The sequence below is a fragment of the Nelumbo lutea genome, chromosome 3 (genome assembly GCF_056320005.1).
Source record: "Nelumbo lutea isolate HS-2025 chromosome 3, American lotus-T2T, whole genome shotgun sequence".
Lineage (NCBI taxonomy): Eukaryota > Viridiplantae > Streptophyta > Magnoliopsida > Proteales > Nelumbonaceae > Nelumbo > Nelumbo lutea.
In genome coordinates this window covers 41,945,565-42,089,743 of record NC_142686.1, presented here as the reverse complement: position 1 = coordinate 42,089,743, position 144,179 = coordinate 41,945,565, and the positions used below count along the sequence as shown (strand labels likewise).

Sequence of the window (144,179 nt, the reverse complement as noted above, 5' to 3'; positions counted from 1 at the left end):
TCTACCATTCCTCTCTCTCTTGTCTCTCTCGCATTTCTCATTCTCATGCATTGTTGCATATTCTTAGGAACCAGTGAACTCAAGCATCGGTAATGGCGAACTCAGGCACCGGTGCTAGCCACACCACCAGTGAACTTAATCACCTTGCATTTTAGCCTATGTTAGGTCGGGCTTCAAGTTTAGGCCTGAGCTTTGGGATTTTTATGAGAGCCAAGCTCGGGCCCAAGTTATAGGCCGGTTGGACTGATCGAGCTTAGGCTTGGGCCTGAAAAAATCTTGTCAATGAATAACAAAAGCCCAGCCCATGAACAGGTGTAATAATGGGATGGGGAGGGGATAAATGATAAAAAAAATCATAACCCCTGGCCCTACTGGGAGACCGGATCTATTCCCAATGCATGGTGAATATGCATGTAAGGCGCCCACTTGTGAGGAGCAGATCCGGTCTGTCTCCCCTGCTGGTCGGTACTCGGTAAGGACTTCTTTTCAAATTGTTGGGTGTGTCCTAAAAAGTTGTAAAGTGGCTTTATTTTCACATGTCAATCATTTCATATTGGAAAGAATTTCCTTTGTATGGAAAAAGGAGCTGACCTTTCAGTTTCACCTTTGTTACTTTTAAGGGGGGAATGGTACCTTAATTGTTTTATAAAATAGAAAAGGTCATCACTCGTGCATCATGCTCAGATTAAGATTCCATGCAACTTCGTTCGCCTCCTTTCAACAATGGATAGTGAGGACTCCTTTCGTCAATGTACGGTTTCATGTCGTGAAGTTGGTATCCATGTCAAATTATCTCTAGAAGGAAAAAAAGTTTTTACACAAATAAAAAAAAAAAACTCCATGCACTACCACAGAAAATAATAATAATAATAATAATAATAATAATAGTAAACTGTGGGATTTTTGTCCCTTATGGCTTAGCTATTTTCTATATTCCCCCTTTATTTTTTTTCTGAATTTGATCCCTTTATGTTTCACAAATTATGGATTTGCCCTCTGCTTGATCCTTATAGATATAATGGATGGAAGGTGCAGCAAAATTATTTTGGATATCAGGTTTGTGCCTCAAGGAACCCTTCAACCTAAAAACTTAAGCTGTCAGGTGAGGTACCTTGATAAGTTTTATGCTATAACATTTAATATTGTTTTAAAAGGCTTAAGTCTTGTGGCGAGGCATTCAGATTTTGCCTCAAAGGCTTAAGCCTTGCAACTTTGGTTTGAGGCTTAAGTCTTTGTCAAAACGAGGCATAGGCCTCAAGCCTCCAGGTGTGAGGTGTAACATGAGGCGTAAAAGGGCATAAGCCTCAAATATCAACATTATTTAGTGATTTTATGCAAAAAAATTAAACATATTTTTATGTATTTTTTAAAGCATATATAAACAAAAGCACCTTAATAATTATGGGCCAAATAAAAAGAGTAAAAATGAAAAACCAATAGGGCAAATCAAGTTCTATTAGTTTCTCTTAGTATTTTAGCCTAAGAGAGTTCAATGCAAAAAAAAAAGGCCAATCAAGTTATTAGTTTCTCTTAGACAAATCAAGTGGATTTTTTTTCTTAGTATTCTAATTTAACATTTCAAGTTTGTTGTTTTTCTCATTTGTTTTCCTAATGGATTTACTTTTCTTTATATTATTACTTTTTGCATATATAGATCAAATCAACTACATTGTTTCTTTTCTTCACAATTGTTGGATGACCATAAATCTAATGCCCATTATATAAATGATTCTTCATATGAATAATTTTGTAAGATTGAATTTTGAAACATAAAATGTAAAATGCTTATAATTGTTAAATGATTAATTATTATTTTATTTAACGCTTAAAAGTAAAACTTATTGCTTATAAACTTAACCTTTCATCATTCTAATGTGGTATATTACATGTTATTTTTATCATTTATACATACATTTCAATTACATTTTTTTCTTAATTTTCAAGGCTCACGCCTCACCCTTTTGGGCCACTACACCTTTAGCCTTTTAAAACCTTGATAGCATTGTGATTGCCAACATTGATAAAGAGTTGATTCTTCAGTTTCTTTGCACTCAATTCTAAAAACATCTAATGTAGTAGCTCATTTCTTAGCCAATGAACTCTGAAATTTTAAAGGGGAATGGGGTAAAGATAGACCCATTCTGCCTAGTCTCTTTTTTCTGGTATTTTGTTTGCTTGTAACTCAAACTCCTGTTATTTTCCAGTTGCAATAATACAAGTTTATCTTTACAAAAAAATATCATGAAGTGAAAATGCTGGTCTTAACTGGCCTCAAATGAAATTTATAAGTGAACAAATTATTTCTATCTTATTTATTTTCTTAATTTAAAAATATATAGTTTACGACTTTTAAATTTAAAATCCAAATCTCTTGTATAGAAATGAATAAGTGGATAATTTGAGAAAATGAAAAGAACGATTAAAGATAATTTATTCAATATTGTTAAATCCAAGGTTTAAAATATAAAAAACGCAAGGTGTATTGGAAAGACAAATTTAAGAACATATCAAAATATACTTTAAATGTGTATGGATACTAGAGGTGTAAATTGGGTTGTTCCGGTCTGGCATGGCACAACTTTGTGGACCGCTCATGCTTTAGCAGGCCTACTTGGGCCATAAATCAAGATATATTTAAGCATTTTCATGCATTTAATAGAAAAGAAAAACACAAAAAAAAACTCTACATATTATGAATGAAATCAAAAGATCATATCTATTTTTGCAACTATAGCACAAAGCATGTATGTATTGAAATCTTTTTTTTGTTCATTTCTTTTTTGTAGATTTGATGATTTTGAAATGTTAGAGTGAGTTTTGAAAGTTTGAGCATGAAAGAAGACTTCTAAAGGAGGTTAGAACCCTATTTCATTAAATCTTAAAAATCATTTTGGACCAATACAACATTGATACGATTGATACATGCCTAATAAGCATGATATATATAAGTGTGTATGCAATGTAAAACTTTTTTTGTACTAAAGTTACCATTTACTTTGTTTGATAAAGGGTATAAAAGTCATTTTATTATAGCTTTAATGACTACTAAAATTCCTATATTTGTGTATTCAATCCATTTCTAATTGTAAAGGTTGAAAATGTAATTTCACTTATTACTTTATACCTCATTCAATTCCCTCCCATTAAGTCTTATACTTAAGGTATTAAATCCCATTTTCTCTTATTAAATACTATATTTTAAGATATTTTCACTAATAAATGCTAATAATTAGATTCATGTCAATATTTTTAACAATATAAACTCAAATATTTTAAAACTGATTCAAAAACAAAAACATTTTTTATCCAAATGGTGGCTAAGCAATTCAACAATCTGAATCAAATTGATCAACCTACGAAGTCATAGTTAAGAAATAAAGTTTTTAAAATATAAATAAATATAGAAAATTACACAAAATTAGACACATTTATGATATTTTTATTAATTAGATGAAAAAAATAAGTGTAATAAATAAGAATTTTTTTACTGATAATGAAAATGAAATACATAATTTATAACTAACCAAAAGTGAAATATAAAAATTAATAATAAATAGTTCACATTTTGGGTTAAATGTATCAAACTTTAATGTCATAAATAAATAAGAAAAATTAATAAAATATAAAAATATAAAAATTTTGCAAAAAAAAAAGCATTCAGGCACATGTATAATATCATATATTAAAGCAAGTGTGATATATTAGAATTCTTTTTACACGCAAAAATACAAAGAATTGTAGAAAAAATTGAACACATATAATTCAATATTTACACTACCATTAAAAATATGAACAAAATTGTGGAACTTTCTTTTGACTAAAATACTAATTTTTGAATTTAGTCCTATTTAATTGTAAGGTTTAACTTGTAAGTTGAACCACTACATTACACCTCATTCAATTCCCTCTATTTAAATCTTACAATTTTTTAATAAATGAACAAAAAAAAAAGATGCACCAAAAAGAGAAAACACTACAAAAAGAAGAGTCTAGCCAAGCAGTTAGGCCTGTTAATGATATTTGAAACTTCACAACTCGATCCGATTATCACATAATTGTATGAGTTGTTTATGTAATCAGATTTAGATTTTGTAAGCTGTACTTGATTAATAATAAAAAACAAAAATATATAATACATAAATTTTATAAAAAAATTTGAATATATTATTATTATCATTATCATCATCTAGAATTGTCATATGCAAAACACGTTCATGCTTAATAGTAACAAAAAGAACGAAAGTCACTTTTTGGATATATTCTACATATTGAAACCTTGCCAAAATAATACGCATCGATTGATACAACCTGATACATTGTAAAATTTTGAACCTTAATTAAATCTTTGATCTTAGTAACGAGTCATGCTAATGTTGTGCCAATAACCATCAAGGCCATGACAGAAATAAGGGGTCATTTGATAACCTTTAAAGTAGATTTAAAATATCGGCCAAGGTTGGTCACCAGGCTAAAGCTATATATGCTATTATCAAAGCAGAAAGGATACATATATAAATATAATAGATGATTGGTAGTACAGCTAGACTGAACAATTAATTTATGTAAAGAAACTACAAATTGCAAATTTCTCCAAAGCGCGAGGAGCATGCTTTCAGGACCAAGTTGCCCAAACGAATTTCATTTGAAGCGATCATCTCTGGTTGGTCTTCGGTAATGGAAATGTGGGTAATTGGGACGCCAACCTGGTGGAACTTGGAGAAATTAGGACTTTCCAATCACGGTTTCAAGTTTTGTCCCCTAAGCCTATATAAGTTAAGGGCTAGGCGGTGGTGTCAGTCCTCGACTGGGCCAACACGAGCAACTGATTTTAATTTAATTTATGTCGACTCTTGGCATGGATATCCACCAGGTTATATGATTGGCCATTCTCCGATAACTCGAATGATATATAGAGTAATATATATATCCACCAGGTTAATCATTTAGAAAACGGTTGTTAATCAAATCGAATGATATATAGAGTAATATATATTATATTATATTATATATATATATATATATATAATAATATTTTTTATTTTTATTTTTAAAATCGAATAAAAAAGTAAAAAACCGTGACAGTTCCCTCTTTCCCCTTCTTTGTCTCTTCGAAACCTAAACCTAATACCCTTTCAGCCTTTCTCTGTTTCTCACTCTCTCAGTCTCTCTTCGAGTTTTCATATTCCCCAATCCCAAGTGGCCAGTTCGGCAACCGGCGCTGCAGTTCACCTTGCTTTCCTCCGGCGCCGGTCGTCCTTCAACCGATGGCCTCTATGGCTCTCCCCCAGTGTCTCTGTCTCTGGCTCTTTCTTTTTGCCTGTCATCTCCACTGCGTGGCCTGCACCAACCACCAAGCAGCAACACCGGTCGTCGCCTCGCCTGCAAGCAAGCACCAACACCATGTCTTTGTCTCTCTCTTTCTCTCTCTCTCTCATCTCTGCAGCTCTGCCAGGTGTCACCCCTCAAGCTCTCACTTTAGGCAACAACCGACAGCAACCACTGCAGCAATTAGTCAAACACCGGCAAATCACCACCTCTTTTAGGTATTTTTTTAAGTGCATAAAAAACCAAAACAACAAACCATGGTTAACCGGTTGCATTGATTCAGTTTTGGTTTGATTTGAACAAATACCCCGAACCATGAGCACCCCTAACTTAAACTAATAGCAAAACCCATGTATAGCTTGGGTTATTTTAGACTGTTGATGCATAGATATTGGTATGTAAGTCAGATCACATCTTTTATATCTACTTTTTAATTTTCTTTTTTGTAAGAATATGATTAAAAGTAAAATTTTAAGCCCCGTTTGCTTCATAGGAATAGGGGTCTGGATTTGGAATCGGAATGTGGTTGGATGAAATCAGAATTCCATTTTCATTCCTGCTGGAATGGCATTCCCATTCTTTGCCCCTCTCTTGAAAATAAAATCCCATTTCTATTGATTTCAATTTCTATTCTCATTATTGTATGAACCAAATAGATTATGGGAATAGACTATTCCAATTCCAATTCTAAAAAATTTTGATTCCGATTCTAATTATAAACCAAACGAACCCTTATATATTATAACACCTAACAATATCTGTGGCCGCTGTAGGGGTAAATGTTTTGGTTAAGGAAGGAGTGCTGCTGGAAGCACAGCTAATGGCTGTTTTGGAAGGTCTCCCACATAATCAATAATCAGAGTTGTGCTGCTACTGATGGCCTTCAGGTGTTGGAGGGACTTACCAGCAAGCATTCCGTGATGCTTTAACGTTCAATTTGCAAAGAGTACAGGCACATATATAGAGTATAGAATAAATAATTACAAAATAATACAAATTACAAGTTTTTGCATTCTATAAACATATACAAGGTTTAAAAAATATAATATAAAAAGGTTTTACACTGTATAAATATCTACAATATTGATACATATAAAATAATACAGAATACAAGGTTTTACACTCTATGTATTTATATTTATACTCTTTTCAAATTGAGTTTTCTCAGTTTGGAAAGAGTATAAATATAAATATGTATACTACAAAACAAGGTTTAGAAATATAATACAAATAGGCTCAGTTTGGGAAGAGTATTAATACAAATATGTACTCTGCATATTTGAGAAGGGTGCAAATGCAAATATGTTGCTCAGTGCAAATACAAGGTTTAGGAATACAAATATGGACTGTATACAAGGTTTTGCATCGAGCTTATTTGTATTTGCTCCATTTGGAAACAGTGCAAATACAAATATGTATAATTTAAAACATTATATTCGGCATCTCTAAACCTTGTATTTGCACTGTACATATTTGCATTTGCACTCTTTCCAAAGTGAGTGGCTTAAAAATATCATATACAAGGTTTTGCAATGAATATATTTGTATTTGCACTCTTTTCAAACTGAGCTTTATTGAATACAAATATGTTTACTACAAAACCTTGTATATAATATTTCTAAACCTAGTTTGGACTATATATATTTGTATTTGCACATTTCCTAGACTGGGTCTTGTTGATACTTTGTGCTATTTTTAATTTTGTAATGTTCAATCATACAAAACAAAATGGAAATATGGCTGTGTAGCAGGTTGCTTCTCATGTCAAAGATTTTGTGGAGAACAAAACTTGAAGATCTTTACCAACTCTATGTTTAGGAAAACCAGTGATCCACTAGGTATATGTTTGGCATCGATGCTGTAGATACAGTAAATAGTGTTGTATATGTGTGGGTTGGAAGCACTGTTTTCTGAGAAAACAATGTCTACTTTTTTAATTTGGAAATGTTGCTGCCAGGTAAGATGTTTCCTAGAGCAATAGCAACACCTTATGTTTGGTATCAGTTCTCCATATCTGTTTTCAGTACTGGTAGCTATTATAGGAAGTCCACGTCACTGCCATATCATGTCTTCATTGGTAACAACAAGTGCCAATCTGAGAAAACGTTGAATTTGGCGCTGCTCCAAACCATGCCTTCTCGATTTCCAAGGTGTGGGTTGGAGCACAATTTTTTACGGAAAAACGGTTCCAAACATATTGATGTTTCCCAGAGCACCGATTTTTCCAACGTGGTGCCAATGTGTCACCATTTTCTGGAGAAACAACATTGGTTCCAAACACCGCCTAGGTTGCATTATGAATGGTTCCACCATCTTGGTTTTATCCAAGGTAGATTAGATCACTATGGCCTTGTTCTTTTGCTGACAACATATTTATTCAAGTAATACTTCCCCGGATAAATGCATTAACCCATGTTCTTTTACTAGAATGTGGTTTTCCTCTTACCACTTCTACCCCTTCATTTTGTATGTTAACAGGGATGTTTTGGTCCCAGACAATTTGGATAACTCCCCCCTCCATGGAAAAATGAATATTTATACATCTAGTAGAAGAGAAAAACTTATCCAAAAAATTAGCCTAAAGTTAATCTTAGGAAAAATACAGTTTCCATGAACCCTACAATTCTCTACCAAAAAAAAAAAAAAGAAAAGAAAAATTATCAACTTTCCCATTAACCAATTTCTCACTTGTTCCCAGCAAAAGAATGACATCATATGTGTGAAAAAAGATTAACTAAGTAATTAGTAACCCTAACACAAAATTATAACTAATCCCATATGTCACGTATACTAAATACATAAAAATCTAATAATTTCTAGTCATTATCAGGATGGAAAATCCTAAAACTAAAAAAGTAATAAAACCAAAACCATTATTATCACATCTCCAAATTGGATCCTATCAAAACTAGGAATATTGAGGGATCCAGTAGTAGTGCGGATCAAGTAGGCACAACATTGTAAACATGTTCAATGAGAACTTTGAAAATTTTTAAACACCTATGTCTTAAAATACCTCTACCCTACCCTTGGAAAAGATTAAAAAATCACTTTTGACAATTGTCAGAATAATAATCAAATGATCATTGAGCATGCTTATTATATTATATCCACTAGATCCGGTCCCAGTGGACTAATCCCATTGACAACATTGTGACTTGTGAGAGACAAAGCTTTGGGTACAGGATATAAACAAATACTTTGTTGCTGCCTTGCTGGGTGTGCACCAGGAGTGATCATGGATTCATGGGCTGGACTCAGTCAGACTAGGATGGGATTTGGGCCTCTATACGGACCAAGCAGGGCTGAGCTAGAAATGATCACCCTACTGCACATAACTTGGTCCAGTTTGAATGAGCACTAGGTAGGTTCGGGTCAATTGGATAGATCTCAAAAGTTGCTTTAGGCTGAGTTTGGAAGGAATATAAATGTAAATATGTAGAGTGCAAAACCTTATATTTTGTATTATTTTATATGTACTTATATTATGCATATTTACATTTGTACTGCTTCTAAACTAGTCTTTAGGAGCTTCACACAGACTAGGCTGTTATTCTGCAGCCAAAAATGGTTTTAAGCTATTCGGTTCTTATAAATATTGATTTGGTCAAAATTACCTCACATACAATTAACATTTATTGTGTTTATGTTTATTTTGATATAAAAACAGCTTTAAAATATAATCAGAGAATAAGACCATTTATTTGATTCATATCTCATAATTCAGTCACAAAAACAGTTTTGTATAATGAACCAAGTCCGACAACATTGGTATTGGTATTTCATGTAAAACTTAGGTTTCCTTTGTATGACAATAAAATAATAATAATAAATAGTGCACTTTTATTGAGGCTCCGCTTGTTTTATATTTAAACTAGTGAATGACCTTGTACGAAGTACGGGGAAGTTATATATATATATATATATATTATTACCATTTTTTATTATTGTTTATAAACTGTCATTTTTAAGATATTTATATATATATATATATATATATATATATTATTACCATTTTTTATTATTGTTTATAAACTGTCATTTTTAAGATATTCATAGAGTTTACGGGTTCACGTGAATTGACCCTTATATGTTAGACTCGTAAAATTATACGGGTCATCAAAATCAACTTGAACCATTTATTACATTAAATTAACCATTATTATTATTATTATTATTATTATTATTATTATTATTATTATTATTATTATTATTATTATTATTATTATTATTATGTTTTAGTATTTAATTTAAATTTTTTTGTTATATAGTAATAACATTAAGTAAATTTATAATTATTTAAATATTTACTTAAAATAATTTTTTCCAACTGACTATAATTATTATACAATAGATTTGTTAATTCATATTTTGCATTTAAGAATAAACATTAATGATTTGGCTTAACAATTTTAATGACTGTTAATAAATATTGATTCTTATTTAAGGTTTAATTACTGTATTCGATAATTATTATGGGGCATGCTTTGAATAAACACTAATTGTAATTGATGCTTGTTATTTCATTTTTTATTATTTACTTAATTAAGTATTTGATGATTGTTATTAGAATTAATTATTTTTATAAATAATTGATTGTTATTATTATTTACTTAATTCAGTAATTTTCAGCAAATAATTATTTGATTTAATTTGAATATTTCATTTTTTAATTATTTATAATAGACATTTAGGGTAGTCTATTTATCTGATTTAAGAAACTTACCAAGTTTTATCTAGACAATGACCCCATACTAAGTAAGGGGCAACTACAATATCATTTAATTTGGAATTTACTATTTAACAATCAAAAATCAATGTTCTGTTGAATAACCCATCCCCAAAAAAGTATCAATAACTTTGAAATCATTAATCTATTTATAAAATAGTAAAATTAAATGGATGTTTACAACCTTATCACCAATACTGAGGGACATATGAATGGATAAAAAGCATTTAAATGATATCCATTCAAAGAGGCAAAGAAGGAAAACATTCATTCAAAGAGTTGCTAAGAAAAACAATCATACCAAACAACATTTGCAGATGCATCCATCCTCTGAAGTAAGAGATTAAAAATATATGGCTACAATCAAATCATCATGTATGGCTACAATCAACTAATAATATAATCAGGACTCTAAAGCCCATCCAACAGGAAACATGAAAGAAAGGAGAATAATGGAATCATCCTAAATATGGAAGTCACCTCCAAGTTAGGTGGCAACGCTTCTTTTGGTCGATCATGGTTACAGATTTTAAGTCTAAGTTCCTCATAGTGCACATAGATCAGCTAGAATTTATCTTTAGGAAAAAAGTAGGGAAACCTATACATAACATAATGGTATGTCTGAATTATGGGAATTGTGAGATAGAAATAGGAAACGTAGGTTGAAATTATAATTTTGGGCATGTTGATATGTCAAATTCAAGTCAATTAGAATACTCGTAGATTTTTAGTTCATTCATTTAGTAGCAATTTGAATATTTTTTATCCCATGTCTTTATTTAGTATAGATTAATAATATATTAATAATTATGAAATCAATAATAATAATAATAGGTATATTATTATTACTATTATTTACTAATAATATATTCTTATTATGTGTGTATTGATTTTGAAATCATTAATATTAAATTATTATTATTATTATTATTATTATTATTATTATTATTATTATTATTATTATTATGAAATAATTAAATTGTTAAAATTATGATGTTTAGTTAGCTCTTGAAATAATAATTGCTTTTATAATTCTTTTAGTTTAACAATAATGGATAATTGAAAGTTTATAATTTGACTTTAACCAAATGAAATATTTATTGGAGAATAATAATAGTAATATTTATAATTACTTATAATAATAATAATAATGTAAATAAGTAACTCTAATTATATATTTATAAAATAATTAATATGAATTAATAAATATAAAATGATTATATCCCGATTAATAATTAACATTATTAAAATACTTATTAATTATCACTAATTAGTTAATGTTCTGAAGTAATAATTATCATTATTATAACTAAGGAATTAATTATCATTAAGTAATTATAATCAGTAATTAAATTTTATCAGAAATCATTACTATTAGTAGTAATTAATTATAATTATTGATATTAATAATATAAATATATAATTATATTAATTAATATACGTATTAATTATAATTACTGATAATAATAATAATAATATAATTAATTATTTAATATAAATGTATGAATTATAATTTTTGATAATAATTCTAATATAAATAATTAACATTAAATATTTATTTTCAAAATAATTGTAATGAGTTAATATAAAATAAAATGATTATTTTGAATTATTAATTACCATTATGAAAATATTTACTAATTATCATCAATTAATTATCACTCTGAATTAATAATGAGAAATATTATCAGTAATTAAGTATTAGCATTAATTATTATAAGAAATTATTATCGGTGAGTTATTATTATTATTAATTAATAGCTAAAATTAATTAATTAGAAGTCATTAATTATTATTAGTACCCCTCTCTTTCAAAAAGTTGACTCATCATCATCATTGTCATCATCAATGAATTAATAATGAGAAATATTATCAGTGAGTTATTATTATTAATAATTAATAGCTGAAATTAATTAATTGGAAGTCATTAATTATTATTAGTATCCCTTTCTTTCAAAAAGTTGACTCATCATCATTGTCATCATCAATGACAACAACTTGATGCATACATAATTTGATAAAAATAGGTAGATATCATTAATTTATTTTTTTATCTTTTGGAAAGCTGAATAAGAGAAAAATAAAATGGTTAGCATTGCAAATGAAAAATTATTTGGATTTTTGCAAAAAAACAAAATTAGTGAACATAAAAAACCAATTATTCAAAAATAAGGTCATTAATCAAAGAGTATTTAAAATTATTCAGTAAATAATAATTTTAAGAAATTAAAATTATTAATTAATTATCTATCCGAATTAAAATGGGTAATTTCAGCAAATAACTTTAAGTAATTAAAATTTTCTATTAACATTTTTTAATAATAATCAGTATAATTAATAGATTAATAATATATTAATAATTATGAAATTAGTAATAATAATAAATATATTATTATTAACTAATAATATATTCTTATTATGTGTGTATTGATTTTGAAATCAGTAATATTAAGTATTATTATTATTTTATTTTTATTTTGATTAAGTAATTAATTTGTTATAAATATGATTTTTAGTTAATTCATAAGATAATATTTGCTTTTATAATTCTTTAAGTTTAACAATATTGAATAATAGAAAGTTTTATAATTTAACTTTCACTAAATGAAGTATTTATTGGAGAATAATAATAGAATTAATTATAGTAATAGTATTAATTATAATTACTTGTAATACTAATTATGTAAATAAGTAACACTAATTATATATTTATAAAATGATTAATATGAATTAATACTAATATAAAATGATTACGTCCCAATTAATAATTAACATTATTACAATACTTATTAATTATCATTAATTAATTAACATTCTGAAGTAGTAATTATCATCATTAGTATTAGTGATAATTAATTATAATTATTGATAATAATAATATTATTATTATATTAAATAATATAATATTATTAATTATAATTACTTATAATAATATAATTAATTATTTCATATAAATGTATGAATTATAACATAAATAATTAACATTAAATATTTATTTTCAAAATAATTAATATGAGTTAATATAAACATAAAATGCTTATTTCCGAATTATTAATTACCATTATGAAAATATTTATTAATTATCATTAATTAATCATCATTTCGAATTAATAATGAGCAATATTGTGAGTAATAAATTATCAGTAATAAAGTATTAGTAGTAATTATTATAAGAAATAATTTTTAGAATTTAATTATTATTAGTGAGTAATTATTATTAGTAATTAATAGCTGGAATTAATTAATTAGAAGCAGTTAATAGTAATGAATTAGTAATTAATAATAATTATTATTATTAATTAATAGTTATATTTAATTAATTAGTAGTTAATAGTAATTATTATTAATAATTAATTAATTTGTTAATTAGTTTACATTAATTAATAGTACAGTTTCCTTTTTTAGGAAAGTATTGAAAGTGGGAGCTTTCCACTTACATGGTGGTAAGCTCCCGTCTCCATGTTAGTGGGTTTTGTTCTTGAACTGCAACTACTCAGAAATTGACACATGTTCATTTTTGTTTAAATCTTTAGAATGACAGGTGTGTGAATGTAAAAGAACTATATGTCTTTAGGGGGCTTTGGCATGAAATCAATGATTGAGATAGAAAACATGAAACAGACAATCATTTATTTTTTTAAAATAACTATTTTGCCCTTTTATGAATTAATGTACATTTATTTTACTAAAATTCCCCTATCTACATATTATACTATTTGCCCTCTTTTGTCATCCCAGTTTCAACTTTTTCTCTGGAGAAGAGCAATTAAAGAGGAACAAGGGTTTTACCGCTATCTCAATGGTACTCTCTATTTCAATTTTAACGCACAAAGGGTTTTACCAGTAACATGGCCGGAAAGCTAAACTAGTTTATTCATTTAACTAATCAAAAGAGAAATGCTGTTCACTGTCCTCGACGTCCCAAAAACCAGAGCAGTGGAACCTACTCCGATCTCCACCACCGGCCTCACTCTTTCTTTCTCAACAGACCCCTCTCATTCCTCTCACCCTCTCTCTATTCTCCATAGTCCATTCTTTTCTCTTCATTTCTCCCTCGTCTTTTTCTGATTCGCTGTTGGCCCACTATTCATAGTCTTTGTCGACGAGAACAGGGGAGTTGCAGCGGCTGTTCTTCCCCAATCCTCACTTGGATCTGACGAAGATCCAGCAATTTCTGGTCCCGTTTTTTCCCTTATCCTTTTTCCTCATTCCGACGTGGATTTCCCTGTACCACTTGGATCCTTGGCCGAATCCCTCATGTCCTGTAAACACCATCGTTTGAACTGAGAAAATTGCTGCAACAGTGATAGAAAATCCCTTTGTCAGTTAAAGCAGCTCTCAGTTGGGAGCATTTTATTTCAACGATCGTTAGACCATACCCCTGTTCGACTGCTAATAATTAAAATTTGTTGATGTGAATTTGACCTGCATATGAAATTCAGTTTAAATAGTTTATTTGGCTTTCCCAATTGAGATGAAATATTCCGAATTTGGTTTTAGCAGTAATATTGCCGGAAAACAGATGGTTCATGGAATATTTCAAATAATATCGCCGCTGCAATAGGTATTTAGGTTTGCATTGTTCTGTTAAAGAGAATAGAAATTGTAAATTGCTCAATTAAGGGCAAATATGATATTTTGCAAATTAATTAAACGACATCTAAGAATAAAAATATAAATACACACAAAATGTAAAAAATAAAGAGGTTTTTATGATTTTTAAATATTTCAGGAGAGATTTTTATATTTTATTCTTTTCTTTCAAATTTTGATAAGGGGTTGGCTTAATTTGAGAAAAGCCTTACAAAAAGATAGGATACAGTCGATACAGGACATATCGTGCCGAAATGGGTGCCAAGTACCTTGGTACCCAACATACCCTTTTCTCATCGGTAACACATGGGCGGGCCCATAGATTTTGGACTGGAGGAGTTCAATTCAATACCACATAGTAAATACCTGATAAGATTAGAGTCTATTCTGGAACTGATTAGTGAAGACCGTGTCGAGTACTTGAATTGAATGTTGAAAATTATAGGAAGGAAGAGAAACAATCCACTGTTTCTTTATCATAGATTTTTCCATTATACTAATTAGTAGTGATTAAGCACGTGTAATTTATAATTTTTTTTTCATATTAATTATTTGAATTTTAGATATATCATATTTAGGATAGAAATTGAAAATTAATAAAAGTAATAATATGGTAAAAAATAAACTTTTACACTTGTAAAAATTTTAAATTATAATAACAATTAATATTATTATTATTATTACCACTACTACTACTAAATTTTGTATTCCATTTCTATCTTAAATAAAAATAATTTTTATTTTAATAATTAGTTTTATTTAATAAGATGATTATATAACATTAGAAATGTTCCAAAATGTCTTTGACAGAATTCTATACTTTTTTATCTTTTGTGTTCTATCTTTTTTTTAACATTTATTATTCAATTATGACATCATGAATTTCTTTGAAAAGTTTGATCATTGATTAATTCATTTGACCCAAACCACTAACCCACAATCCAAAAACAAAAGTAGTTTGATTTCTAGTAAATTTTATATTACATTTTCATTATTGATAAAAGTATATCTTATGTATAATATTTATTTCTGTTCAATATAATGAATGTATCAAATATTTTATTTTCATAAATATATAACATTATATCTTATGCATAATATTTATTTTTGTGATTCTTTGTATTTTTTATTTTTAAAATTTTATTATTTGACTATGACATCATTCCATTTTTAGGTTGATTTTAATTTTAGCATTCCATTTTCATCATTTACAAATATGCTTCTTACATTTCATACTTATTTTTGCTTAGTATAATGAATATGCAATATTAACAACATGCCCAATTATTATTTTTTGTAGTATATATTGTATTTATTTTAATTTTTTATTATTTAATTATGGCATTATTTATTAATGGATTTGACCCCAAACTGTTGAATTGCTTACCCACCACCAAGAGGGAAGAAAATGGTTTTGTTTTCAAATTATTTTTTAAAATATTTATTTTTATATTATTAAAATTAACGTTGTGGATTTATTTAGTACAATTTAATGATGAGAAAAATATATCTGAAATGTATGATTTAATAAGAGAATATACCATAGATATGAGATTTAATGAGAGATAATAGGAAAATAGTTTTACTTCCAATTGGTTTTAAATTTTACATTTCATTTCCATCATTAATAAAAACATTTCTTATTTATCATCAATGTTTTCAATTTGTTGTTGACCTGGCCGATTGAATTGTTCGAATCATCACTTGGCTTTAATTCTGGGTATGATTCTATTAAAACTCCCCCTTTTGGTTAAAAACGTCTAAGTTGAGCGGTTAAACCATTGACCCGTTTGACTCAATAACCAAGTCACAGGTTACACACTTAATTATGTGTAAACTTTTAGAAGCCATAACTTTGCACTCCGATGTCCGATTGGGGTTTTCTTTTTTTTCTTTTTTTTTAATTTTGAGTAATTTTTCAAGATCAATATGTCCCAAAGGCATTATGCACATTGCCTTACTATTTTTGTGAAAAAAACCCAATTTTTTGCCCCAAATTACAGTTCTAATATTTTTTATAAATAAAAATTTTAAAACGAAATAAAAAACATAAATAAATGTAACATAATACATATGTTATATGTAATCTATGTAAAACATAACTATGATCTATGCAAGACATAATTAAACTATTTATTGATAAAATATGTATTGTTACACACACACACACACACACACACACACACACAAATACATAGTATTGACGCATAGCGATTTGACTCGTTTGACCTTGATAGTCGAATTGGTGACTTGTGACCTAAAGGCAAAAGCGAGTTGGCCTCCAGGTCAGTTTTTAAAACATTGTTTATCATACTTATTATTGTCTAATAATTCAAATATATGATGTTAAAAACATTCTATATTTTAATTTGTATATATTTTTTTGCATTTTATATATTTTTCAATTTTATTATTTAATTGTGGCAACATGGATTGACCCATTTTACCCAAATGGTTTAATTTCCTACCACCACTTAGATGAAAATACTAATTTTTCAAGGTAGATTTTAAAAGTATAAGTTTTATGTTATTGAAATTATTAATCTATTATGTATGTATTTAATTATAGAATTTAATGATGAGAAGAAACAAAGAAGCGTTAAATATATGATTTTAAGGAAGATGAATGCAAATTAATACCTTAGATGTTGGATTTAGTGAGAGATAATTGAATGAGATTATTAATTTATTATGTATGTATTTAATTATAGAATTTAATGATGAGAAGAAACAAAGAAACGTTAAATATATGATTTTAAGGAAGATGAATGCAAATTAATACCTTAAATGTTGGATTTAGTGAGAGATAATTAAATGCATTGAATATCTTGAAAATAACTCTTTTTAACTCATTTAATATCAATAATTAATTACCCTATTTGCCCTTATTTTTTATCAATATATTTAAATATAGAGGGGTAAATTTTGTCATAACAAATTTCCAGAAATATTCTTGAGGCTATTCATGCTTTTTAAAGTAGTATAGATTTCACCCATTTTCACAAGCTCAAATTCATCTAGGTCATTTAGTGGGTGCAATCCAGTCCAGTCCAGTCCAGGTATGGAATCAGTTGTGTCATATATACCTGAAGGGGCCTAGAATGGTGGAACGGTGGAACCTGAAAAGACTCAGAACCGATGCATATAAAATAGTGTTTGGACTGAGCCTGAGCCATTGATACTGGCTTGAAGAGAGTAGGACTAGGCCCAAAGAAGAGCATTCGTTTGTATGACAGCTTCAGAACAGAGTAAGGCTAAGTCTATAACCGTGAAGTAAAAGCCAGGCCACTGGGCACTGGCTAGAAGTTGTGGCACCACTCAAGATTGAAATATGGGAAATTACCCACTTTTCCATATTAAAAATTACATTTAAAATATAAAAATATTAATATATATATATATATATATATATATATATATATATATATATATATATATATATCCATGCTTAGGCCATTCGATTTTGGTTGGTTTACAAATAGCCAAAGTGAAATAATCCAACTTGGTTGAATTGGGGAATTTTTGAACCAAGGCCAACCTAAAATACTAGAAAACTAATGAACTCGGATTGAGTTGATCTGGTTGGTTAGTTTTATCAGTTTGATGAATAAATTTAATTGAAATTAATTATTGTTATTTTTGTATTATAAAAAAATGATTAAAAGTAGTATATAAAAATATAAAACAATTGTATACTCTTATGTGTTTCAATTATGGTAATTTATTAGAACACACCTTATAGTTTTACATATTTACTTAAACCTACGTTATAGTTTTTATTTTACTAAAACATCCCATATATTTTACAACTTATTTATTTAATCAACATTTCATTAGGAAGTGTTTATTTTTCCATTAGGCCCATGATTTTTATTCTAAAAATACCCTTAGCACTTTTTTGTATAGAAAACAAAATTGACCAAATATAACTAATAGAGCGGTTTCCCATGACTTTTAAGTGCAAAAATAGTATTTTTATTTTTTATTTTCTTTTGATTAAATTTATTTAAATGAACATTAGGGTCAATACTATAATTTCCACTATCATCTAATAGAAGATTGATTAAATCCATTGTAAATTATAAATAGTGTTTTAATAAAATACTAACTACATGATAGATTTCAGTAAATTCATGAAATTATAATGAGTATTTTAATAAATGATCCATTCTATTATTTAGCTTTAACTTAATAAATCCATACGTCTCATAGGTCCCCACTAGTAAATTTTCAAAGTAGTATAGATTTAGCCAATTTGCAAAAGCTCAAATTCGTCCGAATCATTTAGTGGGTCCAGTCCAGTCCAGGTATAGAATGGTTGTGTCATATATACCCGAAGGGGCCTAGAACGGTGGAACGGGTGCATATAAAACAGTGTCATATATATCCGAAGGGGCCTAGAACGGTGGAACGGGTGCATATAAAACAGTGTCTGGACCGAACCCGAGCCATTGATACTGGGCTTGAAGAAAGTAGGACAGGCCCAAAGAAGAGACATTCGTTTGCATGACGTAACTTCAGAACAGAGCAAGGTTAACTCTGTAACCGTGAAGTAAAAACCGGGCCACTGGGCACTGGCTAGAAGCTGTGGCACCACTCAAAATTCAAATGGTTGGAGGCATGCAACGTAGGGTTCCAGAGAAAATCCAAATAGTAGTGGGCCAGCTTGTGATAAGAACCACCCACGTGTACTGAGTTAATCCATGAAATTCTCTCACAAAATATCTCTCATCCACTGTAAAGTCGCCACGACGGAATTTCAGACAAATGTAATCTCTGCTTCGCTACCAGCCACGTCACTACCTGCTCGTCAAGGCCACTCGTTCCACACATACCCACATACGCGTCTCGTTTTCAGCCGTTGAATTCAAAGGCCGAGAGCTCCCAGACCGTCGATCCCCAAAACAGAGTTTGTGGACACCGTAATTTCTACATTTTCAGGTATCACATATACATGTATATATTCGACGATGACGCATCTTTTTTCCCCCCTCAACTCAACTCAGAAAGATTAAGACCCTTTCTCTGCTCTGTATCTGTGATCTGTAATTAAATTAACACATCAACAATCTCCTTCTCCCAACCCAGAAGTACGAATCTTCTACTCGGATCGGATTAGCTGGTCTTCCCTCCAATTTCCAGCAGGTGTGCATTCTTTATTTCTTTCTTTTTTTCCTTCCAATTTCTACTTTTCAATTTAATTCTTTTGCAAGTTTCTGGTGAAAGTAGGTTTCGATAAAAAGGAAGAGATCCTCCGGAAATCTTTATGCAATCTCTCCTAGTCGCCTTTCGTAGAAAAGAAAACAGAGTACTGATATTATTTTGAAATTTTTGTTATACCTTCGAACTTGCGCTGGTAGCGCGAGGGATGCTGAATGACGGACGGCCGTTGGGCTGATTTCTGTCTGACTGGTCTCTGCAAACTTCTTAGTCTTTCTTTACTGTAATCTGGGTATGGAGACGGATGTGTGCCCTTCACGTGGGCGCACTTCATCAAAGGATGGATGAGTGTAGGTTAACTAACTGTAATGGACTAAGTGGTCTGTGATTAATGGTCCAACCAATGTGTTAGGATTAGTATAGTGTTTCGTAGTTGTAGGGATGGATCATTGTATCACAAAGATCGACCATGTTTCTTCCCCATTCACTGATGCCGCCTGACTTGCTCTTGCTGCAAGAATGTGGTGGCTACTGGCTAGGCAAGCTATGGTCTTGCACTAGCACGGGGATATAAAATATTAATACTTATTACAGTATGGGAATATAATCAATTGGAAGCATTACACCATTCGTTTGTCAAGAGATTGTACACCAACTTAGAAGGAATTAGTTTCATTATAGCTTTTGATATAAGCTATAAAATATGGCAGGATTCATGTAGCTGACCGACCCCATAGGGGAAGGCTTAGATTATGATGATAAGCATGATATGTCATTAAATTTGTCAACACAAAGTCATCGTTTGATATAGAGTCATCACCAGAATAATAGAAATTAGTTACTCCGGTTCTATTTTAGTTAATGTTTTGGTGATGGTTCCATTTTAAGAGGACTCCAAATTCTTTCAAAAATCCAAAAAAAAAAAAAACAGTTTCTTTCCAGGTAGCTCCAACATGTGTTGAATTTTTATCAATCGATTCAACTAATAGCTGTTCCATACCATCTTGATTTCATTTCATGCAATTGAAGAAATGAAAGAGAAAAAAAGGTTTTCTTTGGTCTAATGGATTAGATGAGGGCAGTATTTCATATACTCTCTAAATGGATAAAGTCTCCTTGTTGGGCACCAATTGGATTCTGATACTCCAGGTTCTTGAAGATTCTTAAGGAGGCACTTGTACATATGGTTTTCCTTGTTCTCATTATTAACATAAATGAACATCTACTCTACATAATTTTTCCATACTCCATCTTCTGTAGGTATATGATGAAATAATCCACAAAATAGAGAAAAATTTCACTAGTAAATCTTGATTTTAGATGTGCCACCAAATCCTTTTTTTTTTTCCATATTGCCAAGTCAGACCCCAAAACATGTTTTTCTCCATATTGAACTCCTTTGAAGGTAGTAATATAAATCTCAAGAGAGGAATTCAATTCCCCGGTTCAATTTCTATTTCCTCTTCCACAGGTTGATTTATATTAGCCTCGTGAAAATTTTCAAAGAATTGAGCCAGAGGCCAATCCAACTAATGGTTTGGTTATGTTGAGTTCTATCATATTTCCAAAGTAACCTGGGCTGAAAATTTTCTTTAATAAAATTTTGTTTTTGCCTTTAATAAAAAAATTAAGCTACTCAAGCACTTGTTTCCATGGTCAACCTGTCAAATTTTACTGGTTAGTCTGTATCTGCAACCGTATTTATGGAGTACATAACCTTGACTTAGTAAAAACTATATTTTGCAGGCTTTGAAAGACAAATAAGTTTTATTCATCCAGTACTTTTTTTGCCTGGACATATTGGCATGGGAGTTGTTACTGTTTCTAGTTCGTCTTCTCAAACTCCATTAGGCTTGAGCTCAAGGTTCTCAGTGCACCAGACTCAATTGAAGAGACCATTGATCTTGGCCTTCAAAACAGATAAAGCCAAGGACAGAGCATTGGTTACACACCATGAGCCCATCCCATTACCAATGGACACTCCTAAAGAAAACCAGAAGAGGCTAAGGAGAGCCACAAAGCCTTCTAAAAGAGTAAAAGTTGTCTGTTCTGATGAAGCTTCTTCATGCACCATAGAAATGGATTACAATGATGTTGCGGCCAAACTTGAAAGTATATATAAACTTAGTCCCCCAACAGATGTTTCTGATGTGGATGACACTGATCGTGTGGGCAGGAGGCGTCGTCAGACAAGAAAAAAGCTTGGAGAAGCTGATCGCAAAACTGGAAAAGAATCAAGTGATAATGTGATAAGGAACCACAATAAGAATAAGCGGTTGAGTCTTGATAGGAGGATTGCATTGAGAAGGAAGAAGGAGGAAGGGGCAGTTCAATTGAGTGGGGTGAAGGAAGGTAGCAAGGAGGATGGAGATGTTGACAAGCTTGTTAGAGAATATTCTGTTTCAACTGATTTGGCCAGCTTGGATTGGAAGAAGATGAAGATACCACCAGTTCTTCCTTCTTCTGAGCACGCTTGGTTATTCAAGTTGATGCAACCTATGAATGTGAGCTCTTCCCATTCTTGTCTCTTTTATTTCCTTGTTGTTATCCTTTCTTGGTCCCAAAAATGGGAATTCAATGTATATCTTTTCTTGTAACATAAACTGTTAGTCTTTGGTTTCTAATTTCTGTTGGCTTGAATTTTAGGCACTCTTTCAAGTGAAGGAGAATTTGCACAGAGATCTGGGAAGAGAACCAACTGATGGTGAATTAGCAGATTCAACAAATATGAGTGTATTTCAAGTGAGAAGGTGTATAGAAGTTGGTCGAGCTGCAAGGGACAGGCTAATTAAGGTATTTTACCTCTTCTTGGCTTCCCCACTCACTTCAGGAGCTAGATTACTAAGGGTTTAAAATGCACTCCTGGATCTTATTTTAAGGAGCTAGATTACTAAGGGTTTAAAATGCACTTGGATTAATGCAACATGCAATTTAAATTCTAGCATAAACATTATAAAAAAGAGAAATTAGGGTTTTGCATCTCTGAAGATTTCCAAAATATCAAAAAGATGCCTTATTTAGTTAGCAACCTCATATGGAAAATTTTGCTACTGTGAGGTTGTGACCTAACTTATAACTTAGCTACCAAGATAACAGTTACACTTAGAAGTTCATTAGTTTCAGTTTCATAGCAGAAACCATGTGATGCAAATACTAATATTCTCCACCAAATTTGTTGCAGCACAATCTTCGATTAGTTTTATTTGTAATCAATAAGTATTTTCAAGAGTTTGCGAATGGACCAAAATTCCAAGACCTTTGCCAAGCAGGAGTAAGGGGACTCATCACAGCCATTGACCGCTTTGAACCAAAAAGGAGGTTCAGGCTATCCACTTATGGTCTATTCTGGATCAGGCATGCTATCATGCGATCTATGACACTCTCAAGCTTCACACGTGTCTCCTTTGGCCTTGAATCGGTATGTTCATTTTAGCTCTAAGATTTACCGAACTTTTTTTTCAATTTAATACCATATAACTATAAGCAAGTCAAGCCATAAACATTCACTGAATAATATTTCTGTTCTTTCTAGGTCAGATGTGCAGTTACATAGTATTTATCAATTTCTGCTTTGTTATAATTTAATTTTGTATTCATCCAAAGAAAAGTTCGTAATTTTTATTCAAGAGATTTCTCTCTACCAAACCTATATCATATTTGTATTTTTTTTGTGAATATGTTTGTAGTTTTCTTATTATATCCTTCTCATAAACATCTACCATCAGGGGTAGAAAGGAGAGGGCCCATATCCCTCTCCCAAAATTTTGGAAACGTCTTTAACACACTATTTTCATGGATGTTCCCATCTTTAATATACACTTGTGATGGGAGTTTGGCCCCAACCTAATAGAGTGCCTCAAAAAGAAAAAAAAAAAAAAAAACAGAAGAAAAGAAAGAATTGCCCCTGGTTACTACCTTATTACTTAACTTCTGAGATGTATATAGTACAAGAATTCTATGTTTCAATTTCACCTTCAAGTGTTGCTAATCTCTTTGGCTTCTTACTTTCCGGTTACATTTACTTTTTTTTTGGGGGGGGTGGGGTGGGGTGGGGATGGAAGACTCTGACATAACAGGGATGTAACTATTTACTGTGCAGGTCAGAGTAGAGATTCAAAGGGCCAAACTAGAGTTAATGTTTGAGCTTGAGAGGCTTCCAACAGAGGAAGAGATAATAAAGAAAGTAGGAATCTCCCCAGAGAGATACCATGAAGTCATTAAGGCCTCTAAACCTGTCTTTTCTCTCCATTCAAGACATGCCATTACACAAGAAGAGTTCATAAATGGAATCACTGACATCGAAGGTGTTGGAGGTGATAAACGGAGGCAACCTGCCCTTCTCAGGCTTGCTCTTGATGATGTGGTAATCATCTATTCCTTAACTTTGATCCTAAATTATGCCATTGAACTGCTAAACAATTTGTTTGTTGATGGACTATCTGCTCCATTTTGACTTTCACTAGATAAGTAAGTTAAACAAATGGTTAAAAACATATTACATTGGTTATTCGAGTCTTTCTTTTTAATTCATTGTAGGATCAATGCAGCCTGGTTGCCAGTAATATTCTGTTTCATCTCTGAAGGTTGAAGAAAGGTTAGATCAATAAAATTTATGCTTTCTAATAGGTAGAATTATCATTCCAATCAATATTTAGAACAAATATGTAGAAGAGAAGAAAAACTAGGAAAGAAAAAGAACAAAAAAATAGTAAAAGAGAGAGAGAAGGTCCCAAGGACTTCTCTGAAGCCTTGTTGAGAGCCAAAAAAGATATTAAGCAGAATATCTCAATTCAAACTTTAATAGGAAACCCGAAGAGAAGAGAGAATATAGAAAAGAGGAAAGAGAGAAAATAATAAGTAGAGAGCATACGAGGAATATTTTAACATTTCAAGAAGCTCTTTTAATTTTTAGTCTCTTTATCTTGCCTTTTACTTCAAATTGTTTGTTTTTTTTAGACAAAATGACCTTTCTTTGGCATCTACTAACCTGTTCAGGTGTCTATTCGAATAGATGCTGGTGGGTTTATTATAAATACATGGGAGTATAGCTACTAGATACACAAAATCCTTCTCTTCCCCTACCGCATTCTGGCAGAATTTTTAATAGTTTTCTGCATGCATTTTTGCATTCCATCTGCATAATCTCAGTTGGAGATTGCTGTAGGTTGCCCAAGACCTAGTCTTGTAATAGACTTGATCCAAAAGAGGATCATTCTAACCTACTTTTACTATTATTTTCTTGTTTTGTTTATGGTATCCTATCCTACCTATTACAAAATAAAACCCAAATAACATAACTATCAGATTAGACCCCATTGACATTAAGTAAGTTTACTAAGATATACTTAAAATCAATGTTGGATTCGAATCAAATTCAGGTTGCAATCAGATATTAAATAGTATAAATAAATTAGACAAAAAAAATGATAAAAAACTCTATTATTAATAAAATGAACATATAAATACTATATATTATGAATAAAATGAACTAAAAATGACTGATATTGTATTTTATGAACAAAATGAATTGAAACTTAATTGTATGAAACTTGAACCTATTATAATTTAATAAAAGCTCAACATTCAAACCAACTTTACTATATAAATTTTAAGTATGTGCGAGTATACATATTTAAGTTGAATCTGATCCGATTATAATGGATGGGGTGGATCCATATTCAGACAATTGGATACCATTTACACCCTATGTCCATATCACTTTGAAATTTCAAACAAAAATTTTGACAATTACCTAGTTAACAACTTGCAATGGCCAAATCCCACATAAAAAATGTAAACGAGAAAGTAACCCCTGTCTCGAAAAAAAAACAACAAGAAGGAAATAAGAAATAGAAAATTCCTATACCCGACTTTGGGAGTTAGGACCACTTTGATGCCCTCGTCAATCTCATGGTCTGGTTTGCTTGAATAATTTCATCGTAAGGCTATTGCTGTTTTTCCATACTTGTTTCAGAGACTTGGAACAATATTCAAGAATTTCAGTAAAAGGGTCATTACCCTGTGTTGATCCTGGCTATCCAGGTTCTTCGGAGGGGTGGTCGGGATACAGACCTTACCTTACAGCCTTTTCTTGCACAAAGTGGCCGATGGCCCCTAATCTTTAAGATTTTCGGCAAAGAAAATGACAGAAGGCTCAGTACTAAAATAATGTTGTCTTTCTATTCTTTCCCAGCTCGACTCTCTGAAGCCAAAGGAGAGCTTGGTGATCAGGCAGAGATACGGTCTGGATGGAAAAGGAGATCGAACATTGGGAGAGATTGCAGGAAACCTAAACATATCAAGAGAGATGGTGCGAAAGCATGAAGTGAAAGCTCTCATGAAACTTAAGCACCCAACTCGAGTTGACTATCTCCGCAGATACATTTTCTAAAGTGTGAACGAACATACTGATTTGTAATATTGGCAAGCATCCCCCACTGCTGCTGCATTTATAGTTGGCCTTTCTTTGGCCTATTCCCTTTCTAATTATTGTTGTTGTATACTAAAGATTTGTATCATATATACGTTAATTACATGAAGAAAGGAATTGTTGTAACATATAGTTTATATTGAAGACCAAGGTTGTATACTACCAAGTACATTTTATTCGGTACTAAAATAATAACTCTTGTACAGATAATATTTTCCTTTGTAAAATACACAGATAATCATGTATAAAGAACACTTCACACTGGTTCGTTTTGCAACTGTAAGTAGCTTCTAGGACCAAGGGTTTCTCTCTTTTCTTCTCTTTGATGTGTATTTAATTATTTTAACAGCCGTGTTCGTGCTAATCTCGAAATTCTGTATTCTACGCACATGGTTATATGGGTTATTACCACTAAAAGTTCAGTTGATTTTTGTTGGAGTAGAATAGCATAAGATTACGTTGCGGATACGAGTGTCAATTGGATTGGATTTGGTCTGGTCCGATCCAGTCAATGTGAGTCCATTACAAATGGACCAGGTATGAATATATCTGTTCAAATTCGTTTTAATTTAAATTGGTTTCAACCTAAATCCAGTCCATTGATATCTATATTATTATCTTATATTAATGGATCAGATATTGGCTTAATCCAATATAAATTTATTATGGATGAATCAGGTATAGTCCAATCTAATAAATATTTTGAATCGGATTTTTTCAATCCAATATGTCTTGCTGGTCCATCCAATCTGTCCAAATTGATTTTGGACTGGATGGGTTGCGACTTGAGTTGAGAATTTGTTAATCTTCAAATCGGGTACCCAATTTGCACTGGTGTTTTTTTGAGAAAATAGTGTTGCATTGTTATATCGTTTTCTCATAAATTGTTTTTTTTTTCTTTTATTCAGCACTATTGCCACGTATTCATTTTTCAATGCCACATCAACATACTGTTGCTAATAACAGTAAAAAAAATGAAAAAATATCAAACATGACATTTTCTCATATCACATCTTTTTTCATTTCAAGGCATGGTGGCTTGTTACGTATCACCACACGTCAGGCATGGTAAGAAAATGGCATCGTTTCAAACACGTGTTTAGAAACGTATCACCACACATTTTACCATGCCTGATGTATGGTGATACGTTTTCCTAACAAGCCACATGGTTGTTGGGATGCTTTGTTGGAATCAAATCTACACTCATCACATGCACAAATACTGTTTTACATGAGTTTGTATTTTCTCATAAGTCATACCCACCTCAACCCATTACAGTTGAGTTGAGTCCGGATCTGCTCCTAATAAAGCGTTTCTCACATGAACCTCACAGCATCTCCTGGCGCTGGAACATTTTTCAATAAGGCTGCAACTTGGGCTGGATTGGCCCGAACCCAATCCTAACCTAACTTGAAAAAGTTGGGATGGGTTGGGTCGGGTTGATGTTTGGGTTAGGATTATGGTTAAAATTCATGAGTCCGATTTTGCTTCGGGTTAGGTTAGGATTGACCTCTTATCCAACCTGACCCAATCCGAACCCAACTTTATAGTACATGTCATATATCAATATATGTTATACATTGATTTGTTTAGATGTATGATATTTGTATAGCCCCCACCCTTTAATATCATGTATTTCTTTTAAGATAATTACTTCACTTAATTCTAATAAGAAAGACTAAAACCTTAATAACACTATCTTATGTTTTTTGAAAATTTTATTCTTCATCTCCTCTATGTTGTTTTCCGCCTAAGAAAGATCTATCGTAAGTCATAACTCATAATAAACTATAGTCATTTCTGACACTTTTTTTTTTCTGAATTTTGTACCAAAAGAATAAAAAAAAAAAACGTCAACAAACAAATACTAAAGAAACATAGGATTAATATATGTAATGAGAGTTGAATTAAGATTTAAAATTGAGAAATTCTATGAGGTTTTAAGGGATGGGAAGAATGTTGGGTTGGGTTAGGGTTAGGGTTAGGGATGGGGTTTAGAACTTAAGGTTGGGCTAGGGTTGGCCTCAACCTGACCTAACCCGGCCCGACTTGCAGCCCTACTTCTCAATACATGGTGGGATGTGGCTGTGAGGCCAATGAGAATAGAAGAGAAGATCCCAATTCATTGCAGTTGCACATTGCTCAACTTTCATTACATATATTAATCCTATGTTTTATTAGTATTTATTTGTTGATGTTTTTATTGATTTTTTAAGTACAAAATTTAGAAAAAAGTGTTTGTCCTAAACCAGGGATGGAGAAAACATTTTTGTCCTAAACTAGGGATGGGGCAGGGATAGGAGTTGCATTCCTCGAACCAAATGGTAAATTAATAGATATAATATTGATTTTTAGAATATCTCTAAGTTTCCCCCAAACTCTTGAAATCCTAGGATCCCATAAGTCTATTTCTAAAGTATTGCCAAATTGTCACAATCCAATTCCTAAAAACCCCTGTAAAATATCCACAAATTAGATTATTTTTAGGTAGTTGCCTTGGAGTGGAAAAATTTTGGGATTCCCCATCCCAATGGGGAGTGGGTGTCTCGTCTAGAACCTGCCCCGCCACTAGGGACAAGGCGGAGTAAGGCTGCAACTTGGGTCGGGTTGGCCCAAACCCAATCCGAAAAAAGTTGGGTTGGGTTGGGTTGGGTCGGGTTGATGTTCGAGTTGAAATTCATGAACCTGACTTTACTTCAGGTTGGGTTAGGGTTGACCCATTAGCCAACCCAACCCGACCCGAATCCGACTCTATAGTCCATGTTATATATAAATATATGTTATATGTAATATATAACATACATTGATTTGTTTAGATGGATGATATTTGTATCGCCCCCACCACATACTATCATGTATTTCTTTTAAGATAATCACTTCACTTAATCCTAATCAGAAAGACTAAAACCTTAATAACATTATTTTGTGTTTTTTGAAAATTTTATTCTTCATTTCCTCTATGTTGTTTGCCGCCCAAGAAAGATCTATCGTAAGTCATAACTCATAATAATAGTCATTTCTAACACTTGTTTTTTTTGAATTTTGTACTAAAAAAACGTCAACAAACAAATACTAATGAAACATAGGGTTAATATGTGTACTAAAAGTTGAGTTAAGATTTAAAATCGAGAAATTCTATGAGGTTTTAAAGGATGGGAAGAAGGTTGGGTTGGGCCCAACCCAACCTGAAATTGACTTCGGGTTGGTGGGGGTGGGTTAGGGTTAGGATTAGGATTAGGGCTGGGGTTTAGAACTTAGGGTTGGGCTAGGGTTGGCCTCAACCTGGCCCGAATTGCAGCCCTAGGGCAGGGATTGGGTAGAGCATCTTGACTTTGGAGCAAGGATGAGGAGGGGGGTGCCCCACCCCAAACCCGTTGCCATTCCTAGCTTTAATCGAGTCAAATTCGATTGGTATGTATCTTAGATCAAATTTGAATACCATATATTATTAAAACTCCATTTGAAAATAGTACAAATACAAATATACAAGGTTTATGAAAATGACAACATTTGTTGCATTGAGCATATTTACATTTACACTCTTCCTAAATGAGCCTAATAGATTGAGTTCAAAATAACCACAACATTATATTTTACTAATAAAATGATCTAAAATTAACTTGAGTGAGACTTCAATTTATTAGGCTTCAATGGAAAAATATATATTTTAACCAACTTTATCAATATATATATATATATATATATATATTAAATTTATAAACACATGCATACATATTAATATTATTGGATTTGAAATATTCTAACTAGAAATAGGATTGGGTTGATCCAGATCCAATCCAATTATAAACAGATCTAATTTTTTTAGTCCAAAAACAATTTGATTGAATTGAATTTCAAACTCAGACTTAGATAATCGACTATCATTGACCACCCTACTTGTTCATAGCCAGACCCATGTCTGTTGGGGCTAAGCCATAGGTCGAAAGTTTGGTTCTTAGAACAGGGTTGTAGCCAATATTGATCGTCCCAATTTTGGACATGCCATTAGAAAGTTGTGATCATACCCATGTCTATTGACTTGTCAACTACAGGACCAAAGTTCAATAATAACAACAATAATAATAAAACCATGTTTTAATATGATTCTAAGTAAGATATAAAATTGTTAAAAGAATTAAATATGCATGTATCGTGCATAAAATCAATATAATATAGTTAATACTTAAAAAATACTAATTTTAGTAATTAATTAATTGTTATCTTTCTTTTTTTTTTCAATCTTTATAAATCTCATTAGTATTCAAAATCCATTTCTATTAACAATTAACACGTATTGTAGTTTAGTGGGTGGAATTTAAAACTTAAGAATTTCAGATCATGCTCTATATGCATATACGATACATGTGGAATGGCGGCAAAACTCAGATCATTTCATCCATGCCATGCGTCAAGCTCATGCCTAAAGATATTTTGAGACATGCTGGGATGCATAATTGGTCCAAGGCTCCATTTGGAAGGAGTACAAATACAAATAGAGAGTGCAAAAATCTTGTATTTTGTATTATTTTATATGTATTTATATTGTATATATTTATATTTGTACTCCTTCCAAATTGAACCTAAGGATTCATATCGAGTGGGCTGAGCTGGGCAAGTTGAAATCAACCCAGGCCCTATCCTAAGAATAAGGTTAAGGGTCAATCAGCTCACGTTGGATCAAGGTTGTGTTAAGGTTGGGTTTAGTTCAGTTACCTTAGGCCTAGGTCTGGGTTCATCCCAAAAATAAGAAAGCCCAAAATTTGGATTCTCCAAGAACCAAAGATCGAAGTCCAATCCATTTAAAATTATGGACTGAATCAATCAGTTCGAGTTCAGATTGGGCCTTGTCCTACCAATTGGCAATCGCCGTCTTATGTATACATTACTTTCAATTTACAAGCTCAACGAAATTACCCCAAAGCTTAGACGCGTCAACTCAATTCTTTGTTTTTTTTTTTCTAATGTTTTTATATTTTTTAAATATCTTTCTAAGTTATCCTTTTTTTTTTGTCTTCAAACTTTACTCCAGGTGGAGGGGCGGCCACTTCAAATTTTATTAACCATTATCAAATAAAAAATCAGAATATACAGGAGAGGACATAGCCCGCCTTGCCCCATGCCCAATACAAAAAGCACTCATCACCACCCTCTTAAAACCCACCCCAACAAGGAAATTAAAAAAAATACAATCAGATTTATCCAATTCTCAGAATGGGAAGATTAACATAATTCTCATGTAACTGCCTTCCAAGTTTTTCCGGGGTATGAAGAACGGAATTAAAAGTTGCATTGCTTTTCAAATTCACACCCACATTTGCAAGGTAATCTGCACACCTATTTCCTTCTCTCAATGAGTGACCAATAGAATACCTCATGTTACTAAGAATTCGTTTGATCTTTATATAAGTGTAGGCAATTTGACCATGGGTGAGATGTCCCGTTAATGATGCTGACTAACACCTCACCTCATTGTCATTCTCTATTACTAATTCAGTGATTCCAAGTTGGAGACAAAGGTCTACCCCATCGAGAAGAGCCAAAAACTCAACTTGAATGGAGGAAGTATAGCCATAGAAATTGTAGAAAGCAAAGCAAAAACCTCCCAAGGCATCCCTAATAATTCCACCCTCGCCACTGACACCTGGGTTCTCCCTACTAGCACCATCTATATTTAATTTATAATGATAATGGACTGGAAATTTTCACGCTACCCATCTAATTTTCCTTCGCCTAATATCCTTGGTTGTAATAATTCTTGAAATCAGCTCATTAGATATTGAAGCTTTTCCTTCAAAAACTCTTTTGCATCTCTCCTTCCAAATAATCTAAAGAATGAGACATGGGGTGATAGCTATTAAATTGTCAACTTGAGAGTCAATTTTACACTAATGCCACCATGCTCTCACCCAATCACCAATACGTTGTGAGGGATTCATGTGTATGTCAAATAAGCAAGAGAAGAAACTCCAAACATTTTGAGCCATAACCCCGCCTGCAAACAACTAATGAAAGGATTCGGCTCTATGGCTACCACAACAACATTTTGAAACCAAATTCACTCCACGCTTCATGACTTTGTCATCACTTGGAAGAGTACCATGCATAAAACGCCACATAAACATAGAACTTCTAGTAGGCATGCCTTTTTTCCAAACAAAATTTTCCTAATCAATTATAGGATCACATCTTCTAACTAGCTCCCATGCTGAATTAAGAGAGAAGTGATATTACAGTTCCAAATTAGCCAATCATCCTCATCTTCAATGAAGCATTTGGCTTCCTTAATTTGATTCATAATACAAGGAGGGATATTCTGACTTGTATTAAACCTCTATGACCCATCACAATTAAGAACCTGTTTGAGAGTAAAATCTTCAATCTCCACCACCCCTATATTATTTATTAAGGGGCCCGGACCCAACCAGTTATCATGCCAGAATGATACTTCTCCTCTTCCCACAATCCATTGGTAGTGAGATAACGCAATTTGCTTCAGGCTTATCATTTCTTTCCAGACTCCAATACAAGTTCTTAGCAAAGAAAGTAGTGGGAGGGGAGTGTTTTTTAATGTACTTTGATTGAATGAAGTGGGCCCAAATATTGTCATTTGATATAAATCTATACCGAGCTTTAATTCGAAAAGCCTTTATTATGTTAGAAATTTCCCTTAACCCAAGGCCACCTTCATTTGTAGGCTTACACACCTTACTCCAACTTATCCACTGCATCCTAGATCCAAAATCTAAATCACCCCAAAGAAAACTAGCAAACAACTGATTTATCCGTTTAATGATAGCTTTAGTGGGCGAGCAAGCACTAAGAATGTGCATAGGTAAACTTTGCAAAACATGGCGGAATAAGAATAACTTTCCACCAGGTGAAAGAGATTTGGCTTTCCATCATTCAATTTTTCTTTTGATTTTTCCCACAATCTCATCAAAGTCTCTAGATCTCGGGTTCCTTTTACCAATTGGAGCACCCAAGTAGATGAAAGGGAGATGTTTTTGAGTAAAACCTGTGACTTGTTTAATCATACTAACAGAAACAACTCTTATCCTAGGGTTCACTATAAAACATGATTTCTCCTTGTTCACCAGTTGTCCTGAGGCCTTTTGATAAACATCAATGAACTGCATTAAATTTTGTAAACCTCTTTTGTTGCACATTGAGAAGATGATAGTGTCATCAGCGAACAGACTGTGTGATACCACATTGCATCATCCTGGAAAGACATAGTAGGGGACGTGCCCATTTTGAAATATCGTTTTCAACCCTCTACTAAGAACTTCTTTAGCAATAATAAAGAGGCTAGGGGACAAGGGGTCTCCTTGTCTAAGGCCCCTAGTAGAATGAAAGTAACCAGTTGGAGAGCGATTAATGATTATTGAGAACCAACAATTATAAATGCAAGGCCGAATTAAATCAATCCAAATACTATTAAACCCAAAACTTTGAAGGGCTTTGAAAACAAACCCCCAATTCATATTATCAGAAGCTTTAGCCATGTCCAACTTGAAGATCACATTACTATGCCTGACTTTCTAATGGAGGCCCATCACAAGAAAGCCCATCTCACCCCTAGGGGCGGCAGCTCTAGGATAAGGATAAAGCAAGAAATCAAGATAGAGAAGGAGCCAAGAACCCAAAATTATCAAGATTAGTCCAAGAAAGATAAGCAAGAACAACTCAAGACTCCCAAGACTATCAAGATTAGCAAGACTCCAAGTATCATCAAGATTTCCGAAGACTTCATAGATTTAAGCATAGAGGACTGCCAAGGAGATCGGACGGTGGAAGATCAAGCCCAAGATTCCAAGAGGGTTCGACCTTATCAAGACAGTTCAAGAGGATCAAGATCAAGATCAAGATTCATGTTCTTTCCTAATTATTTTACAATTTCTCAATGTATTATAAATACTGATATTTCCTAGAATTATTAATGAATTCATACTTCAGATTTTCAGAGTTTCTTCTAATTCTTTTCTTTGAGTTTTTGCCACCTTTTCTCTCTCCTAGAAAAATCGGTGTTATTCGCTAGGTGCTAGCGAACGCCCGGTGCTTGCATAGCCAGCTCCGATTTCCATTGCTTCCACGCTGCATCACCTTCCTACTGATTTCTGTTACCATTTCTTGAGCCAAACCGATGTTGTCACCAATACTTCTCCCCTTCACAATAGCACCTTGTTCCAAAGATATTAATTTCGGGATAATAATTGCCTGAGATAGGATTTTTGCATAAATTTTATAACAGAAATTACATAAGGTTATTGGTTGAAAGTCTGCAAAAGTTCTAGGTGCTTCTTTCTTTGGGACAAGAACAATGAATGTAGGTGTATAGTACCTTGGGAGAGACTTGGTATAAAAAATTTATCTAATTGCATTACACACATCATTGCCAACAATTTCCCAACATTTAGTAAAATATATACCACCAAACCCATTTGGACCAGGGGCACTTTCTAATTTCACAGAGAAGACAGTGTCTTTAATTTGTTCGCAACTTGGAACCTGAGTCAACATTCGATTATCCCCATGGGTTACAAGGCAAGGGATAGTTTGAAACAAGTAGTCATGGTTTTCACATCCCTCATCAGTCAACATTCTTTCAAAGAAGCTAATGGCATGGTTTTTAATAGCATTCTGGCAAGTAATTTCCATATCACCCTGCCAAATTCTTCTATTAATTGAAGAATAATTTTGTTGAGCTCTAATAGATGAGAAAAAATACTTGGTATTGCGATCACCATCCATTAGCCATTTTTCGCGAGATTTCTACCTTATAAAAGCATCTTCTTGAGCAAGACATCGGTGGAGATTGTTGTTCGCCAGCCGCAGATTCAATTTGTTATTCTCTGAATTGTCCAATTGGACCCTCAATTCAGCATTTGCGACATTTTCTTCTGCTGCCTTTGCATTCTAAAAAATATCACCAAAAATATTACTATTACAATTTTTTAAACCGTTCTTCAACAGTTTCAATTTTTTATCCAAAATAAAAATAGCATTTCCTTCAATATTAACTTCCCAAGAATCCTTTACTACAGCCATGAAACCCGGGTGGAGAGTCCACATTCGTTGGAATCTAAAAGGCGTTGGCCCACTTTCAGGTCGGTCTGTAATTTTGACTAGTAGAGGGGCATGGTCTGAGTAGGACCTATTTGAATGGAAAACTTCTATGAGAGAGAAAGAGTTCTGCCAATGCATATTAAGCATCTGTCTAGTCTAACAACAGCTGAACTGTTAGACCATGTGAATTGGTTACCTATGTAACCCAAGTCAATCAACCCCACTTCTAGCAAAAAATGTTCAAATTCAATGATTGGACCCAACTGAAAATGACAGCCCACTCTTTCAGTAGTTTCTTTTACAACATTGAAGTCACCTCCTAAGATCCAATGGAGGTTTATTCCAACAGATAGAGTTTTAATATGTTCCCATAATTCACACCTGATGATGTAATTACCACTTGCATAAATGGCTGTAACAAAACAGGAACCATTGGATCTTTTGTCTATAATTTAATAGTAATGCATTAAGTCCTAGAGTCCACCAATTGGATTTGGAAATCAGATTTTCCAAAAATCCAAATCTTACTATTTTTATCATCTCCTGTAATAGAGAAATCCATCCCAATTTTCCCCGCTAAATCTTGAGCTTTAATAGAAGCAATAAATGGTTCTAAAATAATCACTAAGGAAATTCTATGAACTTGAATAAGTTTCTTTAAACATCGTACCATTTTTTTGGTTGGCAATAGCTTTGGAATTCCAAAAGAGAGATGTAATCATGGCTAAAAACAAGGCGAAGATTGATGCCACTCATCCATATCCTTAACAAGTTGGTTCAACCACCAGTTGGCTTGGTTCATGAGAGATAGGGGTGTCTGCCACAAGCGATTATTGTAGTTCCTCCGGCACCGGTGAACTTTCACTATTATTCGGCAAACTGTCAAACTGAGGCCCTTCATCATCACTCTGAACAGTCTCATACACTCTTTGAACAACTTCTATTACTGTCGTAGCAAGGTTGCTATAGAACCTCCTTAGGTCCGTGGCATCAGCTCGTATTAAATTAACTGAGTTTTTGTTAATGGTGTCTCCGTCAGCAAACCTTGGTCTCTCTTGATGGCTTTCAATGACCCTATCTCCCATGATTTCCGAGTGATCATGAACATTAAATTCAGCATTCTTTGCATCCGTTGGCATGCTAAACACCTCTTGTAGAGCATCCTCAATTGCTAACTTCATCTTCTACGTAATATTTTTGTTAGAGCAAGAAATATTAATTAAAGCTGGGGAGGAAGAGACCTCAACAACTAGGCTCTAATCTAATTTACTCGGTCTCCACTTTTGGCGTTCGATCCTTCTTGGTATCGTCATCTCCTTCATTATTCCTTTCTCTTCAAGGGAACCACCATTCTCAACAAAAAGATCTTTCTTCTCATTGATTCCTCTGTTTTCTTTAGTCGCTTTATTTTCCTTTCTACCTTTTTCCATTTTCTTACATTCTCTTTGGACATGGCCAATCTTACAACACTTGTTACAATAGCTAGGGATGTTCTCATAAACAATACTTGGGAAGAAGCCATCTTTCCCCACACCAATCTAAACATTTTCCACTAAAGGCTTGGCTATATCTACTTCAACACAAACCCGAGCAGTCTTAGCCATCGTACACTGCAAAGTAGCAATATGGATTTTAAGTACCTTTCCTGTAATCGATTTTATGAAATCCTCCCCCATAAAGATAAATAGGCAGCTTTGGAAGATTAATCCAGATAGGGAGGACGGTGGGATCTTCATTAGGGCTAAATAATGACCTCTCTAAGCCAAACCTCCAAAAAAATATTCTTCCTCGCATTGAAATCGGAAGAGAAGGTGTGTGAAATCAATCACAGAAATGGCCACCTCTTTTTGCAGAACAAAACAGGCCAACAGTAAGGATTTGATTTCCGGTATTGAGGGCCTGCCATATGAACACTTTGCAATCAATGAAAACCTGAAAGATTTATAAGCTTTCTCAATTTCAACGTCAGAGAAAAAAACTGCAAGTTCACCGTACTGGATGAAAGAATGAAAGAGGGGAGTTTAAGTCCAATGTGAATCTGCTCAAAAGCACAAATTTTTAAACCAGAAGCATAGCATAAGATCTTGATTTCACGGCAGATGACGAGGGGCCCGAGGGCCCCACCGCAGCATCCATGAAGGATGGAAGACAATGTATTCCCACCTAGCAGTCAGACTTTAACCGGCACTGGTTCAGATCTCCCATACAGTACTGAACTTTTTGCTTAACTTCAATTGTTTTTCTTAATTAGAAAAAAGGGGGCCAATTTATCGATCTCCTCAGTTCCTACTCTTTGCCTTTTTCTATGAAGACGGGAATGGAATCTTTTCAAGAAACAGTCCATCTACGTTCTCCAGAGCTAAGAAACGTAGCTTTCAAATGATAAAACCCTTTTTCTTTTGCAAGTTGCTGAATGGAATTGAAAACCGTGCAAGATAGGTCACTGAGACTGAACCGCGGTTCTTACCAAACTAATTCATGTATGTTTGACATCAATGCTGCAGATACAGCAGAAAACGGTATTACTGATATGTGAGTTGAAAAGAAAATGGTTTTTTTTTTTTTGAAAATAGGGAGAGGGGATGATGATGAATGTTCATTTGCATATCCTATAAGGGTCCAAATAGATATGATATACAGCCACTAAAAAACAAAATTTAGACTAATAACGACAGAAAAAAAAAAGCCAAAGATAAGAAAAAGAGGGAAAGAAGTACCCCCCCCCCCAAAAAAAAAAAACAATCCTTCCTCAAATATCAATGGCTAAAACTTTATCAATTGTTGCTCTGCTGCAATTTTCTTCTCCCAGCGAAACCTTCGCCGTGTCTCATAATCCAAAACCTCTCTATTTCTTCTGGTTTCCGACCCGGAATTCGCCCCGCTATTAGATTCCACCTAGAAATTAGTAAACAACAAAACTCATGTACTCCCATCTCATATGCGTGTTGCATAAAAAAAAAAACAAAACAAGCAAGCTGACACCGTTGTTTTTGTCAGGGAAGCTGCCCTTCCACCCCTTTTATTTCTTCTCTCTCTCTCTTTCTCTCTTCCCCACTTCATTCAAAGTCCTGAACCAAACCTAAAATAAAAAATGAACTGGGAGGAATGAAGGAGAGAGCAGTGGCGTTTTGTGTCATGAAGCTTCTTCCTTGCTTCCCCCACTTGCAAAGTTGCAATTTATACTCCTCTTGTCCTTCAAGTTCAGATATGGGTAGGTGAAGACGTGTGGGGAGGGGGGATGGATGTCACGTGACATCTGTCACAAGTCTCACAACCCTTTTCACTCCGCTAGTGCATAGACTACAATTTCAGATCAAATCAGCCCCCCACAACATTGTTTCCGTAACATCTCACAGGACATTTCCTCCGTGTATTAAGATCATCTCCCTATCATGATATCATTATTGTGATGTCATCATTGAGAGATATTTCTAATACACGACGGGATGTCCCGTGGGATGTTGTCGGGGGCAATCTCGTGGGGACTGATTTGAACTCCCACAATCCACAGTCCACACCCAGTTTGTCAGTCTCTCCACTGTCAGAATCATAAAACACACATTCCTGTCAGTAACACCCGCCATGACCTCCAAGTTGCAGCTCTAGCTCGGTTGGTTGTAGTCCGACTCCAACCTGCGTCCAGCCCTCTACCAAGACAACCCCATTAGCAGGCCTAGCTCTGTCCCTCTCCCGCCAGTTTAAAAATTATAAACTCTCTTTTCTTTTTCTTTCAAACAACTGAACAAATGCTTTGGATTAGGACGGGAATTCAAGCTCAAGAGCGGGTTCACATATTGTACAGTGTAAAACACTTGGGGTCAGAAAACCAATAGCAATCTGCCACACCGAAGCCCGAGCCCCAACCCCCCTTGGTTGGTTCATGCTTGTGTTTTGCACCACCACCACCACCACCACCACCGCTCCGCTTGTAATAAGCCATTGTGATAAGAGCTTTCTTTTCGCTTTAGTCCAGAGCGGCGGGCTCCAGACTGTTTAAGAGTTGACAGTCGGAATCTCCATGGTGAAGGGGGCGCTAGGGGCACCGATCACCCACTGAAAAGTAGCCGGAAAATGATGCAACAGCAAAATAACAGGAGGGGAGGCGAGATGCTGTAGTTCTTTACCTGTCTCCGACGAGTTTATACATCCTATAGATGAGATCTTCTTCTTGTTCCGTCATGTTTATGAATTCCCATTCAATGCTACTGACCTCTGTCGTGAACAATCAAGAAAGAAAGAGAAAGAGAAAGAGAAAGAGAAAGAGAAGAGGAAAACACCCATTAAAGAAAGGAAAAACTGATTGACAAGCATAGAGAAGGCAATAATAGCGAGGAATAAACAACCAACCTTCAGAGTCGTAGTGGGTGGTCTTGGCTTGCTTCCGGCGACGTTTGTCCATGGTTTCGCTTAATAGACAAGGAAGGATTATTCAGACTTGAGAGAGAGAGAGAGAGAGAGAGAGAGAGAGAGAGAGAGAGAGAATGAGAAAGAAATCCAAAAGGCAAAATTTGAAGGCGCGTAACGGAGGGTTGAGATCAACAGTTTTGTCAAATTGGGAAAACGGTGATGTTATTTTGTTTTGAGAGCAACGGTTGAGAAAGTATGGAACGACCGGTGCTACCAAACAGGCGCTTAAAATGTGTTGACGAGTAGTTGTCGTCATTCAATCTTTGTATCTTTGTATTTGGTCTCTAATTGTTCTGTTTGTCCACTGACTAATATCTGCACTCTTTTTAATCCAAACATACCCACAGAGATTATGATTTAATATTAAAAAAAATAAATATCACAACTATTAGGATTATCTGACTCTACAAAGGATCGGACATCGGAGTATCATAAAGGTGCTGGTGGGGGTTAGGACGGGGATTGTTGATTGGTCAAAACTCTTCCGTATCATACATTTTCGGCATCCTAGATTTACACCATAATATCGGACTATTGGATAGTGCTACCCCGAGATTTGTTCAGTCCAAATATTTCACAAGAAATTAAAAGAAAAAATCCATTTATACCTGAAATTGGTAAACCGGTTGTTTTAGATTTTTTCTTAACCTTTTTCTCTCTTCATTGAAGTCCGATTAAATCACAAATCCACTCGGAATCTGCTGCTCGTACCGCTGTGTGTGTAGACAGTTACGTGTCTAAATTCCTTACATCAGGGGGAGATACGGGATTAGAAAATCTGTCCGGATTCAATCCCGGCAGCACCAGAGTCCTCATTTTGAACAAAATTCTTATTGATTGAATATTTGTTAAGGCTCAGTAAAAACTAAAAATGCAAATATGTACAGCGTAAATACATACAAAATGATGTAAAATATAAGGTTTTACAATCTAGTGTACTCCTTTCAAACTCAACCTAATGAATTAAAACCAGATGCATGTTGGAACCCATCCCAATTATGAGTGAAGAAGAAAAACCGAGAAATCGAAATATCGAATTGATGAGATTGAATTGAAATTTTCGATCAATCGAATTAATGGATATATATATATAATATTATTTATTATATATAATATAATATTTTATATGTTTTTTTAAATTTTATTATATATTTATTTATAATATATTTTATAAGAATAAAAAATTAAACCGATAATTAATCGAACCAATCAACTTTAATTGCTAATTTTCCAAAAACCAATACTACTGGTTTGATTTGGAATTTAAGCCCAACCCCTAATCTCAATCGAATCCATTTACAGCCCTATCCCCAATATAAAGCATATTTATATGGTTTTGTAAATGCAACCATTATCATATCAATTTGGATAAAAAGAAAATTCTTGGAAAAATTACATGTAGGTAGTCTGTACTTTGGGGCATGGTTTTTAAAACTGGATTGGATCGGATGGTTGGACCGAAAAACTGGGAATCGGTCAGGTGATCAGTTCTGGTTTTTCTCAAAACCGGATTTTTCATAAAAACCATTGATTTTGGTCAGCAATCCGCTGACCTAGGCGGTTAACCGTTCAAACGATTTTGTTTGGTTTTTATTTTTTTAATTTTTTTTTGTCAAAACGGGCCAATTGTTCAATTCGAACAATCGAATCGTTTGACCCGATAACCGAAGCCCTGACCGGTCGGGTCAGTTTTAAAAACCATGCTTTGGGGCAAGTGTGACAAGACAATCAACTAAATTTCAGTAATCTTAACTGAGGTTGTGGTGAATGATAAAACTACCAAATTATCTATTTTAAATTTATTTTGTATAGTCTTAAAAATGAATTTGTTGAAGGAGAATCGCCAAATTGTAATGCAAGGTGAATCTAATAGAACTCGAAAGTCGAAACAATCTCTTGTGAAACGGTTTCATAAAAATAATTTTAGGGTTTAGAAATATTTCAAGGCACAAATGACATCACATTTTGTGAATAATTGACGGAACGATACAACTTGACTTAATAGTAGATTTTTTAAGGTTTAGGATACTTGGTTGTGGCATTTAAAAGTTGATGTCCTTAACGCTGCGTTTGGTTGGAGTACAAATATAAATATGTATTATATAAATATATAAAATAATATAAAATATATAAATATATACAAAATAAAAGGTTTTGCACTGTATATATTGTATATATTTGTATTTGTACTTCTACCAAACTGAGCCACTAACCCAAAATATATGGTATTTATCAATAATTTTCCTAAAGTTCTTCAAAAGTTAATATCCCCCACCCTCACTCGGGCCGTTGTGTACCGATGGAGCAAAATATATCTCCTACCTGAAAAACCTGAAAAAAAAAACATGTATATATATATATATATATATATATATATATATATATATATATATATATATAGATATAAGTCACTAGTTCATGGATCATTGACCATGATTTTATAAGCTAATTATAGAGGTTGCAAATGGGTGGATTGGGTTCGGTGGGGTAAGGGTTGAATAGCAACCCACCCAACCCATCAATCCATAGGACTGTAATTGGGTCGGACTCCGTAAAGGTATATCCGATCCAACCCATTAAGAAAATTTGATTGATCCAACCTTAATCCATCCATATTGACCCACTTGATCCATTCATATTGATCCTTAACCACTCTCATCCATACTAATCCACCTATCTTCACCTATAAATACAAAAGTGGGTCGTGATGGCCTATATACCTGAAATAATAATTTTTAAGAGGAACGTCTCTCTCTCTCAAGGTTGTTACATAGCAGAAATGGGTCGGGTCGACACCATATGCCTGAAAATAACAAAATTTTGAGAGGAACATCTCTCAAGGATGCTACATGAAAGAACCGGGCCGGGTCGAATCGGGTCGGGTCAAGGCAACTTATATACCTTAAAATAATGATTTTTGAGAGAATAATCTTTCTCAAGAATGCTACATGAAAGAATCGGGCCAGGTCGACCCATATACCCAAAAAAATTGATAAAACCATCTCTCTTTAAGATTGCCAAGTGACAAAAACGGGTTAGGTTAACCCATGTATTCGAAAAAAAAAGCATTTTTAAGAGAATCAATCCCTCTCATTTACGAAAAATACAAAAGAAATCCCAAAAAATTAAAAAAAATGCAAAACTTTTGCAGAAAATCATAAAAAGTACAAAATAAAAACCAGAAAATTGCAGGAAATGCATGAAAACATCAGAAAATTACAGAAAATATGCAAAAAAAAAACAAAAAATTTGTAAAAATGCAGAAAATTACCAAAAAAAATCAGAAAATGTAGAAAATAGCAGAAAATGCAAAAAAAATGCAAAACTTTTACAAAAGTGCTTTCATAAAAGAATTTTTACAAAATTGCTCCAATAAAAGTACTCTCATAAAAGTGATTTCATAAAAGTACTTTTGTAAAAGTGTTTTTATTCTTTCATAAAAGTACTTTTATAATAGTGCTTTTGTATAAAAGTACTTTTGTAAAACTATTTTCATAAAATTACTTTTCATAAAATTATTTATAAAATTGCTTTTGTAAAAGTGATATCGTGTAAAATTGCATGTGAACACGAAAGTCAATAAAATCTATTTTATTTCACTATTAATTGCAGAATGTAATGTGGCATGGTGGTTTGGATTTGTAATGAGATGTGAATGCGGTAAGAGGCTTGAGTTCAAGTCATGTTAATTGATGTATTTTTTATATTTGGGGAGTATCTTAACTTTGACACAACCCATCCTGACCCTAATGGCTACCTTCAACCCAACCCACTCTGACCCTAATGGGTTACCCGACTCATATTGACCTGCCAATAGAATGGGTGGGTATGGGTGGATGGGTAACATGGGTTGGGGTCAGTCAAGATTGTCAGCCTTAGCTAATTATGATAGTGCTGCAAATGAATCCGATATTGGTCTTTTACCAATATTTGATTCATATATTCTCTTACCGAGCATCCACCCCAACACTCATGGTTGTGTACTTAGGGAGCAAAATATATCTCCTACCTAAAAGAAGTACCATATATCATATATATGGTTGATACTTACACACATGCATAGTACATATTCTTACATTAGTTATTAAAAAAACATAAACATTACTTTTCTAGTACTTCAACTCATTGGTCAATAGTATTGTTTTTAAATCTGGCCTAGAGGTCAAACGCTTTTACATTTTGTCTGGACAAGCCATTGGTTCATGAAACATTGACCAAGTCAATGATCTTAGAGGCTAATTACAATAGGGATGCAAATCAATCATATTGATATGTGATTCAATTTGGCTATGCTAGATTTATATATCATCCAGATATAATTGAACGAATCGAATCAAATTCTAAAACTTGATTTGAATAATAAGTAGATCAAATTCAAAATATAGCTGATTTGATTTGCTAAAATCTGATACAATTCAATTATATATTATATTACTTTTATATTATATTTGTGTAAGGGCACATGTTATGCACATATGGAAGTAGAGGGTAAAGATATAAGTTAGACATTTACAATCAAATTTAACTCTTATGACTTGTACCAAACCAGGGCAAATATCCACTTTATGATAGTGGGGATATGTTTTTATGTATAAACATTTATACCCCAATATGCTTTTATGTTTCTATATCAAGAATAATGCAATTTCAATTTAAAATTGGAGTTAAAGAGCACTCAACCAAATATCTATACTACTTCAAAAAGTATGAATAGCCTCAAGAATATTTCTGGAATTTTCTGAGGACAAAACTTACCCCTCTATATTTAAATTTATTGATAAAAAATGAGGGCAAATAGGGTAGTTGGTTATTGATATTAAATGAGTTGAAAAGAGGTAATTTTAAGATTTTCAATGCATTCAAATCTCTCTCCTTAAATCCAACATTTAGGGTATTAATTTGCATTCACCTTCATTAAATCATCTATTTAAGGGTTTTTTTTTTTGTTTTTTCTCATCATTAAATCCATACATAATAAATTAATAATTTAAATAATATAAAAACTTATACTTTTAAAATCTATCTGGAAAAAAAAATAGTGTTTTCATCTAGGTGGTGGTAAGAAATTAAACCATTTGGGTCAAATGGGGCAATCCATGTTGCGACAATCATATATTTAACATATTAAACAATAATCAGTATGACAAACAATATTTTTAAAAATCGACCCGGAGGCCAACCCACTTTTTCCTTTGAATCGCATGTCATCGGTTCGACTATCAAGATCAAATGAGTCAAACCGCTCTACATCAATCCTATATTTGTGTGTATGTAAAAATACATATTTTATCAATAAATAATATAATTACGTTTTACATATATTACATTTATGTTTTACATATATTATAGTTATGTTTTACGTATATTTTATAATTATTTTTTACATATATTACATATAATATATGTATTATGTTAGATTTTTTTTTATGTTTTTAATTTTTTATTTATAAAAATATTAAAATTTCAATTTGGGGCCAAAAAAGGGATAGATCTTGAAATGTCACTCAAAAAAAAAAGATAACCCCAATTAGGCATCGGAGTGCAAAGTTATGATTTCCAAAAGTTTGCACATAATTAAGTGTGCAACCTATAACTTGGTTATTGGGTCAAATGGGGGCAATGGTTGGACCTCTCAAGTTAGACAGTTTTTAATTGAGAGGGGGAGTTTCAATAGAACCAAACCTAGGATCAAGGCCGAGTGACGGTTTGAATGGTTCGATCGGCCAAGTCAACAACAGGTTGAAAACATTGATGATAACTAAGAAATGCTTTTTTATTAATGGTGAAAATGGAATGTAAAATTTAAAACCAATTGCAAGTAAAACTAATTTTCTATTATCTCTCATTAAATCTCATATCTAAGGTATATTATCTTATTAAATCCTATATTTAAGAAAGATTTTTCTCATTATTAAATTCTACTAATTAAATTCACAACATTAATTTTAGTAATATATAAATAAATATTTTGAAAAATAATTTAAAAACAAAACATATTCCATCTCAGTGGTGGATAAGCAATTCAACAATTTGGGGTTAAATGTGTTAATAAATAAAACCATAATTAAATAATAATAAATAAAATATATAATGCAAAAAAATAAAAAGAATTGAGCACATCACTAATATTGTATATTCATTATACTAAACAAAAATAAGTATGAAATGTAAGAAGTATTTTCATAAATGATGAAAATGGAATGTCAAAGTTAAATTCAACCTAGAAATAAAATGATGTCATAGTCAAATGATAAAATTTTTAAAATAGAAAATACAAAGAATCACAAAAATTAATTTTATACGTAAGATATAATATTATAAATTTATAAAAAATAAAATATTGGTTACACCTATAATATTATACATTCATTATATTGAACAAAAATAAATATTATACATAAAATATAATTTTATCAATAATGGAAATGTAATACAAAATTTAATGTCAACCTAGAAATCAAACTTTTTTGGGTCGTGGGTTAGTGGTTTAGGTCAAATGGATTAGTCGATGATATGATAGTTAAACAATAAATATTTAAAAAGAAATAAAAATGTACAAGTAACCAAAAAAAAAATAAAAAATTATATATTAATTATGTCAAACAAAAATTAAGTGTGATAAGTAAAAATTGTTTATATAATGCAGATGAAATATATAATTTAAAACTAATCCGAAAGGAAAGCTATTTTTCTATCTAAATGATGGGTCAATAATCCAACTTTTCAAAGAAATTCATGATGTCCTAATTGAATAATAAATATATAAAAAAAGATCAAACACAAAAATTAAAAAGTATAGAGTTTTGTCAAAGACATTTCAAAGCATTTCGAGTGTTATATAATCATCATATTAGATAAAAATAATTGTTAAGATAATTTTTTTTTTTATTTAAGTTAGAAAATGGAACACAAAATTTAGTAATAGTAGTAGTAGTAGTAGTAATAATAATAATAATAATAATAATAATAATAATAATAATTTTCATTTAAAATTTATGCACATGCACATTTAGTACAAGTATTTAAGTTTACTTTTAGTCATATTAATTGTTACTTTTATTAATTTTCAATTTATATCTTAACTATGATATATTTAAAATTCCAGTAATTAATATGAAAAAAAAATTCATATGTGCAATGCACGTGCTTAATTACTGGTTTTTTTAAAATATATTGAATCTGACCACTTTGAATTGGACCTATCCGAATCAATATCAATTTGAATGGATTGGGTTGACGAATAAAATATATTGAATTTGACCAGTTCGGACTTAATGAACCAAAATATTTATGGGGTTAGATTAGACCTGGTCCATTTGTAATGGATTTATATTGAACTCAGTCGAATTGAACTAATGTCCGATCCATCAACATATGATAAAGTTCAAGTGTCAATGTACTAGATTTGGGATCAAATCCTGTCTACACCTGGGTTGGGTGGAGAATGTTGTCTGATGATTGGACTAGATAAGAGTTCAAGTGTCAATGCAGAGAATGTTGTCTGAATTTTAAATTCTAAAAATTATGAAAATGATTAGGCTGATAAAGGAAACTAACAACTATTTTTTTTTCTTAAAATTAAAAAAACAATCTTCATTAACGAACAAGCTGGTTTTGAAAATTTTGACTCAATTGGATTTTTCTAATTCATCCAAAAGTTCATAATACTGAATTTGGAAAAAGTAGAAATGCAAATTTAAGCTCAGTTTGAAAGTAGTATAAATGCAAATATATACAAAATATAAGATTTTGCACTCTACATGTTTGCATTTCTACTCACATAGGGTGCCTCACACATGACTCACACACACATGTACCATTCATTGGGAACATCTCCCATACTTATAAGTTATTATTCATGGGAGACGTTCCCGGTGAATGTGCATGTGAAGCGCCCAAAAGTGAGGAACAGATCCCATTCCTAATAAAAAGGGATTTTTATAAGCCAATCCACCCCTAGAAATGTAGAGCTCCACTAGGGGTGGACTGACCTATAACATCACATGGTTACAAGTTGTCTACATTAGGCCACGTGTAGTTACCGGTGGAGTACACCAGCATTAATGAAAGGGGTTTTCATGATTCAGTCCACCCCTGGGATATCCTAACTCCACCTAGGGGTGGACTGAAAACACTAAGCAAACAAAAACCTCACTACATCTTTGAGGTCAAGGATTTTGATGTGTCGCATGGTAACATGTTTGTCCACGTCAGACCACGTGCAAATAACATGTGGAGGACATTAGCGTTGCACGGAGGAGTAAGTACATCAGGCATTTTCCTCTAAAACTCCAGAGTTCACATCTTCGCCCCACAGGGGGGCGCCCCACAATGCCCCTTGGGAGGCGCAGATAAAAAATCCAAAGGTAGAGAGAAGAGGGTATAAATTGCTACTTTCTAGGTACTAGGTATGGACCGTATGGTGGAGAGAAGACAGAAGAGGGCATAAAGTGAGTTCAAATCTCACAGCACATCTATGGCGGGAATGTTCCTAATACAGGGCGGGAATGTGCTGTAAGGCATTGCGGGGCGGAAATGTGAAATCGCATAAAGTGCCACTTGCTAGGTGACGGGTATGGTGGGTATGGAGGTAGTGGATGGTATGGTCTCTTTGGTTTTGGTGCACATGAAGAGTAGGGTGCACATGAAGTCCATTACTTTTACCATAAAGAGCTAACAGTTATGCGAGTTCAACGGTGTGGTTATATATACTAATGGATGCCAAATGACCATCTTAGTTACGGAGGAATCTAAATTCCCAATATCCTATGCTTTTGATACTGTCTAATTCGAGGTGTCTCGAGTTACGATCGTAGTCAAATAATTTTGCCAAGTGCCAACTAGTGAAGCCGAGATGGAATGATGAAGTCACGCAACAAGATCAAAAATCAATAAAGAGATCAGAGGCCCAGGAAGTTGGTCTCCGGATGCGGATTCTGACGCTCAAGTCAATAATGGAAGAGATGGATGGTTGGACAGAGCAGTTGAGAAGAACGTTTGTTCGAATAGGGGCAAAATAACAGTGTGAAGGCTGAAGAGTCAAAAATCCTTTACCTTAAGTGGAGGTTACCTATTTATAGCCGAAAATTGATGTCCTATTTGAATGAAGCTTCTGGGGTTCTCGGGATGAAATAGTCTACCGATGTATTCGGGATAAGTCCTAATCTCCGACGAAACTACCCTTCTTATCCACATGAGACTCCTTTTCTTGGTCGCACTTATCCATCCTACATGGTGCTGATGTGGCTAAAGAGATAAGATGGCCACAAAAGCCGCCACATAGCATGCGAGGCCAGCTTAACCATAACCTAAACACCTTCATATCAATAAAATCATATTATTGTTATTAGAATGACAATTATAATGCATTTAGCATTCTAAATAAGGAATTATCTCCTTTTTACCGTTAAAAACATTGTATACCATTTTAACCACAAAAAGAAGATAAGTCCGGAATGCCAAATGTAAATAGTATAAATCTATGCCCAAAAGGTATGATACCTGAAGAATCTCTCGTTTCCCTCCAATAGTTAATATTTATAACGTTTTTGCTTTGCTTTTTACAATTTTTATGGCTGTGCGTCAATCATAGGGTTATCGATATAGAGGTGGCTAGTGATAATGAAGTTCTTTTTGAGATTACCAAAGGTATGACGTCTAATCTACGGTTTGCTGCCTAGACTTGTAAACATATTCTTAATTAGTAATATTAGCAGAGGAGCCCTGCTTCACAAGGGTAAGAATGGAATCGTTGATCTGGTCTCTAGCAAAAAATTGTTAAATCGGTTAATGATTCATTGACTCCAGTGGTTGAATTATCAGCCCCTTAACCCATCAAATGATTTTTGGCCCTTTTTTTTAATTGGGAACCATCTAAGAAACCGATTCCATTTTATCCTAATCTCGGTCCCTAACCAAAAATAGTTAAATCAATCAATGACCCATTGACCCAGGTGGTCGAACCATTGACCCGTTCAATGGTTTTTGGTCATTTTTTTTTTATTTTTTAAATTTTTATTGTCAGAACGGGTCATCCGTTTGAACTGAACAATTAAACCGTCGACCTGAAAATCGGTGGCCAGAATAATTCCGTTTTTAGGTCGTATGAATCACACACTCAAATGACATAACACATATGGTACTACTTAATGGACCCCACACACTCAATTTTTTGCATATAATTTTTGTTGTCAGAACGAGTCAACCATTTTTTTATTACCGGTTCCATTTTATCCTAATCTTGGTCCCTAGCCAAAAATCGTTGAATCAATCAATGACCCATTAACCCAGGTGGTCGAACCATTGATCCGTTCAATGGTTTTTGGTCATTTTTTTACTTTTTTGATAAAATCATCCCTCTCATGACTGCCACAGAACAAAAACAGGTTAGGTCAACCTGCATACCCCAAAATGCAAAAATTGCAGAAAATGCAGAAAAAATACAAAAAGCACCAGAAAAGTATGAAAAATACAAAAGAAATAACAAAAAATTACAAAAAATGCAGAACTTTTGCACAAAATCATAAAAAATACAAAATAAAAACCAAAAAATTGCAGGAAATGCATGAAAACATCAGAAAAATGCAGAAAATATGCAAAAAAACGCACCAAAATTTTGTAAAAACGCAGAAAAATACCAAAAATTTTCAGAAAATGTAGAAAATAGCAGAAAAAGCAAAAAAATGCATAAATTTTACAAAAGTGCTTTCATAAAAGTATTTTTACAAAATTGCTTCCATAAAAGTACTTTCATAAAAGTGATTTCATAAAAGTACTTTTGTAAATGTACTTTTGTAAAAGTGTTTTTATTCTTTCATAAAAGTACTTTTATAAAAGTGTTTTCATAAAAGTACTTTTATAATAATGCTTTCGTGTAAAAGTACTTTTGTATAACTATTTTCATAAAAATACTTTTCATAAAATTATTTATAAAATTGCTTTTGTAAAAGTGCTTTCGTGTAAAATTGCATGTGAACATGAAAGTTAATAAAATCTATTTTATTTCACTATTAATTGCAAAATGTAATGTGGCATGGTGGTTTAGATTTGTAATGAGATGTGAATGCGCTAGGAGGCTTGAGTTCAAGTCATGTTAATTTATGTATTTTTTATATTTGGGGAGTATCTTAACTTTGACACAACCCATCCTAACCCTAATGGCTACCTTCAACCCAGCCCACTCTAACCCTAATAGGTTACTTGACTCATATTGACCCGCCAATAGAATGGGTGCTTATGGGTGGGTTCCAAGGTGGGAGGATCACATGGGTTGGGGCCGGTCAAGATTGCCGGCCTTAGCTAATTATGACAGTGCTACAAATGAATCTAATATTGGTCTTTTACCAATATTTGATTCATATATTCTGTTACCAAGCATCCACTCCAGCACTCATGGTTGTGTACTTATGGAGCAAAATATATCTCCTACCTAAAAAAGGTACTATATATCATATATATGGTTGATACTTACACACATGCATAGTACATATTCTTACATTAGTTATTAAAAAAACATAAATATTACTTTTCCGGTACTTCAACTCATTGGTCATTAGTAATGTCTTAAAATCTGACCTAGATGTCAAACCCTATTACATTTTGTCTGGACAGGTCATTGGTTCATGGAACATTGACTAAGTCAATGATCTTAGAGGCTAATTACAATAGGGTTGCAAATCAATCATATTGATATGTAATTCCATTTGGCTATGCTAGATTTAAATATCATCCACATATAATTGAACGAATCGAATCAAATTTTAAAACTTGAATCGAATAATAAGTAGATCAAATTCAAAATATAGCTGATTTGATTTGCTAAATTCTGATACAATTCAATTATATATTATATTACTTTTATATTATATTTGTGTAAAGGCACATGTTATGCACATATGCAAATAGAGGGTAAAGATATAAGTTAGACATTTACAATCAAATTAAAATTGAAGTTAAAGATCACTCAACCAAATATCTATACTACTTCAAAAAGTATGAATAACCTCAAGAATATTTCTGGAATTTTCTGAGGACAAAACTTACCCCTCTATATTTAAATTTATTGATAAAAAATGAGAGCAAATAGGGTAATTGGTTATTGATATTAAATGAGTTGAAAAGAGGTAATTTTAAGATATTCAATGCATTCAATTCTCCCTCATTAAATGCAACATTTAAGGTATTAATTTGCATTCACCTTCATTAAATCATCTATTTAAGGTTTTTTTTTTGTTTTGTTTTTTCTCATCATTAAATTCTATAGTTAAATACATACATAATAAATTAATAATTCAAATAATATAAAAACTTATACTTTAAATATCTATCTGAAAAAAAAATAATGTTTCCATCTAGGTGGTGGTAAGAAATTAAACCATTTGGGTCAAATGGGCCAATCCATGTTGCTACAATCATATATTTAATATATTAAACAATAATCAATATGACAAACAATGTTTTTAAAAATTGACCCGGAGGCCAACCCACTTTTGCCTTTGAATCACATGTCATCGGTTCGACTATCAAGGTCAAACGAGCCAAACCGCTCTACATCAATGCTATATCTGTGTGTATGTAAAAATACATATTTTATCAATAAATAATATAATTATGTTTTACATATATTATAGTTATGTTTTACATATATTTTATAATTATTTTTTACATATATTACATATAATATATGTATTGTGTTAGATTTTTTATGTTTTGAATTTTTTATTTATAAAAATATTAAAATTTCAATTTGGGGCCAAAAACGGGGTTTTCACAAAAATAGCAAGGCAAGGCACCTATGGCCTTTGGGACGTATAGATCTTGAAAAGTTATTCAAAACAAAAAAAAAAAACAAAAAGATAACCCCAATTAGACACCAGAGTGCAAAGTTATGACTTCCAAAAGTTTGCACATAATTGAATGTACAACCTATAACCTAGTTATTGGGTCAAATAGGGCAATGGTTGGACCTCCCAAGTTAGGCGGTTTTTATTTGAAAGGGGGAGTTTCAATAGAACCAAACCTAGGATCAAGGTCGAGTGACGGTTTGAATGGTTCAATCGGCCAAGTCAACAACAGGTTGAAAACATGGATGATAACTAAGAAATGTTTTTTTATTAATGATGGAAATGGAATGTAAAATTTAAAACCAATTGGAAGTAAAACTATTTTTCTAGTATCTCTTATTAAATCTCATATCTAAGGTATATTATCTTATTAAATCCTATATTTAAGATATATTTTTCTCATTATTAAATTCTACTAATTAAATTCACAACATTAATTTTAATAATATATAAATAAATATTTTGAAAAATAATTGAAAAACAAAACCTCTTCCCTCTCAGTGGTGGGTAAGCAATTCAACCATTTGGGGTTAAATGCATTAATAAATAATACCACAATTAAATAATATTAAATAAAATATATAATGCAAAAAAATAAAAATAATTGGGTACATCACTAATATTCTATATTCATTATACTAAACAAAAGAAGTATGAAATGTAAGAAGTATTTTTATAAATGATGAAACTGGAATGTCAAAATTAAAATCAACCTAGAAATAAAAAGACGTCATAGTCAAATGATAAAAATTTTAAAATATAAAATACAAAGAATCACAAAAATAAATTTTATACATAAGATATAATATTATATATTTATAAAAAAATAAAATATTGGTTACACCTATAATATTGTACATTCATTATATTGAACAAAAATAAATATTATACATAAAATATAATTTTATCAATAATAGAAATGTAATACAAAATTTAATGTCAACCTAGAAATCAAACTTTTTTGGGTCATGGGTTAGTGGTTTAGGTCAAATGGATTAGTCGATGATATGATAGTTAAATAATAAATATTTAAAAAGAAATAAAAATGTACAAGTAACCAAAAGAATTAATAAAAAATTATATATTAATTTTGTCAAACAAAAATTAAGTGTGATAAGTAAAAATTATTTATATAATGCAGATGGAATATATAATTTAAAACTTATCCAAAAGGAATGCTATTTTCCAATCTAAATGATGGGTCAATGATCCAACTTTTCAAAGAAATTCATGATGTCCTAATTGAATAATAAATATTTAAAAAAAGATAAAACACAAAAATTAAAATGTATAGAGTTTTGTTAAAGACATATCAAAGCATTTCTAGTGTTAAATAATCATCATATAAAATAAAAGTAATTGTTAAAATAAAAATTGTTTTTATTTAAGATAGAAATGGAACACAAAAATTAGTAGTAGTAGTTATAATAATAGTAATAATAATAATAATAATAATCACTTAAAATTTATGCACATGCACATTTAGTACAAGTATTTAAGTTTGCTTTTAGTCATATTAATTATTACTTTTATTAATTTTCAATTTATATCTTAACTATGATATATTTAAAATTCAAGTAATTAATATGAAAAAAAATTCATATGTGCAACGCATGTGCTTAATTACTAGTTTTTTTTTAAATATATTGAATTTGACCAGTTTGGATTGGACCCATCCGAATCAATATCAATTTGAATGGATTGGGTTGACGAATAAAATATATTGAATTTGACCGGTCTGGACTTAATGAATCAAAATATTTATGGGATTGGATTAGACATGGTCCATTTGTAATGGATTTATATTGAACTCGATCGAATTGAAATCATCCGAATCGATATCAATTTGAATGGATTGGGTTGACGAATAAAATATATTGGGTTTGACTAGTCCAGACTTAATGGCCCAAAGTATTTATGAGATGGATTAGACCCGGTCCATTTGTAATGGATTTATATTGAACTCAGTCAAATTGAACTAACGTCTGATCCATTAACATAAGATAAGAGCTCAAGTGTCAATGAACTAGACTTGGGATCAAATCCTGCCTACACCTGGGTTGGACTGGACCCATTCGAATCAATATCAATTTGAATGGATTGGGTTGACGAATAAAATATATTGAATTTGACCAATCCAGACTTAATGGCCCAAAATATTTATGGGATTGGATTAGACCTAGCCTTTTGTAATGGATTTATATTGAACTCGGTCGAATTGAAGTAATGTCCGATCCATCAACGATAAGAGTTCAAGTGTCAAAGGACTAGATTTGGGATCAAATCCTATCTAAACCCGGGTTGGGTGGTTTTGGGTTGGGGGATGGGCTACCCCCAACTGAAATGAATGCATAGAATGTTGTCTGATTTTTAAATTCTAAAAATAATCAAAATGATTGGACTGATAAGAGAAAACTAACAACTATTTTTTTTCTTAAAGGAAAAAAAAAACAATCTTCATTACCGAACAAGCTGGTTTTGAAAATTTTGACTCATTTGGATTTTTCTAATTCGTCCGAAAGTTCATAAGACTGAATTTGGAAAGAGTAGAAATGCAAATTTTGGCTCAATTTGAAATAATGCAAATATGTACAACGTAAATACATACAAAATATAAGGTTTTGCACTCTATATATTTGCATTTCTCCTCACACGTTCCTCACACACACATCGTACCCTTCATTGGAAACATCTCCCTTATAAGTTATCATTCATCCCAGAATGATAAAACATGGTGGATGTGCATGTGAGACGCCCTAAGGAGTAGATCCCATTCCTTAAAATAAAGGGGTCTTTTATAGGCCAATCCACCCCTAAAATTCTAGGACTGCACTCTAGGGGTGGACTGACCTATAACATCACATGGTGACAAGTTGTCTACATTAGGCCACGTGTAGCTTTCTAGTGGATGATATTTGACAGTGGAGTACATCAGCATTAATGAAAGGGGTTTTTATGATTCAGTCCATTCGTAGGAAATCCGAACTCCACCTAGGGGCGGACCGAAAACACTAAGCAAACAAAAACTTCTCTACATCTTTGAAATCAAGGATTTTGATGTATCACATGGTAACATGTTTGTCCACGTCAGACCAAGTGAAAATAACATGTGGAGGACATTAGCATTGCACAGAGGAGTACATGAGGCACACAATGCCCTTGTGAGGCGCAAATAAAAAATCCAAAGGTGGAGAGAAGAGGGTATAAATTGCTACTTTCTAGGTGGTTGGTATGGACCGTATGGTGGAGAGAAGATAGAAGAGGGCATAAAGTGAGTCCAAATCTCTACCCCACAACTCCCCACAGCACATGCATGCCATGTATTGGGAACATCTCCCAATGATTTAATCATTGGTTCTAGTACATCTGGGAGATGATCGCAATACAGGGCGGGGATGTGTTGTGGGGCATTGTGGGGCGGAAATGTGAACTCGCATAAAGTGCTACTTTCTACGTGATGGGTATGGTGGGTAGGGGTGGGTATGGTAGGTAATGGATGGTACGGTCTCTTTGGTTACTTTGTTTCCGAAACTTACGGCCTTACGAGATACTGAGATGGAGGGGAGATTTAGGGGTTGGGGAAGAGTAGGGTGCATGAATTCCACTACTTTTACCATAAAGAGCTAACAGTCATGCGAGTTCAACGGTGTGGTTACATATACTAATGGATGTCAAATGACCATCTTAGCTACAAATGAATCTGATGGAGCGCGATCCGGCTAGTCTTAGCTGTCAACGAATTCACCTTTGAGCTAGAGCGTCGGGGAGCCTGAAACGGGAAAGATGAGGGAACTCCGGGGGGAACCCGATGTGATAACTTTGAATCTCAAGTCAGTAATCTCTCAAAGGCAAAGTGTAGACCAGATAGCGCAAAGTTCACATACCTTGTTTGTTGGGGGCAAGGGCTCTTATAATCACTTCGCACATTCGCACCGAGGCCCTTGTCAGGTCGGGTATGATTACTCTTACGTCTGTCAATTTGGTCGTCGTCCTTTCTGCTAGGGTAGAACCGTCACTGCCTAACCGTCTCTCTAACTGGAGATGGCGGTGTCAGGTGGCCGTGGCAGGTGGCCGTTTAGAGTGCGGCCATCAAGCGTCAGATCCCAAGTCAGTCAGGTGCGGCGCCCTCGGGAACGGACTTCCTCAGTGTCAGGCATAGTACGGTTTGTTTGGTTTTGGTGCCCTGAAGGTGATGTGGAGTGGTGAACAAGGCAAAGTCTTGAGTTCGGAGGCATGTATAGGGCAAGTCAGTTCGGCGAGGGTATCCCGAGCTGTTACAAGGCAGGCCAATTCGGCGAGGTGTATCCTGAGCTGTTACAAGGTAGGTCAGTTCGGCGAGGTATTTCCCGAACTGTTGCAAGGCAGGTCAGTTCGGCGAGGTATGTCCCAAACTATTGCAAGGCAGGCCATATTGGATTACTTTCCGGTTTGGGGCCAAGGGTGAGTTCGGGCACCTAGTAAGGAGTTCGGTCCGTTGGTTTCTCCCCTTGGTGAAAATGCCTTAGGCTTGCTTTTGTGTCGAGCTGTTGCTTTTTCCACATGTCGCATAACTGTGAGGTCGGGCCAAATGCCTTGGTGCGAGGAGTTTTGCAAGGTGGTAAGTGGATTTGTCCCGTCCTTCGAATCTTAACTACGCGAGTTGCCTTTGCCAGGGTTCTTCGGTTCCGAGAAGGCGGAAAACGTGCTTACTACTCATAAATGTTGATGGTCGTGACAGAGCGCGTTTTAAATTTCAAAAATTCACGCTGTTGGGACGTGACAGTGGGTCATTTAAATTTAAAAAAAGCGCACCTTGGCCGTTCTGAAGGGACGTGCGCTGGCGATTTTTGTCAGTTGCAGGGGGACGTGCGACGCAGTCAGTTTTAGAAAGACGTGCGCCGGCACGACGTCAGTTTCAAAAGACGTGCGTTGATGTTTCGCTCTTTTCGGAAAGACGTGTGCCAATCATGTCTCGACCTCAGGGGACGTGCTGTCAACGCGAATGTGGGCCGCCGGATCGTCTTTGATCTGCACAGTCGGTTCTTGGTTACTATAACTATAAATAGTTGGGGACCCCAGTCGATTTGTCACTTCTGCGGTTTGCCTATTGAGCTTGCATCCAACTTTTCAGCTCGCGTCCAAGTTTTTCAGCTCGCGTCAAAGTTTTTTCAGCTCGCGTCTAGGCTGGTTACTTAGCCTCCAAGGGTTTTTGGCTTGTTCCCGTCTCCGGAGCCTTCAAAACTTTCTTCCGGTGAGTACCTTCCTGAATCCACCTATTTCCCTCGATGTCTAGCTTTGATAGCTCAGACGACTCTTCAAGTAGGACTGATGTAGGTTCTACAAACCGAGCCGTATCCCCCGACTACCTTAGTGATCCCGAGGTGGAACTTGAGGATGACTATGAACTCGTAGGCCGAGCCGCTTCGGGCAGTTTGGCGTCTACCTCTCACCGAGGCCGGATGCTAGATAGGTTCGGTCCCTCAACCATGACGCCCGAGGGGCTCCAATCTATACTCATGTCTTACAATCTGCCTGGGGGTATACATATTTCATTCCCTCGGGTAGGTTTCCTTGGGAACACAGTCCTGACAAGATTGTGATTTTTCGAGAGCAGCTCGCCGCGGGGCTACGACTGCCTTTCCACCCCCTTTTAGTCGAAGTCATAAACCACTTTGGCGTTACCATTGGCCAACTTCACCCGAACTCTATTCAGAACCTAGTGGGGACAGTCTCCCTTTTCTGCGAGCAGAATTTCCCTTTAGACTTGGAGATATTCTCCTCCATCTTGATGCTTAAGAGACAAGCGGGTTCTCTTCCTGAGGGAAGACGGGCATATTACCTTTCTCCTCGCCTAGGCTTTAAGCTTCTGCACGATCTTCCTAATAAGGTCCCAGCATGGAAGCGGGACTACTTCGGCGTGCGAAGTGCGCAAGGATGGCCCTTTCAGACCAGATGGGGTGAGGCCGCTCCTGATTCTGGTGTCACTCTCGACAAAGAGACAGTGAAGGGCCTCCAGCAATGGGCACGGTAAGGTTTAAAGTGTCACGAGTACTTGACGGAGGCCAAGCTTATTGTGGTCGGCCTGAGTTCGGGTAGGTTTCTAGTTCTGTGATTTCTTGCTTGCTTTTTTCCTTCATTTTTTCTGATGTCGAACTCGTTTCTACAGTTGTGATGGATGCGGAGAGAACTCGTGGGGGGCACCTGTTCCAGGGCATGAAGAGGAGGAAGTGGGTCGCTAAGCGAACTCGTACCGAGCTGCCCCCGGATGAGGGGCCTCAAGTTCTAGGCCACACGCCGGAGGATCTGCCAAGAGAGCCCGAGGTGACTCCGCCGGTGTATGAAACTACTGGGGCACCTTACGCTGAGACCACTCATATGGGTGCTCCTGCTCACTCTGGGTCCGCTCATACGCAAGCTGGGCCCTCGGGCTCGAGAGCTTAAGGGGAGTTCAGGAGCGTGTTGACGCTGAACTATGCTCTTCAGAAGAGTAGGGAGGCTACTTTCCCCGAGGAGATCGCGGCGTGGACCGATCTTCCTTTGAATCAGGTCGCTTGTCGCGCCGTAACACAAGCTATGGTGGTAAGTCAGATTTCGTCTGCCTTCATTTTCTATCGCTTTTGCTGTTGTTGCTCACTTGTTTCTTTTGGTAGGTGAATTCTTCAATTCACGCCTTAGCGGCCCAAGTGTAGAGGAGCTCACGACAGACGCGAGCTGCTGAGGCTGCCGCCCATGCTGCTAAAGAGGCTTTTCGTGCCGCTGAGGCGAATACTCGAGCCGCTGAGGCGGCCGCATATGCTACCGAAGAAGCTGCTCGCGTTGCCATGGCCAGGCAGGCGATGTCTCAGCGTGATGCCGAGGCCATGGTGGTAGTCGTCAAACACATGGCGGATTTGAAGTTGGACTTGCAGCATCAAGTCGAATATCTTCAGGAGGACATCAGGGAGAAGACGCAGATTTTTTCCCAAGGCATTGAAGACGCCAAGAGGAAGGTTGTTGAAGACTATATTGCCTCTCCGCGTTTTGACGATCTGATGGTGGATTCTTACAGAAGGGGTTTCAATCTGAGCCGGTGGATGATCCGGAACACGTACCCCGACCTCGATGTTAGTGCCATATCTACTTCGCGTATAACTTAGGAGATGGCCAATGCTGCTGATGGCGAGCCGGACTCTGAAGGAGAGGCAGGGCCTTCGGGTGTTGTTGAAGTGCCTTCTGATGGCGAAGAAGTAGCTCTGGGCATGTAAAGATAATCTTTTTTTTTTGAAGTGCCTTCTGATGGCCAATGTACTCCTGTTTCTTGCAACGGAATAGATAAATCTTTTTGCCCGTGTTCCTTTTTCCCAAACTGATTCTTTGTCAAACTGATAATATGCCACTTTCTTGTCTGGGTTATTGTACTTCTGCGACCTGTTTTGCCGCGAACTGATTTTTTGCCGAGCTAATAATATGCCACTTTCTTGTCCGGGTTCTTGTACTTCCGCGACTTGTTTTGCCGCGAAGGCTTTTGCAGCGAACTGATTTTTTTGCCGAGCTGATAATATGCCCGACTTTTCTTTGCTTGTTTACGCCGAGGTTCCTCTTGGCTCTGCATCGTGGTCCATAGGACCTTATAGCGATTTCGTCCACTTTGCTTGGCGGTTTATAGATAGTATCGCCTTAAGTTCACGATGTTCCACGCTCGAGGTACTAGTTTGCCTTCCAAGGTTTTGAGCTCGTATGCCCCCTCGAGCGCTCTCTTTTCTTTATAGGGCCCTTCCCAGTTTGGTCCAAGTTTGCCCACGTCGGGTTCGGGCACCATAATCTTACGAAGGACCAGGTCGCCGACTCGGAAGCTTCGTTGCTTTACTCTGGCATTGTAGTAGCGAGCTACCTACTACTGGTAGGCTGCTGTCCGGATGTGCACGAGGTCCCTTACCTCGTCTAGTAGGTCAAGGTTGGTACGTAACTCATCTCCGTTTGTCCGATCGTTGTATGTTTATAGTCGCAATGTTGGTACTTCGATTTCCGTCGGGATCACTGTTTCAGTGCCGTAGGTGAGGTTGAAATGGGTTTCTCCCATGGTGGTTTTTTCTGTAGTTCGGTGAGCCCACAAGATACTTGGTAGCTCTTCGGCCCACAGTCCCTTAGCACGATCCAGACGTTCTTTCAGTCCACACAGGATGGCTCTGTTCATTACTTCCGTCTGACCATTTGCCTGCGGGTGCGCAACTGATGTGAAGTTTTGCCGAATCCCCATGTTCTGGCACCACTCTTGGAACTTGATATCCTCGAACTGCTTGCCATTGTCGGAAATTAGTATCCGAGGTAACCCGAAATGACATATTATGTTCTTCCAAAAGAAGTTATGTATGTTTCGGGCCGTAACAGTTGCCAGAGGTTCGACTTCTATCCACTTCGTGAAGTAATCTACTGCAACAACTAGGAATTTTCTTCCACCTGTTGCTGGTGCAGGCAACGCAAGTAGGGGAGCATGTAGGACCGTCGGTATAACCGTTCGTCTATTATGACGTATTTGGCTGCCTGGCGCTGCACCCTCTTGGCCGCATTGTATTCTGCAAGGAGGGTTCCATCTATCAAGAAACTCGCGAGTGGGTCGATCCAGCTTGGCTCTGCTTCAAGGACGGGAGCAGCCTCCTCTGCCCCCCCCCTGAGAATACTAGGCCGAGGTAAATCCTCTATGTACACGGTTCTCATGTTGTTGTGTCTTGTGCTGGCTAACCGGGACAGAGCGTCGGCCTCAGTGTTCTCTGACCTCGGGATTTGTCTGATGAAGTATGACTGGAAGTTGAGTAGGGCCTCTTTTACTTTGGCCAAATATGCGATCATGGAGAGCTCACGTGCTTCATACTCGCCCGTAACTTGGTTGACCACGAGCTGGGAATCGCTGCAGATGACCAAGTGCTTTGCCTTTACCTTTCGTGCTAGGTTCAGCCCCGGCTATCAGTGCTTCGTACTCTGCCTCGTTGTTGGATGCCGCGAACTCAAAGCGTAGTGCGTATTCTAATTTTGTGTCTCCCGAGCCGCATAAGACTATTCCAGCCCCGCTGCCTTGCTGGTTCGAGAAACCATCCACGTGAAGGATCCAGTGCTCCTCATCCCAGTTTGCATTTCGCCTGACCAAGAGAGATGCCACATTGGTTGCTACTTCACGGGGTTCAGACTCTATTGGCTCGGGAGCTCCGGGTTCGCCCGAACTGGGGACTTCGGGCTCAACCTGTAGGGCTTCGTGGCTGAAAGTGCACTCGGCGATAAAATCTGCCAAAGCTTGTGCCTTAATTGCGGTCCGTGGTTTGTACTGGAGATCGTACTCGCTGAGTTCGATGGCCCACTTCGTCAGCCTACCGGAGACATCGGGCTTCAGCAAGACTTGTCTTAGGGGTTTTTCGGTTAAGACGACGACGGTGTGAGCTTGGAAGTACGGGCGGAGTTTTCAAGCTGATATCACCAGTGTGTAGGCAATTTTTTCTATCTGCAGGTACCTTGTTTCTGCTCCCCACAGAATTTTACTAACATAATAGACGGGCCGCTGGACCCGATCTACTTGTTTTACTAATACCGAACTGACCACTTCGTCGATCGCCGAGAGGTACAGTTCTAAGACCTCACCCTCCTCGGGTCTGGCTAAGGTTGGTACGGTGGCGAGGTAAGTTTTTAACTCGTCGAACGCGAGCTGGCAATCTCGGGTCCATTTGAACCCTTTGCCTTTGATTGTCTTGAAGAAAGGTAGGCAGCGGTCTGCCGACTTCGACATGAAGCGGCTTAGAGCGGCTATGCGACCGTTTAGCCTTTGAACTTCTTTTACTTTCCGAGGTGGTCTCATGTCAATGATGGCCTTTATTTTGTCCAGGTTGGCCTCAATATTGCGCCGGTTGACAATGTACCCTAGAAACTTACCCGAGGTGACACCGAAGACACACTTGTTTAGGTTTAGTCTCATGTTATATTGACGCAGAATTTGGAAGACAGAATCCAAGTCTTTTATTAATTCTCGCTAAAACTATGTTTTGACGACCATGTCGTCTACATAACATTCGATTTTTGTGCCAATTAAAGTCTGAAAAAGTTTATTTACAAGTCTTTGAAAGGTCGCACCAGCATTCTTTAGCTCGAAGGGCATGACCTTGTAACAGTATAGGCCGAACTCGGTAATGAAGCTGGTTTTTTCTTGGTCGGACTGGTCCATCTTAATCTGGTTGTAGCCTGAGTAGGCGTGCAGAAAGCTTAGCAGCTCGTGTCCCGAGGTCGCGTCCACCAGGCGGTCAATTTGGGGCAGGGGGAAGCAGTTTTTTGGGCAAGCTCGGCTCAGGTCGGTGTAGTCGACGCACATGTGCCACTTGCCATTGGCTTTTTTCACCAGCACTGGGTTGGCTACCCAGCTCGGGTAATGAACTTCCCTTATGAAGTCCGTTGCGAGGAGCTTTCCAACTTCTTCGTCGACCGCCCTCCAACGCTCCGGGGCTAAGTTGCATTTCTTCTGTCTAATGGGTCTGACTACATGGTCAGTGTTAAGCTTGTGAGTTATAAGGTCGGGGTCAATACCGGCCATATCTGCCGCGGACCATGCAAAAATGTTTAAATTTTGGAGTAAGAAACTCACCAGTTCAGTTCGCAAAGGCTCGTTGATGGAGGCACCGATCTGTAGTGTTCGCGATGGATCTGTAGCTGAGGCCGGGACTGTGACTGTTTCCTCAGTGGGCGAAGCTTGCTCCTCGCCCTGCTCTGCAGGTCGCTCTAGTTCAAGATCATCGGCTGCCTTGATTTTTCCCTTTAGGGCAGCAACATAGCATTTGCGAGACTCAAGTTGGTCGCCCCGCGCTACCCCCACACCGAAGCCCGTGGGGAACTTCATTGCCAGATAATAGGTGGAGACCACTGCACGTAGAATATGCGTAATTGGTCGCCCTATTATGGCATTGTATGGGGAGGGGGTCACGACCACCAGGAAATCGTGGTTGAGTCTTACCGCGCACGGTCATGTGCCGACTTCCACAGGTACGTTATTTTTTCCAAGGGTCTGACTTCCTCTCCGCTGAAGCCTACCAGAGGAGTGTGAGCGGGTTTCAAATCGCTTTTCTGCAACTGCAATTGGTCGAACGCCGATTTGAATAGTATGTCCGTCGAACTGCCTGAGTCTACCAGTACTCGCCGGACTTCGAAGTCGCTGATCCTTAGCTTTATGACAAGCACGTCGTCGTGGGGGTAGTGAACACCTCGCACGTCGTCTTCTGTAAAAAAGATTGGTTCTTCCTTCTTCGGCCTCTTGGGAGGGTTCTACTCCTCTCAGGATGCTTCGCGAATTGACGTCCTTGCTGCCGCCGAAGTGCATCCTGCCACCACCGAACCACCCACTATCACGTGGATGGTTCCCCGGACTAGCCTTTCTTCTACGGGAGGTCGCTGCAAGGCTTCAGCCGGTCTGTTGCTCAGCTCGGGGACATCCTTCCCGTGTTCCCCTTGCCGACCTGCTTTATTACTATTGTCACAATGTACAAAATTTCTTAAGTACCCGCGACGGATGAGTCATTCTATCTCGTCGCAGAGATTATTACATTGCTCGGTGCTATGACCGTGATCTTTATGAAAACTACAATATAAATTTTTGTTCCTCTCGTTGGGGTTGCTCTTCAGGCGAGGTGGCCACTTTACGTAAGGGGCGTCCTTGATCGTCATCAGGATCTCGGTCCGCCTTGTGTTCAATGGTGTGTAATCCGTCCGAACTGCTAAGGGAGCTCGGGACGGCTGGCTTGGCTTCGCCTCTCCGTTCTGGCCTCTTCTGTCGCTGGGGTTGGAGGGCTGCTCGCCTTCTCTTTTTCTTTTTTCAACCCCGCCTTTGTTTCTCTGGTTTATCTCTTCCTCTGTTCTCATAAACTTGTCCGCGAGCTTGAGGAAGTCGGCCATGGTTGCTGGCTGGCTGGCCACCATGTGCCATTTGAACTCTTTGTGCGTCACCCCTCTTTTGGCCGCGGCGAGCTGTACCGCGGGGTCTAACCGAGGGATCTACAAACATGCTTCATTGAACCGTTTGATGTAGCTCCGGATGGGTTCTCCCTCTCTTTGGATTACCCCGAAGATACTTTCCTCGGTTCTGGGACACCTTTTGCTGATAACAAAGTGTGCAGTGAAGATCTGCACGAACTGGGGCCAACTTCTTATTTACCCGGAAGCTAGGTTCCGGTACCAGGTGCGGACCACCCCTCTGAAGGTGGTGGTGAAGGCCACGCACATGCATGACTCGCTTGCCCTAGCGAGGTGCATTTGCGACTGAAACACGTCAACGTGGTCGTTGGGGTCAAATGACCCATCATACTTGTCCAGAGAAGGGAGTTTGAAATCTCTAGGCAAGGGGACTGCCAAAAGTTCTGTTGAAAGGGAGGAAGGAACTGAGAGAATGGGGACGGTTTTTACCTCGCCCGAGCTCGTTTCTTCCTTGCCTCTGAGCTTGGGTAGCACGCGGGTAGCAGTTCGGCGACTTCGCCGGCGCCTTCTTTGAATGGGTCTGGTGCTGGCGCTGCTTGCCTCCGTGTTGCCGAGCTCGATGGGCCCAGAATGTTGACCTACTGCTAAGGCGCTGAAGCGGTTCTCCGTGAATGGGAACTCGGGCTTGGAGGGCCGAGGTGACTTTGTTGGCGAGGTTCTTGACCCACCCGCGGGCTGCGAGGCGGGGGTGATCTTTCTTTGCTTTCGGCCCGAAGATGAGGCCTGACTATTAGGGGGGTTCCGTGGTCGGGAAGCCTCTCCTTGGTAAGGTCGTCCACTTTGAGGGGAGGCCTTGACCGGCTTTGAAACATGGTGCCGGGGTGGAAGCAGTGGTTGGTTCCGCGAAGTTCGTTTCGATGAGGGGTGGAAGGGGAATGTTCAGCGAGGCAGTGTTCAGAGGTGCCACCGCCTGTGGCACATTTAGACTTGGGATCCCATCCACTGAAAGGGGGATGGTGAATTGCCCAATGCACACTGCCGGAACATGAAGTTGTTCTCCGGTAGTGGCTGTTTCAGTTCCACGTCCGGCACTGCTGGAGGAGGCAATTTCGGTGTTGGAGTAGGTGTTGGAGTTTTTGAAAAAAGGGTAGATAAAAGAGATTTAGAGGGAGGCTTTTGGAAGCTTTCCCACAGACGGCACCAATTGATGGAGCGCGACCCGGCCGGTCTTAGCTGTCAACGAACTCGCCTCTAAGCTAGAGCATCGGGGAACCTGAAACGGGAAAGATGAGGGAACTCCGGGGGGAACCTGGTGTGATAACTCCGAAGCTCAAGTCAGTAATCTCTCAAAGGCAAAGTGTAGACCAGATAGCGCAAAGTTCACATACCTTGTTTGTTGGGGGCAGGGGGCTCTTATAATCACTTCGCGCACTCGCTCCGAGACCCTTGTCAGGTCGGGTATGATTACCCTTAGGTTTGTCAATTCGGCCGCCGTCCTTTCAGCTGGGACAGAACCGTCACTACCTAACCGTCTCTCTAACTAGAGATGGCGGTGTCAGGTGGCGGTGGCAGGTGGCCGTTTAAAGTGCGGCCGTCAAGCGTCAGATCCCAAGTCAGTCAGGTGCGGCGCCCTCGGGAACGGACTTCCTCAGTGTCAGGCATAGTACGGTTTCTTTGGTTTTGGTGCCCTGAAGGTGATGTGGAGTGGTGAGCGAGGCGAAGTCTTGAGTTCGGAGGCATGTATAGGGCAGGTCAGTTTGGCGAGGGGTATCCCGAGTTGTTACAAGGCAGGCCAATTTGGTGAGGTGTATCCTGAGCTGTTAAAAGGTAGGTCAGTTCGGCGAGGTATGTCCCGAACTGTTGCAAGGCAGGTCAGTTCGGCGAGGCATGTCCGGAACTGTTGCAAGGCAGGCCAATTTGGATTACTTTCCGGTTTGGGGCCAAGGGTGAGTTCGGGCCCCTAGTAGGGAGTTCGGTCCGTTGGTTTCTCCCCTTGGTGAAAACGCCTTAGGCTTGCTTTTGTGCCGAGCTGTTGCTTTTGCCACGTGTCGCATAACTGTGAGGTCGGGCCAAATCTTCCTTCATGAGAATCCAAATTCTCAATATCCCATGCTTTTCATATTGTCTGATTCAAGGTGTCTCGAGTTATGATCATAGTCAAATAATTCTGCCAAGCGCCAGTTAGGGAAGTTGAGGTGGAAGGATGAAGTCGTGCAGCAAGATCAAAAACCAAGAAAGAGATCAAAGGCCTGGGAAGTTGGTCCCCAAGTGCACACTCTGACGCTCAAGTCAATAATGGAATAGATAGATGGTCAGGCTGAGTAGTTGAGAAGAACGTTAGTCCGAGTAGGGGCAGAATAACAGTGTGAAGGCTGAAGAGTCAAAAGTCCTTTAACTTGAGCGAAGTTACCTATTTATAGCCGAAGATTGGTGTCCTATTTGAATAAAGCTTCCGGGGTTGTCAGGATGAAGTAGCCCACCGAGGTCTTCGGGATAAGTCTTAATCCTTGGTGAAATTGCCCTTCTTATCCACACAAGACTCCTTTTCTTGGTCACACTTATCCATCCTACATGGTACTGATGTGGCCAAAGAGATAAAATGACCACAAAAACCACCATATAGCATGGGGGCCAGCTCAACCATAATCCGAGCACCTTCCTATCAATAAAATTATATTGTTGTTATTAAAATGACAATTAGAATGCATTTAGCATTCTAAATAAGGAATTATCTCCTTTTTAGAATCTCTCCTTTCCCTCCAATAGTTAATATTTATAACGTTTTTGCTTTGATTTTTACAATTTTTATGGCTGTGCCTCAATCATGGGGTTATCGATATAGAGGTGGCTAGTGATAATGACGTTCTTGTTGAGATTACGAAAGGCATGACGTCATCGACCGTTTGCTGCGTATACTTGTAAGAAAACCAAACATATTCTTAATTATTAACATTAGCGGAGGGGCCCCGTTTAACAATAGCTCGAATGGAACCGTTGACCTGTTTACTTGGTCTATACCAAAAAAATCATTGAATCGATTAACGATTCATTGATTCAAGCGGTTGAATCATCAATCCGTTAATTCATCAAACGGTTTTTAGCCGTTTTTTATTTTTTAATTAGGAACCATCTAGGAAATCGGTTCTATTTTATCCTAATCTCAGTCCCTAGGCAAAAATCGTTGAATCCTTTAATGACCCATTCACCCAAGTGGTTGAACCATTGACCCGTTCAATGGTTTTTGGTCATTTTTTTATTTTTTATTTTTATTGTTAGAACGGGCCATTCGTTCGAACCGAACAGTCAAACCGTTGTCCTGAAAACCGGTGGCCAGAATAATTCCGTTTTCAGGTCGTATGAATCACACGCTCGAATGACATAACACGTATTATACTACTTAATGGACCTCACACAATTTTTTGCATATAATTTTTGTTGTCAGAACGAGTCAACCATTTTTTTATTTTTTTAATTGGGAACCATCTAGGCAACCAATTCCATTTTGCCCCAATCCCGGTCCCTGGCCAAAAACCATTGAATTGGTCAACGACCCATTGACCCGTTCAATGGTTTTTGGCCTTTTTTTTATTTTTTAATTTTTGTTGTCAAAATGGGTCATCTGCTCGAACTGGACGGTTGAACCGTTGACTTGAAAACCGATGGCTAGAACGGTTCCATTTTCGGGTCATATGAGTCACATGCTCGAATGACACAACATCATGGTTTTTAAAACCGAACCGATTAGGGGTCCGATTACCGGGTGGAACGATCCGACCATTCGAACCAAACGGTCAACCCATTCTAACAAAAAAAAAGGTCAAAACTGTTCGAATGGTTTGATATCTAGTTATTAACAATATTTATAATAACTATTATATATTTATCTAACAATATTTATATAATTAATAGGAAATGGGTTGCTCTCACGTGCGAATCTACTCGCATGAGTAGATTCCATTTACCCGGAGGTCGAACCATTGACCCGTTCAATGGTTTTTGGTCGTCTTTTTATTGTTTTAAATTTTTGTTGTAAGAACGGGCCATTCGTTTGAATTGAACAATCGAACCATCGACCCGAAAACCGGTGGCCAGAACGATTCCGTTTTCAGGTCGTATGAGTCACACACTCGAAGGACATAACACATATGGTATTGCTTAATGGACCTCATACACTCAATTTTTTGCTTGTAATTTTTGTTATTAGAACCGGTCATCCATTTTTTTATTTTTTTTAATTGGGAACCATCCAGGCAACCAGTTCTATTTTACACCAATCCCAGTCCCTGGCAAGAAATCGTTGAATCGGTCAATGACCCATTGACCCGAGTGGTTGAACCATCAACTCATTGACCCGTTCAATGGTTTTTGGCCATTTTTTTTTATTTTTGTTGTCAAAACGGGCCATCCGTTTGAACCGGATAATCAAACCATCGACCCAAAAAACAATGACTAGAACGGTTCCATTTTCGAGTCGTATGAGTCACACGCTTGAATGACATAACATCATGGTTTTTAAAACTGACTCGGAGACCGAACCGGTTAGGGGTCCGGTTACCGGGTTGAATGGTCCGACTGTTCGAACCAAAAAGTATTCCCATTTTGACAAAAAATAAAAAACAGTCAAAACCATTGAAACGATTCTATCTAGTTATTAACAATATTTATAATAACTATTATATATTTATATAATTATATAATTATATAAATATAATAAGTATTATATATTTATATAATTAGATAATTATATAATTATATAAACAATATTTATAATTATATATAATAACTATTATACATTTATATAATTAATAAGAATTAAATTGCTCTCACATGGGAATCTACTCGAACGAATAGATTCCATTTCCTACACGGAGAGAGCACTCCTATCTATATATATTGCAATTTCTCATTCCTTGCTAATGCTAGTAGGTATCATACTATAATTCTCATATCCCCGCTAGTCTTTCAAGTCTTAGAAAACGGATTATATTAATATCCCGGTTTGGTATGTTTGACTAGTTTGTTTTGATTGATTGAAACCAAATAAGCCACACAAAATTAAAACCAAATAAGTCTTAGAAAACTAGTTTGTAGTTTTGGTAGGCAAATAAGCCACACAAAATTAAACCAAATTTTACATTTTTTTTTTTTTTCAATTGCACTCCTCATTTGTACTAATACAAATAAAATTGTTACGATTAGATGTGTCAATTGGACTGGATTTGGTCTAACCCAATTTAGTCCAATGTGAGCCCACTTACAAATGGACTGAATCCAATTCAGTTCAAATCCAATTCAGTTCAAATCCATTAAAATGTAAATGGATTGGATTGGATCCAATCCAAACTGAATGAAATATAAAAAATTATATAAAAGCACTTTTGGCATTGAAAAAACATTTTTGTAAAAGCACTTTGATAAAAGTATTTTTATAAAAGTGCTTTTACAAAAAGCACTTTATTGAAAGTACTTTTATAAAAGCACTTTTAGAAAAGTACTTCCATAAAATTTCTTTCGTGAAAATGCTTTTGTAAAAATGCTTTCACAAAAGTACTTTTGCAGAAGTGTTTTTATAAAAGTGCTTCCATAAAAGTACTTTCGTAAAAGTTCTTTCATAAAAGTGCTTTCATAAAAGTGCTTCCATAAAAGTGCTTTCATAAAAGTACTTCCACAAAAGCTTCTTTGTAAAAGTGATATCATAAAAGTGATTCATGTAGAAGTATTTTTGTAAAAGTGCTTTCGTAAAAACACTTTTGTAAAAGTGCTTTGGTAAAAACACTTTTATAAAAGTGCTTTTGTTAAACTACTATAAAAGTGCTTTCATAAAAGTACTTTTGTAAAAATGCTTTCATAAAAGTATTTTTATAAAAGTGCTTTCGTAAAAGTATTTTTGTAAAAGTGCTTTCGTAAAAATAATTTTCATAAAATTACTTTTATAAAAGTGCTTTTGTAAAAATGTTTTTATATTTTCATAAAAGTGATTTTATGTTGGCTTCAATTTTGATTGATTTCAAATTGGACAAGGGTTTAGCCTCATGACCGGATAATTGGAAATTTGGTTTAGGTCCAATTCAAAGCAATAAGAATATGGACCAATTTATTTTGGGCCAAAATTATAATGGACGATCTAAATCCGATTTGATAAGGTTTGGATCGGATTGGATCCAAGCCAAAACCGATCGATTGACACCCCTAGCTACCATTGAGCCGCTTATGATTCATTCTAGATCTAGCACTATCTCAACCTGAACGGATAACTGAATGTTTCTTAGGGAATATTTGTTGTGTTGGGAACTTGGATTTCCTGCCAATAAAGTATGTTCCAACACCTTACCAACTTGATCTGACACCACACACCTCACTATGAAACTAAGACCCATCATAAAAGGAAACTGGATTCAGTCAGTGGAGGGCCCGTTGGAACAGCCTTTATAGCCTTGCATTGGGAATATCTCCCTATGAAATAAAGTATATAGTTATAGAAATATTCTCAATGCAAGGCTGTAAATGCTGTTTAAACGGATCTTGCATCGACTCAAGCCGATCTTTCATAAAAGTGGGACCCATCATATATAAGATGTACGGTATGAGACGCTGTTAATAGGGTGATTGGAACATATTTTATTGGCAGATGATGCAGTCTCTTTCCACCAAGGTTCCTATTGCATCCCAGATCTAATCCTATAAAATATCTATATCTTTCGGTATCACCACTGGATGTTTGTTGCCATTAGAGCATTTCTTATACTACAAAGCAACAACTATTGGAAATGTATTTATGAAAATTAGAGGTGAAATTTTGAAGTATATTTACAGATGTTATCTTTAGAATGTTATTTGTCCAACTTAGGTGATTGGATTCATTGTCAGGTTGTAAATAAATTCGTTTTTAGGATAAGTTCTATGTACAGTTATGAATTTGAATTAGGTGATTTTTCACAATTAATTAAGGGTAAAAGACTTAAATATACTCCAAATTTTCATAAATTGACTTAAACATATCCTAGGTTTTTCAGATTGACTTAAATGCACCTTATGGGATGACCCCATTAGATTTAAACATACCCTCTATCATTGAACAGTTTACTATGAATCCATTTATAATTTTCTAAATCCGATTTTGCCCTTTCTATTCCTTTAACATATGAGATCTAACTAGGAAAATTTTAGCTTATTTAATGATGAACAATTGCTCCTTTTCTCTGTTCTATATTGGTCCAATTAATTAGAGATACCACATTGAATTAATCAGGATGTATAACAGAATCAAATGCTAAACCACCATTAGACATCCTCTTCCGAAAATAAATGCAGAGTAACCATGATTCAGGAAACTATGCGTGATGTTTGGCATCGATGAAGATTTCTTGAAAATCAATGCCATGACAGTGCCGCATCAGCATTAGAGGAATTGATGTTGGAATTTTGTTTGGTTGGCCGATTTTGGTGATTTTCAACAAATCGGCCAAAAATCGATTCTTGAAATTGGCTTTTTTTCAGGGATCACCTTTTTTTGGTGATTTTCTAATTTTTATCTGATTCCAGTTTTTTTATGATGGCATGGCATCCAATATGGCATTGAATAATAACTCTAATACAAGAATAATTGGCCCCTGAAAATCAATACCAAACAGACTCAAAGTCAATTCCTCAAAAATTGGCCTATATGGCAGAAATGATACCAAATAACAAAATTTATTGATTTTTGAAAAAACATTGATTTCAACACCAAACATCACTTTGGTTTCAAAAAAACAAATGTAAAATAATCTCAATTCAGAAAGCTTTGATTTCTCTTTGGTACAGAGCTTTCCACTGTTCCTTTCATCCTCTAGTGATGTTGGAGTTCACGCCTGAATCATGCTCCAAGTAATAAAGAAGTACATAAGTGGAGGGTGGAACTTGTTTTCCCTCTTTGTGCATCTCTATCTCTCTGTAAGTATGTTTTTGGAAGGGTCAAGGTTTAAGAGAACTAAGCTAAGAGTTACAACACACCGATGACTTGGCGTCTGTTTGGCATAGATGCCATTGCTCCAGAAAATGGTGATACATCAGCACCACATTGAAAAAAACGGTGCTCCAAAAAACACCTGTTTGTTTAGAATCGTTTTCCATAAAAAACAGTGCTCCAAGCCACATTGGAAATTGGGAAGGCGTGGCTTGGAGCAACGCCGAATTTGGCATTTCTTGGAGCATTGGTACCGGTGACAAGGACATGATGTGGCACTGGATAATAGATACTAGTGCTGAAAACGTTTCTTGAAGCATTGGTACCAAATAGAAAACATTATTGTCGCTCCAGGAAACATCCTACCTGGCAGCAACGTTTTCAAACAAACAAAAAAAAAAAAAAAGATATCGTTTTCTCAAAAAACAGCACTTCCAACCCATACATCAGCATCGATGCCAAACATATACTAGATCATTCCCAAAAATGCAAGGCAAAACTAGTAAAATAGAACTCTGCAATTCACACAAGAGTTAAAACTTAAAACATAAATGGCTTGTAAGACTGAAAAATAAGCTTAATAGGCTTTAAAGCATTAAAGCATTAAGATTGAGATGAAGATGAAAGACTCACAAGGTATATTTAAGTTTATTTAGAAAACTAAGGATACACATAAGTCAATTTATGAAACTTAGGATTATTTAAGTCTTTTACCCATTAATTAATATTTTAACCATGGTTTTCAAAACCGGAGCGGACCAAACGGTCAGACCAAAAAAACCGAGAATCGGCCAGGTGAACGGTTCCGAAAATCAATATTTTCCAAAAAATGTTGATTTGGTCAACAAACCACTGATTTGAGCGATTGAACCGTTTGAACCGTTCAACACTTTTAGCTGTTTTTTTATTTTTTATTTTTTTGTCAAAACGGGCTGTCCATTTGGTTTGAATGATCGAACCGTTCGACCTAGGAACCAAACTCCTGACCGGTTCGTTGTTCATTTCAGTTTTAAAAACCTTGATTTTAATTATTAAAATTTAAAATGGTGTTTTGATCACATTCGATTAATTCATGACCGTTTGATTAAAATTAAAACATCAATAAATATGCATGATTTAACCTCCCAAAGATCACATTTTTACTCCAGTTTGCACAAATTTCATTATGAGAATCACAATTAAATTCACACTTGAATTTGACCTCAACTAGAATCATATTTGACCCTAAAATTGCAGTTAAAAGCATCTCATTACACTTATGAAACGATAAATAGAACACAAAAGGCTAACAAAAAACCCTGACAAAACGGGTTCACATATGCGCCCCCCCCGCCCAAAAAAAAAAAAACGTCCCACGAAATCTAGGCGCGACATGTGTATGACTCGTCTGGTCTCTAATTCATGCCGTTAATTCCTTCTCGCCCTTTTGGGTTTCTCCCATTCTGGGTATTTTTTCTCCTATTCTACTCCGAACTGAAACCCTTGGTGCCCCCTTTCGTAACCCACCCACCGGAGATAAACTCGTTCGAGTTCCACCGGCCGACGCCGACAGCCATACAAAACGGGGAGAGAGAGAGAGCATTAAGAATCGTTGTTGTAAAATCAATAATAATTTGATAATTTCACAGTAGAAACAATTCAATGTAGATGATTTAATAGATACAAAAGAAATTTAAGAAAAAAATTACAAATGATGAATACGAACAAAATTAATGAACCCAAGTTATTAATTTCTTTTATTTTTTTTCCTGGGTCTTACTCTTTAAGTAAGTTTGAATTAAACCCTCAACTCCATGAATATGGAGTGGTGGTCGCAGGTCGCCACCTTAATTAGCACGCTTTGAGAATGGCCTCTGCATGTTCCTGCACTACCTTCCATGCCAAGTTCACATGGCGGTACTCCGTAAGGCATGCACCAACAGCGAACCTGATCATGTAAACACCCCTAACCACTGCATGGGTCATGTATATGCGCCCAGCCGAGTTGATCGACTCCAGCAACTTACGGTTGATCTCGTTTGCACGTTCCAACTCCGACGATTGCTTGAGCGTCTCATCCTCATGATCCTACACTGGCAGCGGTAGCAGCCGGAAGCATACCATCGCGAAATTCCTCGGCACCACAATCTCAAACCTCTTGTCCATGGTTACCTTCTCTTCAAAGTGCTTAGCCATTTTCATGTGGGTCCGAAGGAAATTTCTTAGGTTGGCCACACCATAGCTTCAAAGCACCATCCAGAGCTTCATGGCTCGGAATCGACGACTGAGGGCTATTTGCCAGTCTTTGTAGTCTATCACTTGCTTTGATTCAGTAGCTTTATTCCTCAAATACTCAGGACTGATTGACAGGGCCTTAACAAGCGCGCTAGGGTCCTTGACCCAAAGGCAGCAACAATCGAGAGTGGTGAAGAACCACTTGTCTGCATTGAAACTGAACGAGTCTGCATCCTCTACCCCATCGATGAAGTGTCTGAACTCAGGACATATGCATGCACTTCCGGCGTATACTGCGTCGATGTGAACCCAAACTCCATACTCTTTGGCCACTGCGCATAGAGGAGCAATTGGGTCGACGGCTGTCGACGATGTAGTACCGACAGTAGCATAGAGGAATAATGGGATGAGCCCAGCTTGTATATCTGCTTGGATTGCAGACTGAAGAGACTCGGGGGCCAGCCCGAATGAGGTGGCCTTACTCCTTGAAACGGAACGGAAGTTGTTTGGAAAGATCCCTGCAATCTGGGCAGCTTTCTGGAGTGCACAGTGGATGTGATCTGATCCATAAAACACCGATTTCCCTATGTTCTCCCTACCAATTCTGTTCAACATCCGATCTCTAGCTGTCGTAAGCATGCACAGGATGGCTTCGCAGGTAGTCCCTTGTAGCACACCACCACCGTTTCAAGAGAAGAGGAAAGACTTGGGGAGCTTAAGCATCTTGCCAAGCCAATCCATGACTATGCACTCCAGCTCTGTGGCCGCCGGCGACGACATCCAGTTGAACCCAACGACATTAAATCCGGTGCTAAGCATTTCGTCGAGAAAACCAGCGACGCTTACTTCCCTCCATTACAGAATGCCTACCTTCTTGCCGTTTGTATGGCCGATGGTGTCGGCTGGAGGAACTCGAAAGACTATCTTCGGTGGGTGGGTTACGAAAGGGGGCGTCAAGGGTTTAAGTTCACAGTAGAATAGAAGAAAGAAATACCCAGAATGGGAGAAGAAACCCTTTTGGGCGAGAAAAAATTAACAGATGTGATACAAACGACATGAAATAAAAACTGCACGAGTCATCCTAGTGCGCGTGTACTAGATTTCGTGGGACGTTTTTGGGGGGAAAGTCTGTCGGGGTGGGGCGGATGCGAACCCTGACAAAACATTGAGAAGGAGAAAATCTTTTCACCACCTTGACCTACAAAGCAGACTGTTCAGCCAAACCATGCAGGGTTTGTAATGAAGAGAGATTCTCTCCTCCCTCCTCTTTTTGATACTTTTCTACTTTTTTCTGAATTATGCTATTTCATCATGGATGGGGTCCAATCCGATCCACTTGCATTAAGATGAAACAGATTGATACCTTCTATCCATTAGATTCGGGTTGGATTGGACCACAACCCCCGGTCCGTTGATACTGCCTGGGTTGATTCTATATCCATGAATACTTTACTATTTAATTATTTTATCCAATAAAAAAAGAAAACAATAAATCATTCAGTTATTAGACCAGGCGGACCCTTAAATATTGGTACAGAAGCTGACACAAAAATATCACATCTAATAGTTTCTTTTTTTCATATATACTTCAAGCAATGCTTGATAGGTACCAAACACCGGCTTTGAAAGCTGATCAACTACTATGATCATGTTTTGACAAATTGAATAGCTTGTTATTACGTTTAAAACACGAATTAGACTCACCAAAAGAAACAGGTGAAGAAGGAAAGAAATAACAAACAAGATCAAGCTCCTTTCTTGCAGTATCAGTATCATAGCAAAGAATAGCACTTCAATTATTGCTATTTTGTTTGTTTGTTTGTTCGTTCGTCAGTAGTTCAATTATTGCAAACAGTGACTATACATTGATAAAGCTTTTAAATCCATCTGTGCTTTTTAGTGGATCGACCATCGATGTATGATAAGAACAAAATAACTAACGGTCCAGAGACTAATAGATTAAAACTCATTTGACCTGGCTACCTAACTTGCAGGTAGGGATGGATACAATACAAATAATGTTTTTCAGGAGGAGTTATTTGAGTTTAGATTCAGTTTAGTTTAAATTGAGCTTTGATCGAGTTTAAGTCTAATATAAGTTCAAGTCTGATATTTTTAGTTATATATAATAATAAATATTAAATATTTTTTATACGTAATACTTATGTATATTTTACTCTCTTTTTTTATTTTTTACATGTATAATTTTTTACTTTTTATACGAAAAATCCATCCAACGATTTATTATTAAGCTCAAGCTGAGTCAAATTAGAACATAAAAGCTTTTGAATCGAGACAAATATAAACTCATATTTCTAATTCGAAAGGCTCAAATCCAACCCTAATCTTCCCATTCTCACTTATCCCCCCCCCCCCTCCCTCGGATATGATTCTCAGAATAACGCCACCCATCCTGCTTTCTTTTTACATCTATTTCTTTTGGTTGTGTTTGGTTCTATAGGAAATAAAAAACAGAAAGTTGAAGGAAAGTTTATATTTTGTATCAAATCAAATACAACATAAGCAAAGGCACCCATCTTAAATAAATTTATTAACCTATAAATTATCTTTAGAAACCCATCAAACCAAAAGCAACATAAGCCATTAAGCCCAAAACAAAAGCCATAATAAATTAAAAGAGAAAAACAAAGCATCTTGCAACGTTTTGGGTGTTTTAGAAACAATTTGTCCAAAAAAAAAGGCAAGGATGACGCACACAAATGGAAAAATGGTCCAAATTTTAGGCTTCAGAAAAATCTAGAAAAATGTCAACTTTCGGTCTAGTAAACTTTGTACATCAAAAGAAATATTAAAATGAATCGATCATCAATCATCACAATGAAAAGAAAAATATCAGACAAAAAGGTAACAATAATAAACCTTGTTTTGGACAAAGGGAACCCCCACCCAGGTGATGGGACTCTTCAATGTCATTCATTTATGATACATACATGGTTCGCAGTCAGAATCAGAATCAGAATCTGAACCAAAACCTATTGGATTGGAAATCTGAATTGAAATGGTCTATTCCCATAATTGATTTGGTTCAGACAATAATAAGAATAAAAATGAGAATATGGGATTTCATTCTGGAGGGGGAGGGAATGATTATTCTCTCAAATGAGGGAATGCTATTCTAGTAGAAATGGAAATAGAATTCAATTCTACCCAAATTTGTTAGCAAAATGTTTAATTCCAATTCCAAACCACTATTTGGGGGCCAACTATAGCGAAAATCCAGCACTCAAAATTGTCATCTTACCGTTCTCAAGGTCTCTCCCATATAAGTATCCAATGCCCATCAACTGCTTTGGTCGGTCCCCTCCTGATACACTCTCTGAACTCTGAACCTCGTATATTAAAGTAAATGTTGACGGTACCTCTTCTCTAACATCTGCCAGGGCTGGGATACTTATCCGTGACCAGTTGAGAGCCCACATTGCGAGCCAAGCTATTCCTTTGCTCGCCTGCTGCTCAGGTAAGGCGGAAGCTCAAGCATTTCTTCATTTAAACTGGCCATCCATTTTAGCCCTCGCATGATAGTTGATAGGGGTCTGAAATCAGAATCAGAATAGCTTATTCTAACTTCAACTGTTTGGTTGGACGGAATTGGAATCTCATTCTCATTCCTACCGGAATGGCATTCCCTTATTTGAGAGAATGGCTACTCCCTACCTCTCCATTGGGAATTAAATCTGATTCCTGCTAATTCCAATTCCCATTCTTATTCCTATCTGAAACAAACAGACTATGGGAATAGACCATTCTGATTCCGATTCCAACTGTGAACCAAATGGACCCTTAATCTTTCATGAGTTATTATTATTGAATGTTACCAGATGTCCGTGCCTGTCTCATGAGTCATGAAGATTAATTATACTCGGCGTAGTGATATTTAGAGTTATTTGGTTGACAGTCAATCTAGAATCGAAATTAAAATTAGAATTGGCTGGAATGGATTCTTATTCCCAAGAGAGGGGAAAAGACCATTTACTCATATGGGGGAATGCCATTCCACCAAAAATATGAGAATGAAATTCCAATTCCGTCCAACCAAACAGTTGGAATCAGAACATACCCTTCCGATTCCAAATTTTTATTCCCACAAATCAAACGGACCCTGAAATACGTAGTCACCAGCTACAGGATCTTGATAACCACGTTCGACTCGGTTTCTTTTGTCCATGTTCAATATACAGTAATCATGCTGCTCATACTATTGCTCAAATTCTCTCTTATGTACTTGGATCCTATTACATGGACGGATTCTCCCCTGGACCTTTTAGTTCCTACCATCCAACTGAGTTTTATAATTGAATGAACCTTGGTTTACGCTTTTCAATATATATATATATATATATATGATACATTACGGTGGGATTAAGAGTTTGATTGCACCATGGAGAGCAAGAAGTTATGCGAACTCGTGTGATCCTGCATCTCTATATTCTGAAGGAAGTAATGGAGGGACACCAGTGACCATTTCTTTTTTTTTTTTCTTTCTTTCTTTCTTTCTTTTTTTCTTGGTATAAGGCTATAATCTGACAAGTAAGAAATTGTGGTGCAACTGATAACATATGAATGCTTTGGAGAGAAAAGGCAAATTTTGTTAATTTATTTGTGATTGGTTAAACCGAAAAACGGTCAAGGAGAATCCGGATTAGGTAGGCACAACATTGTAAAAATGTATAATGAGCACTTTGAAAATTTTTCACACCTGTTCCTTAAAATACCCCCAACCTATCCTTGAAAAAGATTAAAACCCACTTTTGACAGTTGTCAAAATATTTATCATGTGCTCATTGAACATGCCTACTAGATCTAATCCCCATATAGGAATGAAAACAAAGTGGGACAGGGCCAATTTTTGCATATCCTGGTCCCGTCCCCAAACACATGGTACACTGCCCTGACCCCGTAATTTCCAGTCCCATTCCCTTCTCCACGGGGAACATAGATCCCTGAATTTACCCCACCCTGCCCTGGCCATTCCTAGCCATGGTTTCATTCATTGATTTTGGGTTTCTTTCTCGTTTATTTTTTTGATAAATTAACATATTGAAATTTGACCAAGTTGTTTATCACAAATTCTTCTAAAAGTCCAAATATCTTTGTCTTAAAGAGCATATGGTTATTTGGTTTATCAAGTAACTTGTGATATATCTATTCTCAAAAAAACAGGGAAATTTAGTGTGTGTATGGATCAATTCGGGTCATTCAGGTCTGGATCAATTCGGGACTGGATAGAATTAACTCCAGACCAATAATAATCAGAACAATAGATCAAGAACCAAAACCAACCTACCGGTTTTAGATCCTGAAACCAAAACCCAACCCATTGACAACCCTAATGAGACTGACGACAATGTTGGATAACAATGCCTGGCCCTACCTTGAGTGCAGCATAAGCGCCATCAGTATTAATTTTGAGTGTCTAAATGTGGAGTTAGGGATCCAATGCGTAGGTCCATTTTGCACCGGAGGAGGGCGGAGAGTGGGTCAGAGAACTCGCTTGTAGCTCGTTTGTACGTGCAGGGACACTAAGAATTATGTCCCATGGTGTGAAATCTTTGCCTTAAATGTAACTTTTGACTTTTGAATAGGCCTAATTCGAAACCTAAGCTTAAAACAGTATAAAGTCAAACCCAAAGCCCGACCATGAACAGGTCTCTATACACTGCATAAGCAACTCCAAATAAGCACATGCATTTTTTGGGGGTAAACCCCTTTATCTTCCAGAACCGACGCCAGGTCACCAGAAACCAGATAAATGCAGGGTGGAGATTGGACGATGGATGCAAGGTGGAGTCCATATCAACAACTGTGGCGGGGGTCATTGGAGGCAAATTATGATCAAACTTCTGGGTGCACTCTTTAAACCTACCATCCCCGGCAAACCTTGTATATTCTCTCGCCACTGAAACAATTCTCACCATTTGATTTGCACAGTGCAGACATTGTGCATCGACAAGACAGGACCTATATATTAAATTGGTGATCTTTCATGACTTTTGGCTCTGCCTCATCGATGATCTAGTCAGTGGATTAAATTAATGACCATGCCATGCCATGGTTCAGCTGACTTGCAAAATATATGTTCTGACACATTCATTTGGGTTGATATGTTGCGATACTTTGAACCTTCATGGGTCATTGGTTGCGATCTAGTCAGTGGATTAAATTAACTGACCACGCCACAACATGCCATGGTTCAGCTGACTTGCAAAATATATGTTCTGACACATTCATTTGGGTTGATATGTTGCGATACTTTGAACCTTCATGGGTCACAAATTGGCCTCCCTACATAGCTCTTGGCTCGTAAGGTGCCAACTAGTTGGTTAGTAAGGTCTCCTGCTGGTAATAGTGGAGACTTCAGATCAAATCCCACCTGCACCTGGGTTGGGGGATGAGTTACCCCGTTTGTGTAGCCCTTTTAAAAGATATCAAAAAAAAAATAAAAAACTGTTGGCTCGAGCCAAATAACTAACAACATTTCTTTACCAAAACATTTTGGCTGGTTAGAAGAATCAGGGCCCGGGAGTTGGGCCATCATGTGAACTGGAAGCAAAGGCAGAGTGAAAAAAAGACAGCAGACACCCTACAACAAGAAGCCCACTTCTTGCATCTGAAACGCTTATTGACAGCAGAAACACATTCATTTGAAGAGCAGAGTAAGGAAAACACTACAAAAAAAAGTATTTCAGTTATCTTGACTCCATAAGACATGGTATTCTTCCTCTCTTGCTCCAAGGATCCGCTTCAAATCGTCTCTGGGCCAGTCAGTAGAGTCCTCTACTGGCCAATAACATCATGCCATCTCAATTTATCAGTTTTGGATCTTTAGTGGGTTAAGGACTCACTGCCAACACTAGTGGAGTCCGGATCTGCTCCTCACAAGACATTTCAGCCGTGCATGAGGAACATCTCCTGTACTTGTGTGCTGTTTTCATGGGGAGATGTTTCCAATATAGTGGATATGTGCTATGAGGTCGGTGTGAGGTGCACTCTGTGAAGAGTAAATCCTGATTCTTACTAGTGATTGCTAGTTATAGCATTTCAAAATAATAGATCAAGAGAGAAAAAAAAAAAAAAGAGAGATGTTACATTATATTATATAAAGCAGATACTTGCCCTTGGATTCCATACAGGTCATAAAAGTCAACTCCAAATATCATATTCTCATTTAGGTACATGCATAGCACATGCTCTTATACTAGTACTTGGAAAGTGGAAAGACATTAACTTCAATTAAACTTGAAGCCCCCAATAGCCCATTAAGAGTAGCATATATGATCAACCAGATTTGAATATTAGTCTAGTTGATTTTGCAGCAGACTGAAGTTTGATACTGTGGATCAGACATTTGCCCCACTTTTGTTTTATTTTGATACTTCTGCAGCATACAGGTGCCCAAAGCAATCATTATTTTGTTATGAAACTTTGGTGGTTCTGTTTTGGACAGATGCCTGATTTTTCATCCTCCAATATCCATGAAGATCAAATCACAGGAACCAGAAAGAGAAGCAATGTTTTCTGAGAGGTGATTGGAGGAAGAGAATGTTTTGGGTTGCAGAGTAGCTTAGGTCTGTAATCAAGTTAGAAGGGAGAGGAGATAGATATAGGGAGAAAGAGAATTCTTATTTTCTGTTTTCCCTCTGTATCTTTTAAAGTCTGGATCTGCTGTAGAGGGGGGTTAAGGACTTTAGGGTATGGGGATGAGCTACCCCCGTTGTGTAGCTCCAAGAACATGAGTACCAAAAAAAAGGATCTGCTGCAAGCAAAAAATCATATAAATATGCTGACAGCACAGCAAATATCTCCCATACTTCTATGCAAATACAAGGTCTAGAAATACCCTACAAGGTTTTGCACTGTACATATTTGTATTTACCCTATTCCCAAATGGAGCCGGATGCTGTGCTCTCAGCGTGATCACAACTACACAAATGCTTTTTCCTTCCAGTCGATTCTGTTGCTATTTCTTTTTTTTAATTAATTTATTATTTTTGAAATCCTCTGGTTTTGGCGGTTAGTATTTAACTCACCAATGATTCAAACACAACCGGTTGAGAAGACATAATATTGACTGTGCAACTGGCTCGACCAGTATGGTTTCTGGCTGGTTGTAGCAGATACTTGGGATCAAATCCCGCTATCACCAGGGTTGGGGGGGTTATGCCTGCCCATTGTGTAGCCCCATGAAGAAAAAAAAAAAAAAAAAAAGACAATGTTTGTTAGTGAAAAAAGAGATGGCATAATATTGTTGGGCCAATAGAGGATTCTCTCCTGACTGATCTGGAGAGGATTTGATTGGAATTCTTGCATGATGCTCCATTAACCAAAGAATCATAGCAATAAAGAATTCTCTTTGTTCTCTGCCTCAATGATGGTCCCAGCTACGCAGGGTCTAGGGAGGGTAGAATGGATATGGACCTAACCTTTGGCATTTATTTTATACAAAGACTGATTCTCAAACTCAAATCAAATGCGCAATTTTACTCTTGTTGGCAACCAGACTTCAAAGACTAAAGCAATACCAAATAAGGTCTGGCTTTGTTCTATTATTCTGGTGTATCTTCAATTCTTGGTCTCAGCTACTTATTAACAGACATGAAGGGTAGGCTCAGACCAGACTCAAACTAAATGTGAAGAAATGGAATGGCAGAGACAGAAGGATTTGAGAATAAATACCAAACAGGAGATAGTGAAAGCTTATGATGATTTCCAATTCTGGACCATATATCTAAGAATTTGGTAGTGTGGATCAATTTTAACATCCCAAAATAGTCCATGGAAACTTCTGTCCAGAATACAGCATACAACATTTCTTATTCTTAAAACGTTAACATCAATAACCTGTTCTTTCACACAGGCCTTTTTTTTATCAATAACAAGTAACTTCATTAAATTTTAAGAAGCTTTAAATACAAGAAGAGGGGGGGGGGGGGGGGTAAACTGTCTTAACTCCCCAACAAGCAAATAACCGAAGAAACAAAATTAGAAATGAGCCCAAAACAAAGAGCTCCTCTTCACTCCTTGCTTGGCTAACCCATCAGCAAATGAATTAGCAGTTCTCTTCACCTAGCTGCACTTTATCTCAATGCCCTTAGCCAGCCATTTAATTTTTTTTTCTTCCTTTCATTGCTGTAGTTCCACATACCAATATTGGCTTCCTTTAACCATCTCACCACCACCTCTGAGTCGCCTTCAACTACCAGCCTCCTGATGTTCAAATATCTTGCTCTTTGGATTCCTTCCAAAGCCACAAAGATCTCAGCCCTGAGAGAGTCACCTTCTCCAATTGGGCCTGAGTACATGGCTAAGACATTCCCTTCCTCATTCCTAAAGACTCCCCCAATACCAGACAGCCCTAGATTCCTTAAGCTACTGCTATCGAAATTCAGTTTTATGAATCCAGAGGAGGAAGAGATCCAAGAAGGATTTGGAACCCTCTTAATCTGGGCAGAATTTACTATCTCTTTCCAATTTCTCAGCAAGTCATCCAAGGAGAAATCTATGAATAGGTCCATGGATTTCAGCCATTGTGCCACCCTTATGTGGATCAACTATATTATGTTCTCAATGTTTCTCTCCTTGTTTGACAAGATTCTTGGATTTCTTTCTTCTCATAAAGACCAGCATACATCTGCCCTAATACATCTCCACATGATCCTTCCTCTTTTCATTGGCCAACTGAAGTAAGGAGAAAACAGGCTTTGCACATTCATTGAGGGGTTCCAATTACACCCAAAAAGGCAGAAAACCCATTCCCATATAGTTTTAGCAAAAAGGAAAGATACCATTAGGTGGTAACCATTTTTCCCATCAGCTTTGCAGAGAGTACACCTATGCGGAGATAAACAAGTCTTGGGTCTCTTTCTTTAAAGCAAATCACTTGTGTTAATTCTTTCCAAGAAAATTTCACAACAAAAACTCCCAACCCGAGGAGGGATGGGCTTACACCAGACCTCTTTAACAAGAAAGGACAAACCAGGAGGAGCAAGTGGCTGAGTTAAGGTTTTAAAGAACGAGGCACAAAAGAAGGAGCCCGAGGGAGAAGGGGTCCAAATTCTGGTCTTCCTTTGAAGAGTCCAAGAAAACATTTTCAAGAGTGGCCAATAGAGTCAAGGTGCAACCCAGTTCAGTGTCCCTGACAGCCTTTCTTAGGCCCAAGTTCCACCCAAAACAGAAGCCGAGTCTGAAGGAACAAGGAAAGAAGAAATAGCATTTTTCAGGTCAAACAAAGCATACAAAGAAGGAAACTAGTTCATCAATAGGGAATCCCCAACCCAAGTTTGTTCCCAAATTTTATGAAGTTACCTGAGTTCAAATCATACCTTATCCAAGGGGAGAAGATTGGAATTAAGTCATGGATGGCTTTCCATGGAGAAGCACTTGTAGTCCTTGTCAGAATTCCAAGATCCCAACCATTGTCCTCCAACCCATGAATGCTAGCCACTATCTTAGCCCACAACTTTTCCTTTTCTAATGGTCACCTCCAAAACCACTTCCCCATTAATGCTATATTTCTTTTCCTAGAGCTTCTTACATCTAGTTACCATCTCCCAACCCACCCTATGCTCCCTCTTGTCCTCTCCTAGCTCCTACAACAAATCCCTCATTAGCTTTTCCAATCTATTAGAGACCTTTGTAGGTATCTTTATCACTGGAAAGAAATAGACAGGTACTTTAGCTAGGGTAGACCTAATCAATGTAATTCTCACCTCTAAAGAAAGATAATTTTTCTTCCAAGAAGCAAGTATTTTTCATATCCAAAAGAATGGCAACAACCATCCTTAAGAAAACAAACAAAATGAGTCCCCCATTGATATGCAAACTTTATTACTTAAGAAAATACCCAATATAAAAGAATGGACTTTCCAATTTGCAATCAAGTGGTGCATGTAATAGCTACAGAAATCCATTATAGTCTGAGCCCATAGATAAGGATGTAATTCTAGCTGATGATACAAAAATGATGAAGTGGATAAGAAATACAAAAAAGAAGGGTTAATTGCTTAAATGTACCCTGTGGTTTGACAAAACTATTTAAATATTCCTTGTGGTTTCCAAAACTACTTAAATAGGCCCTTCGTTAGTGAACACTTTCAGCTGTTTGCCCTTCGCCCTTTGATGGTCAAAAGTGCCCTTGACTAAGAGGAAATATAATCCTAAAGGCAAACCTTCCCTCATTGGTGTGGTAGAACCAAAGGTAGCCAAGAAGAATATCTCAATCTAAGTTTGTGGCATTTAACAAAAAAAAAAAAAAAACAGCTAATTTATAGCAGTAGGAATTAATCATGAAGAAAATAAAATTGAAAAGGATCTCATATTAGTCCAAAGATTGAGAGAATTTTTCCCATCTGTTGAGAAGCACTAACCTGATCGAAGAAATACACAAAGTTCAAACTAGATTGTTGTTGCCAGTCATAGCAACCTTAGAGAGAATCTATTACATGTTATCTTCTCTTTGTTCAATCCAGTGAAAAATTTTAATAGTCACTCCTGCAACAACTTAACTGCCTGCTGTAAACATGAGCAAAATTTATGTCCTTTTTTTAGAAGAGGTAAAATATACTTTCATTAAAATAAATAAACCAAAGCCCTATAATCTCGAGGTTTTCAGGCCTACTCAATTTTGGAAATGGATGGAGATTACAATCCAAGAATGGATCACCCTGAGATCTAGAAACTCAAACGCCCAACAAAATAAAGTATTTTATGCATGATTTTGAAAACCAAACTGGACCGAACAGTCGGACTAGTTGACCTAGGAGCCAATCATGGCTCCAGGTCCATTTTGGACCCCAAAACCATCTGATCAGGGTTCAGACTGGATAGTCGAACCCATAGTTGTCGAGGCGACACCTAGGCAACAAGGCACCCTTGGAGGCTCACCTCGCCAAGTCGCCAAGCAATTTTGTATATTGTCTCATAAAATACTTTTATATTGTTATTTTTTTAGACTACAAGTATAAAATAGACATTATTAAACAAAACTATTCATTTTTTGTGTTTATAAACTAATTTCTTTTTATTATTTTCTTATTTGTTAGGGTTTAATCAACACAAGCATTGCTAACTGCTGTATTGAACCATCAAAGACTTCAAAATCTGAACCAATGAGTAAGGGAAGAACTTAAAATTTTGTCTAATCAACACATTTCTCCTTCTTCTTCCACCTTTTCTTTTCTTCTTTTCCTACAACAAAAATAGGGGTTCAGCCCCTATATTTTTTGAATTTTCTTTTCTTTCTTCTTTTTCTTCTCATAAATATGTTGATTTTCTAGACTTAAACATGAAGTTTATAATTTTCTTATGAAGATTACAAATAGTTATTAAGGAAAGATGGTTATGGAACCTAGGAAACTACCCTAAGATATGCGGGTGACGCCTAGTTGCCTAGGCAGGCAACTAGGCGATAAGGCGACCCCTGCCTTCTAGCCTCACCTTGGCGCCTTGAAAACTATGGTCAGACCAGTGGACTTGGGAACCAGTCATGGCCCCAAGTCCAGTTTTGGACCCCAAACCATCTGATCATAGTTCCGACCAGACAGTTGAACCATTCAAAATGTCAAAAACCCCCACTCTATACACCAATGCCTACTCGTGAATTGGCATCAATTCCGAACTGGCACCTAACCCAACTGTTATTTGGGCCTAAAAATTCTGACCCTGGGCTGAACCGTCATTCTCCCAAAGGGTTTTAGATAATGCAGCTATGTCTCTTTGGTACATTTGGAAAAAAACGAAATAACAAGATTTTCAACAGTTCTACCACTCCCCCTCTGGTGATCATTGAGAGAGCTAGAACTGGATTATTTGAGTTCCTCTCGTGCAATGTAAATGATGAACAAGAGAGTGCTGCAACAAGAATGACCCCTGTTCAATGAAAAGCACCTAGTTTCAATGAGATCAAGATCAATTTTGATGCTTCAAGAAGATCAGATGGTAGCTGTGCTATTGGTGTCGTTGCTTGTGATCATTGTGGTAGAGTGCTGTTTGTGATCAGTAGAAACATTGGCATGTGCTCCATCAACGTCATGGAAGCCTGGGCAGCCCTAAGAAGCTATCAAGTAGTAAGCAAATTCAGGAGACAACCAAATATTATAGAAGGAGATCCTAGTGTGGTCATAAATGCCTTGAGAGGTCTGGAGGTTCTGCCTTGGAGCATTAGATCAGTTCTGGAAGAATGTCACAATGTCTGCCTTGAGGCTTCTCTCACAGTTATGTATGTGCATGTCTTCAGGGAGGCAAATTTTATTGTTGACTGGTTGGCCAACTTGGGCCATACTGCTTCTATCTCCTGTAACTCTTTGGCAGTGGGTACTTTTGGGCTGTTATGTATGTCCGATGCTTGGGGTAGGATAACTCCAAAGCCCTTGTACAACTAGAGGCTGTACAAGAGAATTTACAAACCTTACAAAAAAGAATATCTATACCACCATACCCTGAATGCTTACAAAATGATTTTCAAAAGAGGACTGCTCTAAAGTTTAAGGCTAAGAAGATAACAACTAGTTTTAATTGTCGAAGACGCATTAGGAGAACTAGAAGCAGAAGCTGTTAGGATAGTGTTTCTTTGGGTGACAAGGTGGATAGGAAAGAAGACAGGTGAGGGGTGCATGGCAGACTTGTCAAAATGCAATGTGATGGATTTCAGTAGAGTCTCAAGAGTGAAAAGTGAAAACAACATCCAAGTTAAAAAGATAATGAGTGTATTTTTTTCTTGGAAGTGAAAAAAGGGTCAGAGAAATCTTTAACGAGATATAACAGGAGGACATTCATCATCCGCCTCCTAAGGGGGATTTGTGTGGTCTAGATGAGGAGAACAGTGGTGATGAGTTGGATGGTGAATTGGCCAAATACGATTACAGTGGCTTGCCCGATATCAGGAAGTTAAGAAAATTGGTGGATGTTTATGTAGACAAAGTAGTCAAAGCAGGAAAGTATCCCCTGACTTCAAATAACTTAGAAACCTTCACCCATAAGCCACATGTGAAGCTGCAATGTAATGGCAGGTGGTCTACCAATGCAAAATTTATGTCCAGTTCCACAACAACCAAGTCTTGAACTCATGGTTCTAATGGTTCTTTTTTTCTCTTTCCAACTGTGCTTCTAGTAACATAATTACATGAATTGCTGCACAACAATTATGATACTGATACATGAGACCAGCATGGTTACTGCCCCCACACCATCCAAGCTATTATCATCATATTCATTTTCTTTTCTTTTCTTCTTTTTTTCAATTAACAATGAAATCAAAACATTTTACTAAAAGAAAAATATCAAGAGTTTCAAATACCTTCGAACTCATTAGCTACCACTCTTACAAATCTCTATACTAGGGATTGGACAGTTAGGTCAGATTTGTTTGGGGCGGGGGACACCACACCCAGGAGGAAACCTAAATTTGAAATTGTGATGTAATGTATTATAATAGCCTACCATTCTGTCTTACTTTCATGCTGTTCTATCTGTTGTAAGCTTTTTATTTCTTGCCACATCAAGGATTCTATATTTAATTAAATCTCTTGATCTTGTCAATCATAAAGAAAAAGACCTTCCAACTCTAGAAACAAGATGGACCAAAAAAAGCCACCAAAAAACACTGATCAATTTCAACATCTTCCTCTATAACTACCCTGATAGAGTCAAACCCTAGTACAGAATCTCTTTCAATTAGGGATGGTAATTTCTAACCCAACACATCCGATCACTCACTTATAACCCACTCGTTTACGTAGTGGGTTGGAAATGGCTTGAATCACCTATTTGGAAGATTTATCCTCCCCCAAAACTACGGGTCACAACTACCCATCTACAGTGGTGGAGTAGTCAGGAACCCAACAAACTCCAAACCCCAGTTGTTTGAAACCTGCCAGGACAAATCCAATCCATCAGCTTTAGACTTCTGAGAGAACAAATGAACAGCAGCCAAATCAACATTGAGGACAAGGTCATAGAACCATCTCCCAAAGGTAGATGCTCATTTTTAGCAGCAAAAATGAGATCATGCAGAGAGAAATCAAAATCACCTTCAAATCCTTCATCTATGAGGAAATTTTCTGGAAAGTTCAAATTATTGGAGAAAAAATTGTGACCAAACATGGGGAGAGGCAGAGAACTGAATTCAGAGGATGTATTACGGTTCAATGGGTCAGTTTCAGAGACAGAATGAAATGGAGAGTGTTGCAGACATGTCATTTTTTAGGGTTTTTGGGTTTCAACCTTTCAGGTTGGAAACTAAAGGAGCCCCTAAAGGGAGAAGAAAATAAAAGATGGAACCGAAGATGTAGACTTGTTTAGAAAGGAGAGATGGCAGGCGTGCAATGTTTTTTACATATTTCAGGACACTTCCATGAACCTTTTGTTTGAGCTTCTGGTGGATCTTACAGGTGTCTACATCAATGCCCTCCACAAGCCATACAAAGACCTTGTGGAGGGCATTGATGCATAGGATCATGACTTCTTCTTTTTTCATGTCAGGAGGTAGATTAAAGGGTTAGAATCTTTACATTCACTTAATCCTTTTTGTTGTACTAGTCTTTTCTTTTCTTTTTCTTTTTTTTTTTTTTTTGCTTTTTGGAGATTTCTATTCACTTTTCTTTTTCTAGGTAGAGGTTGTTGGATGGATGGAAAACATGTGACTGATGTGACTAAGCAGGTCAGATAAAAGAGTTTTTTTTTTTTTTAATTTAAACTAGGAATCTAGATGACTGAGTTTTCCATCCTAGCAGCTAACAACATTACCTTCCTTAATGCATCCTAACTTAAGGTTGTCACATTCTACTTTTCATTGCAGACATTTCATATCAGTTTAACAAACATGATGTCAGAAACATCTCTTCCACTTCAGCTATGCCACAACCTGGCAGATACAGTCATACAGAACTCAATATCTGATTAAAAGAAATGAACATAAATTATAGTCTTAAAATGCGTCCCTTCTAGATTCAGCAGATAAGGCTCAGAACAGAACTTTGTTCAATCAGGTTCGTTGGAATATCTAAATCAGGAGAGAAGAGAAAGGTAAAAAAAACAAAAAACTTCAAAATTTATATAGTTCCCAACACCACCAAGAAAGGTAAATTGGTCACATTAGAACAAGGTAATTTGAACTACAACCAACAAAAAGCCTCCTTTTTACTGATATCAGACATTAATTGTGACAAATAGGAATTCTGGCAACTGGTTATACCTTATATGGAAGGACAGTGGAAAAACAGATATCTTTGCAACAGCTTACTCTTGCCTCTCAAGGATGTTTCTACATGAAAAGAACATCTGACAAAGCAATAAAGTTATTTTCTCTTACCATGCATCCAGGGTCAAACTCCATGATAATTTTTATTATCACCAGCGTTCTCTTGGCCGACCATCAGGGAATATAGGAACCCTTTCTTCATAGTTTCTCAAGACCTCAACTTGATTAACTAGTTCAGTCTCTCTAATATTTCTGCTTCCATCAACATCATTGAAATCTGGGGGCATGTCACCATCTTCATCACTCCACTCATCCTCATCATCATTGTAATCATCTAAGTCATCATCACCAAACTCATTGCTCAATAAGTTGTCAACATCAGACCATTCACCAGCCTCCTCTTCACCACTTTCTACTTCTGAGTTATCAGCACTGTCAGCATCCTCACTGCCATCCATATTCATCTTAGGTGCACCGCTCCTTGTGAATCGGGGAACTGCAACAAGTGCACGAAGTTTCTCCTTGATAATTAATAACCGATCCTTGTCAATCAATTGGGAGTTATGATAGGCTTCCCGTAGGAAAACCGAATCTCTATCCCCCTTCAAGGACACATAGAACATATCAGGGTGCCTGATCAACATTCCCCTCAGCTGCTGAGAAAACCTAAACTCTTCTCTGAAATGAGTAAGGTGATCCACAAGTGTTCTCTTCTCAACAGTGAGACTCAAGATCTCATGAACAACTCCACGGGCATGCTTTTCTTTCTCTGGTGTACCAGACTTTAATTCTGAGAAATCAGCATATGGAGATATATAAGGAATTTCTCTAAACTTGCATATCCTTCTCATCTCACCTTTAGAAAGATTGAGACCCTTGGGTAGCTTTACTCTATTGAACTTGGGAGGCCTATCAATGATCAAATTCTTCTCTTCCAATTCTCTAGCACGATTCTCTTCTTCACTAAGTTCAGCCGCAGAGACAGCCAACTCGGGATCCCAATGGGTTAACTCCAATGCAGGGCCCCGCTCAGTACGAACAACCTTAAAATATTGAGGATATCTATGACAAATTGTGTCCCTGAATTCTAAAGGAAGCCCGAGGTCAGTCCTCAAATGAGCAATCTTCTCTAATAGAATCCGCTTCTCTAAGGACATCATCAATAATTTCCTCAACTTGACAACGAGCAAATCTTCTATTTCATTCCTCATTTTCAATTCCTCCAAATATAACCGCTCGGCCTCAGGGGTCAATTTGAACTTGAGAGAATAAACCCCTTCTTCCATTATCTCAAAAACAGCAGGAAACCGCTTCAATAAAGCAATAAAACGACGTTTCCGACCGAGGCCCAATTCCCTTCGGTACCTGCCCAAGTCTCTAAGCGACATTATTCTATCAGGTTGACTAACCAAAATCTTTCTTATTTTTAACACCAGTTTCAGCTTCTTGTCACGTTGGATAACGTTGTCAAAGGCAAGCTCCTTTCTTCTCTTGACAGCAGCTGTTATTGGGTGAAATGGCAAACATGCTCTTCTCTGATTACAGAGTCCAGGATTCTTGTCATTTAAAACCAAACGTGTCCCCATAAATGTGGTTTTGTCCGCATGTTTGGTTGAGAAGGAAAGATGAGTTTTGATAGAGAAGTTGGGTCTTTCACGAAAAGAAGATGGGCACGACGGAAATAGCGATAAAGGTGCCGGGGACGAGGGTTTTCTTGAGGAAAGCAACAGTTGTGGATCCATTACAGGATTTTTATATAGGAGACAAACGAAAATGGTACAGCGATATTGAGTAAACAAAAACAAAATTAGTGAAATAGTTTCCTCACCTGTTTCGCGGCTGGTTGTTTAGATTTAAAACTTACAATTCAGAAGTTCACCGGCACCGGTGGATGTTGAGCAGTTAAGCTTGAAGCTTAAACTGTACACTAGAAGAGCTTCTGGTCGCGGGAGATTTTTTCGTAACCCTCTTTCTTTATCCTTCGATTCCTTCCCCATCTTTATAAAAATCAGCCCTTCTCGGTTCATAGGTTCGATCGTCTGGTCCAGACTCCAAACGGCTCGATTAAATGACGTAGGCAGTGTTTGGGAACACAACTCTTGTCAGAGGTGACTTGTGAATGAGTGGTGGCGTTCAAGGGCAATTTTGCTAATTAACCCAATCAAAGGGTTGGGTCCCCATAAATCAAACGGTTTAGGGGTTACTTTTGGTAGAAAATATTAGCTTGGTGGTGTAAGAGTATTTGGCCGACTTGCAGATCCTGACACGTGGTGTCAGTTGGACGCATCCCAACCATCCTGCGGATCCTGACATGTGGTGTCAGTCGGACGTATCCTAACCACCCATCACCATCTGCTGCCACCTGCTCCCAACTACTACTCTCAGGCAACTCCGACTATAAAAAAGGGCTCTGACATAGAGGTAAAGACATACTGGAACTTAAGCTTTAAATCTCCTCTCTTGCTTGGTCTGACCCCTCATAGCTCTTATATAACTTGACCATCAAAGTTTCCACCCCCTAGGATAACTCTTAGGGCCTCTAACATCTTCTTTCCCTCAATAGGTTGGACTCGTTGGCCTCGTGCACTAGAAATTACATTTATTGCTCTCAACTCCACATCTGACAGCAATACTTGCATTGACGGCCTAGTGGAGGAAAATGAGAGATACAAAGTTTCATTCAGGAAATAAAAATAAAACAGCAAATCAGAAGAACAACCTAACTAGAAGGAAGAAAATAATATAGACTAACAAACCCTACAAATTAATCAAATACGACTAAACAAGCAAAACTAGATCAACTCATCAGGCCACTAAGGGCAATCAGAACAATTCACATATGCGCCCACAGCATGTCCCAACCTTGTATTGGGAATATCTCACACTAACAACTTCGAAGATGTTCCCATTGCATGCTAAGATGTGCATGTGGGGCATTTGTGGGACGCCCTTTGTCGGGGCGCAAATGTGATCTCAACGGCATGTGCTAGTGCTACTGCTACCCCGTCTACCGGATCACACGAATGGAACAAGAAAAGAAATCCACTCAGGGCCATCTGATCGTTTAAACTTGAGTATGGTTGTTTTTGGTACCTTTACTGTTTATTGATAAAATGTTTGCAATTGATCAATAGAAATTGATGTTAAGATATGAGGCTATGAGCACATATGATCAAGGTTTAGGGTTTTGTGGTGCATGTGCATCTCCCCACACCCCAGTGGTTTTTCAGTGTTTCCCTCCTTATGGGAATAGAGACAGTGACGATGTGGGATTTTGAAAGGGTTTTGTAAATTCTATGATGTGGGTTTTTTGGAGGGTTTTGTAAATTCTAAACATCTGTCTCTCCAAACCTCTCAACTCATATTCACCCCAAACCCACAACAGGTTGGATTTTCATAATGTAAACCCTCCCCAAATATGAAAAAGCAAAATTGTCGCTAACGTTACCTTTCTCAAGTTTGAGGGTGAGTGGGTCATGTCCAAAAACTGCATTTAATTTCCTATTATTTCCTATTGTATATAAGCAATACAATAAGGGGGGTGTTCTACAACATGAACATTTTTGTTTCCATTTATTTTTGGAATTGCCACATCAGCAAAAAAACAAAAACATATTCTTGAACTTTTTCTGTTTTTAAAGGGATAAATAAATTGGTTTTGTTTCAAAAAAACAACACATGTTTTTGAACCAACAAAATATTGGTTTTTTAAAACAAAAAACAATTTTTTTAGTACAAAAATTATATGATTTATGGAACATGGTGTTAAATAATCAGATGTGATGTAGGCGCATTCGGCTGGCTTGTACAGGGCTGACGCATGTCGACTAGATGGTGCCAACATAGGCTTGCCACGAGGACGCTTGGGGTTACTCGATGTGGACCAAGCGGATCCAATCACAGGGCACCACGTGGCCCTGGAAAAACATCTCGACAAGCCCTCGTACGACTCGCATCTGGACCATCTGAGCCCAACTAACCCCTAACAACTCAGACTATAAATACAAGGCACCCCCCACAAGGTAAGGCATTCGATTTGAAAATCTTTGTGATCTCTAGTGCTTTCTCCTCTAAGGACTTAGCGCTATTTGAAACCTCATCTGGACCCCCCGGCTCCAGACTCACTACTTACCTTGTGCACATATTAACTTGATTGTCGGAGTCTTCGCCTTGGGTTTACACCTGAGGCCTCCAACACCTTCTCCCTTGCAGATTCATTACCGTGGGGACCGTATCTCGCCCCTCTTCGGATGCCCTTCTCAATACCAGCCCTCAGCCTCTATCGTATCCAAAGGAGCAATCCGCCTCGGCCTCTAGCCCTCGGCCTCGGCTCATCTCTTCCGGGCCCTCAAAGCCTTCGGCCTTCCTTCGAAGCTCAGGAGCAAATTTACTTTGTTGCCCTCGGCCAACCCGAGCATCAACAAGATGAAAACATGTTTTTTAAACCAAATTCAAGAACATGTTTTTTGTTTCAATTTTGAAAACAGAAAACACATACACAATCAAGAACATGTTTTTTGTGTTCTTGTTTTAAGAAACAATCTATTTTCAAACAAGAAGATTCTGATTTGTTTTTGGAACCACCAACAAGGAAGACAATTCACGTTGTAGAACGCCCCCCTAAAATAATGTGAGTAAACATTAAATTTTTAAACTATTTGATTGAAACATATAGAGAATACACAAATCATCAATTATCCTGCACATAATATTCAAAACATTATCAAATTTAACACAACACATATTTTCATATGCCTTACAACAACAATATACAAGTCAAAGAGAATTAGGTTTTAACCTAATGTTGTACCCATATGGGTTGCAAAATCCCAAAACTTGTTCGGTCCTAAAATCCACTTTTCGAAAAAAAAAAAAAAAAAAACTCATCGTGAAGGTGAGTAGGGACAAGTATCCACCAGATAAGGATAGGAATTGCAACTCCTATATGAGAAACATATGCCTTCACCATTAGGGATGCAAATGGACCGGATCGGACTCGAATCAGGGTATATGCAAATCTGACCCGATAGCAAATATACAAGATCCGGCTAGATCTCACAAATGGTTATTTAAATCTGAATCCGCTAAGGATGTCAAACATCTGAATATGATTCTATTTGATTTGAATTATGAAAAGTTTAATAAATTATTAAAAGAAAAAATATAAAAGTTTAAAAAATATATATAAAAATATAAGTATTTTTTCAAAAAATATAAAAGTTTAAAAAATATATATAAAAATATAAAAGTTTAATATATACTGTCTTTACATAAGGAAATGTATTTATAAATACTCACTTCAATGCCAATGTCATTTAAGTAGTAGGACTAAATTTGATAGAAGGATGGCACAGGAGACCTAGTAAAGAATTCTTGGATCAGATTCATGGCTGGAGCTGGGACCGGTGCCGGAGATATTTGCGGCACATGAGGATTGATCTTTCTGTGACTAAAAATGGGTAATAAATGAACTGAAAAAGGTGGTGAGGTTTTGCTGATTAAATGGACAAAAGTAGAGAAGGAGGAGAGTAGGGAAGACCGGAAGAACATCGTTTCTGTTGCCGTTAAAATTGTATAACAACCAAAGGTTAATGGTTGGATCAGGAGAGGCGGAGAAAGGTCTGAGTCTGATAACAGAGGATTTTAGAATTTTGTCAGTAGTAGCTTCAACCGGTGATAGGTAATGGCCACTAGAGCACCGAATGACGTGTCAAAATTTTAGTGGATTCGAAGAGAAAATCCCTTCAAATCCAAACACACTAGATCCGGAGTGAGATAGATTTATCACACAAATGTATTTTTTCACAAAAATTAAACACAAAGGTTACAATGAAACATGGGATCTATATGGAGCCCCAATCCACTATATTGGTGAAAGTGTCAATGGACTCCAAATATCTAATACCTAGTTCGACATATGATCCAAATACCTGGGCATGGATTTAACCCAATTCAAACTCATAAAAATCTGAATATAGTTATATGTAATATAATAATGCACATATATAAATATTAAATATATAATACTTTATGTTTATATTATATTTTTATTTCTGTATGTTAAAGATATTTAATTTATAATTTTTTCTTTACTTAAATAGAAAGGAATCAAACTAGAGAAAATCTATGATGCAGAAAAAATATGGTATGAGAAGAGTTTTGACCAATCAAAACCCACTCATGAATTTTGATAAATAACACCTAATTGGCTACCAGCTTATGATTCCAGTTGACTGGTCAGAAGTTTTTTAGATATCATATATTTTTCATATCATAGTCTATCCAACTAACTAAATTTGAATCCAATTTGAAATCCAAAATACCAAACTGGTATTGGACCTTAAACCGGCCCCTCTGAACTGAATTTGAAGAAAAAAAGACTAAAAATTTAAAAAAAAAAGCTACCGATACTGCCCGATACACCTCTATCGATGTATCGGGCGTATCAATATTTTGAACCTTGGTATAATATATATTATATTATATTATATTATACATTAAAATATATAATTCATTACATATAATATATAATATCTATAATACATATTAAAATATTTATAGTGATGAAATTTGGTTTTAACAAAAATAACCAAAAAAATTAGTTTTGATTATTTAGTCTTTTCATTGAAAATTTTGATTTATTGAATTGAGATTTTACCCAAATAAACGATCCTATGGGAGACTATGGGTTTGGGCAATCATTTTGCTAAAGTGATTGTGACTTTGTGAGTCGTATGCATTCAGCCCGAAAGAAAAAAGCAGAGTACGCAAACTTGGTTTGACCTGCGTATTGCACAAGACCACCCACATTCTAGCTGCGCAGGTAAAGAGTTAAAAAGGAAAATCTAAATGCATACCATATCCCAGACTAGGATAACCAGAAAGGTATGTCCACAGTCCACTGATAGGACTTTGTATGCCAAATTGCCAATTAACCTGCATATAAGTGCATATTTGTCGGCTGTAAGCCTGTAAATGTTAGAAATTAGAATTGCCTGATGTTGTCAGAAACTCAGTATGACTGCGAGAAAAAAAAAAGTAAATGGCTACTCCAGGAGCCCAATTAATTGGCAGTGAAAGTGAAATATTGGACATCCACTGATTGAACTGAAGATATCCTAACATGAAGAACTTTCTGAAGATGGTACATTATGAGGGGAAAAAGAAAGTATCAGTCACAACTCTTCCAAAGAATCTCCAGACTTCATGATTTGCTATTTAACCAGTAACATGACCTTTAGAATGTTTGCCAACTGCTGATTTTGTATAGTACATGCTAACATAAAATCCTTTAACCATAAAACAATAATTACAGCCAGTTCTTAAAGAATTGATTTCCACAGTCGCTGTGTCAGCAAGTGCTGCACCCCCTCTCATCGAAGCTGCCCTTTGCCTCCAAGCCGTCGAGCAAGCGCCCAATCTTTTTGCACTAGAGCAGCAGCAGGAGAAAAAAAAATGTTAGAAAAGGTAAAAAGAAAGAACAATGCCCAATATAAATAGAGTGCCTACAAGATAAAAAGATGCAAATACTAGCTTAGATTATCATGTCAAGGATTGTAAGGCACTCATGGAACCTATAGTTTGTAGGAACTCAAGCCAACAGGCAATAAGGTTCTGATTTGTGCCAGTTAGAAGTGGTTACACACTGAAGGGGCTACAAGAGCTCGAGGTAGACCAAAAAGGACATGGGTAGAAGTAGTAAGAAATGATTTAAGGACTAATAATTTGACAGTGGATATGGCTTTGAATAGAATAGATTGGCAAAACAGGATTTATGTGGCCAACCCCATATAGTTGGGATAAGGCATGGATGATGATGATGATGAACCAAAACTCTGACCAAAGAAGGGTAGTCCTACAGGTGGCAGACTTGCTTGCTAAGGAAGCATTCAACGGCATGGTTGTGGACATTTCTTGTCTTCCTTTGCCTCTTTCTCTCATTGTCTTTTCTGATTTTGGGGGACATGCTACCCTGTAGCACCCTCCGGTTCCATAAAAAAAAACACCCCCATTCAACCACAACCGCCCAACCAAAACAAACTTCTGAACCACAACTCAAATGAGTAAAACCAAACCAGACTAAAAGCAATGAACAAGCCAGCCCCCAACTGAAGCCAAAACTGCAGACTAAAAAGACAAAACCAGAAGAAGGATCCATCAGCTATTAAATAAGCTAGTGGAATAAATCATTATCAATCATCTATTAAATAAGAAAAGACCTAGAGAAGATTTAAGAGAAATACGTAAGAAAATCAGAGATTTGTGGCAGGAAGAAACAGTAATTAGAACATTAAGAGAGGTGAACTTCACCCTTGGGTTGGATCCTTGAACCTCATTTTCCCGTCTTAATTAGACCACATTAATAGGAATTGGATCTTGGACACAGTTCTTTTTACATCAAAACTGCAATGTAGGGTGTGCAGTAACAAAGGGTTGTGATTAAACTTGGAAGCTTTCTCTACATGCTTGTCATGTCTAGTGGAAAGACAGTGAATCATTTTTTCACTCACAATTTTCGCACGATGTCATAGGATTACGACTCTTCAGATTCTTCAGAGTGCATAGGATTCTTTACAGCAATCTGTCAGAGCGCATGACGAGTTGGACCTTCATACCTTTAGGGAAGAGGAAAAATACTCCACAGAAATGTCCTTTTCCAGAAAAGAAGCAATGCTTTTGAGGAGTTTTGGACAGAGATTTCTAGGATGGTTCGTGACAAACTTAATCTATCACCAAAAACAAAAGGAAAAAAGAAAAGTTATTAAGCATCGTTAGGGTGGCCTTCATACAGTATTGCTGCCCTGCCCAGAGACATTCTCATGGACAGGCTTTTTGAAGTTTTGGTTTCTTGTGGTCCACACAGGCCTATTAGCATTGGAAATTGATCATCCATGTCACATTGGCACCCTTCTGACCTAGGAACTATTAGGCTGAACTGTAATTGGTGTTTATCAGGGGATACAAACCATTTGGTATTTGACGAGCGTCAAGTATCACCCAGTGGTTTGCTAAGGCATCCCAACAAACTTGAGACTCTAGCCATCCAGGTTCTAGATACATTATATTTTTGGGTTTGAAAGGCTGAAGGGGAGAAAAGACTCTTGCCATCCAGGCTCTTAGATACATTAGCCCTGTTTCATGTTGTCTGATCTAGGGCGGCAAGTTGGTTGCCTGACTTGAAGAATTTTAACTGCATTGGTCTCAGGTTAGGGTTCAGGCCCATTGGAAATTTAACAAATTCCCAACAGTCCAACCCAATCAGACCCAAGTTGCACCCCTAGTCTGATCTGTTCCACCCCCAAAACACACAGAAAATGTTAACAGAAAGCAGTAAATCACAAATCACATCCTTCCAAGGTAAGAATTAAGGGTCCCCTTTTGGTTTGCTGGAATAGGTGCCTGGAATCAGATTCATCCTGATTCCAACCATTTGTTTAGTTGGAATGAGGCTCTGATTCCCATTCTTGGCAGAATGGGGTTCCCCCATATGGGGGAATGGCCATTCCAGGCTCCCCCCTAGCCCCTTCTAGGGAATGGGATTCCCATTCCAGAGTCTTTCAAGAAGTAAGGCTCTGTTTGGTTTGTGGGATGATTTGGATGGGATGGGAAATGATGGGATGGGATGAGAAAGTGTGAAGTTTTCAGTTTCCATCATTTGGTTCATGAGAAAATTATTGAGAGAAAACATGACATAAATCAGAGTTGAAAATAAAACTATTTAGCTCCAAAAAATCAATTGTCCCTCTAAAAAATTTCAAACTCATTGAATCCATAATTTTTCACACAACAACAGACCATTGCTATCCATGAAATGGCAATTGTGAGAAGGCACTTTAACCCACTTTGTCCTATAGTATCATGATTCATAAATTCTTTTTCTTCCTGTAGTGATTTCAAGTGCCCATAGGTTCCAAATTAGATGATAGGGATCATGACTGGTGACATGGGCTTGGATGAGACTGTTCCAAGCGAAGGTATTTGAAGGGAATTTGGTCGAACATTGGTGGGTGATTGCAATTTTTCAGGTTTAGAGGAGAATTAAAGCTGGGCTTCAACACTACTGGCTTGCCAAAGTTGGGATTCGTTTGTTGGTTTCTGGGCTTTGAACATTGTATCTGTTACAGTCGAAGGGCATCTATTTGTTCTATAGTTGGATAAATTCTGAAAATAATTAATTATCAGAATGAGTTGAGTGCGTTAGGAAATAATTTACGAAAATCACAATTTTAATCGAAGGAACGATAGTGGTGTTTAGAAACATTTGGTGGAAATCATTGTATTGGGAGAACAGTAATATCCATGTAGTAGACAGGGGAGATAACATAGAGTAAGAGATGGAGAGTTGAAGAGAAGAAAAGAGCTCTATTTTTTCAAGAAAAAATAGGTTATACCTTGATCGAAGTAAAATGGTAGAAGGAAATCAAACACTGAAGAGAGAAAGAGAGTTGGCATTGGTTGTCGGAAACCATGGCAGCCAGGCCCACTGTGATTACAGCATAGGAAGTGGAGACAACCATCTATCTGAAAATGTCACCGGAAGCTTGGGTGTTGCTATTGGGCATATGAGGTGGAGAAGACAGACAACAAACTCTTTTGGCAAGCAAGCCCAATACTCTTTCCCTTTATTTTCTCACCGGGGTCGCACTGTTTTTGTGCGACCCCAAATCCCAGTTTTTGAGAAAGTACGTCCCCCTATTTTCCCATCCCACTTTCGTGTGTCTCACAAAACAAACATGGGAAAGTGGAATATTTTAGGAATATTCCATCTTTCCCACCTCTTTCTAGAAAATCAAACAGAGACTAAAGAACTCATGACAAAAAAAACCCTCCAAACCCTAATATAAATAAAACAATAAAATATGAGTAAAATAGTAATAATAACAAACTATTAACAAAAATATTAGTACTATAATAATATATTAATAAATTAATAATAAAAAGCAAAGTTATTAATAAACTAATAATAAAATACTAATGTAATGATTATTAAATGATAAAAAACTAATGTTAAAATAATAGAATATTAATAAAGTACTATGAAAATAATAATAAAATAATATATATTAATGAATTATTCATAAATAATGATAAATACTAAGACACTAATTATTAAGTACTAATAAAATAATAATAACAAAGTACTAATAAAAGAATAATTATATATTCATAAAATATTAATAAAGTTATAAGAAAATAATAAATAGACTAATACAAAATTGAAAATTTTCAGTTGATTCCAATTCCAACTTGAAAAGAACCAAACAGCAATAATTGGAATCAGACTAATTCCCAACTGACCCAAACAGGCATCAGGAATAGATAATTCTAATTCCGATTCCCGGGGATTCCGATTCCAATCCTGTCCGTGAACCAAACGGACCCTAAGAAATACATGTCAAGTTTCGGACTGCATACAATTACAGTGCTGATGACAATACAAGAAGTACATTTTTCTCATTTGTAACACATGCATGACAAGCACAGTGAAAAGGGTTCAAATAAATATCATTATTACTAATGATGATCCCTGCACAAAATTGGTTTGGTTCTAAATGAGCAACAGACATGCATGCATACTTACTTACAACTTGATGGCCACATAACAACCTTAGATAATAATATGCAATAAGGGTAATTTAGGTAATATAACAATAAAATGTACAGTAATCTAACTAAATAAATCTTTGTTTTTTGTATGCAGAGACACACTATGACACACTTTTTGGTTCAGTTTATTTAGGATATATATTATATATAGTTTACAGTATAACCCTCAAGGCCACATAACAACCTTAGATAATAATATGCAATGACGTTTATTTAGGTAATTAACATGTACAATAACCAAACTAAATAAACCTTTTTTTTTTTTGTATGCAGAGACACTATGACACTTTTTGGTTCAGTTTATTTAGTGTATATATTATATATAATTTACAATATAACCTTCATATTTTCCCAAGTTACTGATCATCTAAAAAGAGAACCACCCCAGTTTTTGAGAACATTTAACTTACTCAGAGTAACGCGTTTTGCATGAATTGCACAAAGCATTGCATCTTCAAACAAATGGACCAAGTAATCTTCAGCTGCCTAAAAATGAGTCAACCCAGTAAGTCCAAATATACAATTCTGAAGATCCATAACAAAATAATAATGTTTTTTGCAGATCTAAGAATAAAGCAATCCAGGAATGATAGAAACATGGAGTTTGTGGATGATTTTATGATTTAATGTAATGCTATTAAAACGTACATTTCGTGTCACAGAACATAGACTTCACTCAAGACAACAAATTAAAGTTCTTTTTTCCTTTTGTGTCTTTCTCTTTTCCTGCTAAAGAACTCTGGTATTCTCCTGTGCCACCAAAGGTTAGGGCTTTTTGTTGTAAAGTGGCTCTTCAAAAGATCAATACTATTGGTGTACTTCAAAGAAATAGGCCAGACTGAAGCCTTTCCCCACATGTCTGTTACCTTTGCTTAAGAAATGGTGAGACAGCGACTCATCTTTTGATTTCTTGTCCTTTTGCTTATATTTGTTGGACAGGTTCTCTTCTTTGTTTGGTTACAGATGGAACCCCCCCTCGGGTATGCTGAACCTTTTTGACTCTAGCTTCTTCCTACAACCAAGGAAAAGGGGCAGGGTAATGTGGAGAATAACAAGAGCAGCCATCCTATGGTCAATTTGGGAATAGAGAAAACAATAGGATCTTCCTAGGGCAAGAAAAATCCATGGAAGAACTTGTGGAGGTTGTCACCATCAAGGTTATGCACTGGCTGAAAGTACATCATCTCTTGAATGACTTCTCCTCAGCTGATTTAATTAGAAATTGGAGTGCTATAGCTGTATCCTCGCCTTCCTCCCCTGTGGTACAAGAATGTTGGGTATCACTGCCTCAGTTCAGGGTGAAGCTAAACTTTGATGAAAGCTCCTTGAGTAATCCGGGTCAGTAGAGAGTTGGGGGTGTGTACAGAAACGAGGAAGGAAAAGTCTTGGCCCTTTACTCGGGCTCAATTGGGGTGGGAGATTCATTAAGGGCAAAAGTAATGGCCTTACTTCAAGGTTTGACCAGCCTCTAAGAGAGATTATTAGCTTAGCAAGGGAGATTGGGGTGCATCTTAAATGGGTAAGAAGGTCAGCAAATGGAATGGCTGACACTTTAGCAAAGCAAGGAGTTACTAGGGAGGCTTTGTTTTGGCCCTATTTGTAAGTTTTTTATTTCCTTTTTCCATCCATTTTGTGGGTGGTAAGCCTGTAATCTTTTCAATTCTCTAATGAAAGTTGCCGTTTCCTATCAAAAAAAAAAATTTAAAGTTCTTTTTCTTGGTCAATAGACAACAAATTAAAGTTCACACATAAGAATATGGCACATCAAATATATCTCTATAAGTATGCCCAAATAATAATCACTAAAAAAAAGCTTCGCATATTATATACTTGCAACCAATAGATCTTTTTTGGTAATAAATAAAAAAGAGAAATTTATTAATAAAGAAGAAAAAAGTACAATAAGGTGACATGAATACAAGATATCACCCCAAAAAATTCAGAAACCAAGACGGAACATCACCAAGACCCTTAAACCCCATTTAAATACAGAACTTCCTTCCCCAAAGTTAACAAAAAACAAAAACAAAACTCACTACCAATACCCAGAAGCACTTCAAAACCCACTAACCCCCCTAAGAGTTAAATCCCACAATGACCCTAACAATTTTCACCATTCAGGTCTTCCCTTTAGATCTTTCTTCATTCAATGGATATCTCTTTTCCAATTCCCATAACATTTTCATCACAAATTCTTCCACTCCCATAAATAACAACCCTAAAATTTTGCTTACTTGGGCTCCGGTTTCCACTATCCTGTCCAAATCCACTCTCTTCTTTCTTTTTTACTTTATCAATAGTTACTGAATTACCTCTTCATCTTCCTTCTCCTCTTCAGATTTGTCCTCTAGATCAAAGTTCAAAATATAACATAATACACCATTTGGTCTCTTATAGCCATTGTTAGCTATGGTTCAAAGGATATGTTTCAAACTAACACCCAATAAAATAAAGCAAAGCTTATTCAGATCAATTGCAGACTCTAAGGGCATGTGATACATGGGTTTCTTTCTTTTTCACCATTTTCTCTTCATTGGCATCTTCATCTCACTACCTAAAAAATATATCAAGTACAACCAAAGGTTTTAAGAGGAACAGTAAACAACCAAAGGTTTTAAGGTGACATGAATACAAGATATCACCCCAAAAAATTCAGAAACCAAGACGGAACATCACCAAGACCCTTAAACCCCATTTAAATACAGAACTTCCTTCCCCAAAGTTAACAAAAAACAAAAACAAAACTCACTACCAATACCCAGAAGCACTTCAAAACCCACTAACCCCCCTAAGAGTTAAATCCCACAATGACCCTAACAATTTTCACCATTCAGGTCTTCCCTTTAGATCTTTCTTCATTCAATGGATATCTCTTTTCCAATTCCCATAACATTTTCATCACAAATTCTTCCACTCCCATAAATAACAACCCTAAAATTTTGCTTACTTGGGCTCCGGTTTCCACTATCTTGTCCAAATCCACTCTCTTCTTTCTTTTTTACTTTATCAATAGTTACTGAATTACCTCTTCATCTTCCTTCTCCTCTTCAGATTTGTCCTCTAGATCAAAGTTCAAAATATAACATAATACACCATTTGGTCTCTTATAGCCATTGTTAGCTATGGTTCAAAGGATATGTTTCAAACTAACACCCAATAAAATAAAGCAAAGCTTATTCAGATCAATTGCAGACTCTAAGGGCATGTGATACATGGGTTTCTTTCTTTTTCACCATTTTCTCTTCATTGGCATCTTCATCTCACTACCTAAAAAATATATCAATTACAACCAAAGGTTTTAAGAGGAACAGTAAACAACCAAAGGTTTTAAGGTGACATGAATACAAGATATCACCCCAAAAAATTCAGAAACCAAGACGGAACATCACCAAGACCCTTAAACCCCATTTAAATACAGAACTTCCTTCCCCAAAGTTAACAAAAAACAAAAACAAAACTCACTACCAATACCCAGAAGCACTTCAAAACCCACTAACCCCCCTAAGAGTTAAATCCCACAATGACCCTAACAATTTTCACCATTCAGGTCTTCCCTTTAGATCTTTCTTCATTCAATGGATATCTCTTTTCCAATTCCCATAACATTTTCATCACAAATTCTTCCACTCCCATAAATAACAACCCTAAAATTTTGCTTACTTGGGCTCCGGTTTCCACTATCTTGTCCAAATCCACTCTCTTCTTTCTTTTTTACTTTATCAATAGTTACTGAATTACCTCTTCATCTTCCTTCTCCTCTTCAGATTTGTCCTCTAGATCAAAGTTCAAAATATAACATAATACACCATTTGGTCTCTTATAGCCATTGTTAGCTATGGTTCAAAGGATATGTTTCAAACTAACACCCAATAAAATAAAGCAAAGCTTATTCAGATCAATTGCAGACTCTAAGGGCATGTGATACATGGGTTTCTTTCTTTTTCACCATTTTCTCTTCATTGGCATCTTCATCTCACTACCTAAAAAATATATCAAGCTCTAGGCATAATAACCTTTCTTTTTGTCCATGATATTGGCAAACCTTTCATATTGTAGAGAAAACTGATGTGAGCCCCACTCTCACTGCGCTCCCCCTGAGGAGAAACCCTAGGATAATAATGTGACATCCATCGAGACAAACTTCCTCCCTGAAACAGGATCATAGCATAACCCTTTTGAGTTTGTGCATAACCAAGAAAAATGCATTTGGAGGCCTTAGGGTCAAACTTGGAATGAGAGGGCCCGAGAAGCTAAACGAAACAAGTACAACCAAAGGTTTTAAGAGGAACAGTAAACAACTCCTCGTCTGGGTATAGAAGGGTAAAAGGAGGTTTCATATCAAGGACTTGAGAAGGAACCCAATTAATGAGATATACTGTCGTGAGGATAGCATCACCCTAGAAACGGATAGGTACATTGGAGGTAAACATAATGCTCTAGCCACCTCCAAGATGTGCCTATTCTTCCTCTCGACAACCCCATTCTGCTGTGGTGTATGAGGACAAGTGCTCTGGTAAATAACCCCATGATTAAGTAGGTAAGAGGTCAAAGGCTTAGCAAAGTATTCCTTTGCATTATCAGATCTGATGACTTTGATTTTGACCCCAAACTGGGTTAGAATCATCTAATGAAAGTTTTGGGTCAGAGCGGGAACCTCATCTCGAGACCTTATAAGATAGACCCAAGAAAAACGGTATGGTCATCAACAAACAACAAAAAATATTTGTACCCACCCATAGAAGGGATGTGATATGGCCCACAAACATCAATATGCACAATATCAAAAGAATTATTACTTCTTTTATTACTCAAAGAATAAGATGTTCTACAATATTTGGCAAGCTCACAACTCTCACATCTCAACAAACTCAAATAAAGTAGGAAGCAGACTCTTCAAAGACCGAAAAGATAAATGACCTAATCGATTATGCCAGAGCATAACCGGACTCACAAACTAAGAAATAAAGGACTTCTTGTCCATTAGCTCTTTCCAACGAGAACTCTCTCCGAGCAGATAGATCCCATTCGTCTCACGGCCAGTCCCAATCACCTTCCTCATCTCCAAGTCCTGAAAAACACATCGGTCAGGGAAATAAGTTACTGAACAGTTCATATGTTTAGTAATACTACTGACTGAAAGCAGATTAGTATCAAGTTTAGGAACATGCAAGACTGAGGATAAAGAGATAGTATCAGATAATTTGATGTCACCCTTGCCAGAAATGGGAACAAGAGAGCCATCAGCAATGGATACTTTATCTCTACCAGAGGATAAGTGATATGTAGTGAACAACGATGGCAAGCTAGTGATATGGTCGGATGCACCTGAGTCTATTACCCAACAGTGTTCAGTATTACCTGGAGTTGAAGCATGGTAGGCTGAGGCTCGAGTACCTGAATGAGCAAATGCAGATGTGGCAGGGGCTAATGGTGACTGAGATGACTGAGCTGAACTCCCAACTTCCTTTTCTAGGGGTGTGCCTTTTGTGCTTGATGAGGATGCAAAATCAGTATTCACAGCCACATGAGCATTACCCTTCTTATTTCTCAGTTTTGCTGGGATTAAATGAAGGTGCAACTTCCAACAAGTATCTTTCGTATGCTTGGGTTTCTTGCAATGTTCGCATACCAGATCCCGCTTATCCTCCTTCCTGTCCCTTTCTATATCACCTCCTGATACCAAGTAGTCCGTACAAGTTCTCACCCCCCAAAAAAACTCGAAGCCAAGAAACAGGTTTGAAACCAACTTAGAGAGCAATCTGTACTGCTGAAACAGAATTAGGGTTTTGAGAGCAAACCCTAAAACGAGCACTTTCCAAGAAAATAGGAGAGTTTGGCCCAACAGTTAGGTTTTGCTGTAGAGTTAATGTCAAACCCTAAAAACATATCACCTCTGAGAGAAAACCCTAAAACGAACACTTTCCAAGAAAATAGAGTTCGGTCGCTCCTCCTAGATAGGTCCAACCTATCTTGACTAATAGCAATCTCAAGAGAAACAAAAATAAGACTTACCTAGAGAATTCTGATCGCCACCTTCCAACGTTGCCTGAAATAAACTGATCTTGAACAGAAATCCTCTGAAATTCTGATCGCCGCCTTAGTACTACTGATCAAGGACTGATCTTGATCCTTTTTCTCTTCCTCTGATTCTTCCTGGTTATCAAAGATTCGATCCAATCTTTGGACTGCTGCTGTAGATAACCTCCAAAAATCAGCCGAAGAGAGCTTTTTCTCTATTCTTCCAGCCCTAGGCAATTCTCATGTGGTTGGCTGGATCAAACTCACATGAGAGGCCCTAATCTTGGCTCTGATACCAAGTAGTCGATCAAGACTACAATCAGCCTTGAATCCTAACAGATTTCAGATTTAGGAAAGGTAGAAGAAAAGTAGGAGGAAAAAGAGGAGAAGAACCAGAAGTACACAAAGGTTTGAAAGGAGGAACAGATTCAATCAATCTGCCGCCACCACTCTCTTAATATTTATAGGTTATGTTCAGTACATAGGGGAAAGGACAGGACTGCCCTTAATACTTACATGGCAAGAAAAACAAATAAAAGACTGAAATAAATAACACACTGAAATAACAAGCTAACTAACAACTAACACTGACATGACTAATAATAGTTGCACATGCTGTCCTACAAACGGGGTGGGGACCACAGCCGTGGGGCCCACATCAGTTTTCTCTACACATATTAAAGATAAATATAGACCAAAGAGAAAAGTAGTGGTAGATATTTGATCTATGGTGGCAGAATGGATTGTTTTCCATCCAGAATTTAAAGATACATTAGAGTCTGAAATGAGAAATGTGTGACATTTTTATTTTGTTTTTTGGGCTTTTGCTTTTGGTCAGTGTATTTTGGTTGTATTTGGTGAAATATCATTACTGGTATTCTAACCACTTTCTTCTTTTAATGAAATTTCTTTCTCTACTATCAAAAATATATTCTAATATTTAAGAATTAAGTTTTTTAGCCATCTCACTTAATTCAACTAGAAAAACAAAGACTGACAATAATCATGTATACGTATAGGATTTGCAAACATGCTAAGCCTGGTTTGTGCAGCAAACTGGTCGAAGCTGGCTGGACAATAAAACTGACTGGAACTGATTACGCTAGCCAATCAAGCATCCAGAATGACAAACTGACATGTATACAATTTAAATTTGTACAGTGCGTGTTGGGGTGTGGATCAGTTCAAAGAGTTTAGGGGCCTAGTTCCTAGGTCATACAGTTTGGCACTCTGGCTGGTTGACCAGGACTTGCTTTGAAAATTGCAGCATATAGTAAATTGCCCTCAAATGATTATGTAAAATTCTAGACCCAAATCTGTACAGAAAGGAATAAAAAAAAGTGGCGACACTGACACCCGGTTAGCAGGCTAATTTGACATGATTAAGTTACAAGTGATCCTAGCAAATATTCATCATCAAAAGTTATGTGTTTATCATGTTAAACTCATCAAAATAAAAGATGAATATTTGTTATGATCACTTGTAAAGAAAAAAGAAACACATAAGTACAAAGGAGACTTGATGATAAAGCACATATAGTTGGGGTAATGCTTATGGTGATGTATTTCCTTTAAAATGCTAGCAACAAATATTTACTGTTTGTTGATAACCCAAGACAGATGGAATACTTAATGTTGCAGTTAGGTAACTGCCTAACTCAGGAGCTTTTCGAGGAAGCCTGCCTCCTGAACGAGAGAGAGAGAGAGAGAGAGAGAGAGAGAGAGAGTGAATTCCCAAAATCAATGCCTCTTTTGGCTTCCTTTCCTTATTTATAACACTTCCGTTACAATTCTGTTATATCAACCTCTCCACTTGTCCAATTTGTTTATTTAGTTTGTTCTAGTGGTTGGTTGTCGGTTACATTACTTAAAGGCTGACGTGGCCTTTTCTTGTACACTTGTCCCTCTATTCCCTTTATTTGTGTCTTAACAGTCCCTCCTCCCTTGAAAGCGACCTTGCCCTCAAGGTCAAGATGTAGAAATCTATTTTGTAAGTCCAATTCCCAAGTTGCATATTCAAGTGGGAGACCTGACCATACCACCAATGCCTCTGGTTCGATGTGATTCCCTTTGCGTGTCCACCTGAAATCGCTGGGTGGGCTCAATTTGAACTTGGCCATCTTCCGAGAACGATGAGAGGGTGGTTGTTGTTATTGCTCCTGTTTTGGGCCATTCCTTTAATAGAGATACATGAAATACAGGGTGCAATTTTGATGTTGTTGGAAGGTCAAGCCTGTATGCCACAAGACCCAATGCGTTCCACAATCCGAAATGGGCCGAAGTACCTTGAGCTCAGTTTGTTCCACCTGTGGCTTGCTACTAAAACTTGCTTGTACGGTTGTAGTTTAAGGAAGACTTGCTCCCCAATCTGGTGCTAGACAAGCCTATGCTTTCTGTTGTAAGAGTCGGCCATCCATTGTTGGGCTCGACAGAGGTGGGATTTGAGATCTTGTAACGCCCTATCCCGTTGGAGGAGTTGGTCTTCCACTGTTGCTACTGATGTAAACCCTTTCTCATATGAGAGTAGGGGAGGTGGGTCACGTCCATATAGAGCCCGGAAGGGAGTCATTCCTGTTGCACTGTGACACGTGGTATTGTACCACAATTCCGCCCAATGAAGCCACTTGAGCCACTGACGTGGCCTATCCCCCTGCATAGCACCTTACATAGGTTTCCAAACTCCGATTGACCACCTCAGTTTGCCCATCTGTTTGAGGATGGTAGCTAGTAGATTTGAAGAGTTTCACTCCCTGTAGTAAAAGAAGTTCTGCCCAGAAACGACTCATAAAAGTCGGGTCGCAGTCTGAGACAATAGAGTTAGGGGTACCATGCGGTCGTGCCACCTCCTTAGTAAAAATCTCAACCACCACTGAAGCTGTAAATGGGTCAGAAAGAGGGAGAAAATGGCAGTATTTGGTGAATCTATCAACAACTACGAGAATGACGGACTTGCCATAGGAAAGGAGAAGCCCCATTATGAAGTCCATGGATATACCCGCCCACACTTGTGTAGGAATTGGGAGTGGTTGTAGCAAACCTGCTGGAGACTAGGTATCAGCCTTACTTTTCTGACAAATGACACATTCGGCTATGAATTTTTTGACCAAATTCCACATGCCTTTATAGTGGAATTAAGTGGCTAGTCTCTTGTAAGTGCGTAAAATCCCCGAGTGTCCTCTTGCTGGTGATGAGTGGAACACTTCAAGAAGCTACTGAATATGGGCTGAATCCTGTGGTATCACCATTCGACGTATATACAACAGCAAGTTATTCTCCACTGTGTACCCTGTGGTATCACCATTGGACCTGTGAATGCAGTTTGTTCAGTTGTGGGTGTCTTTCAGCTTCTTCCCTTAACTAACTCATGATGGAACACGTTGGGCCCATGAGAAGTAATGGAAATAGTTGTGGTTGGCGTGACAGCGCATCTGCCACCTTGTTAGTGTGCCCTGCCTTGTATTTAATGACATAATTGTAGCCGAGTAATTTGGCCATCCATCGCTGCTGTTCCGGGGATAATACGGACTGCTCCAACAGAAATTTCAGGCTATGGTGGTCAGTTCGTATGATGAACCTCCTCCCTAGAAGGTAGGGTCGCCACCTCTGAACTGCGAGAACAATTGCTATCAATTCTCGTTTGTATACTGACTTGGCCCATTTTTGTGCTATCAACGCTTGGCTGAAAAACGCTAGTGGCCTTTCTTCTTGCATGAGAACCGTACCTACTCCTTGGCTTGATGCATCACATTCAATGATGAAGTCCTTTGAGAAGTCTGGAAGTGCGAGCGTCGGTGGGGACGAGACAGTTGTTTTGAGTGTCTCGAAGGCCTGTTGGGCATCCCTAGTCCAGTAGAAACCATTCTTCTTAAGTAAACTTGTCAAGGGGGCAGCAATTAGTCTGTACCCTCTGATGAATCGCCGATAGTACCCTGTTAGACCCAAGAAGCCCTGTAACTCCTTAACATTTTGATGCCGGGGCTAATTTATCATGCTTGAGATCTTTTTTGGGTTTGCTGCTACAATGCTGTTTTCGACTACGTGCCCTAAGTAGTGTACTTGAGTTTGTCCAAATGCGCACTTTGACTCCTTTGCAAAGAGTTTATGAGTCCTTGGTGGTTCCAAGGTGATTTGTAGATGTACTTGGTGTTCGTCCCATGTAGTGCTATATACAAGTATATCATAAAAAAAAGTATAAATTTGCATAAATGGGATCGAAATATGTCATTCATAAGTGCTTGGAACGTAGCTGGCGCATTGGTCAACCCAAACGGCATGACCAAAAACTCATAATGCCCCTCCGTGTGTACGAAAGGTGGTCTTGTGGATGTCACCCTCATGGACCCAAATTTGATGATATCCTGATCTCAGGTCTAGTTTAGAGAATATTGTGGCCCGACCGAGTTCATCTAGTAGTTCATCGATTACCGGTATGGGGAATCAATCCTTCACAGTAATGTTGTTCAAGGCCCTATAGTCTATACAAAACCGCCATGTCCCATCCTTCTTTTTCACAAGTAATACCAGCGAGGAGAATGGGCTTTGGCTGGGTTGTATAATTTTTCTATCAAGCATATCTTGCACTTGTCTCTCAATCTCTAGTTTCTGAAAATAGGGGTAACGATAGGGCCTTACATTTGTGGGTGCCATTCCGAGCAGCAATGGAATGCAATGATCATGGGCACGTCTCGGTGGTAGTTCCTTAGACTCTTGGAAGAATAGTGAAAACTTTTGAAGTAACTGCTATAGTTGTATGTGAGCTTCTTCGGATCTGCTAGAGTTACTTCCTTGGGCTAGAATTGGGCCATTCCCGTTGGAGTCTATCTGCATTGAAATGATGTGGCGAGACTAATGGGTCCTGGATCCTTGGACATCTATCCTTGAATATGCACCTGTGAGTTGCCCATTTGAAAGTCCATTGTGGACAGGTCCAATCACATATCACCGGCCCTAGTTGCCTTAACCATTGGACTTCGAGAACTACATCTGCTCCACTGATTTCCAAGGGATGTAGATCTACCTCTAACTCGTGTCCTTGTATCTTCAGTTTTAATCCTGCGCATGTATTGTAGCACACCAGATTGCTCCCATTAGCTACGCGCACCCAGAATGTTGTACATGGTTGGACCGGAATCCCTATTTGTCTGACCAATGTTTGAGTAATGAAATTGAGAGTGTTGCCACTATCTACAAGAACCGACACATGGCGCCCTTGTACCAGTCCGATTACTCTCATGGTTTGAGAGGAGGCAAGACCGGTCAAGGCTTGCAGGGATACTTCTGGATATTCCTTTGTCCATTGCCCCCGTTCTTGGTTGTCCACTGGCTCGTCAATGTCTATTGATTGCTCGACGTTTTCGGTTTATGGCTGAAGGAAGAATACTTGCGGGATCTTACAGTAATGGCCCGGTCCAAATTTGTCTCCACATCATAACAAAGGCCCTTCTCTCGTCAGGCTTGCATCTCAACCCAGGTTAACCTCTTGGCTAAGCCAGGACCTGAACCAGAGTTGGCTTCCTTGCTTGTGATTCCTACTCCTGGTCTGGACTCCGGTTTACCCAAGATACCCAGTTATGGATTCAGTATACCTAGTCTAACCCTAGCTCTCAAGGGTCGATTAATCCTTCTTGCCCGATTCAGTTTGTCTTCATGGAGTCGAGCTAAGGCTGCTATGTCAAGAACGGTGGTGGGTTGCATGGCTTTAACCTCCAGCCACAATTCTTCCCTGAGTCCACCAACAAAACTACCGACTAGTGCGTTTTTTGGCCACCCTTGCACGCGCACAGCTAACCTTCCGAATGCCATCTGATAATCTTGGACGGAGCTGGTCTATCATAGCTTAGCGAGGCTTTCATCATAGTTTTCAAAAGCCGAGACTCCAAATCTCATGGTTAAGGTGAAGTCCACCCATGTGGCTCTTGGTTGTCGTCGTCGGTACCATTGGTACCAGACGATCGCTTCGATGACTGGTGTCACTGCGTTCTTCCTACCCTTCCCGATTCGGCACTGGTGGTGTTTGTTCCAATCGCCCACGCGAAGCTCTCTCTTTTATTTCTTTGACGTCAGCCGATAATCTTTGCATTTCTCCTTCCTTGTTGTCGACCCTACTCTCCATCACGGATGATCTTGTGCTCGACATCTTGGCTCTGATACCAACTTGTTAGGTAACTGCCTAACTCAGGGGCTTTTCGAGGAAGCATGCATCCTGAACGAGAAAGAGAGAGAGAGAGAGAGACTAAATTCCCAAAATCAATGCCTCCTCTTCTGGCTTCCTTTCCTTATTTATAACACTTTCGTTACAATTCTGTTATATCAGCCTCTCCACTTGTCCAGTTTGTTTATTTAGTTTGTTCTAGTGGTTGGCTGTCAGTTACATTACTTAAAGGTTGACGTGGCCTTTTCTTGTACACTTGTGCCTCTATTCCCTTTATTTGTGTCTTAACATATAGTTGGGGTAAAGCTTATGGTGATGTATTTCCTTTAAAATGCTAGCAAAATCTTTATTGTTTGCTGATAACCCGAGACAGATGGAATACTTAATGTTGCATCTTCAATTAATAATATTAATATGCTTAGCTAGAAATTAAACTTCAAATCCACAAACCACCCAGAAAGCATAATAAAATTGACCAGTTACAGACTATGGACAGAAATAGGAAGAGATGCACAGAAACGCATGCACCGAAATACAAATAAGCATGCAAGAACGTCAAAGCAAAAATGTCTGCCTTAATGCATCCAATACCATGCAGCACCATATACAAATTTCAAACAAGTACTCCTAACTTTAATACCTCCTGAAGTGCTACTAGTGCTTCAGCCGTCCAACGAGTTACTTCTGGGGAATAGAAGTTGCTAATCTCCTTCACCTAAAATGTACATTGTACAAGTGATGATTGGCACCAAGTAGCATATAACACAATATCAAAGTTACATCTTACAAGGTTACAAGAAACTACACATTAGAACAACTAAAATTTTATAGAGATGTACTAATGCTTACTTTTAGATCTATCTGGACTTGTCTGAACATAAAGTTTTAACACAAATGAATGCAAGAGAAAACCCTAATTCCCCTTGAGAATTATGTCTGCATATGAAACTTACACCTCAATACCCAATGTCTCAAAGGCTCGTCATATGCTATTAGCTTCTTCTTTTTCCAAAATTTTTTATTAGAAACGGTAACTTTCTGTTAGAGTCGGTTGTACAAGGGTAGTACATTCCATTTATGTTTAGTTATATATGTATTTCTCTGCTGATGTGGCCCTCACTTAAGTGAGGGCACAATGGTAATCCTTGTATATCTTAGAAGAGTATAAATAAAAGAAGGGCCGACTAGAGATTTTGTGATTTTTCTCTCTAGTTCGGCTGTGACTTTTCTCCTTCTTTTTCTTCTATTTCTCCTTCTCCTTCTCTCTCTCTTTTCCTTCTCTTTCTTCTGATCTAAACACATACGAACATCTAATCTGAGTTTTATCATAGTATCAGAGCTCGATTAGTTGCCAAAGGTTATTCACAACAGCATGGTATTGATTACACAGACACCTTCTGTCTGGTTGCCAAAATTGGGTCAGTTCATGTTCTAATTTCTCTTGCTGCTATGTTTGATTGGCCCTTGTTTCAACTTGACATCAAGAATGCCTTTTTACATAGTGATCTTCTTGAGGAGGTGTACATGGAGCAACCACCAGGGTTTGTTGCTCAGGGGAATGAGAAGGTCTATAGACTTAAGAAGGTTATTTATGGACTTAAACAATCTCTCCGTAAATGGTTTGGGAGATTTAGTGAAGTGGTGAAGAAGTTTGGAATGAAACAGTGTCAAGTTGATCATTCCGTATTCAGCTATGAATCAAATGTTGGGAAGATTCTCTTGGTGGTATATGTAGATGACATTGTTATCACAGGTAGTGACAGACCATGAATTGACAGGTTAAAGACTTACTTGCATGATCACTTCCAAACAAAGGATCTTGACAAATTAAGATACTTCCTAGGGATAGAGGTTGCAAAGTCCAAGAATGGTATTAATCTGTGCCAAAGGAAATATGTTCTTGATTTACTAGAGGAAATAGGGTTGTTGGGTGCCAGACCAGCTGAAACACCTACGGAACTGAATGCTAGATTGGGTAGTGATACAGGTGAGGAGTTTGAGGATCTGGGAAGGTACAGAAGGCTGGTGGGTAAGCTTAATTACCTAACCATCACTCGACCTGATATCTCACTTGCAGTCAGTGTAGTGAGTCAATTTATGCAGAATCTGATAATCCCACACTGGGAGGCAGTCCTAAGGATTGTAAAGTATTTAAAGGGTGCTCCAGGTCATGGTTTGTTGTATAAGAGTGGAGGAAGTCTTGAGATAGAGGGATACACAGGTGCTGATTGGGTTGGGTCCATATCTAACAGAAGGTCCACTACTTTTCTTGGTGGGAACTTAGTGACATGGAAGAGTAAGAAGCAGACGGTGGTAGCAAGAAGCAATGCAGAGGTTGAATATAGGGCTATGGCTCACACAGCATGCAAACTGGTGTGGTTGAAGCATCTACTAGAGGAGATGGAGTACTCGATTGACACTCCTATGAAGCTATACTGTGATAACCAAGCTGCATTTTATATCTTCTCTAATCCAGTGTTTCACGAAAGGACGAAGCACATAGAAGTGGATTGCCACTTTGTACATGAGAAGGTGCTTAGTGGAGTGATAAGTACAGCATATGTGAACATAGGAAATCAATGGGCAGATCTGTTTACCAAAGGGTTGAATCGGGGAAGAATGGACTACATATGTAACAAGCTGGGACTATATGACATACTCACCAACTTGAGAGGAAGTGTTAGAGTCGGCTGTACAAGGGTAGTACAGTCCTTTTATGTTTAATTATATATGTATTGCTCTATTGACTAGAGATTTTGTGATTTTTCTCTCTAGTTCGGTTGTGATTTTTCTCCTTCTTTTTCTTCTCTTTCTCCTCCTTCTCTCTCTCTTTTCCTTTTCTTTCTTCTGATCTAAACATATACGAACATCTAATCAGAGTTTTATCACTTTCATGAAAATAACAGTTAAAAACAATAGTGTCAACCACTCAAAATCTGAATGTTGACCCCTTACAAATCTCAAATCTAAAACAGCCCAAAATAAGCTTTCCTTAAGAGTCCCCTGCTTCGCCAAAGTGTCAGCCACAGCATTGGCTGATCTCCTTACCCATTTTAAAATTACACCCAATTCCCTTGCTAGGCAAAGTATTTCCCTCATCTATTGTCTAAGGGTCCATACACTCAAGCTTTTCGTCTGCAACCATCCTATTAGAACTTTAGAGTCTCCCTCTACCTCAAGGTTTTGATATCCCCATTGCTTAGCCAATCTCATGCCTTGAAGTAGGGACAGGACTTTAGCCCTTAAGGAGTCATCCACGCCTATTGGGCCAGAATAAAGTGCTAGCATCCTGCCCTCCCCATCTCTGAAAACTCCTCCAACTCCACAAGGCCCCGGGTTTCCCAATGAGCTCCCATCGAAATTCAATTTTACTCATTGGTTTGTTGTATTGCAGGTGTCCAAAGGGGCTGAACCACACTTTGTTCAGCTGAAGAGTTAGCCATTACTGACCATCCCCTTAGGATATCCTCAGCTGAGAAATTTTTAAATAGTTCAGTTGCTTTCAGCCAATGTATAACTCTAACAGCTATGGAGTCAATACCTTGCCCCTTAGTTCTTTCCACTCCTTGGAATATCCTGTTATTCCTCTCTTCCCATAAGGACCAATGGATAGCAGCTCTTGTTGCCCTCCACATTATTTTGCCCCTTTTCTTTGGCAATGTGAAATAATTCAGATCAAAAAGAGTTGCCACATCCATAGGAGGAGTCCACCTGCAACCAAACAGAGAAGAAAACCAATTCCACAGAAAAGAAGCAAAAGGACAAGATAGTAAAAGATGTCTAATTGTCACTCCACAGCCCAAGCAAAGGCAACAAGCATGAGGAGAGACGTATCAATTTTGCCTTCTTCTCTATAGCTTATCCAAAGTGTTGACTTTCTAACATACCACTTCCAACAAAAGGCTTTGATTTTTGGAGGTACCGACATAGTTTTCAAGGCACCAAGGTGAGGCTTAGTAGGATGGTCTTTGGTACCGATGACATTTTTGTGAGCAATGACACCAGCTTAGTGCCCATGTAGGCGATTAACAAAAAAAAATGCCAAATTTATTGTTTGGTTGAGCCGTTTCTTAGTAAACGTTTCTCGTGATTTACGTGAGAGCCATTTACCTGAAAAAACGCTAAAATAATGTTTTTCATTTTCAGGGGCGATATTTTACTGTTCGACACATGTGGGACCTAGGGGTATCAATGGACCAGTTTTGGGTTGGACTCCATCCAAATCAAAATCCATTTGGACGGATTGGACAGACCAATAAGACATATTAAATTTGGACAGAGTGGACAGACCAATATGACATATTGGATTGGACCTGGTCCGTCCATGATAAATTTATATTGGATTGATCCAATATCTGGCCCATTGATAACATAAGTGTCAATGGACCAGGTTTGAGTTGAAACCAATCTAAATTAACAAGAACGTGAACAGATTGGACAGTCTCTGGACCGGTCCAAAGTGGTCCAAAATATTCATTGGACTGGATTGGACCAGGTCCATTTGTAATGGACTCATATTGGACTGGACCGGATTGGACCAAATCCAGTCCAATTGGCACCCCTAGTGGCACCTAATGGCATCTAGTGTAGCCCAGTGGCACTGAGCTGTCGAAAAATGTTTAAAGCAGATTTTGTCCTGATTTTCAAGACAAAATAGTACAAAACAATTATCAAATAAATGCCATTGATACCAAGCATCCCCTAAATAGCCCTGTTTTTTCATTCCTCATCATTCTCTATAATTTCTCTGTAGTTACGTTCCCTTTCTTCTCCAACCCTAAATCATTTATCCCTAAATAGCCCTGTTTTTTCATTCCTCATCATTCTCTATAATTTCTCTGTAGTTACGTTCCCTTTCTTCTCCAACCCTAAATTTCTTCCCAGAACGGATCAAACTGATCCATCCCAAAATTCCACAAAAAATATTTATGTTGTACTAAGCCTTAAGTTCGCCACCCTTATATCTCCTATTCCGCTGTCAAATTCCTATCAGAAATTAATTTCCTTATTTTGTGTTTGCACTTTGCAGTTATGGTGACCATGGCCATGGTAAACACTAAACTGGATGCTTTCTCCAAAGATTACAAGAACACAAAGAAATCCCTAGAATGACTAGAGCTGAAGTTGTTCCTACAGAACTGAAGATGGAAAAATATACAAGTCTCTATGAACAGTAGGCGAAATTGAGAATTCTACGGAACATATTCAAAACTCGGAACATCCAGCATATTCTATATTTTCATGAAACCAGATTTAGCTGACGTCATAATAGTCCGAACTAATATGAACTTTTCAGTTTTCAGTAACAATTCCTTCCTCAAAAGTCAAAAATAAAAACGATTAAAGTTGAATCGAGCTAAACAACTCACAGTTCTAATGAAAGGTGCAGCCGGTATCAGCAGCGTCCAAGTCTTCTGATAACGTCGAATCTCCCGAAGTGCCACGGTTCCTGGCCTGTAGCGGTGGGGCTTGTGCTGCTGCCGCTTTGTCGAACCTGAACCATCATCAGTTTAAACCAGAAAGTACAACACACGAACACATTTCAAGTGAAACATTAACTGAAAAACAAAAATATAAGTTGGAAACAGGGCGCGCTCACTTTCCGGTGCGTCGGCTTTCTTATTCCTAGCATTTTCCACTGGTGCCTGTACTTTTTTTCCCCAAAAAGAGATCAAATTCACAAATCAATTCTTCTAGGATGAGAAGAAAAAATACGTGAGAGATTAAAACAGGATAGAGAAGTACCGGAGTCGCAGGTGATGCGGGGCTTACTCCTGCAGCTGCGATTTAAAGTTAGGAGGGTAAAAAAACAAGGAATTAGGGTTTCACATGCAAAATAAAAAAAAAAATTAAAATAAACATCGCAGAGAGAAAGCAACAATCAATAGAGAAAATGAGAGAAAGAACTAACCAGATGACAGACGGGATGAATGCCTTCGTTTCTTACGAAAGAGATGCTTGGTCCTCGCCATTATGATAATGGAGAGGAAGAACGAGAATGAGAGCCAGAGAAACAATTATTACTCGTAAGTTTTCAAACCAAGCTCTGATAATCATTTCCCGCTCGATTTCAGGTTTTGATCTCAGAGCCTCTTTCTTTTTCTTTCTTCCACGATCCAAACCACGGGCGTAGCCAGTACCCCAACCAATGGGTGGAGGAAAGGACCATCTTTCGGTGGAAAACACCGCCACGCAAGATATGTTTTCATTTGAAGCTTGAGATTCTTTCAAGCAAGTGCCTCGTGGTTTTATTTCCTATCGTTAAAGGAGCCTTTCCTACTTTCCAAATTCCAAGGAGGAGCGAAAGATGTGCGTTATCGTCATCACAAGATTAAGTATTATTATTATTGTTATTAAAAAATTGGGAAAATTATCAAAACAAACTCTTTTTCAAACTCGTTAGATTGCAAACTCGTTTTCAACGTTCAAATATCAATGGCAGTAAAAATTAAAATGCCAAAACAGCCCTTCTGAACTCCGTAATTTTTTAGGAAAATTATTGAAGGAAAAAGTAGGGAAAGCACTAAGCCATTCAGTTCAGCCACTTCAACTGTTACCAAACAGTCCTTCAACTGAAGGGCACATCAACAAATCATTTAACATAGCCATTTCAACCATTATAAACAGCTCCTAAATTCTGCAAAGGGCTGAATTTTCCTATTGGTGAGTGGTGATGGCAAGTCTACAACGTCTCAGTACCTTCAGCTAATTGGGTAATCTCGGGTCTTTTCCTAACTAAAAGTACAAAAGAGATGTATGATCCATTAACCGCAGCTAGTACGACTAACAGATCTGACAGGCAATATATCCAAAATTTATATCAACAAAATGGAATTTCACTACAAGGAAATTAATGATAAAACAAACAGAAGATCTACAATAACTGCACCTGCAATATATTTATTCTTATTAAATACATGACCTTTCTATAATACAAAAATTCAACTAGATTACTTGCTGACTAGATTCCAAATGTTCCGGTCAGACCATTTATCTGCTGCAAAAAACACATTCATGGATCCCAGAGTGCACTGAAATTTTAAGGCTGTGAAGGGGAAGGAGAAGTTGGAGGTTTGAAATCTGGATACTGCATCATTGAGAAAAGAGAAAAACAAACATCAGTTTAGAGCACAAAACTAAAAAATTGGATTACTAATACACTACATATTGGTGTGAAAAAAAAGCCAGACAAGAAAGCTCACCGTTTATCATTTTAAATAGGATAAGAACAAATAGTGTCCAAAAGCGGGATCTATTTAACAAGTTAACTCGTAAAACTAGCACTGTTTAACAAGCAAGAAAAATCTAAAAATTCAATGTCAAAGGATGAGCATTACATATGGATATGGTGAAAGTGATCTTGACAATCCTGGAAATGGCTCTGCCTTAACCTCTGTTTTGGGTGCTGAATTGACCTCAGGACTAGGTTTGGAAGCCTGTTGTAATTTTAGTTCGGGATTCAATTCAGTAGCAGCTTCAGTCTTCTGTACGATATCAGGAGTGGCAGCAGTGTTTGATGCTCCCTCCGCAGGTTTTGGTAGAGCCTTCTTAACTGTAGGTGATGGTAGAAAAGCCTTCCCGATTTGCTAAGTTTTCAACATGGAGAGAGAGAGAGAGAGAGAGATTATAACCACAGGCAATGGGCGCATCAATATGAGGATAGTATGCACTAGAATGCTAATATATATGGGACTACATAACCTATCATTTTCATTTTCAAGTACTCTATGTATTAAAACTCAGAGAGTCAAGAAACCTTGATGAACTTGGTGAAAACTGTATGCATTTGGAACAGATTGATCGTCAGACAAAGTGCCTCATTGGAAATTTAACAAATGGAGATTCATAGTTAGTAGGATGACTTACTTTTATCTCATTAACAATCTCCTTGGGAGCAACCTTAGTGTTCAAGAATTCATCAACCTGTTGCAATGTTACCTTCCGATCCTGTTAATGAGATAAAAGTAAGGAACAATTAAATTTTCATTGTAACATTCAAATAAGGGACATATAAGGAGCTTTTACATCATTTACTCCAAAATTATATAAGCAGGATGATATGGATTTCAGCCTATGCAGCTTATTATGCTATTGGTATAAATATAGCATTTATATCAGCAAGACATCTTAACATCTATTGGAATTTGAAAAGCACTAAAATCAAGGATAAACAAAGTCGTCTAGTGGTCTAAAATCAAGCTATTTCATAGGAAGATTAAAATTCCTAACATTTCCAACTTTCATTATGGTTTTTCCTGTCCAAGAGGTGGTCTATTAATTTAAGAGTCTTAATAAATTGTATCTGCTCAACATGCAGGATCAAAAGACATTGGTATTGTAGTAAACCAATTAATTGTCCTTCAAGAACCTCTTAAAATGAGAATACACAAGTCAAGAAGAAATCATCAGAGACTCACTTCTGCAAACAAAAGCTTCTTGCTGACAAACTGAACGATTGCAGCTGAACCAAGAAGTTGGAGTATTGTTTCTACCTGCAAAAATTATCCCCAAAGTCATTGAATGTCAATATCCATACCAAATCTAATTCACATCTACCAAATATATATATATATATAAAAAAAAAAAAAAACACAAAAAGTCATGGCAACCAGAAATGTCCACATTCTGACCTCTGAAAATGCCAATAAACCTAAACCTGTTGCTGCTGCTAATCCAAGGGTAACAGGCAAACCATCAGAACCTTCCTGCACTTAATCTCTTTTTGTCAGAAACTACATGAAAAATGTCACTAATCAAAACTAAAGTGAAATTATTTGCATCATGCTGACACAAAAAATAGAATATGCAGAATTTGCCAAAACTTAATGCTAATATTTCAGAATAGTTTCCTATGGAAGACAAATCCATCAGTTGCATCATCAAAGAAAGCATATTCATGTCAATTTTTTCTTAAAAAATAAAAGAGGATCATCATCATCCATGCCTTACCCCAACTACATGGGGTCAGCTCTAAAAAATAAAAGAGAATTTCCATTAAAAATGTCACAAAATCACCACACTGATGCTCCCCATCCTAAAGAACAAAAGGTTCGATTCATGGGAAGTGCAAGATGACAGTATTTGGAAACTGTTTCTTATGGCTGTTTCAGTTTCATTTGATTCCTTTTTGTTTCTACCTCATGAGCAACCCTGCCAAATTTGCACTTTGGAAAGCCAAAGATTCACCAAACATCTGTTATCTACTAAACTTGTTACGCATTTAAGAATCAAATAGAAGTTTCAGATGCATACCCCGAATACACCACTAATAGCATCTGTCAAATTGCCAAAATCAAAACTCAGTGTTCCTTTTGGGGGTATCCATGGTAGCCCACTATTCTGCAAAAATTGTGTTCATATCCAAGATTCTCAATACTGAATAAACCAAGTATACAATAAAGTTCAGTGCACAAGGAAAAGGTAAAACAAAAGAAAAAAAGAAGTATGAAAGCAAGGAGATAGACAGTAACCATCCACCCTCGGGGTCCCTCTGCACCATCTTTTATGGAATAAGCAGCTTTGAAACCATTTGCAGTGACCAATTCTGCAACTAATTCAGAGTTCCCATCAAACCTGACTTGCATGGCAGTTCTGATGGAGTTAGTCCTGAATGCTAGTTTTGGATGTTAAGCAAATAATATATAAATCAATATCAGCACACAGAATCTGACCTTTACACGGATCTATATTTGACATAAGAAATAAATATTAGAAACAACATTGAGTATGAAAAGAGAAATGTAGGTTAGTTGGATCATCCTCTGCTCTGGGAAGCTCCACAGCCTCTAAACTGCTCACAATGTGCCTCATTAATGGAATATAAAACACTAATTGTCGGACATGTTTTGAGTGACTAAGATTCTGTGGATGAACCTCAAATGATGGTCCTCAAGACCAGTATTTAATCACCATTCAATAAATACTAATAGAAACAATTAATAAAATAACAAAACTAAGTGAGTGATACTTTCTGTTATAGGAATTCATCAACAACTGTTAATTAATTTCATCACATGATCAAGAAAACAAAGACACATTGATCAAAATCCCCTAGAGATATAAATCAATTTCCAAGTCACTTAGAAAGCAGCACCTTGTTCACCGCTTAACTCAACTAATGTAGTTACATAATCTATGCAACTTTTGTTATGGTTCATAGGCTAGGGTTATATAACCATGTAAGGCCAATACCCAATGTTGGTCCCAGATATCCGGGGTCTTGGGAGGGGTGGACTGGATATAGACCTGACTTTTGACACTTTTTTTTTGGGGCACGAAGTGGCTGCTCTCAAACTCCAACCAACATTCATATGGTTATCAGCCTGAGATTTTACAAATCAAGCAATAGCCCTTGGTTATGAATCCGGATTTGCTCCTCACACCAATGCATTGGGAACATCTCCCATAAATGACAACATACAGGTGCAGCTGTGCAGGAGATGTTCCAATGTGTGGCTGCAAGTTCTGTGAGGTTGATTTGAGGAATGCCCAGTGATGAATCCAGATTTGCTCCTCACACCAATGCATTGGGAACATCTCCCATAAATGACAACATACAAGTGCAGGAGGTGTTCCTGATGTGTGGCTGAAAGATCTGTGAGGTTGGTTTGAGGAACGCCCTGTGATTACCTGGTTAAGGGTTTGTAGAAAGAGAGAGCAGATTAGCCCTTTGAAAAGGAGCAAGTATGGATAACAGTAGCATGGTTAAAAAGATTGCTGACTTCATGATGGCATTGAATAACTGCAGCATATTCTATATTAGTTTCAGTTCTATGCATCACTTATTGAACAATCATATACAACTTAAACATCATCACCATCATCCATGCCTTATCCCAACCATATGGATTCGACTAAATGAATCCTGTTTTGCCAATCTGTTCTATTTAAAGCCATATCGACCTAGCAAACCCTTGCCCACTTAACAGTACAATCATATACACCTTGATTCAATTACTTATTTAGCTTCTCATGCCTACAATACAGTAAGTACATTCAGGCTAAACCTTTTGTCTCTTTTATTATGTATTTGTAAGTGATATAATGAATTCTGCCTTGTTATATTTGAACGTAGTTTTGGCATATTCGCATTCTAAAACAATTTGTGGTGATTGTAGCATTGGTGGTTGGACTGTTTTTTGGGCCCTCAAGATCCTTTTTATCTCCCCCCCCCCCCATGTATAAATCGTGTAGCTCAGTAAATCTCAGAACTCAGAGAGCATTTCAGAAATTCACACATTTAGTAATTAGAAATTCTTATCAAAACTGCAATTAAGCCTATTTAAAAAAAAAAAAAAAAGGCAATAGGAACCATTAGCATATAAAGAAAGAGAATTACAGTTACAGGACCTAGAATCTTACTTGTCTAGAATAAAAAATGTGGTATTTTCTGGTTCCTTGAACTTCAAAGAAAGCTTCTTCAAGAATCCGAGTTTGTCTTCGCCATTGTATACAATTGACACAGCTTTCTTCTTCAAACCTCGAATATCTGGGCTACCCACTTGCCTAAATTCCACCGGTGCCCTTATATCAAGCAATTGAGCATCAAGATCATCGGCTAATTTTGCAAAAGCATTCTTTGCAGATTCAATACCCCAAGGCTTAGGCTTCTTCACAACCTGAGACAAAACAAGTGGAAGCGCAAAAATGGTGACTCCACCAACTATAATTGCGGGATTCTCTGCTCCAAAGCTAACAACGTTGTCGAGAAGACCACCCACATCAAAATCAGAACCACCGCCAGATGTGGAGGTGCTCGTAGACTGCTCTAAAGCTTCCTCATACGTGAGAGCTCTTGCAAGCCCAGCACTAAGAACAGAAGACAGAACCATTAGGCTCCCATTAAAACTCCGCAATAGAACCTCCGGTAAGTTTGTTGTCGATACGAAAGAATTAGCAAATTTGGAGAATTTAAGTGGAAAAGTTGAAGGAAGCGATAAAATCTTTCTGGGTTCGGTTCTTCTATCAGAAAGAACTGAAACTGGGGTCAAGCGTGCTGCATTAAGGGCCTCCATGGCATAATTCTCGATCATGAAAGGGAAATCTAGGCTCTCAAGAAATTGACAGAAAAGCTTCAATTCTCAAGAGACATGATTTTTCTTTCCCTTCTTTTAAAAGGTAAATAAAGGATTGCAGCATTTCCATTCGGATGGCAACCTTGTACTTGAGGGGAGGGGAGGTGACGTGGAAGGAATGGATACGAACCAATAACAAGATTCCGCGTGGCATGTTAGGATGAGACATCCCTGAACTCCTGGCTTCGATTCTTATATGTGGCTGAAAGTCAAGACCATGGTCTTGGTCCTGGAACGGGAATACTGAGTCCGAGTGGTGAGTGGTGACTACAAAAAGTAATTAGCTGTCTGTACTCTGTAGCAGTAGTAGTTGAGGTAACAGTAATGGTCGTTGGTCGGTCGAGCATTTGTGGTTGTGGGATACAGAGAAGCTGAATGGATAATAGATAAGGCCGGAAAGTCTTTCTGTCCCAGCTTCCCAGGGCCGGAAATTACCAGCTAGGCAACCACCAATGCGACCTGGAATTCCGTCCGTCCTCCGCTGACGTGCCGGACAGAAACCAGATGCATAACTTGGCTCCGTGGAACAGGAGCAAGCTGGCAATAGACGCAAGACCGAGTCCGAGTAGAGAGATCGGGAAAGCTGAAAGCAGCATAAGACGTAACAAGCAAAAGCAACCCTATTTACAGTTTGTCCTTAATGACAACAGTGCAAGAATGAATGACAAAATACTCGCGGACAGGGACTGGGAGGACCACCGCGTTGTGTTCGCCGGTCAAGCATTTGTCATTGAGACGGGAATGAGAACTACCCAAGTCCTTAAAATCACAAGAGGATAACCTAGCTACTTCCTACTTGGGAAATTTTGTGCAGAGATACATGGGATTGGGGCGGATTGCACCATTCTTCTACCCTGGTTTAAACGAAGCTCGGAAGCTGGAATTAACTTTCTTATTATCTAATTGCCTACTTGCCTCTTGTGTGACAAAAGTGCGATTTAGCTAAGACAGATCAAATCACTTTTGACCACCCTCCAAATAGGGCTGCAAACAGATACAATTAATAGAGTATAAGTATATTAAAGTTTGATTCGTTTGTATTCAAATTTGAATCAGATTCATTGGATTTATATATGTATTTGAATTGAATTGGATTGCAACTTAGATATTTCATAGAATTAATAAATTAAACTAAAAATATCAAAATAGTATATTTTATTAATAAAATAAACTAAAAATACTTCTTTTGGTATTTGGTGATTGGGGAATCGAATCCGTATACAGCTGATCCATCCCACACTGATACTGTATTTACATTTTCAAACTCAGCTTGTTTACGGAAATTTGCACCCATGCAAATACATGGCTCAGTTTGGAATATGTAGGTTATAAAACCTTCTATTTTGTATTAATTTGTACCGTATATATTTGCATTTATATTCTTTCCAAACTCAAATATGTCAAAAGAAAAACTTGTATTTTGTATTATTTTGTATGCATTTACATTGTACATATTTGCATTTGCACCATTTCCAAACTGACCCGAAAGTGCAAATGTGGTGAAGGCAAATTCTGGTTAAGTTTTGCTTCAGCCTTGACTTGCGCATGTGTGCGTTTTTGGCATGGTTTTTAAAAACGAACCAGTGGCCAAACCGGTCAGGGGTCCGGTTATCGGTTCGAATGGTCCGATCGTTCGACCCAAATGACCGGCTCCCTCTGACAAAAAATTTTAAAAAATTGCAAAATGGTCAAAACCGTTCGAACGATTAACCAGTCGGTTCAGCAGTTCGCTGACCAAAATCAACAGTTTTGAGGAAAAAAGCGGTTTTGAAGGAAAACGGAACCAAACAGGTGATTGGTTCCTGGTTTTTCTGGTCCAATCGTCTGGTCCGGTCCAATTTTGAAAACAATGGTTTTTGGTAATTGACTCTTATTTGTTTGTAAAAGATAAAATAAGAAGTGGGATGAGGTTGTCCCCACCTTATCTGAAAGAGAATGGAGGTATGATGAGGTTATTTCTTTGAGAGGGAGAGAGAGGTTGGAATTAAAATGATAGACCCCATAGAATTGAACTAAGAGGAAAGTGGTGCAAATTTTACATTATTTCTTAAGTCAGATTGGAAGGAATACAAATGTAAATATATAGAGTGTAAAACCTTATGTTTTGTATTATTTTTGTATATATTTGCACTGTATATATTTGCATTTATACTATTTTCAAATTGAGCCGATAATAAAAAACTTGCACTATTAGTGAGTACAAATGGGACAATAAGTATAAAGTTTTAATGGAGGAGCCATGTTGCAAAGTATCGATACTTTGAATATGCAAAAATCACATGCTCTGGGCTTCATTCCAAAACTCTTATCTTATTTTTCTATTTATTTGGTAGGTAATTTGTGAGGCATTATATCACATTAACTATTATCATTTAAAACCATACTAATACACATGATACTTTCTTTTATTATTAGGGGAATGGGTGGGGAAGAGTAGGGTGCACATGAGGCCCATTAGCCATACTACAGAGAGCTCATAGTTCAACGGGTTTGATCTCATGCCTCCTATTATGGAATTCAGATTAGTTGAATGTTTTAGCTGTTCAGCGGCTGTGGAACCAATGGTGAGGCTCTAAGCTAGTAATAAATTCATGGGCCATAAAAAGACACAGGCCTTATGTATTTAAATACTGGGGTGGAACCTTATCATTGGTTCCATAGCTGCTGAACAGTTAAAACATTCAGCTAAACCTTACTCCCTATTAGGAGGGATGTTAAGTTACCATCTTGACTATGAAGTCATCGGCTAAGAATTGATACTTTGAGCCTTGATGGGAGTGCAAATAATAGTTACAAACAGATGCAAAATTGAGCCAAATGCAAAATTTGTGTTTGGTTCAGATTTGCACTACAAACAAAATTCAAAACAACTTGTATTAAAAGCTTTAACCTATGACAATTTAGGAGTCCGCTCATATTTGATCTAATTATAAATGGATAAATTTTAATCACTTTCAATAAGATCAAATTTAAATTTAGATTCAGACAAATGGGTATCATTTGCATCCCTACCAAGTATTTACAACAAAAGCATACTCTTAGGCCTCGTTCATTTTTTCAAGTTTTGAGGGGGGGGCGGGGGCGAAGTTGATCAATGGGATTGTAATTCCCATTGACCACTTTTTCCACTTTTGTTTTCCAAATTCATGTGGGATCCATGGAAAAATCACTTTCCTTGAATATCACTTACCTAGGTAGATGATACCCATCTCTTAGTTGAATAAGTAACTTCCCCACCTAGAGTTGTAAATTGGGCAGTGATGGGCTTGGTTTTCAAGCCCATGGGTCAACATGACTGGGTGGGCCATGCTAGCATGGGCTTGTGGCATGGCACAATACGGCCTATCCCGGCTATCTATCTTTCTATCTCCGGTCTAAAAATTGTCTAGGCAACTGGTTCCATTTCACCCTTAACCCGTTCTTGGGCCAAAACCCGTTGACTTGGTTAAAGAACCGCTAACCCGAGCAATTGAACAATAAACCCATTTTGATAGGGACAGTGGTTCATGGGTACAACATAAAGAGAGAAAAATGACCTCAGATCTAAGACAAGAACGATCTCATATCTGAGATCCATATACATCAGAGAAGAAGAAGAAGAAGAAAAAGAAGAAAAAGAAGAAGAAGAAGAAGAAAGGTTGGAGGCTAAAGATAAATAAGATCTTAGATCTGATATCTGAGATAGATCTGACATCTGCATTTCTATTGTCAGTTTGTCACTGCCGTCACCATTGCCGTTGCCATCATCATCGCTGGTGAAGGTTGAATCCTCCTCCTCCTCTTCCTCTTCCTTCTTCCCTCCTCTTCCTCCTCCTCCTTCCCTCCTTCATTTCTCTCCTTTCTTTCTTTTTCTTTCTTTTTCTTTCCTTCTTTTCTTTTTCTTTTTTTCTTTCTTTCTCATAAAAACTAAAAGAGACTAATACTAACATTTGCCCTAATAATATAAACCATTCAACCTAGAAACCGGTGGCCACAGCAGTTCTATTTCCGGATTGATTTTTAAATCCTTGATTATATATATATATATATATATATATATATATATATATATATATATATATTCAATTTTATTGTACTGTTTTTTTTTGTCTATTTTATTAATTTATTTTAAAATTTTTATTATTTTTTTAAATATACATCTAATGACTTGGCCCGGTCTGACTTACAAGCCAGCCTGGCCCACAACACGGCCTGGGCCAGTTCCATGGGCCAGGCTGAGCCGAATCTCTAAAGTATCCCAAAGATAATAAGCACGGCCGGGCCCAGCCGCAGGCCGGCACAGCACAACCCACCAAAAGCATTGGCATGGCCCAATTTACACCAATGATTCTAACAATGACTTATCGTTGTATAATTTACCTAGGAATGAAGCCTCTATACTGTTCTTATGTAGGCGGGATCAACAGACTGGTAAGTTCATATTTGCATGATAGGACAAATGGCAAAGTAAGTTACTATCACCGCTACTGGCAATAGAAGCCTCAGTCATCCAGTAATTTTGATAAACAAAATGTTCGAAATTTACATAACAGTGTTTAACAATTGGTGGCATTCCTCCCCAATCGGCTGCTTGTCTGCTTATCAATTCCCAAGCTGATAGTTCAAGTGTTTCGACAAGATTGGTGTTCGATTCGCCCTTCACAATTTGTATTTTTTATTCTTTTTTTTTTCTGATATTTCAGCAGATTTTTCATGAGAGTAGGTAATAAGAATTGTGGTGCAACTAACCATGTGATTGGCCTATTGAAAAGCAGTGTTTTTAACAATAAAATCAGCAATATTATTATCAAGGAGATGGAGTGATAAATGAACTTACACAGGATAAACCTGTAATTAGAAATTATATGATGAATTCACCAAGGGACCGCAAGGTCTGGATCCAATAACATATTCACTATCTTCTACACATCTCCTTTTAGACAAAATGAACTGTTTTTTTTTTTTTTTTTAAGCCAAGCTTCTACATATCTCCTTCTGTGTAACCTCTTGTGTGATCTGTGGGGGCAGCACCTCCAGGTTTTATCAAAAAAGAAAAAAGTAATTCCTCACCAATAATACCAATTCTGCCTCCATTGCCGTTTGGAAGCTCCAACAATAATTTTTAGTATCAACGATGGCCCTTCAGAATTTGTAGGTTATTTGCTGTACTGAACCCAAGTGCTATCGTTCAATTCAGTGTTATCTTCTTAATTTGGCAAACAGCCTCTAGGTTTAGGGTGTCAATTTGTTAAACTTATGGGGCCCATTTGTTGTTTTCTGATGGAGCGCGATCCGGCTGATCTTAGCTGTCCGCTGCTTTGCTTCTGAATTCGGAGTAGCAGGGGACCTGAAACGAAAGAGATGGGAAAGCTCCGGGGGGAACCCGGTGTAGAGGCTCCGAAGCTCAAGTTAGAATCCTTCAAAAGCAAGGTAATACCAGATAGCGCAAAGTTTGCATACCTCCGTTGTCGGGGGGCAGGGAGCTCTTATAGTAACTTCGTGTACTCGTCCCGAGGACCTTGTCAGATCGGGTATGATTACCCTTGCGCTTGTCAACTCGGCCGTCGTCCCTTCTGTTGAGACAGAACCGTCACTGCCTAACCGTCTAACTGGAGATGGCGGCGTCAGTGGCGGTGGCAGGTGGCCGTTTAGAGTGCTGCTGCCAAACGTCAGATCCCAAGTCAGTCAGGCATGGCGTCCTCGGGCACGGACTTCCCTGGTGTCAGGCATGGTACGACTTGTTTGGCTTTGGCGCCTAGAAGATGATGCGAAGTGCTGAGCGAGGCGGTCTTGGGCTCGGAGGTATCCCAGACTGTTACAAGGTGGGTCAGTTCGGCGAAGTGTCCCGAGCTGTTACAAGGTGGGTCAGTTCAGCGAAGTGTCCCGAGCTGTTACAAGGTGGGTCAGTTCGGCGAAGTGTCCCGAGCTGTTACAAGGTGGGTCAGTTCGGCGAAGTGTCCCGAGCTGTTACAAGGTCAGCTCGGCGAAGTGTCCCGAGCTGTTACAAGGTCAGTTCGGCGAAGTGTCCCGAGCTGTTACAAGGTGGGTCAGTTCAGCGATGTCTATCCCGAGCTGTTACAAGGTCAATTCGACGAAGTCTATCCCGAGCTGTTACAAGGTCAGCTCGGCGAAGTGTCCCGAGCTGTTACAAGGTCAGTTCGGCGAAGTGTCCCGAGCTGTTACAAGGTGGGTCAGTTCGGCGATGTCTATCCCGAGCTGTTACAAGGTCAGTTCGGCGAAGTCTATCCCGAGCTGTTACAAGGTGGGTCAGTTCGGCGGTGTGTCCCCTTGTCCCCGCCTAGGCCTGGCCCCTTCTACCGAGCTGTCGTTTCTGCCACATGTCACATAATGAAGAGGTCGGGCCAAATCTTCCTTCATCAATTGCCCCCCACTCCTTGCGCCGAGGGTCTTGCCATGGTGCGGGGAGTTTTCGCGAGGTAGCTGGTGGATTTGTCCCGTCCTTCAAACCTTTACTGTACGAGACGCTTTTGCTAGGGTTCTTTCGATTTCCGAGGAGGCTGGGAACGTGCTTACTCAAGAACACTGGTGGTTGTGACCGCGCGTTTTAAATTTCAAACCAACTCGCGCCGCTGGGACGTGACAGCGGGTCATTTCAAAAAGGCACGCCACTGCTGTACGTCGGTTTCAAAAAAGACGTGCTGACGTTTCGCTTTTTTTGGAAAGACGTGCGCCAATCATGTCTCGACTTTAAGGGTTGTGCGGTCGGTAAGAACGTGGGCCATCGGATCGTCTTCAGTCTCCACGGTCGATTCTTGGTTACTGTAGCTATAAATAGTGGGGGACCCTGGTTGGTTTGTCACTTCTGCGGTTTGTCTACTGAGTTCGCGTCCAACCTTTTAGCTCGCATCCAAATCTTTTCCAGCTCGCGTCAAGGCTGGTTATACAGTCTTCACGGTTCTTTGGCTTGTTCTCCAAACTTTCCGGTGAGTACTTTCTTGAATCTATCTTTCCCCCAATGTCTAGCTTTGATAGCTCAGACGATTCTTCGAGTAGGGCCGACGTAGGTTCCACCAACCGAGCCGTGTCCCCAGACTGCCTCAGTGATCCTGAGGTGGAGCTTGAAGACTATGAACCAGTGGGCCGAGTTGCTTCGGGCAGTTTGGCATCTACCTCCCGCCGAGGTCGGATGCTAGACAGGTTTGGTCCTTCGACCATGACGCCTGAGGGGCTTCAATCCATACTTCTGTCCTACAATCTTCCTGGGGGGTACACATATTTCATTCCTTTGGGTAGCTTTCCTTGGGAACACGGTCCCGACGAGATCGTGATTTTTCGAGAGCAACTCGCTGCTGGGTTGCGACTTCCTTTCCATCCCCTTCTCGTCGAAGTCATAAACCACTTCGGTGTCACCATTGGCTAGCTTCATCCGAACTCTATTCGGAACCTGATGGGGACAATATCCCTTTCTTGCGAGCAGAACTTCCCCTTGGACTTAGAGATATTCTCCTCTATCTTGATGCTCAAGAGACAGGCGGGTCCTCTTCCTGGGGGGAGACGGGCGTATTGCCTTACTCCTCGCCAGGGTTTTAAGCTTCTGCACGATCTTCCTAACAAGGTCCCGGCATGGAAGCGGGACTACTTCGGCGTGCGAAGTGCACAAGGATGGCCCTTTCAGACCGGGTGGGGTGAGGCCGCTCCCGACTTAGGCGTAACTCTTGATAAAGAGACGGTGAAGGGTCTCCGGCAGTGGGCACGACAAGGCTTAAAGTGCCACCACTACTTAACGGAGGCTAAGCTTTTTGCAGCCGGCCTGAGTTCGGGTAGGTTTCTGGCTATCGGCTTTTTTTTTTTTTTGATGTCGAACTCGTTTCTGTAGGTGTGATGGATGCGGAGAGAACTCGCGGCGGGCGTTTGTTCCAAGGTATGAAGAGGAGGAAGCGGGTCGCCAAGCAAACTCGTAACGAGCTGCCCCTGGATGAGGAGCCCCAAGCCCCAGACCATACGACAGAGGATCTGCCCAGGGAGCCCGAAGTGAATCCACCGGTGCACGAGACTGCCGGGGCGCCTTTCGCTGAGACCACTCATACGGGCGCTCCTGCGTACTCAAGTGCTCCTCACTCCGGGTCTGCTCATACGCGGGCTGGGCCCTCAGGCTCGGGAGCTCAAGGGGAGTTTAGGAGCGTGTTGATGCCGAACTACGCTCTTCAGAAGAGTAGGGACGCTACTTTCCCCGAGGAGGTCGCGGCATGGACCGATCTTCCCTTGAATCAGGTCACTTGCCGCGCCGTAACACGCCATGGTGGTAAGCAAGATTCTGTCTTATTTAATTTTGTTGCTTCTGTTGTCTTTTTTCTCACTTGTTTCTTTTGGTAGGTGAATTCTTCGATTCATGCCTTGGCGGCCCAAGTGGAGAGGAGCTCGCGACAGGCGCGAGCTGCTGAGGCTGTTGCTCATGTTGCTGAAGAAGCCTTTCGTGCTGCAAAGGCAAATACCCGGGCTGCTGAGGTGGCTGCTTATGCTGCTCGCGTCGCGATGGCCAGACAGGCGAGGTCTCAGCGTGACGCTGAGGCCATGGGGGTAGTTGTCAAGCACATGGCGGACTTGAAATTGGATTTGCAGCATCAAATCGAGTATCTTCAAGAGGACATTAGGGAGAGAACACAGATTTTTTCCCAAGGCATTGAAGACGCCAAAAAGAAGGCAGTTGAAGACTACATTGCCTCCCCACGTTTTGACGATCTAATGGTGGACTCTTACAGGAGGGGGTTCAAGTTGAGCCGGTGGATGATCCGAAATACATACCCCGACCTCGATGTAAGTGCCATAACCACTTCGCGCATAACTCAGGAGATGGCCAATGCTGCTGATGGTGAGCCGGACTCTGAAGGAGAGGCAGGGCCTTCGGGTGTTGTTGAAGTGCCTTCCGATGGCGAAGAAGTGGCTCCGGGCATGTAAATTTTTTTTGTTTGCCAGTGTACTGTTTCTTGCAATGGAGTCTTTTTCCCCTTGCTCATCTTCCCCGAGCTGTTTCTTTGCCGGGTTTTTAAATTTCCGTGGCCTTTTATGCCGCGAACTGATTTTTGCCGAGCTGATAATGTGCTGAAGTTCCTCGGCTTGCCTTGTGGCACATGGCCTGATTTCGTCCACTTCGCTAGGTGGTTTATAGGTAGTATCGCCTCAAGTTCACGATGTTCCACGTTCGGGGTACTCGTTTGCCTTCCAAGGTTTTGAGTTCGTATGCGCCCCCGAGCGTTGTTTTTACTTTATAAGGCCCTTCCCAATTAGGTCCAAGCTTGCCGATGCCGGGTTCAGGCACCATAATCTTCCGGAGGACCAGGTCGCCGACTCGGAAGCTTCGTTGCTTTACTCTGCTGTTGTAGTAGCGAGCTACCTGCTGCTGGTATGCCGCTGTTCGGATGTGCGCGAGGTCCCTTACCTCGTCCAGTAGGTTGAGGTTGGTGCGTAACTCGTCTCCGTTCGTCCGATCGTTGTATGTTTCTAATCGCAACGTTGGTATTTCGATTTCCGCCGGGATCACCGCTTCAGTGCCGTAGGTGAGGTTGAAGGGGGTTTCTCCCGTGACTGCTTTTTCGGTCATTCGGTGAGCCCATAAGACACTTGGTAGCTCTTCGGCCCACAATCCCTTAGCTCGATCCAGACGTGCTTTCAGCCCGCGCAGGATGGCTCTGTTCATTACTTCCGTCTGACCGTTTGCCTGTGGGTGCGCGATTGACGTGAAATTTTGCCGAATCCCCATGTCCTGGCACCACTCCTGGAACTTGATATCCTCGAACTGTTTGCCGTTGTCAGAAATTAGAACCCGAGGTAATCCGAACCGACATACTATGTTCTTCCAAAAGAAGTTCTGTATGTTTCGGGCCGTAACAGTTGCCAGAGGTTCGGCTTCTATCCACTTCGTAAAATAATCTACCGCAACAACTAAGAATTTTCTTCCGCCTGTTGCTGGTGGGAATGGCCCAAGGAGGTCGATGCCCCATTGTGCAAAGGGCCACGAGCTGGCGAGGTATTTGAGGTCGGAGGCAGGTTGATGGTGGATGTTAGCGTGCTTCTGACACTTGTCGCATTTTCTGACGAGCTCGACAGCTTCTGCCTTCATCGTTGGCCAGTAGTATCCTTGTCAAAGTGCCTTTTGGGCGAGTGCTCTGCCCCCCAAGTGTCCGCCGCACAGGCCTTCATGAGTGTCGCGGAGTACAAACTAGGCTTCGGTAGGTCGCAGGCACCGCAAATAGGGGAGCGTGTACGACCGTCGGTATAACCGTTCGTCTATTATGACATATTTGGCTGCCTGGCGCTGCACCCTCTTGGCGGCATTGCGTTCTACAGGGAGGGTTCCGTCTATCAGGAAGCTCACGAGTAGATCGATCCAGCTCGGCTCTGCTTCTAAGATGGGAGCGACCTCCTCTGTCCCCCCGAGAATACTAGGCCGAGGTAAGTCCTCTATGTACACAGTTCTCATATTGTTGTGACTCGTGCAGGCTAACCGGGATAGGGCGTCGGCCTCAGTGTTTTCGAACCTCGGGATTTGCCTGATGATGTGTGACCGGAAGTTGAGCAGGGCTTCTTTTACTTTGGCCAAATATGCGATCATGGAGAGATCGCGTGCCTCGTATTCGCTGGTAACTTGGTTTACCACGAGCTGAGAATCGCTGCAGATGACCAAGTGCTTTGCCTTAACCTTTCGTGCTAGGTCCAGCCCGGCGATCAGTGCTTCGTACTCTGCCTCGTTGTTGGATGCCGCGAACTCAAAGCGTAGTGCATACTCTACTTTTGTGCCGCTTGGGCCGCACAAGACTATTCCAGCTCCGCTGCCCTACCGGTTTGAGGAACCATCCACGTGAAGGATCCAGGGCTCCTCATCCCAATTCGCTCTTCGCCTGATCAGGAGAGAGGCCACACTGGGTGCTACTTCACGGGGTTCGAACTCTATGGGCTCAGGAGCTCCGGGTTCGCCACAAATGGGGACCTCGGGCTCGACCTGTGGAGCTTCGTGGCTGAAAGTGCACTCGGCGAAAAAATCTGCCAAAGCTTGGGCCTTGATAGCGGTTCTCGGTTTGTACTAGAGGTCGTACTCGCTGAGTTCGATGGCCCATTTCGTCAGTCGCCCGGAGACTTCGGGTTTGAGTAAAACTTGTCTAAGAGGTTTGTCAGTTAGGACGATGACGGTGTGAGCCTGGAAATACGAGCGGAGTTTCCGAGCTGCTATTACTAGAGCGTATGCTAGTTTTTCTATCTCCGGGTACCTTGCCTCTGCTCCCTGCAAAATTTTACTAACATAATATATGGGTCGTTGGACCCGATCTGTTTCCTTTATTAGTACCGAATTGACTGCCTCGTCGCTCGCCGAGAGGTACAGTTGTAAGACCTCGCCCACCTCGGGCCGGGCTAAGGTTGGTATACTAGCGAGGTAACCTTTTAGTTCGTCGAACGCGAACTGGCAGTCCTGGGTCCATTCGAACCCTTTGCCTTTGACTGCCTTGAAGAAGGGTAGGCAGCGGTCTGCTGACTTAGATAAGAAGCGGCTTAGAGCGGCTATGCGGTCGTTTAGCCTCTGAACCTCTTTTACTTTCCGAGGTGGTTTCATATCTAGAATGGCTTTTATTTTGTTCGAGTTGGCCTCAATACCACGCCGATTGACAATGTAGCCTAGAAACTTGCCCGAGGTGACGCCGAAGACACACTTGTTGGGATTCAACTTCATGCTAAAGTGACGCAGGATTTGGAAAACAGAGTCTAAGTCTTGTATCAACTCTTGTGAAAACTGAGTTTTGACGACCATGTCGTCTACATAGCACTCTATCTTCGTACCAATTAGGGGCTGAAATAGCTTATTTACAAGTCTTTGGAAAGTTGCCCCGACGCTTTTTAGTCCAAAGGGCATGACTTTGTAGCAATACAGGCCGAACTCGGTTATGAAGCTGGTTTTTTCCTCATCGGATGGGTCCATCCTAACTTGGTTGTAGCCCGAGTAGGCGTCCAGGAAGCTTAGCAACTCGTTTCCCGAGGTCGCGTCCACTAGGCGGTCAATTCTGGGGAGGGGGAAGCAATCTTTCGGGCAGGCTCGGTTCAGGTCGGTATAGTCGACGCACATGCGCCACTTGCCGCTTGCCTTTTTTACCAACACCGGGTTGGCCACCCAGCTCGGGTAGTGGAGTTCCCTTATGAAGTTTGCTGCGAGGAGCTTCTCAACCTCCTCGTCGACCGCTCTCCAGCATTCTGGGGCTAAGTTGCGTTTCTTCTGTCTAACGGGTCTGACTACAGGGTCAGTATTAAGTTTGTGAGTTATCAGTCCGGGGCTAATGCCGGGCATGTCAGTCGCGGACCAGGCAAAAATATCTCGATTTTGAAGTAAAAAACTCACTAGTTCGGCTCGTAGGGGGTCTTCGATGGAAGCTCCGATGCTTAGTGTGCGAGCTGGGTCCATAGATGAAGTCGGGATTGCGACTGTTTCCTCCGTGGGCAAAGCTCGCTCCTCACCTTGCTCCGTCGGCCGCTCCAGCTCGAGGTCGTTGGCCGCCTTGGTTTTTCCCTTTAGGGCGGCAACGTAGCACTTGCGGGACTCGAGTTGGTCGCCCCGCACTACCCCTATACCGAAGTCCGTAGGGAACTTCATGGCCAAATAGTAGGTGGAGACTGCCGCCCGTAGGACATGCGTGATTGGCCGCCCTATTATGGCATTGTATGGGGAGGGGGTCGCGACTACCAGGAAATCATGGTTGAGTCTGATCGCACAAGGCCATGTGCCGACTTCCACAGGGACAGTTATTTTCCCGAGGGGCCTAACTTCCTCTCCGCTGAAACCTATCAGGGGAGTGTTCGTGGGCTTCAGCTCGCTCCTCTTTAACTGCAGCTGGTCAAATGCCGATTTGAAGAGGATGTCCGCTGAGCTGCCCGAATCTACGAGTACGCGCCTGACCTCGAAATCGCTGATCCTTAGCTTAATGACAAGCGCGTCATCATGGGGGTAGTGGACTCCTCACGCGTCGTCCTCCGTGAAAAAGATTGGCTCTTCGGTCTTTGGTCTCTTTGGGGGGTTCCTTTCTTCGAGGGCCGCTTCGCGAATTGAAGTCCGGGCTGCTGCCGAGGTACACCCCGCTACCACCGATCCTCCCACTATTACATGGAAGGTTCCCCGAACTGGCCTCTCTTCCGGAGGCTGCTTCTGCAACGGTTCGGCAGGTCTGTTGCTAGACTCGGGTGCATCCCTTTCACGCTCCCTTTGCCGACCTGCTTTATTATTGTTGTGCTGTACAAAGTTTCTCAAGTATCCGCGACGGATGAGCCCCTCTATCTCGTCCCGGAGGTTATTACACTGTTCGGTGCTATGACCATGGTCTCTATGGAAACTACAATACAAATTCTTGTTTCTATCGTTCGGATTTCCCTTCAGGTGAGGTGGCCACTTAACGTACGGAGCGTCTTTGATCGTCATTAAGATCTCTGTCCGCCTCGTGTTCAACGGCGTGTAGTCCGTCCAAACTGCTAGGGGGGCCCGGAAGGACTGGTTCGACTTCGGCTCCCGGGTTGGGTTTTTTCTACTCACCAGGTTGGAGAGCTCGCCTTCTCTCTTTCTTTTCTCGTTACCGCCTTCGGTTCGTTGGTTGATCTCTTCCTCTGTCCTCATGAACTTATCCGCGAGTTTGAGGAATTCGGCCATGGTCGCGGGCTGGTTGGCCACCATGTGCCATTTGAACTCTTTGTGCGTCACCCCTCGGGGCGGGGTGGCGAGGTGGAAGTAGTGGTTGGTTCAATGGCAGTTGGGGGAACTGCTGTTGATAGTGATACTGGGAGATGTTGTGTAGCACTTGGTGCTGGTGAAGCTGGTGTTGCTGGAACTGTTGCATTTGGGCTTGCATTGCCCGCATGCACTGCATTAGGTCCTCCAATCGGTCTTGGCTAGCTGCTAGGGGGACGGCAGTTGGTTTAGTGAAAGTTGTCTCAATGGGGAGGGGAAAGGGGACGTTTGTGGTAGGAGGGTTTACGGGTGCCACTGCTTGTGGCATGTTCAGGATGGGGATCCCATCCGCTGAAAGGGGGATGGTGAACTGTCCAACGCACACTACGGGGACCTGAAGTTGCTCCCCGGTGGCGTTTGTCTCCGTGCCGCGTCCGGTGTTGCTGGAGGAGGCCATGAGTGTTGGGTTTTTTGAAGAAGAAAGGGGGTATCGAAGTTTGGAGGGAGGCTTTTTGAAGCGTTTTCCTACAGACGGCGCCAATTGATGGAGCGCGATCCGGCTGGTCTTAGCTGTCCGCTGCCTTGCTTCTGAATTCGGGGTAGCAGGGGACCTGAAACGAAAGAGATGGGAAAGCTCCGGGGGGAACCCGGTGTAGAGGCTCCGAAGCTCAAGTTAGAATCCTTCAAAAGCAAGGTAATACCAGATGGCGCAAAGATTGCATACCTCCGTTGTCGGGGGGCAGGGAGCTCTTATAGTCACTTCGTGTACTCGTCCCGAGGCCCTTGTCAGATCGGGTATGATTACCCTTGCGCTTGTCAACTCGGCCGTCGTCCCTTCTGTTGAGACATAACCGTCACTGCCTAACCGTCTAACTGGAGATGGCGGCGTCAGTGGCGGTGGCAGGTGGCCGTTTAGAGTGCTACTGCCAAACGTCAGATCCCAAGTCAGTCAGGCGTGGCGTCCTCGGGCACGGACTTCCCTGGTGTCAGGCATAGTACGACTTGTTTGGCTTTGGCGCCTAGAAGATGATGTGAAGTGCTGAGCGAGGCAGTCTTGGGCTCGGAGGTATCCCGGACTGTTACAAGGTGGGCCAGTTCAGCGAAGTGTCCCGAGCTGTTACAAGGTGGGTCAGTTCGGCGAAGTGTCCCGAGCTGTTACAAGGTGGGTCAGTTCGGCGAAGTATCCCGAGCTGTTACAAGGTCAGCTCGACGAAGTTTCCCGAGCTGTTACAAGGTCAGTTCGGTGAAGTGTCTCGAGCTGTTACAAGGTGGGTCAGTTCGGTGATGTCTATCCCGAGCTGTTACAAGGTCAGTTCGGCGAAGTGTCCCGAGCTGTTACAAGGTGGGTCAGTTCGGCGATGTCTATCCCGAGCTGTTACAAGGTCAGTTTGGCGAAGTCTATCCCGAGCTGTTACAAGGTGGGTCAGTTCGGCGGTGTGTCCCCTTGTCCCCGCCTAGGCTTGGCCCCTTCTACCGAGCTGTCGTTTCTGCCACGTGTCACATAATGAAGAGGTCGGGCCAAATCTACCTTCATCATTTTCCTAACTTCAACATTTATAATTCATAGATCCAGTTAGTTTTTAGTTTATTGACCAAAAATATAACCAGCTTTTATTTTCATTTCAAAGGAAATTCGTGTAAAAGGCAAATAATATAGTTTAGTACATCAATCATGTGATGACTCTATTCGCCCTAACCTGTGAGTTCTTAAAATAAATCAACAATTTATTCAGAGTGAATCGACTATTGGTTCACGGATAGGAGTATGGGAGTGAAAAATCTATTTTATTGTATTTTAAGCCTTCATGGAGTGAAAAAACAATTTAATTCAAAACAGATTTCAAAAATATTGTATTTTAAGCCTTCATGGACCGTGCAAAAGTATGGGAGTGAAAAATCTATTTTATTTATTTATTTAGTTTTAAGTTTTACTTTACTTTTTTTTTTTCAAAACAGATTTCAAAAATATTGTATTTTAAGCCTTCATGGACCGTGCAAAAGTATGGGAGTGAAAAATCTATTTTATTTATTTATTTAGTTTTAAGTTTTACTTTACTTTTTTTTTTGCTGCAAATGCATGAATAAAATCTATAAATATATACTTAAAGCATTGGGAAAGTATAGACATATTTCTCCCTCCATTTTCTCTTTTATTTTCTCTCTTCTGTCTCACCTTTCTTTAGTTTGGTATTCAAAAATTAAAAGAATGCCACATATAAGACAAACCTCTTTCCCTATATAGTGTACTCTATAATATTTAAAAATTACAACAATGCTACATATAAGATAAATACACCTTCTTCACCTTGCTATGTAATTGCCTCTATAATATTAAAAATTTATAGAAGTGTCACATATAGGACAAACTTCCTTATATAATTGACTTTATGGCATTCAAAAATTAGAGTGTCACATACAATTATTTATAATTATTCCATTCCTCTTCTTTCTCGATTCCCTCTCTCCTCTTGTTCTTTATCTCAATTTTATTTATTTTATTATTATTGTTATCTAAATATTTATTTACTTAGTAAAATTAAATAAATTATTTATTTTAATAAAATAAATCAATAAAATAAAGGAGATGTGACATTGAGAGGGATTTTAATAAACATTTATTTATTTATTTTACTAAATTATTTATATATTTATTTAGAAATAATTTACTAACAAATTATTCTCTCCCCTTGAGCCCAATATTTAGGGCTGTTAACTAGTTGAATCTAGTTTAAGATAATTCATACCAGTCCCATCCCAATAAACTTTTATTTATTTATTTATTTTATTTAAATTAATAAATTATTATATAAACATTAATTTATTTAAGAACAACTAGGGTTGAACCAATGGGTTGGGTCTATGGAGCTAAATTGACTGAACATAATTACAATGGTTTTAGTTCCATCATTTTGTCTTAATTAATTATTATATTGATTCTCATTCTTAACTGTCCAGATTTGATTCAGGTTTGAAACCAAGTATTTTATGAAATATAATTTTTTTTTCTTTCATGTAATTTTTATCATGTTTCATGTTTAAAATAGTAAACTTGATAAATAATAAATAAGATAATATTAGTTAAAATATTTAAGTTAAAAATAAATTAGTATTATTTTAATTATTGTTTTCAATATAATCAGGTCTATAATTTGATTCCAATTAAATAATTAGTTCAAGACTACTTCTACCTAGTCCTGACTTATTGACAACCCTAAATTAGATTGGAACCCACTGTAGTTATTTATTATTCATAATAATATAATTATACTTATTTTATTTAAAAAATATAACCTACTTTATTATTGTATATCCAAATGGCATTTTCTATTTTGCCCGTGCAAGGGCTTCCCTACTAGTAAGAGAACAAAAGCAAAATAAAATCGGAGGCAAAAAGACAAAAACGTAACAGAACTTGCATTCTTTGCACTCCCATGCACTTGTACCAGTGCATTGCATTGTAATGGTTAAAGTATCGATATACTCAGATACTTCAAAGCAAATATAGAGCCATAAAAAGCAATGATGCTCTGTTTTACAACTTCACAGTTCCACTGAAATCGCTTCACACCTGCCACCATTATAACATTATTAAGCTTTGCCAAATATCCCTATTTCCTTGTATTCAGCGTATCGCCAATCGCGAGGCATTACCAACAAATATCATTGGCGCTTAACCTTCTTATTGAAGATTCAACTGGTTTTTTCTTGCCTTTAGACAAGAATCAAATTGCCAATAACCATGTAGTTTAGGTGTTCAGTGAGGGTGTCGAGGACCAATTTTTTCAACACGACATATTGGATTGAGTTGGATTAAGCCAATATATGGTCCATTGCTATAAGATGAGAATATAGGTAACAGTGGACTGGGTTTGGGTT

General features: G+C 38.0%; 5 protein-coding genes and 1 pseudogene across 9 annotated transcripts; 1 reads left to right on the top strand and 5 right to left on the bottom strand.

Annotated features, from left to right (window-relative positions):
- Window positions 1–19,601: 19,601 nt before the first annotated feature.
- On the top strand, window positions 19,602–26,514 carry SIGE (sigma factor E). Of its 2 annotated transcripts, XM_088977717.1 has the most exons (7): window positions 19,614–19,792; window positions 21,554–22,311; window positions 22,454–22,600; window positions 22,989–23,225; window positions 23,907–24,170; window positions 24,344–24,401; window positions 26,001–26,514. In XM_088977717.1, exons 2-6 carry the CDS (start codon window positions 21,613–21,615, stop codon window positions 24,386–24,388), a joined length of 1,392 nt encoding a protein of 463 aa, XP_088833843.1. In that variant the 5' UTR covers window positions 19,614–19,792; window positions 21,554–21,612; the 3' UTR covers window positions 24,389–24,401; window positions 26,001–26,514. The 2 variants fall into 2 exon arrangements, with proteins under 2 accessions (XP_088833842.1, XP_088833843.1); XM_088977716.1 differs by lacking the exon at window positions 24,344–24,401 and having other exon boundaries at window positions 19,602–19,792.
- Window positions 26,515–37,887: 11,373 nt separating this feature from the next.
- On the bottom strand, window positions 37,888–39,913 carry LOC148864504 (transcription factor TRY-like). Its single transcript, XM_088977715.1, has 3 exons — window positions 39,652–39,913; window positions 39,429–39,516; window positions 37,888–38,199 (listed from the first exon to the last, which is right to left on the bottom strand). Exons 1-3 carry the CDS (start codon window positions 39,701–39,703, stop codon window positions 38,079–38,081), a joined length of 261 nt encoding a protein of 86 aa, XP_088833841.1. The 5' UTR covers window positions 39,704–39,913; the 3' UTR covers window positions 37,888–38,078.
- Window positions 39,914–73,973: 34,060 nt separating this feature from the next.
- On the bottom strand, window positions 73,974–75,825 carry LOC148864503 (tyrosine decarboxylase-like; annotated as a pseudogene).
- Window positions 75,826–90,568: 14,743 nt separating this feature from the next.
- On the bottom strand, window positions 90,569–92,835 carry WTF1 (Ubiquitin carboxyl-terminal hydrolase family protein). The gene has a single exon (XM_088980702.1). It carries the CDS (start codon window positions 92,560–92,562, stop codon window positions 90,970–90,972), a length of 1,593 nt encoding a protein of 530 aa, XP_088836828.1. The 5' UTR covers window positions 92,563–92,835; the 3' UTR covers window positions 90,569–90,969.
- Window positions 92,836–97,944: 5,109 nt separating this feature from the next.
- Window positions 97,945–121,242, bottom strand: LOC148864501 (histone H3-like centromeric protein CENH3). Of its 3 annotated transcripts, XM_088977270.1 has the most exons (7): window positions 120,508–121,242; window positions 120,342–120,376; window positions 120,196–120,241; window positions 119,966–120,090; window positions 115,237–115,311; window positions 102,838–102,913; window positions 97,945–98,249 (listed from the first exon to the last, which is right to left on the bottom strand). In XM_088977270.1, the coding sequence occupies exons 1-7, from the start codon at window positions 120,566–120,568 to the stop codon at window positions 98,194–98,196; spliced, it is 474 nt and encodes a 157-aa protein (XP_088833396.1). In that variant the 5' UTR covers window positions 120,569–121,242; the 3' UTR covers window positions 97,945–98,193. The 3 variants fall into 3 exon arrangements, with proteins under 3 accessions (XP_088833396.1, XP_088833398.1, XP_088833397.1); XM_088977272.1 differs by lacking the exon at window positions 115,237–115,311 and having other exon boundaries at window positions 120,508–120,814; XM_088977271.1 differs by lacking the exons at window positions 97,945–98,249; window positions 102,838–102,913 and adding an exon at window positions 107,208–107,495 and having other exon boundaries at window positions 120,508–120,814.
- Window positions 121,243–121,389: 147 nt separating this feature from the next.
- TROL (thylakoid rhodanese-like protein) lies at window positions 121,390–127,619 on the bottom strand. 2 transcript variants are annotated; one of them, XM_088977268.1, is made up of 8 exons: window positions 125,958–127,619; window positions 124,067–124,169; window positions 123,849–123,935; window positions 123,227–123,301; window positions 123,014–123,088; window positions 122,463–122,543; window positions 121,934–122,182; window positions 121,390–121,683 (listed from the first exon to the last, which is right to left on the bottom strand). In XM_088977268.1, exons 1-8 carry the CDS (start codon window positions 126,626–126,628, stop codon window positions 121,636–121,638), a joined length of 1,389 nt encoding a protein of 462 aa, XP_088833394.1. In that variant the 5' UTR covers window positions 126,629–127,619; the 3' UTR covers window positions 121,390–121,635. The 2 variants fall into 2 exon arrangements, with proteins under 2 accessions (XP_088833394.1, XP_088833395.1); XM_088977269.1 differs by lacking the exon at window positions 122,463–122,543 and having other exon boundaries at window positions 125,958–127,492.
- Between the last annotated feature and the right edge of the window lie 16,560 nt (window positions 127,620–144,179).

Bases quoted from the DNA above. Each gene is read 5' to 3' on its own strand.
- SIGE (XM_088977716.1), top strand. From the start codon at position 21,613: ATGGGAGTTGTTACTGTTTCTAGTTCGTCTTCTCAAACTCCATTAGGC. The intron at 22,312-22,453 runs GTGAGCTCTTCC...CTTGAATTTTAG, and splicing joins AGTTGATGCAACCTATGAAT to GCACTCTTTCAAGTGAAGGA. The intron at 22,601-22,988 runs GTATTTTACCTC...AATTTGTTGCAG, and splicing joins CAAGGGACAGGCTAATTAAG to CACAATCTTCGATTAGTTTT.
- LOC148864504 (XM_088977715.1), bottom strand. From the start codon at position 39,703: ATGGACAAACGTCGCCGGAAGCAAGCCAAGACCACCCACTACGACTCT. The intron at 39,517-39,651 runs GTTGGTTGTTTA...TGTTCACGACAG, and splicing joins CACCCACTACGACTCTGAAG to AGGTCAGTAGCATTGAATGG. The intron at 38,200-39,428 runs GTAAAGAACTAC...ACTAATTTCTAG, and splicing joins TATAAACTCGTCGGAGACAG to GTGGAATCTAATAGCGGGGC.
- WTF1 (XM_088980702.1), bottom strand. From the start codon at position 92,562: ATGGATCCACAACTGTTGCTTTCCTCAAGAAAACCCTCGTCCCCGGCA.
- LOC148864501 (XM_088977270.1), bottom strand. From the start codon at position 120,568: ATGGCGAGGACCAAGCATCTCTTTCGTAAGAAACGAAGGCATTCATCC. The intron at 120,091-120,195 runs GTGAGCGCGCCC...ATGATGGTTCAG, and splicing joins GAAAGCCGACGCACCGGAAA to GTTCGACAAAGCGGCAGCAG. The intron at 115,312-119,965 runs GTGAGTTGTTTA...TGTACATTTTAG, and splicing joins CTGCACCTTTCATTAGAACT to GTGAAGGAGATTAGCAACTT.
- TROL (XM_088977268.1), bottom strand. From the start codon at position 126,628: ATGATCGAGAATTATGCCATGGAGGCCCTTAATGCAGCACGCTTGACC. The intron at 123,302-123,848 runs GTATGCATCTGA...GATTAAGTGCAG, and splicing joins CTATTAGTGGTGTATTCGGG to GAAGGTTCTGATGGTTTGCC. The intron at 122,183-122,462 runs GTAAGTCATCCT...TTGAAAACTTAG, and splicing joins AGATTGTTAATGAGATAAAA to CAAATCGGGAAGGCTTTTCT.